At 39.4% G+C, this 121,896-nt stretch overlaps 1 protein-coding gene and 2 long non-coding RNA genes across 6 annotated transcripts; 2 read left to right on the forward strand and 1 right to left on the reverse strand.

The window, feature by feature from the left end:
• Window positions 1-12,407: 12,407 nt before the first annotated feature.
• Window positions 12,408-64,526, reverse strand: LOC135224392 (uncharacterized). Of its 3 annotated transcripts, none has more exons than XR_010316716.1 (5): window positions 64,508-64,526; window positions 50,777-50,888; window positions 36,928-37,060; window positions 22,472-22,625; window positions 12,408-12,569 (listed from the first exon to the last, which is right to left on the reverse strand). It is a non-coding gene; the product is annotated as an uncharacterized LOC135224392 (long non-coding RNA). The 3 variants fall into 3 exon arrangements; XR_010316715.1 differs by lacking the exon at window positions 64,508-64,526 and adding an exon at window positions 60,544-60,658; XR_010316717.1 differs by lacking the exon at window positions 64,508-64,526 and adding an exon at window positions 53,694-53,712.
• LOC135224393 (uncharacterized) lies at window positions 17,321-51,408 on the forward strand. The gene is made up of 4 exons (XR_010316718.1): window positions 17,321-18,145; window positions 43,013-43,165; window positions 50,832-50,947; window positions 51,246-51,408. It is a non-coding gene; the product is annotated as an uncharacterized LOC135224393 (long non-coding RNA).
• Window positions 64,527-72,551: 8,025 nt separating the features above from the next.
• Window positions 72,552-120,894, forward strand: LOC135224394 (PRL-1 phosphatase-like). Of its 2 annotated transcripts, none has more exons than XM_064263358.1 (6): window positions 72,552-72,731; window positions 87,367-88,280; window positions 106,818-106,949; window positions 107,913-108,079; window positions 111,045-111,178; window positions 118,408-119,108. In XM_064263358.1, exons 2-5 carry the CDS (start codon window positions 88,152-88,154, stop codon window positions 111,157-111,159), a joined length of 543 nt encoding a protein of 180 aa, XP_064119428.1. In that variant the 5' UTR covers window positions 72,552-72,731; window positions 87,367-88,151; the 3' UTR covers window positions 111,160-111,178; window positions 118,408-119,108. The 2 variants fall into 2 exon arrangements, with proteins under 2 accessions (XP_064119428.1, XP_064119427.1); XM_064263357.1 differs by lacking the exon at window positions 118,408-119,108 and adding an exon at window positions 119,151-120,894 and having other exon boundaries at window positions 72,553-72,731.
• Window positions 120,895-121,896: the final 1,002 nt, after the last annotated feature.

Below are 121,896 nucleotides of genomic sequence, written 5' to 3' on the forward strand. Positions count from 1 at the left end.
CAGTCTTTTCGATTCAAAGACGACAAAGTTATACAAGTGATTTTGGTGCACAAGACTTAAGCTCAGCCAACTAGCGTCTCACAAGACGCACGCTATGGAAGAACTAAAGAATTTCCCATCAATAAAACATCCTTATTGTTTTAACAGACTGGGTAATCAACCTTAATCTCACTTACAGCAATGAAAATTCATTTAAAATTTCCCGCTAAATTTGTCTAAATTTTCAGAATCCAAACATTCTTTTATCAGGTACAAAATTGCTCTTTGCTCACTACACAAGTTTTTCCATACTTTTTAGTTGTCAAATCTGAGTGGTAACAGAAAACTACCAAAACTTAACATCGAAAGCCAGTAATCTCGGGGAAAACTAACAACCATTTCAAGTGAATAAACTTAGTTTAGTTATGAAATAAAGGAACTAGAAAATCTTAGAAATTAACCTCAACTACAAATAAACAACCCAAATTTAACTAAAATATCCATTTAGCCTATTCAGTTTCACATTCACGTTCATTCGCTTTCCTTTTTCACGCTGAAACCCTCCTTTGAATTTCCATCGAGTCAAATAAATATCTACTCCTTGCGTAGAAAAAGAGAGAAAGAAAAAAAGCCTGTAACATCACACACCAAACCTACCACCACAATTTATCCTTCAGGAACTCACCAACAGACTTGAGTGTGGGGATTGGGGAACCTTCCCAAAATCAGATTAGAATATCGACCTACCTGATAAGGATGTATAAACCCATGAAAGTTCCCACTTTATCCGGTTTCGGTAAGAGTTGCTAGAACCTAATTCGATCTCCGCATTATGTATATGCGAAAAAGAACTGAAGGAAGAGATAATCGCCTAATCATTATTGTAAATTTGATAAGAAAATGCCTCCACTTATCTCACCGGACTGAAACAACTACTAAACTTAGAATAAGCAAAAAAAAAAAAAAAAAAAAAAAAAAATCACGAATTAATGCTGTAATTTATGAGTAACATCTGCAATACTTTCAAATTTGTTCTTTCCCCCTAACGTCTTGGTGTTTCCAAATGTTGAAGGTTTTGTTACATTAGTGTGAAGTAGCAGGTAGTAAGTTTCCTGTACTTCCAGCGAAATAAAATGGTTTCCAGTTTATCATTGTATTAAAAAAGCTAATAATGGTAATATAAACGGTTAAATGAACGCCAAAGACAATTTGATGTGAGATTTCAAGTCAAATGTTATGATCTGCATCCCTGTTCTTCTTCTTGGATTTGCTATTCAGTGCTGATACACCCTTGTTGCATGTGCTGTTGACATTCTAACCAGCAGACCACCGCTGTGTATTCATCCGCGCTCAACTATCCATAATTAATATTCTAATTTCTTGTTCGAAGCCACCGGACCAATGACGATAGGTCCTCCAGTTACAGATGGACCTCAGCCATCGATCTCCCAAACTCAAGGTAAGCAGTATCTTAACAAGAGCCCGTGCTGGCATAAGGCCAGCTTAATCTCAAAGAACCACAACAACTCTAGGTTAGGTTAGGTTAGGCTAAGGAAAATTAGATTAATATGTAACACTTTTTTTGCCATTGACACAGATTCACATGGATAAATCCATCATAATAAGAACGGAACTGTGAATTGCATATAGTCTAATCTGTATGTATAAATGGGGCCTTTTGTAGATAAAACACAACAAAATACACGTCCCACTGGCGCTGCATATAGACAAGGACGACATTTGGCATGACTCAGTTGGGGCGATATCCATTGTAAAACAATTCAGCACCTTTTGTTTATTTTTAGGGGTAGCCTACTCTTTTCGGCCCATGTTTGGTCCACACAGCTGGTCCATTTGTTTGTCATTTCTTGAGTAGCTTGTTTTTCTGTGTCATAACTATTCCTAACGATTAAGTAGCATTCGTGCGAGTTGGACGTGTTTGTGGTGTGTGCGTAAAAAAGTGCCGAGCTTGCGATATGTTCAAAAGTTCAAAACGAGCGTGAAGAAGAAGGAAAAAGAGAAAACTATAGAAATTAGATTAAGTAAAGGAAGGATCAATATATCGTGCGAATATTATCTCTCAAGTATTGAAGCAGCACGGAAAGCTGGAACAATAAAGGAATTTTTGGAGAAGGATGAGTCAATCCAAATCGAGCGAGACTCAGCAACCAGGGGTCAATTCTCGAATGAAGTTGCAGAAGAAGGTACTTGCTGTGAAATATGCGAGACATGGTTCCACTGCGACAATTCGGGAATTGAGAATAAATACATAGGCGTACTTTTGAGTGACAACATATTGCACACTTGTAACAATTACAAGAGTCCTGGACAAAGAACGCACAAAAAACTTATTGAAGATGAACTTGAAGAAATAAAAGTAAACACAGTGGTATTAGCAGAGCTGATTCAGGATTCGGCGAGAAGAACGTATGATGCAACATAGATGAAATTCAATGCAAAATTGACAATGTTGATAAAGATGTAAGGATTATGACAAATATCAAGAAAACTTATGCAGAAGCACTCAAGACAAACAAAGTGCTTCTGATCAAATCTTCAGACAACGATAGCACAGCAGCAGATGACAAGAAGCAAACTATGAGTCAAATAACTGCGCCAGCTGAGCAGGTTAAAACAACAAAAGATGGACACTTGTTTATAGATTTCCAGATAGTAAAAAAGGAAAACTTTGAAAAGGCAAAATCAAAGATTCAGGGAATCGATAATATATTAGTAAATGAGAAGGGTAAACTTAAACCCAAAATAAAAGCAGTGTTTATTCCGAAGGACGATGACATTGTCAATAACATTATGAAGACAAATCCATGGATAAGTACTCTCGTTTCTGATGATGACAACCTGAAAATTGTTAAGGAAATGAAATCCAAAGATGACAAATATAAGAACTAATTTTTATATCATCAAATGCACACCGCAAATACGAAAGGCTACCTATGATAGAGGTGTATAGCCGTTGCAGTGCGTGCGACTGTTATATACCTTATAATGTTATAAATGTCAGGAATTTGGTCATAATCCAACAAATTGTAGAAATAACCAAGTTTGACGTAAATGCGGTGAAAATCACACATCAAATGAATGTGCTAGCACCACCTTAGAGTGTAAAAATTGTGAAAAGAAAGGTCATAGTGTTACTAGTCATAAAACTTACGATGGGAATAAGTGCACAGTATACAAAGAACAAGCATCAATGGTGAAAAATAATACGGTTCATGACTATGACGAAAAAATCTTCCATGCTTATTTAATAAACACTCAGTCAGTAGGAAATGAAACCAATATTATCAGAAATCTTATAAATGATCACAATCTAGATTTATGTATGCTAACGGAGACTTGGCTAAGAAATAATGTCAGTGATTGTTCTAAAATAAACGAAATGACACCAGGGACTCACAGCTTCTACCACGTACCGAGGGAGAGAGAGAGAGAGAGAGAGAAAGTGGTGGAGTGGGAATCTTTGTTAAAACAGTATACAAAGTATCCATAATGAACCAAAATGTATTTAATACATTTGAATATATCAACACTAAAATTACACACATAAATAAACTCATACAAATTATAACAGTTGACAAACCACCAAGCACAAGTAAGAGATCATTCCTAGACGAATTCAGCGGCTTCCTAAATTTGTTAGTTGATAACAAAAATACACTGATTTGTGGTGACTTCAACCTGCATTTAGAAAACAATGATGACAATTGTGTCAAAGAATTTATAGTTACTGGAAAGCCACGATCTTGTAAATGTTGTGAAGAAATCGGCATCATTATTGAAATATAACATTGACTTAGTGATACACACACACACACAAAAAGAGATTGTGTGTAACTTGCTAGTTGAGCCTGCATGCGTGATATCTGTAATACGTAAATTAGTCCCTTTTAGTATAAATATATGGAAAGGTTATGCAATGATAAAAAGCTATTACTCACAGAATCGACTTCGTGATACAAAACAAAAACAGTGAGATTGTGAGTGAGAGTGACTTACTGGTTGAGCCTGAATGTGTGATATCTCCAATACATAAATTAGTCACATGTAGTATAAATACGTGGAAAGGTTATGTAATGAAGAAAAAAAAAACTATTACTTACAGAAACAAAACCAGCTTTAAAGCTGATAAATTTATTGTTGAGACCATAAAGAAAATGAGAAAAACAAGCCAGGAGTACAAGTGTAATTTAAGAAATACCTTGACATGTGACCAGGCATGCGTAAGTTGTTTTACAGACCACAGCAAAAGTATATTAGCATCAAACTACAACGATAAATGTTCAGAAGTGACGAGGCAAATAATAGTTAAAGAAAATACCAAATGATTTAACAGTGAATTTACTGAATTGTGTGAAGCTAAGAAAAAGAAAAGAAAATGGAAGGTCTATGGAAAAATGGAAAAGATCGAAAAAATCAAGAAGAAATTAAAATTGGTTACTGTATGAAGCAGCTAGAAATCAGTACAACGACTACAATATGAAAACCAAGAAAATATATTGCAATAAAATATTCAGTGTAGCGAAAAATCCTTTAAAAAATCCATGACAATTTAGCTGGAATATTAGGACTCAAGAAAGAAACAGTTCTACCTGATGTAACCAGTGACCACAAGAACCTGGCTGATAACTTTGTGAATTACTCTGAAGAAAAAATTGAAATAATCTGTCGTAATTTAGAAAAGGTCCATTCTGATCTCCCAGTGATCATAATGACCATAATTTGCTGCTGGAAGACCTGAGAGCAGTAGCCATTGAAGATGACGTACTCAAATGGTACAAAAGCTATTTAGAAAACAGGAAGGTTACAGTGGTTATATCAAATGTGAAATCAGGAAAGAAACGTCTAACTAGAGGAGTGCCCCAAGGCAGCGTCCTGGGTCCACACTGCTATTTGGCATGTACACAATTGAATGATCTAGAATCCTAAAAAAAAAAAAAAAAAAAAAAAACACAAGGTTAGTATAAACTGTATGCTGATGATACTCAGTTCTATTTTCCTCTCGAAAAGGTAGAAGATGCCATTGGTAAAATTTATGCAATAATGAAAGATATAAAAAAAGTGGATGTCGGCGAAGAAACTAAAACTCAGTAAAGAAAGACAATTATGAAATATAAGAAGCAACTTATTTAGAAAACGTACAAGGGCCCGCCAGAGAGGGAATCATCCCTCTGGAGGGCTGCACATAAGACCAAACAAATGAACAGATAAGGCTTTACGTCCATGTTAAAAATCACTGACGTTCCACATCTCTCCATTCTTGGGGAAAGCTTACTGGAAAGTCCGGGTGTCGTGTATTCCAAAGTTCTATTTCTAAATTCTTATGACTTTTCTCCATCTTAAATACATTAATTTACATTCGTCCATCCTTCGTGGATTTATGCTTTTGTTGGTGCATTTCTATAGGAGAATTTTTAAATGTTTTTTCTTTTCTTTTTTTCTTATTGTATTCTTTATCGACATAAACATAAACCTCACTTAAAATGAATTCTGAAGTCGATGGGTAGCCTCACTATTAACTTGACTGTTGTGTTGATTAAACTTTGCAGCTACTTTAGTTAATTTGATTTAGTATTGTAGTTTTGCATTAGTCAAGTTCTGTGGTTACTTATATCATTGTATACTATGGCTGGTGAGCAATATGAGATTCTGCTAACCATGATTAGTTTCCGTTACGTCATCATTTTATTTATGTTTATTTTGGTCATCATATCTTCTGTATTAGGTGGATGAGTGGAGTAACCAAAAAGGACAGGGTTAGAAATAAACATATTAGGGGTACAATAAAGGTCACTGAAGCATCAAAGAAAGTGCAAGAGGCAGCAAGGTTAAGATGGTATGGCCACCTGATGAGAAGAGAAGAGCAACACATGGCAAGAGAAGTGATGGACGTGGAGGTGGATGGAACACGAAGGAGAGGAAGACCTAAGACCAGGTGGAGAGATTGCATTAGAGATGATATGAGGGAGAAGGGAGTACGGGAGGAAATGACACAGGACAGAGGTAGATGGAAGAGACTCATTAAAAACGGCGACTCCGAATAGGGATAAAGCTGGGAAGAAGAAGAAAAGTTAAGTATATCTTAGTTTTACCAGACCACTGAGCTGAAGAAGATATCTTCCGTATTATCCTTAACTAGGTGAAACTGCGTGTCCTCATCAAAAATTAACTCTTTACTTGATGGTTTATCAAAATCCATATTAATTCCATAATACTGAATACCCAAAATAATGTCTGTCATAGGATGCGCCCGTGTGGTATTCTCTTTCGTAGATTTTTTAAAGCATTTGCACCTTGCGATCTCTACTTACTAGCTGAAAGTTATACAGGTGATATACCTAACTCTTCTATTTTTAAGATTTCAGCGACTTTTGCATAGTAATGTAATGTAATTAAAGAAAAAACGATTACAAAGTAATGAAATTCCACTTTAAAAAAAAGGATACAATGGATCATAATATGTTAGGTATCAGTTAACAACATCAAAGTATGTACATTAGACTATCATAAAATAACAGAAACCATTTTCTTCTGTATTTTGTTTTAGAAAACGTTACCTCTTGATTGTGGTGGGGGACAAAGATATGTCAAAGTTTGGCTCTGTAAATTTTGATGCGCTTTTACGTCATAAGCGACCGCCTTACTTATTTATTTATTATTGATAAATTCAACTGAGATTTTTTTTCATTACTATTTAGTTTCTGTGAGCGTATAATGCTAAAATTACGGCAGTAGATCTGAGTATTTAATCAGGACCATGATTTAGTTCTGGAGAGAAGTTATTGGAAATCGATAACGGCAAACATTTCCCAGAAAACAAGAACCTGTGTGCCAGGAGCCTGACATTTTCTGGACTACATACCAGAGGTATCTTATCTTGAGCCTTTCTCATAGGCCAAAATGTTTTTAAATGCATTAGCCATCTTTATAGCCTGTGACATCTTTCACACGCATGTTAACTTTTTGGAGTTTAATATGAACCTGTGACAATTATGTAGACCTATTTTTAAACATTCGTTTAATGTACTTTGGACGCAAGTTCATTTGGCTATACGTCTTATACGTTTATTATATAATTGTGTACTATTAGTTTCTTTGTTTACGGGTGTTAATTATATGACCCATTCTCATCAGACGCACGACACCAATATATACATATAATGAACGATATAGGTATTAAGTCTTCAACTTAACGATTTCGCACAGAAACTGAGTCAAGTTAGGCACGCAATGTACTACGGTTAGGCTAATGCAATATAGTGTAAGAGGGTAATTTTAATTTTGTAAACTGGTGTAGTATATATATTTTCAATTAGGTATCTGTGATTTTTTTAAGCAAGTTTTTATTTTACTTAAATGATGTCGCATTTCGTTTGCTCTGTGTGTGTGTGTGTGTGTGTGTGATCTCCACAGCCATAAAATGCCTATTTACCATAGATGTCATCCATTATTCATAGTCATATATGGTGGCGTCCTACTTTTTTTTTTTTTTTCTTCTTCTTTTTGACCAGAGGCCTCACCAGAAGAAGCAAGAAAAAAGAAAAGAAAGGCAAAAAGGTCGAGGCTTAACCACAAAGAAAGCGATAGATCTACTTGGTAAAAGAGGGTAGGTTTTAAGGCCTACAAACACAAAAACTAGAGAATTCTTGATTTCGAAATTTCAACAATAATAAAAGTTAAAAAAAAAATATCCAGAAAAAAAAAAAACTACAGGAAAGTCAATTTCAAGACGATTTTTCGGTGTTGAAAGCTATAACTTTTCTTCCATACCTAGGACCAAAACATATAACAATTATATACATACATACATACATACATACATACATACATACATACATACATACATACATACATACATACTACATACATACATACTACATCATACATACATTACATACATACATACATACATACAATAAACTACATATATATATACATACATATACTAAATATATATTATATATATAGATATATATATAGATATATATATATATATATATATGAATCGATTAACCAAACATTAGAATACGAGAGAGAGCCTCTCAATTCCCAGTTGTGTTAATCTATCTACTACTCTGTTGTGTCAACTTCTGAGAACAAGGCAGCAAAAAAAGTTACATCGATAACAGAGCTCATTATCCTTTAGATTCGGGTTTTATTGCCTATGCGTGCAACCAGTGGCCAACTCCCAAATCGAAGATATAAAAATACACTCCCTCGATTGTTAAGAGGCTTTCGATTGACCGACATAAAGTTGGGTATCATTTGTTCTTAAGATGCGAAAATTAGAAATACAATATGTCATTAATAGAAATTATGATCCATAGGGAATATGACATTTCGTTCTATCTCAGAAGTCTCATCTTACACAGGATATTTCCCGATTTTTAAAACGAAGCGGGTTTAATTTGTTAGGATACCCAACCATATATCCAAGACAAGACGGAATAAGTCTTAAAATGCATTTTGAGTGGTGTGAAGGTTAAGGAAGCACGTAGGTTTTAATATTTCATATATCTTTTTTTAATATTAAATTGCACAGAAACAAACATGATATGATCGCTTAATTGTGACATCTCTACTTTTCGTTTGGTAATACTGCATTCTTCCTTGACAATCTCCTCGGTGAGGGATAAAATTACTCGACAGAATACTTGGTTTTGGCAGAAAACTGTAAGTACTTCTATATAAATACAAAGCTTATTAGAATTTATCTATTATATATAACTTGTGATAAAAGATTTGGATTTTATATCGCCTTTAACAAGGATAACTATAATACGGTTATTTGTTATTATTCGAACAAATTAGGGACTTTGTAATCTATGGAATTATAACATCTTCGTCCAGAGTCCTTTGGACTATCAAATTTGTTCTTTAGACCTTTCCAGATGACGCCATGAAGGTTAGAAAGCCGGCAAAATCTTTCGATACGACCATTAAGGTGTGAGAGATGTGTATTTCTGGTGATAGAAGTTCACTCTCGACGTGGTTCGGAAGTCACGTAAAGCCGTTGGTCCCGTTGCTGAATAACTACTGGTTCCATGCAACGTAAAAACACCATACAAACAAACAAAATTAAAGATAATGCCAAAGTCGAAGACTTTTGAAAATAAGCAAATTTTCTATTTACGATGAAAAGAGGGAAATAAAAATTAAAATTAATGCTCGTCAAAGTCGTTTAGTCTATCTTTGTCTTGCCTACCGCAGTATACTAGTTTTTGCCTACCAACAATATGAACAAGAAAAGGGTGAAGTTTCCTTCACTAGGAAAGTAAGAATTTTTCACTGTTTATCATGACAAGATTTACTTTTTTCCATATACAAGCAAGGACGGGTTGCACTATACCAGGCAAGACGTTCATAATTAAACCTGCTGTTTTTTCATTAAATAATAATTCTCTAAGTTTTCCTTTATGCTGTTTAAAGTTTTGTAATAAAAAAAATAGACTACCCCTATAACCGAGCTCATTATCCTTTAGACTGTTTGCAACCAGTGGCTGGCTCTAAATCGAAGACATAAAATTGGATCTGTTGGCAATAAAGTATCATGCTCAGTAGTAAAGACGATCACGATTTATTCCCATAACTTGGGTACCCTTTGATGAAGGCAGGCGAAAAACAGAATTAATAGTTCAATAGAAAGATCGGGATGCGCTTTACTGGGCTCAAATCTTTAACTTTTTCAATAAGAAGCATTTATAACATTACGTAATTTTTCGTATGCCGTATGGAGGTCACTGGATTATTTTTAAACGAAGCGGGGTCTCCATGCTATGATAACCAACCAATCCCTCTCCAAGAAAAGATAAATTGAGTGTTAAAATATTTTCGAAGTGTTGTCAAGGCTAATGAAACAGAAAATTTAAAATGTATGATATAACGTTTTCATACCGAATAGTAATGAGGCAACCATTACGTATTCTGCATTGTCACTTCATGACATAACGCTTGGTAATCCTGCTTTCCTCGTCTTCGACAGTCCCCGCCTTCTTAAGTGTAGCCAAAAGTGAGGTATGAAATCGCTCGACAGGATTCCTGACTTAATATAAAGCTGGAAGGATTTATATGTAAATGCATAAGGACTTCGTATTTACTCACTATGGGCTACCTCGCGACACAATTTCTGAATTTTGCATTGCTTTAGACCGTTCCAAATGACGTCATAGTGGCTAAAGAGCCGGAAAAATCTTTAGATGGGACTACAGTTAGGGATGCTTCAAAAGTCGTATGTTTATCATTAAGTCGTTATCTGTTTATAACAGAAAGTAACAGAAAATTATTGAAATTCATGCTCGTCAAAATCGTACAGTCTATCTTTGGCTCGCCTACCGTAACATTCTAGTTGACAAGAAAGGTTGGCGTTTCCTTCGCCACGAAAGTAAGGATGTTTCGTTCGTTTTCAAGACAAAAACTAACTATTTAGACCATACAGGAGCGAGAAGGGATGTGACTATATAAGACAAGCGATATTCATAAATGCAACGGTTATTTTTTCAAAGTGTCTGTTATATTGTTGTTTCAGCTTTTGTGAAAGAGGCTGAAAAAACGCTTTCAATAATAGAACTCCTCACTCTTAAACTACATTTTAATGCTTAGGTGTGCACGCAGTTCCTATCTCCAAATCATAGATATAAATTGGATTTGTTCACAATATACCAAACATGCTCTGTTGTCTAGACTCTAGAGGATTTCGGTTTATTCATATTAGGTATCCTTTAACCACGATAGACGAAAAGTAGAATTGATGGGCCAATAGAAATATATGGGATTCGTTTTTGCTGAATATTGAAGTTTTATTTTTATCAAGGGTAAAGAGTAGTTGTTACATTTCGTTCATTCTCGTTGATTTCATCTTACGTTTGTTCAGTTTTTCTAGGTAGTACCATCTCACGTTGGTGTTCACTTGAATGAGATGGCTGCTAGTTTTGTTGGAGGGTGAGCAGCATGCTGCTACACTCAGTTTGATGTATATCAATGAAATTTATCTGAATTTGAATTTGGCTTTATCTTAAGATGGATGGCTACCGATTTTAAACAAAGCGGGCTTTTCGTAGGTAGGATAGCCAACACCTGCGTCCCAAAGAAAAGATGAACAGAGTCTTAAAAAGTTTTTTAAGCGCTTTCATGGCGTATGAAACAAATACTAATAAAACTTTATATATAAAGTTGATATTAAATAGCGAAGAAGCAACCATTATGTACTCGATGAATTGTCACATTTTGACTTTTCTGTTGGCAATTCTGTTTTGTTCGTCTGCGGCAATTTCCGCCTTGTTAACTGTTGCCAAAAGTGAAGGATGAAAACATCTGACAGAATGCCTGATTTTGGGGGAAAACTCAGACTATTTTCATATAAATATATTTGGGCTTCATATTTATTTATCACATTTACCTTGTGATACAATTTCTGAATTTTATATTGTTTTTGCAAATATTGTTATAATAGTTTTCTTTATGATATGATTCGAAACGTATTTGTAACTTTATAATCCATGGAAATGTAACAGCTTTGTTTAGTCTCCTTTGGACAACCGAACCTATAGACCGTTCCAGATGACGTCATAGTGGCCCGAGTGCCGGCAAAATCTTTAGATGGGACTGCAGTTAGGGGCGATTCAAAAGTCAAATGCCTAACAAAATTAAGACATCATCTGTTTATGACAAAAAGAAGTTGGGAATGTTTAAAATTCATGATTGTCAAAATTTTACAGTCTGTCTTTGCCTGGCCTACCATAATATGCTAGTTCTTGCCTACCACAAATATAAACAAGAAAGGGTGACGTTTCCTTCGCTTTAAAGTAATTTTTTCACGGAACTTCGTCACAAAACCTGATTATTTTAGACCATTTAGTAGTAAGCAGGGGTGTAACTATGTAACACAAGAGATATTCATAATTACAACTGTTATTTTTTCAAAAATCTCTGCTATATATATTGTTGTTTCAGCTTTTGTGAAAAAGTGCAAAAATCTGTTTCGATAAAAGAACTCACTATGTCGTAAACCACGTTTTACTTAGGTGTACTAGCAGTGCCTATCTCCATATTGAAGATATGAAAATGGACTTCTTCACAACATACCAGCACGACCAGGATTACGGTTTATTCATATTGTATCCTTTAATCATGAAAGATAAAAAGGAGAAATAATGGGTCAAGCGAAATATCTGGGATTCGTTTTTGCTGATTCTTGAAATTTTGTTTTTTTATATTAGGGTAAAGAGCCTTTATGGCACTTCGTTCTTCTCTGTCGCTCTCTTCTTACGGAGGACAGGTGTCGATTTTAAACAAAACGGAATCTTTCCTACTATGAAAGTCAACCAGTCATTCCTCAAGAAAAACTGACTACTAGTCTTTAAATATTTTTAAGTGATATTTAGGGTAATAAAATACAGCACTTTAAAAATCTATATACTTTTCCAATAATATGTTGCACAAAAACATCCATTTTATACTCGCCAAATTGTCACAACTTGACGTTTTCTTTGGTAACCCTGCTTCCTTCATCTTCGACAGTCCCCGCCTTCTTAAATGTAGCCACAGGGGAGGGATGATGTCCTCTGACAGAATTTCTGATAAAGTTAAAAACTGTAAGTATTTAAAAAAGAAACCCACAAATTCAATTTGTAACTTGTTTACTTCTAAGTATTTACATTTAGTTTTACTCCACACTCGAGTACTTTCAGGCCCTTCTGTGGCCCATTCTCAAGAGATGTTGGGATGTTAGCCTGGGTCAAGGCCCAGCAGTCTTCTGGAACTTCTTCTCGTTGTGCTGTCATTTATGCGATGGCTGTTCTGGTTTTCTTGAGAGTTGCCAATCCCCTCTTGTCGCTCTGATATCCTGAGCTGATGGTCAATGGGATTCACCCTTGTGGTAAGGGTGTGGTCACCGTAAGTCTGTTGGGCAGGAAACCTAATCTCCAGGTCAGCAGGGTCAATCTTAGCTTCTTTTAATATCAAAGCTCGGCTTATGGGATCTTCTGAGGTAAAACCTTTGTTTCCTTCAATTACTTTGATCTCTCTGATAAGCGCACCTTCTACTACCCTCCTGTGACTAATTTTGTTGCTTTTGTATATAAGCCTACTGTTTTTGAAATCCATCCTATGGTCATTTTCCCAACAATGTCTAGCTATAGCACTCCCCTGAGAGTTAAGCTGTACTGCCCTTCTATGTTCTTGGACTCTAGTCCTTATTCCCCTACCTGATTCCCCCACATATCTGTCTCCACAATTATTGCAATTGATTATGTATACCCCCGCTACATCATCTGTATTACTGTCTTCTCCTTCCAATTTATTTTTACATACTTTGTTTTTTAAGGTATTATCAAAGGTATATACAAATTTATATTGACTTTCTTTCATTTTTGAAGTGATTTGTTTCATTTTAGGCATAAAAGGGAGGGCAACTATTTTCTTGTTTTCTTTATTCCATGTACTCTCTACATTCGCTCTGTAAAATATTTTTCTAGCTTTGGTGAGTGCCCTTTTTCTGAACCATTCCGGGTATGCTAATGCATCGAAGCTTTTATCGATGTAATTTATTTCTTGCTCTATCTTGCAAGGGTCACACGTTCTCATTGCCCTAAGAAATAAACCTGTTAGAACCCCTATTTTTATATCATGACTATGAAAAGAGAAGAAATGAATATATGAGTTTGTATGTGTGGGCTTTCTATATGTGCTGAATTCATATCCTGTTTCTTTTCTTTCTATGAGTATGTCTAAAAAGGGCAGTTTATTATTGTTACTTTTCTCTAAAGTGAACTGGATATTGTTATCAAACTTATTGAGCTCATCTAGAAAAGTTTCTATTTTATTTCCATCCCCTTGCAGAATAGCAAAAATATCATCCACGTATCTCCACCATCCTTGCAGTTTTAAGTCAGGGACATTCACATTAGGAACTAGATTAGTTTCGAAATATTCCATATAGATGTTAGCGAGTATAGGTGATAATGAGGACCCCATAGCTACTCCATATTTCTGTTTGTAAACATGTCCTTCAAACGTGAAATAAGTATCACTGACACACAATTTGATCAACTCAAGGAAGACGCCTATTTCGATGTCTGGATTGAAAATACCCTCATTATGTTTAGTCTGTAGGAATTCCTACAGACTAAACATAATGAGGGTATTTTCAATCCAGACATCGAAATAGGCGTCTTCCTTGAGTTGATCAAATTGTGTGTCAGTGATACTTATTTCACGTTTGAGGGACATGTTTACAAACAAAAATATGGAGTAGCTATGGGGTCCTCATTATCACCTATACTCGCTAACATCTATATGGAATATTTCGAAACTAATCTAGTTCCTAATGTGAATGTCCCTGACTTAAAACTGCAAGGATGGTGGAGATACGTGGATGATATTTTTGCTATTCTGCAAGGGGATGGAAATAAAATAGAAACTTTTCTAGATGAGCTCAATAAGTTTGATAACAATATCCAGTTCACTTTAGAGAAAAGTAACAATAATAAACTGCCCTTTTTAGACATACTCATAGAAAGAAAAGAAACAGGATATGAATTCAGCACATATAGAAAGCCCACACATACAAACTCATATATTCATTTCTTCTCTTTTCATAGTCATGATATAAAAATAGGGGTTCTAACAGGTTTATTTCTTAGGGCAATGAGAACGTGTGACCCTTGCAAGATAGAGCAAGAAATAAATTACATCGATAAAAGCTTCGATGCATTAGCATACCCGGAATGGTTCAGAAAAAGGGCACTCACCAAAGCTAGAAAAATATTTTACAGAGCGAATGTAGAGAGTACATGGAATAAAGAAAACAAGAAAATAGTTGCCCTCCCTTTTATGCCTAAAATGAAACAAATCACTTCAAAAATGAAAGAAAGTCAATATAAATTTGTATATACCTTTGATAATACCTTAAAAAACAAAGTATGTAAAAATAAATTGGAAGGAGAAGACAGTAATACAGATGATGTAGCGGGGGTATACATAATCAATTGCAATAATTGTGGAGACAGATATGTGGGGGAATCAGGTAGGGGAATAAGGACTAGAGTCCAAGAACATAGAAGGGCAGTACAGCTTAACTCTCAGGGGAGTGCTATAGCTAGACATTGTTGGGAAAATGACCATAGGATGGATTTCAAAAACAGTAGGCTTATATACAAAAGCAACAAAATTAGTCACAGGAGGGTAGTAGAAGGTGCGCTTATCAGAGAGATCAAAGTAATTGAAGGAAACAAAGGTTTTACCTCAGAAGATCCCATAAGCCGAGCTTTGATATTAAAAGAAGCTAAGATTGACCCTGCTGACCTGGAGATTAGGTTTCCTGCCCAACAGACTTACGGTGACCACACCCTTACCACAAGGGTGAATCCCATTGACCATCAGCTCAGGATATCAGAGCGACAAGAGGGGATTGGCAACTCTCAAGAAAACCAGAACAGCCATCGCATAAATGACAGCACAACGAGAAGAAGTTCCAGAAGACTGCTGGGCCTTGACCCAGGCTAACATCCCAACATCTCTTGAGAATGGGCCACAGAAGGGCCTGAAAGTACTCGAGTGTGGAGTAAAACTAAATGTAAATACTTAGAAGTAAACAAGTTACAAATTGAATTTGTGGGTTTCTTTTTCAATATTCAGAAGAAAACTGAAAGAAGTTTTTGTTTGGTTCATACTGTAAGTATTCCTACATGTATTCATGAGAAATTGAAATTTATTTATTATTTGATAGAATTGCCGAATCTTATATTGCTCTTGTAAAGCAAATTATAAAAGGTTTGCCTGTGTTTTGATCCGCAACAAACTTAGCAACTTTGTAATCAATGAAATTGTAATGTTGTTATTCAGAGTCCTTTGTTCTACCAACGTCATAGTCGAGTCATGTTTTAGACGTACCAGATGACGTCATAGTGGCGAGAAAGTCGGGAAATCCTTTGGAGAGGCTATAATTTTATTTCATTCCAAAGGTAAATCCTTATAAAAAAAATAAAGAAGTTATCTGTTTATGACGGGCAAGAGGTGAGAGTGCTTAAAATTCATGCCTCCCATAATCGTATAATCTTTCTTTGTCTTGACTACCACGTATGTTAGTTCTTGCCTACCACTAATGTAAACTAGGAATGATGACGTCATAATCAGGAATGGTGGCGTTTCCATCACCACGAAAGAAAGAATTGTTCATTATAATTCATCACAATAGTCACAAAAGCTTATCATTTTACATCATGTTTCAAGCAAGGAGGGGAGGGACTACCTAGCTGTCATTAATCACAGGTTTTAAATGGTTTTCTTTATTTATGTCGTCAGCTAATACCGCGGATGAAAACTGTGCTCTAGCATGCAATCTGTTTCTAGTTTAAAGTAAAGTGAATTATTTTGCAATATTTATTTCATATGTATTGCTTAGTGGGACTAAAATAATTTTTTTGCTCATCAGGAGTTGTATTTAGCTTAGCGATTTAACAAAATCAGTAGACGTGGGGAAATAAATTGCAGGTATGTACAACAATAACTTCTGAATTAGTGTCCCTTCAACTGTGGCAATATTATATAGTAGTGATTAATCTTTTAATATAATGTAATTTTTTAGATGACTGTAAGTTATCTGCGTAAATCTGGCTGTGGGGAGAAGCTAGTCTGAATTTGAGGCTCATAAAATGTAAGTAAAGGTGAGTTTGTCGTAACATGATTTTTTCTATTTCTTTTCGCGTGTAGAAACGACCTTATGTGCACTGCCAGGTTTTGATGAATGAAAACCTTACTTATTCGTACTTTTGGCATAGATTTGATGATTAGTCGTAGTCGATGGTGCTTGATAAACAAAAACAAGACGAGAGAGAGAGAGAGAGAGAGAGAGAGAGAGAGAGGCGCACGTCTTTGGCAATATGGTCTCTCACTGAAAGAGCTATAATTTTGTTCTTATTTGAGAAACGTTTAATAATAATTCTACTATTATTATTATAATATAATATCACTGATTAATCTTTCCACTCGTGGTCAACATAAAAGTAATCATGTCTTGGTAAAGGAACGAGAAAGGAAAGCCTAATAATGAATGAAAATTATTTTTTCCCATTGTTCTTTGTCCGTTGAGCAGTGATCGATTCTGCATCGACTACCCTGTGCTAACGTGAGCTTTCCCATAAATGATATGCATTATTAATACCTGTCGCATGTAAGTATCAACATGTCTTTCGATAATTTCTTTCGAGGCTGAAAGCAAAGGATAAGGCTATTGGTCTATTTTTCATATATATACTGAACTTGCTTACTCATTCGTCACTAGATTAATAATGGTTGTTGTAACTATCATTATGCATGTTTTATAAGCCACGCTGGATATGCCAGTCGAAGGCTCAACCTTCTTTTATCAGGGTAAGGACTGGATTGATTGCATTACCTGTCGTGACATAGCTACTGTGAATGCTCTAAGTTCTTCACTTGTAAGCCAATCATTCTCTACATCACACGAAACATCATCTTTTAAAGCATTGCCAAATTAAAGGATGCAAGTTCTTACTGAAACCTTCAACTTGCGTAAAATTGATTTATACCTCATTACAGATGCACAAATTTATCACATGTAAGATAAAAAAAATATTTTAGTTTATTTTTGAGGCCAGGTGGTCTATCTTTTGATTGTTTTTCCATATATCTGACTAATTTTAGTGTAATGCAAGGCGCATTATCCACAGGTACATTATTAGTTTAAGACTCTGCAGTCTGCATGCATAATTGATCACTGAATTAAAAGAAAAAAAAAAAAAACTTCTGAGAAAAACTGTATGTGAATCTGATTTTTAAAAAATCGTCTGCGACCTTGTGTGCATTGCCAGATTTCGAATAATAAAAACCTTTAGTAATTCGTAGTTTTGGCATTGATTTGATAATTTTATTCATAAATAGTAATATTAATGTAGGCAGATAATTTATATTCATAAATATGTGGCGTAATAGATTTTCTTTGTTGCAAAGAAAAATAAAGTAGGTTTTTAGTTGACCATAAAAAGGTACGTTGCCACGTACTGTTTTCTAAAAAATATTTTCATTTTGTTCGACAGTTTTCATGACAGATTCTCGTAGGTGTCAGCTCTGTGAAACTAGGTTTGTGGAAGTGAACCTCAAATGGCACAATGTCCTCGACATATATTCCATGGTGAGTTAAGCAAGTCGGTTGCAACCCATTGTCAAAATATTCCCCTTTATTTCTTGTTACCTAGTTTTCAAAATTTCCTTTGCGGTAGTGGAACTAGGCTAGTCCTTTTCCTTTTCTATGGAAAGTGTAGTACCTATGATAGCGTCCTTGCCTGTGTAAATGTTGAATAAAATTACCAATATTTTTTTCTCCCACATTTTGTGCACTAGCTTATGTTTTGTTTTATGGACTGAGACCCATGTCTATGTGTAAGACTTCAAGTTTTTGTTCCCCCAATCCTCCTAACCTAGCCCTACCCCCCTCCTTATTGGCTAGGCCAGCCAACACTAAGGTTACCCAAGTTGGGAACGGGGTTTTAAAGAAGGGAATACTAAATACAGTAAAGAATTACACTGACAAAAACAGTTATACAAATGTCAGTACAGGCAGTCTTATGACGGGGCTTCTGTTTGTCAGAAAATCGTCATAAGCTGGAACATTGTCGAAAATCCTAAGCAAAACTTTCTATTATTGCTTTGGGTGTATTGAAAACTATTTACTAAATTGCATTTCATTGTGTTTTTCATAAAAAAAAAAACAAATAATTATTTTACTATTTTGGAGTCACAATTCTTCCGTCGAATTAGCGTCATAACCCTGGAACATGTTGTAAACCTGGAAATAATTTCTGATGACTATAATTGAAAAGTATTGTAACTTCAGAATGTCTTAAGCCGAAAGCGTTATACATTGTCAATTTCACATGAAATGGAATTTGATATCACTGGGGCTTCAATTGTGGTAAATTTTGTGATTTTTATTGTTGGCCTCAATATGAGTGGCAAGAATTTTGGCTTTTTCAATTGAAATTTGAAGCGAATAGTCAGTCACCCATCCGATACTTGTAAGAGGCTCAAGCTATCAGCTATAAGGCATGGAATTTTTTTATTCCATGTTTTATGTAATAGGTTCAGAGCCTGCCCAAGGCATAAGTGAACTAAGCTGTTGCTTGGGACCCCCATGCTACCATGCAGGGCCTCCCCAAAATTGCTTGGAAAATGTTAAATTAATTAAAAGTAGAAAAGGAAAAAATAAAATACAAAAGTAAATATTAAAAGTTATCCAGTTGGCCAATATATTTAGTCACGAGCCCCACAAGCAAAGATGACTGCATTTGAGCTTCTTACTTGTCTCAAAATAACATTTGTGAGTTTTACTCAAATCTTTGGATAGCTCTCAGGATAGCCTCGGCAGAACGCAGCTTTTCTAAACTCTAATTGATTAAAACCTACTTTAGATCAACAATGGGACGGGAGAGACTTAGTGGACTTACAATTATGTATTTGTGTCAACAAAACTGGCTGCGAGATCACATACTATGAGGTTATAAATTACCTTGCCTCCAGAAAAGCCATTTTAATAGAGCATTGCTAGTCAGTGTCTTGTACTTATTACAAAATGAGAAGAGGTGAAAAGTAAATCCCTTCAGTAGGCCTACACTAGTATATTTTAGGATAAGGTTCATCTTCACACCTACCACTTTCGTACATAGTTTTCAAATATAATTGTTCATCTTAATTGTTGAACCCAATTACTGTTATATTGTTAATTTATTTGTTGATTATGTGCATATTCAAATATTTTTTCAGACAATTTATATATTTTTATAACTGCTATTTTTTATGTAATACAAGCATGTTATGTGGTTTTTGTACTGGGAAATTTCAGTTTTGCACAACTGCTCCTTTTTTGTTTTAATATAAGCAATTAAAGTGTCTCAATTGTTTTAATGTAAATGTAGTTTTTTGCCTGCTGATTTGTTCTGTTACAAATACAAGTTCAATATGTCGCACAATATGCCACTCTGAAATTTTAAAAATGCAAATAATACTGAACCGCATTGTGAATTTGCTACCCCTATATGGTTGGCACTAGTAATAGTTAACCACTTGTGGTGGTGGTGCTGATCAGGGTGCCCCAAAAATCCAGGCCTGCTTAGGGCCCTTAAAGGCTTGGACTGCCCCTGAATAGGTATTTTGCTTTTACACCAATAACACTATGTGAATTCTCTCAGTCACTATTTTCCAAATAGCTGTTGTCAACACATTGGCTGCATTGTGAAAGTTCTGATTGGCAAGTATGCCAATGAAGTTATGGCTATTGAAGTCACCACTTATAATGATATTCAGTTGTACTGTGCTTCACCTTCTTAATCTTAAACCATGTGATTTTAGGCAGAAAGTCATGGACTTGCATTATCACAAGACAAATGAACTGGTTCAATCATCTCGCATGGGAACTACTAAAGTAGGCCGAGCTAAATCTGCAACCAAAATTCTAAAGCATAGTGCAGTGACCACCATCTGGTGAATCACAACTGTCCACTTCCCAGGGCCAGGGTAGGCCCTCTTTCCAGTTCAGTCTCAGTGTCATAGAATAGTTTATAGTGCATTGCTTTATTCACTGTAAAATAAAATGTTCTTGGTCAAGCTTGTCAGATCAGGAGATCAGCAGGGGCCAATCCCCCATTTCTTTCTGGTTAGCTTATGGACTGGCAACGTAGAGTGGTTTGGATGCATTCCAGTATTCCACAATATGATTAGGGCACTCTTTATTAGGCTAAGTTGGGGTGCCCAGGAGTGATGGCTCCCTATTTAAGGTTAGCACTGTGTAGCGTCAGTTTAGCTCAGTGTGGCCAAGACCCCTTAGTGAGGTAGGATCCAATTGCCAAGGTTATCTTATGGGAGGCTAGTTTATAGTATATACATATCTGTAATTGCTCTGTAAGCTTAGTGCATTATAAGATCCCATAAATAATTACTGTGTTTTTCCAATTCCTCATCTTGTGACTTTAGAAATTTTGACAATGCAGTTAGTGCAATTCACTCTCTTGGTTTTGGATCCCTCATGATTGTAAGATATATAGTACTATGTAGTTGGTATGAGAAACAAGAAAGTGACTTGCACCGAAAATAGTTATTGGTAAGGAAACTGTATATCATCTTGGAGGAAAGAAATTAATTTAGTTCCATAACTGCTTTTGCCAACAAATTACTAAAACAGTGATATGGCAAGGGTAATTACTTGCATACCATTTGATGTAACTATTCTTAATTGACTGTAAGACACTAATTTCTCAAACCACCCATGCGAAGCCTTGAACTCTGGGGTTGGCGTTGATGTCCCTTCTCCTCCGTCGTCTTCCGCCTGGGCAATCAAATTGCCAAAAATAGCGCTGCCCTTGTGGCAGATTGCCGTCTCCGTTATCGCATCGCCAGCAATTTCTTTGTCTTTTATCCAGACAAGAAGCAGCTGTTCCATCTCGTCGTGCACGTGGGTCCTCTTGCTGGACAAAATAGTGATGCCCTTGGAAGGTGTAGCTGCTTTGATGACATCCTTCTGCTTAAGGATGGTGCCTGTTGTTGATGGATTTCAGCCGTATTCCTTGGCGATCACACTCAATCTCATACCAGCTTCATACTTCCTGATAATCTCCATCTTTGTCTCCAAAGAGAGCATTCGCTTCTTTCCGTGAATTTCAACTTTCTTGGGACCCATGACTACGTTATACTGTATGTAATTTACGTATAAGTAGAGTAAAGTTTTCACACAACACGATAAAGTACGTATACTGCAACAAAATCACTAACAAATTTACGTTAATAAACGAAATCTTTAGACCGAGCGAATACCGCGTGCATACGATACAGATGATGCCGTGCAGTGGCCGAAGAAGCACGCCGCTACGTAGATGCATCATGGGAGGGATGCTGACCAATAGGAGAGAAGGATCTCATGGCGGTGACTAGCATCAGGAACGAATGGGAGAGCAGGAGGATGGTGGCGATTCTACTCAGTTGGCGGCGCGTGAGTTTCAAAGTTCTTATCGGTGGTTCGGGCAAATCTCGGACTTTACAGAAACCTTTCGTATCTTGAAAACTTTTCATATGTAGAGCCGTTAAATTTTTCGTGTTAGCTTTCGTATCTCGAGTTTTTCGTAAGTCGAGCCTTTCGTATCTCGAGGTACAACTGTACTTTCAGGCCGTAACTGTGGGCCTTTTTCAAGAGATGTGAAAGTGATCAAACTGGGTCAAGGCCCAGCAGTCTTCTGGAACTACTACTAGTTGCACTGTCATTTATATAATGGTTGTCCTAGTTTCAATTCTAACAACTGGAAACTAGGACAAACATCATATAAATGACAGCACAAGTAGTTCCAGAAGAGTGCTGGACCTTGACCCAGTTTGATCACTTTCACATCTCTTGAAAAGGGGCCACAGGTAGTACCTGAAAGTACTAGAGTAAAACTACTATGTAAATACAACTAAACAAGTTATACTCAGTAACCTTGTGGGTTTCTTTTTCCATCTTCAGGAGAAAACTCAGGGTCATTGCCAAATGAGCAGAGGTGTTGTAGCTCGTACAAGGGTTTCTTTTCCCGTCTTCTGATAAAAAAACTCTAGGGTTATTGCTGAATGATCAGAGGTGGTGTACTCGTAGGCTGAAAATATAAATGCATGTGTTAACACAACTCTATAGAAGGACAATAATCTACTTGTTTAGATATACTTTAGTGGTTCAAACTAACTGCTGTAGCTTTGAGACAAATATTTAAAATGTAACTAATAAATTACCATGTGGTTTAAATTGTAACTAATGCCAGTAAATATAAGATTAACTATTCCAAACCCACATTACTTGGAATGGTGGAAACAACATGAAAGGAAGTCAACCTGCATAATCAAAGAAATTATACTACACAGATTACTAAAGACAACACCTAAATTGGTGTGTAGGAACCAAGTTGGTAGAAATATAGAGTAAAACCAATACTGAATTTTACCTAAATGACTAAACTTCAAATTCAGTTTTAACATTTATTTTTCAATACAAGCTTACTCTTCCAAACAATCGATAAACATTTTGGTGCATATATATATGCTTTACTCAATGAAAAAACCATAACATGCTTCAAAAGTTTTTTTTTTATAATGCAGTCCCACAATTTTACAGTCTGAATAGCTGCTGCTACCTGCATGAACAGCAGGACTTTTCATGGAATCAGTGTGATCTTGTCCCAGCTGTTCATAAATGTGTATACTGTCTTTCATCCTACCAAATTTACTATACCACTTCTATTTCTCGTGGTACAAACTGTGGGATGGTCCTATCACAGGTTACGAAAAATGATCAGTGAATGAATTAAGAGCCAAAAAAGCAATTAAACACTATGGAGAAAACAAAGCTGTGATGAAGTTCGTCACTGGGGGACTGCAGGGAACTGTATGCTCAAGCACCATGTACCATGGAGTGTGTGATATTTCACACAGACGAATATGCTATGTAAAAGTGATGGTTTTATGATATAAAAAATAACTATAAACCCTAGAGAAACCAATAAGGTGAAAAAGCTGAAAAATTAAATGTACACATGTAGCTAGAAACACAAGAAAATTAGTGTTAAATCAATCAAGGCATACTTCATACAACAGATGCTGTAACCAAGTTGAGAGCAAGAGAAAAAGATGATGAAGGAAGATAAAATTAAAGGAATAACAGGGTAACCTTAACTTGAAAACAACTACAGTGGACCCTTTATTAGAGAGGATGCATTCCACACCCTCCGGCTAATAGCTAGAATCTGCAAATACCTAAAACCCCTATAAAAATACTTATACATGGCTTTTTAATTTTTACCACAAAGTGTATTTCATCTTGAAATTAGTATGAAAATACCATAATTTGTGGATATTTCTCATAGAAAAATACGTACTGTGAATACGTGAACTTCCTGCAAACAATGAGTAGATATGCCAACATTAAGGCTGCCGAGGATTATGTAAACAGATCATATCTTGCCTCCCACTTGTCCAAAATAATTTGTCGAAAATTGTATTTTTCCTAACTACAAACCTGAGGTCCTTTACAATAGGAAGGTACTTAGCGGCAGCTGAACCGGTCGTAAGCTTTTCAAACAAGGGGTTCGGTAGTTAACTACTTGTCCGGCAGTTAGCGGTACGCTCGACTGCGAGGCGAGGAGTCAATTTGCTTGAGACCCAGGAAATGCAGAGTGAGGGGTGGCATGAGGTGGGACTATATGTAAAGGACCTCAGGTTTGTATAGTTAGGAAAAATACAATTTTCGACATTGTTATTTGTTCTGATACGGTATACAAACCCTCGGTCCTTTACAATAGGAAGACTCACTTATTGGTGGGTGAAATCTGAGTCTTATGGAAGACTGGTGTTCGTCCTACCTTGGATTCCCTCCCTGGTCGTAAGAGCAGAGGGAGGGATCCTAGCCTCTGCCCAGCTGATCGGGGTGTGCACCGCAGGATCAGAGGTTAGACTTCTGGACCAAATTATAAGGGGGAGGCAAGCGTACCTCTTATAATTAGCAAAAGCAAGAACTAGTTCCTACTTCAAGAGCCAAAGTAAAGTAATGGGTTTGTCTCTTGTTGGCTTCCACTCCCCCCCCCCCCCCCTTAGGGAGTGGTGGATAAACACTTCTATCCCTACTGAAAGGGATAGAATGGGGCTCGGTTGTGTAGCTTACCTGCATCGGCCTCCTGTTCAGCGTAGTGACGACCGTGGCCCTCTGCCCACAGGTAGAGGGAAGAATGAAGGAGGAAGAGAAGCCAGTCACACACTCTTTCACTCGTCCACGCATACAGTCACACAAGGATGCGATGCTGTTTTGTCCGCTCGGGTGCTGGGTAGACTATACAACTTGTTGAGCAGCCACCACGGGTCCCAAGGAAAAGGTGTCCAAGGACCTGTGGGTGATATCCCGAAGGTAAAAGGAAGTGAAGGTGGTCTGGTTGGCACAAATCCCTGCCTTCAGTACCTGTGCCAGGGAGAAGTTCTTGCGGAACGCAAGGGTTGGACCAATACCTCTGACTTCGTGGGTTCTCGGATGAAGGGTACGGGTGTAGTCACTGTCAGCTGTCTCGTAAGCCCTCCTGATCACCTCATGCAGCCAGAAAGAAAGTGTGTTCTTGGAAACCTTTCTTGGTAACCCCGGTGCTAATGAAGAGGCGTCGACACTCAGGCCTGAGGTGCCGAGTTCTCTTCAGATAGCGCTGTAGCGCCCCCACAGGACTAAGCAGCATCTCATCCGCATCATTATCCATGAAATCCTTCAGGGAGGGGATCGTGAAGGACTTGAACCGGTCGTCAGGGACCGAAGGATTCTGAGTCTTCACTATGAAGTTTGGAATGAAATTGAGCGTCACGGATCCCCATCCCCTGGAATGCTTAACATTGAAGGAAAGACCATGAAGTTCGCCTATTCTCTTTGCCAATGCCAGGGCCAGCAAGAAGAGTCTTGAGGGTCAGATCCCTGTCTTGACGACTCTCTGAGTGGCTCGAAGGGTCTGCGAGTCAAACTCCTAAGGATGAGAGTCACATCCCACCGCGAGGGCCCGAGTTCCCTGGGTGGCAAGACCTCTCGAAGCTCTTCATCAGGAGTGAGATCTCGAAAGAGGAGGATATGTCCACACCTCGCAGTTTAAGGACTAAGGCCAGGGCGTCTCTGTAGCCTTTAATTGCGGAGACGGAGAGGAGCTTTTCTCGGCGAAGAAAGACGAGGAAATCCGCTACCTGCTGAAGAGAAGCTCTAAGAGGAGAGACCCCGTCCACGACACCAACCACAGAAGATGGACCACTTCCCCTGGTAGACAGCCACAGAGGACTGTCTAAGGTATCCGGCCATCTCTGTCGCTGCGCTGCGAGAAAAGCCTCTCGCTCACAAGAGATGGTGGATAGAAGCCAGCCGTGAAGAGACAGGGACTCGACAGATCGGTGTTACTGTTCCACATGTGGCTGGCACAGAAGGTTGTGCCGGGGGGAATCTCTCTTGGCTCTCTGGCAAGCAGAGCCAGCAGGTCCGGATACCAAATGGCTTGAGGTCATTTGGGCGCCACCAGGATCATCCGAAGGTTCGCAGTGATCAGCGCCTTGGTGATCACTTTGCGAATCAGACATAACGGGGGAAAGGCGTAGATGAAGAGGTTGTCCCACCGATGCTGAAGGGCGTCCTCTGCGGCTGCCCATGGGTCCAGCACGATCGAGTAGAAAACCTGGAGTTTTCTGTTGTGCCGGGTGGCGAACAGATCCACGACTGGATGCCCCCACAGGTTGAACAGCCTTTCCGCCACGTCTGGGTGAAGGGACCACTCGGTTCCTATCACCTGATCCTGACGACTGAGCTTGTCGGCTACCACATTCCTCTTGCCTGGAATGTAGCGAGCCGACAACTCTATTGAGTGTGCTGCGGCCCACTCGTGCACCTGCAGTGTCAACTGGTGCAACGGGAGGGACACTAGACCCCCTTGCTTGTTGACCTATGCCACTACTGTGGTGTTGTCGCACATCAACACCACCGAGTGTCCCACCAGACGGTCCCGGAACTCTTGGAGAGTGAGGAACGCTGCCTTGAGCTCCAGGATGATGTGAAGGTGCTTGTCGCGATGGTCCCACACACCTGCAGTCAGCAACTCCTCCAGGTCTGCGCCCCATCCCTCGGTCGATGCGTCCGAGAAGAGAAGCATCTCCGGGGGGGAGAGTGCGAAGAGGCACTCCTCTTACGAAGTTCCTGTCATCCAGCCACCAGACTAGGTCCTGCCTCACCTCCTCCGTGAGAGACACGGGGAGGAAGGGGGTGTCCCTTGCCTGCGACCAACACTCCTTTAGTTTCCACTGAAGACCCCGTAGGTGAAGACGCCCGTGAGGGACTAGCTTCTCGAGAGACGACAGGTGGCCGATCACGACTTGCCACTGCTGAGCTGGTTGCTCCTGTCGAGACAAGAACTGTCTTACTGCCTCCCTGAATCTGCTGATCCGCGAATCTGCGGGGAAGACTCGCCCTGCAACCATGTCGATCAATATGCCCAGGTACTTCATCCTCTGCTTGGGTTCGAGCTCTGACTTCTCGTGATTTACCACGATTCCCAGATCGTGGCAGAATTCGAGGAGTCGATCTCTGTCCTGCAGCAACTGCGAGCGGGAGCTCGCCAGGACTAACCAATCGTCGAGATACCTCAAGAGACGTAACCCTACCGAGTGGGCCCAAGCATACACCAGCGTGAACACTCGCGTGAACACCTGTGGGGCGGTTGAGAGACCGAAACAAAGTGCCCTGAACTGGTACACCGTCCCGTCAAGGATGAAGCGGAGGTACTTCCTGGAGGATTGATGGACGGGTATCTGGAAATACGCGTCCTTCAAATCTACAGAAAGCATGAAGTCGTTCTCCCTGATGGAATTGAGCACCGACCGTGCTGTTTCCATCGTGAACCGAGTCTGGCGAATGAATCGGTTCAAGAGAGAGAGATCTATCACCGGGCGCCAGCCCCCGGTAGACTTCTCCACAAGGAAGAGGTGGCTGTAGAAGCCTGGCGACTGATCCTGAACGATCTCCACAGCTCGTTTGCTCAGCATGGCTTCTACTCCCTGCCGAAGCATCACGTCCTTGGTCGAGCCAGGAACGTAGTTTGGAGATGGACCGGGTTGGAGGTGAGGGGTGGCCGAGACTCGAAGGGTAGTAAATATCCCTCCCGAAGGATGTTTACTATCCAGGTCTCTGCACTGTAGCGCTGCCATGTTGCCCAATGGCTCGCCAGGCAACCCCCCCTACTTCCGGCAGCAGGTGAGGGGGAACGCCGTCCCTAGCGTTTCCCACTTCTCTTCAACTTCTTACCTGCCCCCCCTCGTGAGAAGGAGGGCTGGTGACGGTCGCCCCTAGAAGAAGTTGAAGGCAGAGCCTTTCCTTTGGGCTTCGACGATACGATAGTCTTGGCCGCGCAGAGTAAGCGCTAACCAAACCCTTAGGCTTGGCCGCAGTAACTCTAGGTTGCCCAGACGCCTTTGAGACTGCCTGGTGTACTTGACAGTCACTGTCGTCAATGTGCCGTCTTTCCACCGCAGCGTCCACCATCTCTCCTGGGAAGAGAGAGGAGGAGCTCCGCACCAGTCCGTTGCGAAGACCCAGAGCCGCCTCACGTCCGGCTGCCCTGGTCACTCAGGTGAGAACAGCGTCTCTACGCTGGAGAACCAGGTTGGCCAACAGGTTGGCCGTCTGGTGGGCCAGGTAGGCGATAGCCCTACCCCCAGACTGGCACAGTCTCATGAAAGCCGGGTCCCCTTCAGGAGTGATGTTCCCTAAGGAGGCCGCGGTTTTCAACACCGTGAGGGTGAGGGACCACACGTCAAGCCATGAGACTGCTTGGAAGGCTGCCATTGCGGTAGACTCCAAGGCAAGTGCCTCCTGCTGCGAGAACCAGAGGTTCTCCGACAGGAGCTGCGGCAGAGACACCCCTGGAATTAGCCTGGCTAGCTCTGGGTTAACCTGTTTGGGCGGCAAGAGGGTCCTCCGAAGGCACGTAAAAGTGCCTCTGTCGCGGTAGAGGTGGAGGAAGGAGCTTAGCGGACCTACTGGACTGAAGTGAACCCTCCTGTCTGGAGACGAGAGCGTCCATCTGGCCCAGCAGGCTGTCAGCCAAAGCTGATCACGGCAGACCCACCGCCGTCCTGGGTTCCTTCTTAGGTACCTAGAACGCCTCCAAGCCCGATGTGGGTTCGGTAGGTGGGAGCAGCGATCCTTCTCTGAGGTCGTTGTGCTGACAGATCAACGCAATTACCTCCGCGAACGACCTCTGGATCTCGGGAGTGACTGCATCCTGTGGAGATGGAACGTCAAGCCCTTCCAACGAGAATGCCTCCCAAGAACCCCCTCCTTCCACAGGAGGAACCACGACAGACCCCTCCTGGTCTCCTCCTACCACTTGCGTGTACGACCTGGTTGGTCCGAGGACTGTGCCAGGTTCGTAGGGCGTCGTGGCGGGATCACGATCGCTCCTGATCACCTCGCTCTTCCCGGTAAAGCCCGAGGAAGTTGAAGGGATCGGAGAGGCAGACCTGACGCTCCCCCCCCCCCCCCCCCCCCCCCCACCTCCCCCCCCCCCCCCCCTGTTGGGCCCGAGCGTCAGAAGAACTGCTGCTGGTTCCCCTCTCCGCCCAGTCCTGGTAGGAGCGGCGGTCGGTGGGAGCGAGGCCTATCCTCACGGCGTGTCACGCCGCCTGGACCAGCCGAAGCTGGTTCAGGCGACTGAGGGGACCGCTTCCTTGCCTCAGCCAGCGAGCGGTCTGGGACCGTCGCGTCAACCCTGGGTACCAGCGTGTCGCCACGAGAGCAATCGCTGGTCTGGTGAGAGTCGCCCAAGCGACTCCCTCCGGTCTTCCGTCCCGGATGCCTGGGTCTTGACTGTCCAGTCACTCGCAGGTGAGCGAACGAGAGGCCGAGACGGTACCTGCCATCGAGGCAGAACCTCTGGCGCCAGGTGAGGAAGTGCCGGTGATAGCCGACACTCCTCTGGTCCCCGTCTTCTTCCTTGAGGAAGAGGAGACGGGCCCCGTTCCCGAAGGAACAGGAGGACCGACAGAAGTCCCAACCGTCCCACCAGAGCGGGACGGGCCCTTAGAAGTCTCGGCACGAAACTTCTTAGGGGGGAAGAGGCAGCCTTCTTCTTCAGCTTGGGGGCCTTAGAAGTTGAAGGGGGAGCGGCGGCAGGTGACGACGACAAAGGAGACGATGAAGACGAAGACGACACCTTCTTCCTCTTCCTCTTCCTCTTCGTCAGCTTCCTCAGCACCACTGTCAGGTCTTCCATCCAGGATGGAGCTGGGGCAGTTGCCGAAGCAACAGGGCCCAACTGCACTAGACGGCGGCAGGAACTGGTACCAAGGCTGGAGCAGCAACGAAATCAGAAACAGGCGGCGGGGCAGGAACCGGCAGCATCCTCTGCACGGGAGGTAGGTCTAGCGGTGAGCTCTTGGGACACCGGAAGTCCGGAGCTTCGGCAGGAGCGGGGAAACCAGGAGGCAGTGTAGCAACAGGCAAGGAAACCTCCGGCAGCGGAGCCTGCATAGCGGCTGTCAGGGTAACCGTGGCTACGTGCTGCGTATACACCAGGTGAGGCGGAGCAGCGTAGCCTGGCATGGATACCGTCGTGGTAGTAGGCCCGTGTGTAACCGGTGTAGCCCCTCGCGCCAGATGACTAAGCAGCCCCTGGACCATCGGTGTCCCTTGCAGCCCCAGCGAGTACCAAGCCCTACCGAGATCGTCGCCCATGGTCAGCAAGTCTGAGGGAGGAAAAGTCTGGTAGATCAGTGGGGGAGTCCCCCCTTGCCTGGGGGGGAATAGTTCCCAGCCCGAGTGAACGGAGGACCCAGAGTACAACTGGATGTCGGAGTATCTCGCCCCCTCCTCTACACTCGAATGATCAAGGGAGGAGAGGGAGCGAGAAACCTCCCCCGAAGGGGAAGGAGCCATACGAGGGAGCTGAGCTGGAGGGAGAAAGGAGGAAGACAAATCAGTGACCAAGGGCGTAGCCGGGGATCCTCTGATGACTCCTTAGCCAGCCTCCGCAGCTTCTTCCTCCCCCCGTAGTGCTCCCACTGCGCCTCCGACCAAAAGATACACATATCACAAGTCTCGGCGCGAGAGCATTCATGCCCTCGACACCGAGCACAAAAGTCATGAGGATCTACCTCCACAGAAGAGCGGAAAGCCCCACACTTACGGCCCCCCATACCCAAGCATAGTCTACGGTTGATGGGGGGGGCTTCTTCGGCTCTTGTTGAGTCATTTCCATAATAAAAATGAAAAGTAAAACAGACACGCACTTACTTTTGTACTTGCAACACACACAAGTAAAAGAAAAAGTGAGAAAGTCTTCACGCAGTGAAGAAAACAAAGCATACGACAGAAGCGGGCAGAGAGACGAAGAGCAGCACGTCCATCCATGAGCGCGGCCGAAAGCAAAGTGGCTCCTTGCCTCGCAGTCGAGTGTACCGCTAACTGCCGGACAAGTAGTTAACTACCGAACCCCTTGTTCAAAAAGCTTACGACTGGTTCAGCTGCCACTAAGTACCTTCCTATTGTAAAGGACCGAGGGTTTGTATACCATATCGGAACAACTAAGTTTTCAACTGTGATGAGACTGGTTTGTTCTGGCAGAAAATGGCAAGGAGGATATACATAACAAAAGAAGAAATAAGCAAGCCAGGACACAAGTCTATGAAAGATAGACTTGCAGCCCCAGCGAGTACCAAGCCCTACCGAGATCGTCGCCCATGGTCAGCAAGTCTGAGGGAGGAAAAGTCTGGTAGATCAGTGGGGGAGTCCCCCCTTGCCTGGGGGGGAATAGTTCCCAGCCCGAGTGAACGGAGGACCCAGATACAACTGGATGTCGGAGTATCTCGCCCCCTCCTCTACACTCGAATGATCAAGGGAGGAGAGGGAGCGAGAAACCTCCCCCGAAGGGGAAGGAGCCATACGAGGGAGCTGAGCTGGAGGGAGAAAGGAGGAAGACAAATCAGTGACCAAGGGCGTAGCCGGGGATCCTCTGATGACTCCTTAGCCAGCCTCCGCAGCTTCTTCCTCCCCCCGTAGTGCTCCCACTGCGCCTCCGACCAAAAGATACACATATCACAAGTCTCGGCGCGAGAGCATTCATGCCCTCGACACCGAGCACAAAAGTCATGAGGATCTACCTCCACAGAAGAGCGGAAAGCCCCACACTTACGGCCCCCCATACCCAAGCATAGTCTACGGTTGATGGGGGGGGCTTCTTCGGCTCTTGTTGAGTAATTTCCATAATAAAAATGAAAAGTAAAACAGACACGCACTTACTTTTGTACTTGCAACACACACAAGTAAAAGAAAAAGTGAGAAAGTCTTCACGCAGTGAAGAAAACAAAGCATACGACAGAAGCGGGCAGAGAGACGAAGAGCAGCACGTCCATCCATGAGCGCGGCCGAAAGCAAAGTGGCTCCTTGCCTCGCAGTCGAGTGTACCGCTAACTGCCGGACAAGTAGTTAACTACCGAACCCCTTGTTCAAAAAGCTTACGACTGGTTCAGCTGCCACTAAGTACCTTCCTATTGTAAAGGACCGAGGGTTTGTATACCATATCGGAACAACTAAGTTTTCAACTGTGATGAGACTGGTTTGTTCTGGCAGAAAATGGCAAGGAGGATATACATAACAAAAGAAGAAATAAGCAAGCCAGGACACAAGTCTATGAAAGATAGACTCACCTTATTGCTTTGCATGAATGCCTGTGATGATTTTAAGGTTAAGCCTAAAAACCATGTGGGAAAAAAAAACAACATGGGTTAACACTGAGAATTTTTTCTGATGGCTTTGTGTGGTATTCTGTCTGTGTTAAAAAACATGTATAAGAAAATAACCTATGACTGACTACACCACTTCCATTCTCCAACCCATGGAAAACGATTGAATACCAAACCCTAGTTCCAAAGGTCCTTGAGGTCACTGATGAAACTGAATTCACCCTTACAGACTTGGAAAAAATCACTATAACATCTGCACTGCTGTGGGCTCATAAAGACCCTGGTAAGGTGTCAAGAAAAGAAAACTGAGGGCTGTTTAGAAAAAATACTGTGGCCATCAATAATGCTGGAAATGACCCTGTCATTGAAGAAATTGTTGCAATAAGTGACTCCCTGAGGCTGGAGTGGACACGAGTGACATTGAGGAATTGGTAAAGGAGCAAAGTTACAGGAGTTGGGTCAAGCCAACCTGAGGGATGTAAAGGAAGAATAATCTGAGGAAGAGGAGGGGGAACGTGACTCCAGAGATATTCCTACAGCAGATATCAAGGAGATGCTTTTGTACTGGCAGCAAGTAACGACTTTTTTAGAGGCAAATCACCCGGACAAGGAGTCGATTTTCTGGTGCGCTAACTACACAAATGACATGGGCATCTCCAACTTCAGGAATCTTCTCAAAACACACACACACACACTTAGAGACAGAATACAGATAAAACCTAACTGGCTGGCTGGTTGCCATGGTGATCTTTTAGAAGGCTGTCATTGGCTAACAGATTACCATGGCAACCAGCCAGCCAGTTAGGTTTTATCTGTATTCTGTCTGTAAGTGCATGTGTTTTTAACACAATACATAGTTTTTAATAGTGTACATATTAACTGGTTATATGAATAACATTACAGTGGACCCACTGTATTGGCGTTCTCTGGATTTGCGGACTCACACATTCGCGGAATTTCTCTCAGGAACGTTTTCCTGCATTATTCGCGTATTTTTCTATGAGAAATATCCACAAATTCCTGGGTTTTTTTATCAATTTCATCATAAAATGCACTTTTTGTGATAAAACTATTAAAAAAAATCAAGTATAAAATTTTTTAGTGGGTTTTTCTTGAGTTTTAATGAACAAAACAGGCTGTTTTCACCGTTTTTATAGGGGTTCCAACTATTCGCGGGTTCTAACTATTCACGGGGGGGGGTCTGGTACGCATCCCCTGCGAATATGGGGGGACCACTGTAATTCCTTCATTCAAAACTTTAGAAATATAAAAGACAATAAAAACGATGATAGAATTAAGCTGCATAGAGGAACTGACAATTTCTCTCTTTCATATGTCATGTAAACAGAAGTATTGTTCAGTAACTCGGTTTTTGTCCTCTTAAAGTTTAGCACCTTTGTCATATCTTACTTCCTTAAAAACATGCACTGCATCATATTGCAGCTAATAGTCAGGCAGCAGATTGGTAAAACTGTTGGCTACAGTAGTTCCTACCCTTCCAGACAATGTGTTCTAATGACTGTACGTATTGCGCTTAAGTTAAACCAGTTACGAGTTGAAAGCATTTTAGTTTTGTACAGTATAAATACAGAACTGTATATACAAAATAAAAATATAAAAGAAAATTATATTTACCGTTGGTAAATGAAAAGGAAAACTCTACACAACAAGTGGGGGCACAGTGACTTTCTATAAATCGTGGATGAACATATGTATGTCAATTAAATCGGCTGACCCTCTTCAGTGTCCGTCTTATCCGTATCCAGATTAACGGGATACGGTTTAATGAGGGTCGACTGTATTACCATTGTGAGTCAATGTCTTAGCCTTGTCACTAACAAGAAAGTTATTGATGCCTTTTGTCACGTTGAACTACTTTATATCCAATAACTTCTTGAATGATTGCATAGGAGCTACTAAAAAAAATATGACTTCCTGTCTACCATGCCGCACAAATGCAGTCAAGTGTCACGGTTACCCCTGAAGTTTTTGGTGGCGAGACAAATATTAGTCTTGAAACTAAATGTTCATATACGTATTGTATTTCTGTACGTATTTTTTTTTAAAGTTTTCTAACGACTTCCATTATTAAAACTGAAATGGTTAAATTTGTCTTAAGAGGGAAAATACAGTCAAACCTCGGATTTTGTAATGCCCTGGTTTTCGTACGATTCGGTCTTTGTAGACTTTTTCTGACAAAAGTTTGACTCTGATTTCATACATATCCTTAGATTTTGTAAACCCTGAAACACTCCTTCTAGGGCCCACCTTAAGATTAGGCCCTGTACCGAGCACCAAACAAAGCTTCCCATTTTCTTTCATGACAAATTATCTTTTGTGCTCTTTTTATTTTTTTTGCTTTTTAATTTGAGAGCAACTGCTAAATAAGCCATCATGGGGTCAAAGAAAGTTCCAAGTGCCAGACCTTCTTTAAAGAAGGTGATAAATACTACAGAATTTAAGAAAGAACTCACAGCAGTGTTGGAGGATGGTGCATGCCAATCTCAGTTATAAAATGCCTACAAGTGCTGCTGTTAGTGAATTTAAGGCCAGCAGAGGCTGGTCTGCAAAATTCAAAAAGCAAATGGGCATACATAATGTGCCTACTTCAGTGATTAAGGACATATTTGCAAAGTGGAGTGATGTAAAAGGCATCGAACCTTAGAAGTCCCATGAAGAGACTTCTTAGTGGGGGAGACTACCACCTTCTTCGGCAGGGAGCCTTAGAAGTTGGAGGGATGGAGGTTGATTAAAAATATGACAATTCCTAATAAGAAGATGATGACACTTGACGAGCTCTCTTCCTCCTCGACTTCTCCATATTCTGCAAGACTTCTTCTAAAGGATGAGGTACATTTACCAGCAGGAATAGAGTTAATAATCCTAGGGCAGCGACAAAGGCTTTGTCCAGTGATGAAACTCCAGGACAGCAGCGGCAAATGAATATTGATTTCCAGCAGGGGAATAGTACACACTTGAGGACCAGTATCACAGCATGCTACGAGTCGCAGGTACATTCAAAGGTTTGGATAGTCAAAACATAGATATCCAACCATCTATTGCTTCAATCAACTATCACCACTGTTAGCCTGTAAAAAAAAAAGAAAATATGACTTTAAAAAAATAAGGATACTCCACTTGCATCAAAGGGCACCGCTCTCCGAAATGAGAGGAGATCCCTCAAACATCAACACCACACGGTCCCTCCTCTATCTTTGTCAAATAGCTAGCTAAAGAATGAAGATGAAGAAATACCAGAAGAAACAAAGGACAAACCTCCAAAATTCCCTTCCGTAATTTCCAAAGTGTAAATTTTGGACGAATACGTCTCGTACTGACGGTAAAAGGGAAAAAATATGCAGGGTGCCTACCCTTAACACAAAACAGCAGCTAGCAAGGTTATCACAAAAAGTGGGTTTGCATATTAATTATAGTATATACATATTCATTCAAAATAACAAACTAAAGATCCCATCGGGAAAATTGTAATTAACGGCTAGTCAGCAAGAGCTCACAAACGTACGTCTTCATCGGAGGACAACCAAAAGCAAAGTGGAGTGTTTTACAGCTGGGCAGGCGACCTACCCGCCTACCACAGTACTTACTGCCTAACCATCTTGTTCAAGAATTTAATGGCCGTATTACAGCCTACGCTAGAAGTAATTCCTTAATTAAAGGACAGAGGGTTTGTATATCGTGTAGGAACAAACTCGACCTTGCACAACTCTGGAGTTAACGAAAATTTTACCTTAAGCCCTGAATATTTGAGTTAAGTACTTTGCCATTTTTCTTGCTGTAATGAGTAACAGGCCCAGGGTTCAGCGCAATGTTTCTCAAAAGAATTAAAATTAACATAAAATCAGAATCAAAACTAATAAATAAACTCATATAGCAATAACGCTAAGACTGTAAAAACCAACAGAACAATAAGCAAGAAATATATCAATAACAACAATATTTACATTCCTGTATCTACAAAAATTCTGTTGCGTATAAATAAATTATCTCATAGGTCATTAAAAAAGCATTGGAAGCAAGTGGATAACAAGGTTGGGCTGGCACACCTTGTAGGGAATAAGAAATCCCCCAGTTTACCACAACAACTGGGAGAAGGCAGTCAGGATGGATTTAGAAATAAAACACACTGAAGGAAAATATTAGGTAAACACAAAGGTACTTTCCTGATAATCCACAAGGAAAGTGAATGAAAAAAAAGGAGGATAAATGCTTAGTTGTACCCTCAAGCAAGGGAACTCAAACTCAAGACCATGGCAGGCCATGGTACAATGGCTATGGCACAGTCCAAAGTTGGAGAACAACGTTTGTATTTGGAAACTTCTCTTAGAATGGTTGCCTACTATGGGTTTGATTTCGGAGTGTCCTTCTCAAAGCAGATTTGCCTGCCAAGGCTATGGAGCCTCTTCTACCCTAAGAAAACAACTCAAGTTATTGAATGTTTCTTTTTAAGTAGCAAGTGATGGGTTCATGAACTTGAAAACAAAAGCTTAAATGCATATTTCCTTTTTGCCTTAAGATTTTGTGATGGGATATCTTTATACCACTTACAATCCAGAAAGATTAAAAAAATTAAAGACTTGCCGAGTTGGAATATAAACGACTAACTTAATTACAACACCAACCTGAAAGTTACATCTGACATACCCTTACCCCAAAGAAATAAAAGCACTGCAAACATTTCTGGCCTTCGGTATATAAATATGTCCATGATGTTTACTGTCACCGGCACTACTGCCTTTGATCACCTTGTATTGAGTAATGCTTCCTCCTTCATACTTGCACCCTGAAACAAAAGTGTAACTTAAATATTTATACTGAATTAAGGTTTTAAAAATATAATAATACTGGGTACAGTATTGTGCAAATACAAAATTCTGGCGACAAATCCAAGCGATTGATGAAACAATACACAGTCTTCCTTAACAAATACAAGGCAAAACCAGTTGATTAATGAAATTATTTCCTAGAGTTCAGGAGGTCCTTGAATTTAATCATTCTAAAACAAATATAAGCTAAATCATTACTTCTCTGTCATAAAAATCTTGATGAGCCTTCTAATATAAGGTGCAAATTTATGAAATTTAAACTCTCAATTGTAATGCACATCAAAGTTAATAATCTAATACATAAAAAAATAACAATAAAAAAATATAAAACATAACGCTCAGTATTAGCAGGTGAGGTCTTGACCAGTCGCCGGGACCCTTAGGGCATCCTCACTTAAAAAGAAATCTACATTATGCACCAAGGACTCCCAAGAAACACAGATCTAGCGCTCCTGATTCAAGCATCTTTTTTGCATTTTTCAGAAGCTACTTTATGTCAACGTTAGAACTGTAAATGCTAATGTATGTCAGATGCTGCAAGCTTTCCAACTAGTATATGTATTTGAAATCTCTTCCAAATTTGTACACAGAATTGTTCACCATTTTTCTGGTGTGAGAAAACACATGTGATTGTATAAATATATGTCGCTTTGTTTTTTCCCTAATGTCAAATACTACCTTTCCGCTCGCAAGAGTTCTTCGACATGTCAGGGTTTTTTTGTCAAATTAAAAAACCTTGACCCTGCCTCTTCCTCGCTACCTCATGAGCAAATTCAAAGCATTACTTGTTAGGCGCCTGTCAATAGGTAAAACTAGAAGACTATTCAAAGATGGTTTAACCATACCACTGTCAAAAGACTAGTTAATCATACCATGAAGCTCATGGAAGAGGCTGCATTTGAAGATACTCCTTTGAAATATTTGATACAAAGCTTCTAAGGGAAAAAATGGGATCAGAAGGTACAAATTTTGTATGTGGTTGCACTTATCAACAAATGTAAGACTCATCAAATGACCTTAAAAAGTAGGTAATATTGGTTAACAGTTGCTGTTGGTGTGGGTCAGTATCTTGGCTTGACCTTCATTACTGTACATCAGCAAGCAGAGAAGTTATAATATTACACTATCAGTATGTTACATATGGGGTTTCTACATCTGTATCAGCAGGTAACTCTTCCAGTTTTATTCTTGGAATCATATTACAGTTAAACCTCGGTTTTCACACGCCACTCTTTTTCATACGTTTCGGTTTTCGTGGACCTTTTTCTACAAAATTCTGACTCGGTTATCGTACATTTCCTCAGTTTTCAGAGAGCCCAAACAAAACATCCCACCTTCTTTTGTGACACATTCTGCTTTTGTCTTTGTTGTTTTTGTGCTTTTTTTTTATTAGAGTGCAACTGCTAAATAAGCCATCATGGGACCAAAGAAAATTCCAAGTGCCAGCACTTCTTTAAAAAAGGTGATAAATACTACAGAATTTAATAAAGAACTCATAGCAGTGTTGGAGGATGTTGCATGCCAATCTCGGTAAGAAAATGCCTACAAGTGCTGCTGTTAGTGAATTTAAGGCCAGCAGAGGTGGGTTTGAAAAATTCAGAAAATGAATGGGGGATACATAATGTGTCTACTTCGGGGATTAAGGAAATGTTTGCACTGTGGATTGACGTAAAAAAGTTTGTGGAGAATTATCATCCCAACAAAGAAATTGTAATTCATGTCTCCAACATGTTTAATGACAATGTCGTGTTTAACGGTATGCAAATTTTAAATTTACAACAAAAATAAATGTCTCAGGACAGTTTTATTGTGCAAAGGGGTCCCGTAACTCTCCAGCTGGTCCTAGTTCCAGTAAAAAACGAAGAGGGAAAGTAACCTCAGATAGTGCCAGTAAAAAACAAAGTAACCCTTGATAGGTCCTTGATACCTGAAGTCCTTCTGGAGGGAGATTTATCTTCCAAACAATAACCTCTCCTCCCTGCTCTCCCCTCCTCTGTCTTCCATATGCTAACAGGTGTTTTCCTGTTAAATGTTCATTTATTAATTTTACTGGTCATTTATATTTATTTCTTAATGTTAACTTATGTGTAAAAAAACTGTTTATTCCCTATAAAATGTATTTTTTGTTAATATTTCTTGGGATTGGGAACTCATTAATTGTATTTACATTATTCCTTATGGGAATTAAATAGTTTCGGTTTTTGCACGTTTCAGTTTTGTGGGAGGTTCTGGAACAGATTATGTACGAAAACCGAGGTTCTACTGTATTGTACACTTCATTACCAAGGGAAACGAGATTAAGTACTGGGAACAAATTAGACTTCAATTTCAAAACCCCTGACTACACTGCTTACCAAGTCAAACTAGGTCTGCTTAGATGGGGGTAATTTTCCATATTTCAGCTCAAGGGAGTATAAATTAACTCACAAAGAGTTGCACCAGCTGTAAACTATGGTTATTTATTTACACACTAAAGGCATATAAAACTGCACACCAAATAGTACTGTACATAGCTTCCCAACCTTAATTTGCAAGACTAATAAATAAGATATATACACAGTGGTTAACTGAAAGAGATAACCATCTGACAGTAATGAGGACATCTTGGTATCATAAGTAGGGGGTTGGGAAGAAAAGCAGATCAGACAAATATACCCGATACTTCAAAAAATTTAAATGAAGAACTTTTCATTAGGTACCTAGGAAGCAGTCAACACTATATACGTATAGTTAATATGCAAAAACTAAAAAAAGCTAGCCTGATGCATGGCCAAATCATAAAAAAAGGTAAATTTAGATAATTCCAAAGGTAGGGGTGTTAACTACCACAAACAACTCTTGGTAAAAGTGTCTATTTCCACAGGTTACGACATTTAAAAGCAGATCCATACCATACCTATTTCAACAGGGATGCAACCTAACTTCAACCTTCCCTTACCCTAACCCATCCAAGAAGCCCAGACATGGAGGTTGCCCCCAATTTGGCTTCGGCAATCTGTTATTACCCACCTCTTAAGGTTAGGCTTGAAGCCTGGAATACCCAATGGGGTTTACTCAGTTACCCCAAACGGGAACAGGCTTATTCGGACCATGTACTGGCTCATTCGGACCTTTATCCAGGCTTATTCGGACCTTCATATGATTGGCCGATTTTTCCATGCAGTTTTACCTCCTGAACAAGAATTTTAAGTAATATTTATTCGGACGACTGTAATTAACCCCCCGGGGCTCGTACTAAACACGGCGAAATACATTTGACGCCCCAATTCCTGGTGGTTTTCGTATTCGCGGGGACGAACGACGCGGAATGCTTAGTATATAGAAATACCCATTGCTATAATATAAAATTATTAGTATGGGTCCGAATCAGCCTAGCAAATGGTCCGAATCAGGCAAGGTCCGAATAAGCCTGTATCCTCCCAAACATTTACTTATAAACGTGGCATATGATACCTAGTAAGTTAATTTCAACTAATCACAGAAGTTAGGCTAGGATTTGCACGAGTTCCTTGAATAAACTTTTCATACCAACATACCATTTAAAGTTTAGTTTCAGAGATTCATTGAATACAAGCAGCAGATGGGGAAAAAACGTGCTAAAATCACGGGTATAAACGTACATGCCTAGACATGGGTTTTAGTTGTGTTCATCCTACGAATGTCACAAGGTGGAAAAAATAGAAAACCAACTTCCATAATTTGTTTTTAATTCTTACACGTTACCTTTCATTGTATCACCCTTCTGTTAGCCACTTATGAAAATGTCCTCGTCAACAATAGTTAAGCAAGCAACACGATCTATAAAGAAATTCCTATTGGTGACCCAGCTGTCGGGTACTTCTCAATGTTGAATAGAGAATGACAGAACTTGGTAACTGCGTCCGAGTCGTCCGCTTTCTGGGTAATCAAACTGTCGACGTCTAGTCTGCTACCATATAATTATTTTCCTTAAATCAGTAATTGAATGAAATGTGTAAATAAAATTTGGAATGAATAACAGCAATGGTGAAAGTGTACTTGGTCGTACTGAATATATCGAATTTTTAAAACTGTGATTGGTCAACGATAACGTTAAAAGACGAAAAATGTTTCCACATTTCAAATTTTCTTATCTATACCATGTTTTTGGTAGAAAAAACTATATGAAATTATTAGCCTAATGGACTACTAAATTTATGATTCCATAAAACAATACCCACCTACTTATTTAACAGAATTTATAACATTATATAAATAACTTGAAAACGCTGCACTGATGAATAAAATCGACCACACGTGATCTACTCTGTTTTTTTTTCCATCTGTCCATCCGCCTGTGGTGTTTGCGTATGGTAACACTGCGTCCCGGGCTTTAGATAGTTACATTCAACAATGATAATAATATCCTATTTCAAATATTAACGGTGTAATTAGCATACAGTAATTTATTAAAACACTTTTCAGTTGCAAATGTACACCCAGATATCCTCTTAATCACCTAAAACTTACACATAGCGTAATTATTTAAAGCCCGAGACGCAGTGTTACCATGCGAAAACACCACAGGCGGATGGACAGATGGAAAAAGCAGAGTATAGTAATTTCCATGATTAGTGGTAAAAAGAACTGCCTGGCAACTCAATATACAGTTTAAAGAATAACTGGCAACGTGATTTCAAAACAAAAGCTTTACAAAAAACTATGATTAATCTGCAAAAGATTTGAACACATAATTTAAAGAATGAAAAAAATTAATTTATTGATTTACAATATTATAGAAAAACGTTATTTTCCTATAAAATCAAAATAAAGCTAAAATATGACAACAACCTAAGAGTTCTTGAAAGGTCTTCTGGCAATACATAAGGAAACCCGCACCTGGCGAAAGTTTTGGCAGGTGGTTCATCCAAAAATAAGTAGATAAATAAAATAAATGTCACTTTTCTCTTTATCAGCTTTTACTGTAAACAACAGAGCCATCGCTTGGCTCATTGCACTACATAAATCGGCATTCTTCTTAACAATATCAGTTAACTTCAATTAAGCTAAAATAAAAATAATAATAAATAAATAAATTTTAAAAAATGAGATTCTTGGCTTCAAAGCAATCCATTTTTTCCTCGTCCCAAACTCCTTATATTGTTTGCACCCTTCCAAGCAATGATGTCGTGACATGAAGTAGCTAACACAATATCTGACAATCTCATTAGAAGATTTCCCCAACGAAAAACAAAAACATTATTAATTAACATCATGTAAAAAAAAAAAAACGTGTAAAAAAAAAAAAAAAAAAAAAAAAAACTTGGGTAGCATCATCTTGACCATCAAGATGACAACCTATTATGTTTAATTATTGTTTCCTTTAATGGTAACCGTAAACCGCATCGTGCATAATGCGGTAGGCAAAGTCGCACAATACACCTAAATCTACGAATGATTCTACGCTTCTGTCGCCTGTCTACGAAAAGAGAGGTAATTTAAAAAAAATACGACCTTTCTCTTGCTATTGTATAAGGATAACACCAACTTCTGCTTTCGTTTTGAATGAGCTGTAATAATGGTTGGCTTGTCATAATCAGTATCCACAAATTTTCATTCTTTTAAAGGGGGAATAATAGAAGCTAACTAAAAAAAAAAAACTAACATTAAACGATTAGGCGTTTTGTGTCATTAATGTTGTCTGGAGTATTTTCATAATATTTATGGCTAAGGTTTCATACAGAAAAAAATTGTTAGGTAAACAATGACAGTTGGTTATTGTGAGTTTAATTTATATCCCCTTACAATACATTACGTGACTGTAATGAAATATAGCGATCTTAATTCAGATTTAATTACCAGCAATTGTAAGCTGTAACATTGTTTTTTATATTTTTATCGACATACTAAGTAATGAATTGAATGAATGACATACTATTTAATGATTGCAGGTCCACAATAATATCGCATGTGAAGTATAAAGTCTTTAATAATAAGAGCTTTCGAACCTTGCACTAGGTTCATCTTCAGTCAAGTAAACTTCTGAACAGGACCATTCCACAATGACGAACGCAAATGAAGGAAGCACTCAACAGCCCAACTAGGTAATTCCATTGTTGTTGTTCGAATTCCTGTTTGCTATTCTGTAATATTTTTTTAACCTTAGACGTTACTGTTTATATTCGTCGTAGGCAAGAGCTTTCACACGATGGTAGGCAAAAATATGAAACGGTTGATAATTCATTATATTTCTTTTCCACTTTGACACATTCAGTCGTGTTCTCTGTTTTAATCTTGTTTATGAGTCATCTCATGGTTCACCTTTCACCTATGATGTATCCGCTTTCTAATCATCGTGACGTCATTTGGAACTGTCTAGACGACTGTTTCTTTGGTATCGATATTGTTTACAGACTTTACCTTGTTAAGTTAACCAATAGCCAAAGTAATAGTACTGTTTCTTGCTAATTCATCAAAATGTTAACGTTCATGAAAAAATTGACCCTTAAACATATCTTGCTATTCTATAACTGCCAGACTTAAATTTTCATGGAGTCATCATGAATTGCATACATAATTTAGATTATTTATTTAAGCGGTTGGCAACAACATATACATAATGGTAGGCAAAGGCTTGTAACTATGCTCGACATTTTATTTGCTCATATGAACACTTTTTTGTGTTATCAGTGCCATAGCTGTAGATGAATCATGCTAACCTTTGTATATTGTGTACAAAACCGATGAATCGAAGACTTCTCTGGAATTCTGAGCAGTTTGATGTCATCCGAAACTGCCGAAAGAATGGCGTTTGCTAGACAATGGACTTTTAAAGTAGGGCACATGGATTCCGAAGATAGGACCTAATTACAAGAAAACCTATTACGTTTTACTTTGTAAAAGCAATATAAAATGAAGGTTCATTAATATACAATAGAATGCGTTTCATAGAAAATTATTGTCACTTATTGGTGTCTGAATTTTGAATTGTTTCCTGTTTTTAAAGCGGCCTATGAAAGGATTATCTTTGCTCTACCTAGGGGACGATCGTCATTTGACGTCATCAGAAACAGTTTAAAAGACGTTTTCTTTGATCTTTTTAATGTTTACATCTGTTGTAGCCCACATGCTATCCGATATGGTAGACAAAGTTGTATGGTTTTGAGGGAACTATTTCGTAATACGTTTGAAGCCTCTCCTTCATAATGAGCTGATGTCATGATATATGATAAACCTACTTGAAAAAATTACAAATTACCAATAATCCCACTGCTTTCTATAAATCGTGACGTCATCTGAAACTGCTTAGAAAGTTTGCTTTAACTTTGTTATTGTTTATGAGTGGTAGGCAAAAACTTACTATCACGGTAGGAAGACTTTTAAATTTACGTGAAATTTTGATACCTTTCATGTATGGAGTCATTTTATATAGATAAAAAATAAAGAAAAGCAAGTACTGAATCTTACAGATTCACTGACATTTCGAGCATCACAAAATAACTGGCGGATCTTAGACTTGGCCGAATTTTTAGGCATCGTGACGTCATCTGCAACACTCTAAAGAATGATGATGTCAGCCAAAGGACTCCGAAGTAATCACTCCATGGATTACAAAGTTACTAACAAACAAAAGGAGAGTATATTGTCATTTATTTCATGAAAGTGATAAAAAAAAAATTCAGATACTGGATGCACACACAAGTTATCAAATCATCCAAATTATTAAGTTCTGACGACTGAGGAGTTTATTATTTCCACAGTTTTAAGAAGTCACTCGATAGACCTCTTCACTCGGATTTGGCTACATTTCAGAGGGTAGGACCTATCGAAGGCGAAGGAAGCAGCTTGCCATACATAATGCATTATAAGTAGACATTTCAATAAGTGCAAAGCACTGCTTCCATTTCATTTAACTTTAAGGCCCCGTCCACACGGTCGAGCTTTGGTCGACAAACTTTGTCCTATGTGACGTCAGAAGTGGAGAAACAGCGAGAAAAGTCAGAACTTTGCCGCGGTTTCTCCGCTTCTGACATCACATCGAACAAAGTTCGTCGAGCAAAGCTCGGCCGTGTGGACGGGGCCTAAGAGATTAATTAGATTTTGCAGACCGTGCGTTTTATTAACCCGAAACTTTCTTAAAACCCACCTCCATCTTATTTCATCCTTTTCAAAGACTCGATAGTGACCTTTGCAATAAAATTGAAAATAGCTATAGTTACATGCAATTGGGCAACTTATTAATGACCTTTTGAAGCAAATAAGATGAAAACTCAATGAATATAAGACTGCAAGTCCAGTCTGTTGTAAATCAAGGAAATTGTGAATATTTTGCCAAAGGTACTAAATTATGCTAATGCTCTTTGAGACGTACACTAAGTAACCTTCAGTGATATGGCAAAAAATAGCATGTAAACAAGTGTCAGTAAAATTAACGGATTTCCCAAGAAAAATCAATTATCATTTCTAGCAGACAGTCGTGGCTTTTATATTTGTTCTTGAACTGCCTGTCACTAAAATAGAAAACAAATTACAGCTTGAAAAAAGTATATAGATCATTGTTGTTTTAACTTTCCTCATTTTCAAATGATCTGTATCAGGTATTTGCTCGAATTTCGAGCTTCATATAGTATGAACGCTTTGAATGCATTCCTTAAAAACTACATTAATAAGCAGGGCGTAGTAAACATATACCTTTGGACAAAGGTATAATATGATGTGCAAAATACTTTGTAAATAAAAAATCACCGAGTTATTCCTTTCTTTGAATAACCTATAGGCTAAGATACATACAAATTTTGTATTTTGATAGAACTAGATTTATGAAGTTTCTGTATATTCGTCATTCCTTCGAGGATTTGTTGGTTCCCACAATCATCCGGACGTCATTATGAAACAAACTAAAACTCGTTTTCTTTGGTGTCTTATTATTATTGATATATGTGGTAGGCGACACTTTACCTCACGCGGTAGGCAAAGTCTTCTAGTTTTGATGAACAATATCGTTTGCTAATACTTATTAACATGAAACGTAAATATTGTGATTTATGAATATTAACTTGAATAGCACTCCAAACTACCACAATCTTTAGACAGCGACGGCTCTCTGGGCATCATGACGTCATCGTAAACTGTTCAAAATGTTTTCTTCGATTTGTTGTTTATGAAAGTGGTAGGCAAGACCTTTGATAACAGGTAAAGGCTTGTAAGTTTGCTTGAAAATTTAATTCATTATATGCATGAGTCCTTTTAATATAAACAAACTGCAACTGTTGTGTGTTATGACAAAATTGACATTTGTAACATCATAAAATTACAACCGATTCTAAGAATTCCGGATTTTTAGTCCCTTGACGTCATCTGAAACCCTCTAAAGAATGATGGTGTCAGACAAAGGACTGAAGTAATCACTCCATGGATAACAAGAAGTAATCACTCCATGGATAACAAAGTTACTGACGGATAACAGAAGAACATATTGTAATTTACAATAAAAAACGTAGTGAAAAATTATGATACAGAAAACATACGGTAGTTAATGATAAACTGGCATAAATTTCCACATACTGAGGTCCAAACAATTGATATTCTTACAATTTTAAGAAGCTACTCAAAGGATTTCCTCACTCGGTTTTGGCTACATTGAGGAAGGCGGGTACTTTCGGAGACGACAAAAGCAGGATTACCATAAAATGTATAGAATCGATGGTTCGCCGAGTGCAAAAGGATACTTGCATTTACTCTAGCACTTAAAGATTCAAGAGATTTTACAGTATTGTACATTTTATTGACCCAAAACTTTCTTAAAACCTAGGTTTTGACCCATTTCATCTTTTCTTCGGTGTCTGTGGTTGCCTGTTCTTATGAAGAAAGACCCGCCAGTTTTGAAAATCGTCAAGGCTCTTGGCAATAAGTACATCGAAAAAAAGAAAAAGCCATAGTTATACATCTGCTGCCTGAGAAACGTTTTAATGAATACTTGAAGCACAAAGCTATGAAAACCAATGATGAACATGCTATAGTCCCAGTCCATTCAGAAATAAATCGAGGATATTGTTCACATTTTGCTAAAACCGCCAAATTGTGCACAAGTTCTTTGAGACCCATACTAAGTGAACTAGGCGACTTTGTGCGAATGGTTTTTAAACAACAGAGTCAATATAGATTTTCTAAGAAAAATAAGTCATCACGTCAAACAGGTAGCAGGAGTTTCATATTTGCTTTATTACCCACTTTCATTGAAATATAGAACTAATAGCAGTTTATAATACAAATATTAGTGTTCTAACTCTCATTTTCCAACAAGATAAAGAGCACATGTGTCCCGAGGCTGTAGCTAAAGTTCCAGCTACAAAATAATCCCCGTATAGATTGCTATAAAAGGTGAAATAAAAGTTTTCTCTTGATAACGAGCAATTAAGTTACTCCTACAAGCATTTTGGGCAAAGTAATACGTTGGCCGTTCTTATTTACATTGGTGGTAAGCAAAAAGTCTATGAGCGATGATCTATTGCTTGATTTATTGCTTACTCAGTCCAGTCTTTAAGATACAAACTAATTCTGTATTCTGATATCGTTTCATTTATGGTCTGCCTAAAGATTCACCATTTCCTTTAAAGATTTGCCGGCCTTCTAACCTTCCTGACGTCATATGACCAGTCAAAAAGAAGTTTTCTTTGGTGGTATTATTATTTACATCCATGGTAGACAACATTTTACCAAATACGGTGGGCAAAATCGAATCACTCTGACGCACAATATTATTTACCTATAGGCCTAAGTTTGAATCTAGTCATTCATAAAACGCAAATGTGGTGATTTATGAAGAAAATTACTTAAACAGTGCAACAAACTTTCTTGAAACCCAAGTCTACTCTTATTTCATAATTTCTCTAAGCAAGAACATTTATTACTTGGTAGGCCGAATTATAGGTTGGTAACGAAAGTAAACTCGCCTGACAGGTCCGCATCGTGCCCAAAATTATACAAAATAATTTCATTTAATATTTTTCATGTTTGAATCACCAAAAACTGTCGAAACATCTTAGAGCACGCTGATTATTTGACTATCTCAACGTCATACCGAAGTGTTCAAGGATCGTTTGCTTTAATTGTATTATGGTTTATATCGCTTGGTAGGCCGTTTCCTTACTACTACAATGGAAAGCTAAGACATAAAAGCCTAAATGCTATATCATTTCCATAATACAAGCATGAATACCTTTCACCATGTAAGCCAAAGTAAATTTATGAATAAGTTGGCATAAATTACAATTCCAAGTTACTGTTAACCGGAGACTTTCGGATTTCTAGCAATCTTGACGTCACCTGAAACGCTATAAGAGAGGAGAGCCTACTAAAGGATGCTGAAGTAGCACCATGGATTACAAGGTACTTGTAGTTTTCTTTACAAGAGCAAAACAAAAATCAAAGCTAATAGAGAAGAGGTGTCTCAAAATTTGACCTCTGTTCTACATTATTAACGTTTAGTCTTAACGATTTACTGCAAGAGGTTCGTCGGAGGGTTTCTCACTCAGTTGTGGCTACATTAAGAAGCCGGGAACTATCCAAGAAGATGGTAGCAAAATTACCAAATGAAACATAAAGATTATAACGATTCGGAGAGCGTAAGATTCCGTTTATCGAGGTTACTTCATAACTTCCTAAGAAAATTATATACAGTTTAATTTTCACATATGCTTCATAAACCTAAGAGCATCAAAATTGGTATCATTAACCGATTCAACTCTCTCTCTCTCTCTCTCTCTCTCTCTCTCTCTCTCTCTCTCTCTCTCTCTCTCTCTCTCTCTCTCTCTCTGGAAAGGTAAACGGTTGGCTCTCTAAACAAGGAAATCCGCCAAAAATGTTTTGTTACTTATACTGTCACCACGAGAACTAAGTGTCGACATTGGTTCTTCTGGTGGAATATATTGATGATTATTTTGACGCATAGCTAAGTGTATCATGAAGTCTCGGCATTTCTTTTGTCTTCATTTATTGTATACTTCATCCGTGCTGACTGAGTTAGAACCTATAATGAACATGAAAATAAAAGATCTAAACGGCCTAATGCGCTGAAATTTTGTCATTAGCCTGCAAAGTAAGCCTAAAGGAGGGTATGGGCCTAGCTTATATACTTATCAGTCTTAGTAAAATAAATAACTGGCTGGTGTTGAACTCGGTAATATAATACGTATTGACTATTTTTTTTTAATCAACATGAACAACTAATTTACTTGCCCACAACCTTCGAACGGATCTCCGGAGTCTGCTGCGAACAGAAATGGTTCACAATGAGGACAGAGCAATCAACATTCAAAAAGAGCGAGTGATCACGAGACAGGGTGATCGAAGTGAATTATTGGTGAATGCAATGAATGACTAAGGTATTTCAGATTACTGTATATAGTTTATATATATAATATATTATATATATATCTATATATAGATATATATATAGTGTGTGTGTGTGTGTGTGTGTGTGTGTGTGTGTGTGTAAACTGGATGAATTGTTTCGCCGAGGTAAGCTCGGAGTAAATGATTTGCTCTCTCTCTCTCTCTCTCTCTCTCTCTCTCGTTTCAATTTTTCTAAACTTGATTCGAAACGTGCCTTTGCGATTGTTAAGGAACACAATTCAGTATCGTCTGCAGTTTTCGTTTTGTTTCCTAAACTTACGTTCTTGGATAAAACAAGCGATGAAGTTTGGGGAACTGTTATAAATATCATTAAAAGTTTCAAGATTTACCATTTGCATTTTCCTGCTGGTATTGTAACATTATTTTCTTCATGCAGTGCGTTTTGTGGTTGGTGAACTTCATGTGCTCACAAGATAGACGGAATGATATCGCAGAAACAATTCATTGCAAAATATGAGGAGGGTTTGGCCCCAGGCCGAATGCCCCTGCTTCATATGCGAAACAATACTGAAAGTGCACTAAACTTCGTTGTTTTTGATTAAGCTGACCTTGTGTCAGCACGGGCTCTTGCTCACAGAGCAGCCCGTAACACTAAACTTCATAAGTATGAGGCATATGAAACAGCGTAGATCCATATGTCATGTCCATGCTGACTGTCTCTCCCATTAATTAAAGTCTGTTGCAAATATCGTCGAAGGCTACGTGAACTTAGGTGCCAACAAAAATGACATTTTTTTTTTTTTTTGGTGGTAATCAACCCAGGTGGGTACATGACACGGAGTTGCTTTGAACTCCGCTGGTATAGATGTAAGCAGTCTAGTGAATGCATTTCATATATGTGTGAGAGCACTAAGCTTTTGTGAAATGGAACACGGGAAAACTTTCAAACTTTTTCCATTTGATCCTACTTCTTCACATTCTCGTCCCAGAGTAACAAAAATTAATAAACGTTGCTATTGAATGATTTTCAGAATTTCTCTCACTTCTTATAGTAATCTAAATGCATAATAACTATAGGGAACGAAAGCAAGTGTCCATTGATATTTCACTACTGTTAGCTTTATCGTCAAAATCAGTGGCGTTCAAGGTCCCATGTCAATGTCAAAAAAAATCTTGCAATAGGCCTTCTTGGGAATCTGGTGTGAGCCAGAAAAAAAGATCATCCAAGAGAGAACGTGTACCTTGTTGTTTTCGATGCCCAAGTCCAGTAAAAACAGGTTCCAACAATGCGCTGACTCAGTCGTCTTCGTAGTAGTATGTAAACATTTAGATCTCCAGAGAGGCACAGACATAATACTCACGTTTTAAATCCTATGGTGACAATGCTGGAGTCATTAATGCTTTCCTCGATTTCAGGAACTGCAACAGGATGCACCTTCGTTGAGCTCTGACTGTGCAAGAAATGGCAGGACTCTGAGTCCGTCGCAGAAGCAGAAGAAGAAGAGAGAGAAAAAGAATTACACAAAGACACGGTAGATTAATATATAGTTACATCTCAGCAATTTTCGTATCAATAATTTGACAACTGGATGGAAGCACAGATAGAGGAATAGGCAACGACTAGACTGTTTTAATGACTCATTTTTGATAAATAAAAACGAAAATAATAATTCAAAATGCATTCAATTCTCATGTATTTTCAAGGATATTTTGGACAGTTATATCTCGTCTATTATATAGCCTTGCCAAAAGGAAAAGAAAAAGAAGCACTAAAAGTTGCTTTTTCAGACGACTGATCTTTTCACTAATAATGTTTCTGTTTGTCCTCAGGGTACCTGGTGAGGGTGGTCTGGCCAGCATGCTACTAGGCAGAGATGAAAGTCCAAACTGATCCCTATTTATATATATTCCTCATAAACACCCTAGAGTATCTCTGCTTTTAGTTATGACAAACCCCGAAGCTGATTTTCCTGTTCTGACCTGGACGGAAATCCAAATTATTCCGGTAGTCATTTGCATTACCGTCGTATCCAGGGACGGTACTTTGTTGACAAAGACAATGCAAATGCTACTATATTAAACCACTGTTAATAAGTGGAACCGACCCGTGTAAAAACGGATGCTTTAGATATGAAAGCAGTTGTGTTAGATTATGACGAATTGAGTAAGATTAGAAAATATTCAAATTCATTTTAGAAAAAAATTCATGAAATGCGAAATCTGAAGGCTCTGTACGAGCATAAAACATTTGTATAAAAAATATAGTAAAAGTAAAAATAAAACCATTTCTGTAGAGGATTTTCCAGCCTGAAATCCAGTTTTTCTGCAAAAATTTAGTCTCATAAAAATATAAAAAATTTAGTCAGTTTATGTACGAGCACATGCTACTATATTTACAGAAAGACTGCCTGTTTCGGGTTTCTAAAAATGGAAAAAGTATCGTCTGCAAAACTTGTTATATAATAGGCTCAAATACTTAACGACAAAACGAAAGCCATCTAAGAGAGCCGTCAAGTGAGTCAGGTTTTTTCTTGTTTTTTTACCTTTTGTTTGTTTGTTGTTTGTTGCGCCTCAATGAGCGCTGTGCATTATTATAATAGTTCCTCAAAGCCAATCAGCGTCAATATTTCAGAAACCAATTCCGGTAGGCCTACGTATTTCTCTCCTCGTGCATTTTCCTCTCTTTCATGAACTTTGCGTTCGTTATTTATCTTCTTTGCCAGTATTTTAAGGATGTTACTAAGTATTTTATTAGCTAGTTCGTCCTTTTGAAAACTACGGTTCCTTGGCTAACTTGCTTTGCTGATTTTTTTTCTTACTCTTAGGCATAAGAACGCGAATATTCTATTATTTTCTTCATTTTTTTTCTAGTTAAAGATAGAGTCTCATTCCCATCCAAAATGAAGTTCCATATCAAATGCACGGTGTCGTTTGGGGGCACCAGCTTAGTAGACCTGTGTCCCCTAGCCTACCTCAGCACAGGAATGTGAGTAGGGAGGTAATGTAACACCGCGGACAAGGAGGGCTTCCCACGTCATAGCTCTCTCTCCAGAAATAGTAGTAGTAGCATTGACAGATATGTGACCTTTACAAAGCTCCTCCTAGGTTTACTCGGCCTTAGCCACTTTTTTTTCTTCTTATTTTTCATTTTTTACTTGATCGAAATCGCCTAGACAGGACGAGGATATCAACCGTCTGTCATTTACTCCCAAGGTCCCAAGGTACTGTACTAAAATCATTATCTTGAAATTCAGCGGTTTCCCCTCTTGATTTTTACATAATATTTCGAGATGGTATGAACAATGAATATCTGCCTTTCGACTGATCCAAGATGAAGTGTACTAAAATAAAAAATAAAAAGGTGAGATCTCAGGCCATTACACCATTACTGAAATGGTATTGGTCATGAGGATTTGAGGCTAGTTAATTAGCAAAAAGAAGAAGAAGAAGAGGGAGAGTTTCACGAACCCTGTCATGGAAGTTCGGGAATCGCAGATAAAAAGTTATGGGGTCAACGCCCCCTACCTTTTGATATGCCAAACCTTACACCAACTATTATAGCAACAAGTCAAAACAAGTCGGTACAAGCAGTATTCCGCAAGCCAACAGGAAGGAGAAAGTTTTAACGCCTGAAGATGACTCCTTTATCTGTTATTAGTAACCAGAGAAACCCTTTGAACGCCTTCTGACATGTGGCCGTTGGCCGCTCTCTCTCTCTCTCTCTCTCTCTCTCTCTCTCACTCTCTCTCTCTCTCTCTTCTCTCTCTCTCTCTCCTTCTTGATTACTATAATTATCACACACACATTATATATATATATATATATATATATATATATATATATATATATATATATATATATCATATCATATATATTATATATATATATAATTATATCTATATATATATATAGAAATATATATATATATATATATCACTATATATATAGTATATATATATATATATATATATATATTGAAAGGAGCCCATAAAAACGCCAAAATGTAGAAAGTAAATACAATATTTCAGGGACCAAAATGTCTCACTTATCCCTTCCAAAAGTTCACACAGATTTTTAAATTTTTTATTTTAGAAATTTAAGATTAAATGGCAAAGACAAAACAAAGCATTGAACTACTGAAGAAATTTAAAGTCATCAATCCAAAACTACCTCACTTTTATGGCCTTCCCAAAACTCACGAAGATAATCTTCCATTCAGACCCATTGTCTCATGTGCCGGAGATTTTTGTCACAAATTCAGAGAATCCTTATACATACCACATAAATGGAGTGTTGCTATTGTGCCCCGTTAAGCTCACTCCTTGGTGTAATGAATGACCACCCCTGCAACCACTACCTTGTGAATGAAGGCTAAACTGCTCTGAGGTTGCGGAGCTTTTGTGCCTTGTTGGAGTCCTAGCCAACTAAAAAAAACCAGACGAGCTTCTGTGCCATTGATTGTGGAACTTTCTACCCGTGGGGCCTGCTGGTATGGCCATTGTGGCCATCCTTGGGGATTTTCATGGTTGGAGGAGAATCATTCAGGTAATAAGATTATGGCTGTTCGTGGCTGTTGGATGCTTTGTAATTTAAGGGATGCTGCTGTTCACTCCTGGCGAAAAAATCCTTTGCTTAGGCAAATTGTGTTGCTCAGTTGGGAGCTGCGACATGTTTGGGATCGTCTAACAACAGGGAGACCGTATGTTAGTGTGGCAGCGGTATCCTGGCAACGAATTAAGAAAAACTGTCCATGGATACGCGGATGCGGCTACTGCGGGAGTACTCAACCACATCCTTTTTATTCCTTTTCAACTCGTCACATTAGAAAGAATATTGAATTACTGAATTTAAAGCACAGATAGAAATATTGAAACCAAGACACAAACAGAGATGACTCAAGAAAAGTTAAAGGTAAAGCTTACATGTGCAAAATGCAATGTAAACCAGAGGTGCGTAAACTGCAAAGAGGCATGCTCATCAAAGTTTATCTAGTCTCAGAGTCTGTCTCTCCTGTCAACAAGAACAGGAGAGAGCTAAACTGTAAAGGGAAGTAGAAGAATTGGCAAGGAACTAAAGGAGTTGACAAAGGACAAACTCGAAGGCAAGAGAGGAGAAGACAGGATGGAAAAGAAAATTGGAGACCTAAGAAGAGAGGTGACAAACTTTAAGAGAGAGAAACAGGAATTGAACAATGACACAGTTGAAAACGGAGAGAGTATAGTGAAGATTAGAAAACAATTGCTTAAGACCAGAATCAGAAATGAAACAAAAACAAGCACTAGACAAAGTACAAAGAATCTTACAAGGATAAAATGATGAATTCAAGAGAGCAGTTGGTAAAAGAGTGATAACAGCCAGAAAACACAATTGTCCCCCAAAAGGAATCATCACAACGAATAGATTTGCTGTGATCTCAGAAACAGAAGAGGAAACAGCCTTAATTGGAGATTCGTTAGTAAAAGATCAGGGTTAAATTTTGTGGCCAAAAATAGAAGTAGGAGAAAAGTTTATTCTCACCCAGGTGTAGGAGCAAAAAAGATAGCCGAGGCAGTGAAGAAAATCAAGGTAAAAAATAGAATAAGTGCAATCATAGTGCAGGGAGGAGGATATTACTTGTTTCTAAAGATAGAAGAACTGGCCAGACAGAAAGTCTTGTTGCCAACCTGATGAATGTTGTAGAGAACATCCTTGAGAAAACTGATAACGGCATTCTTATATGACTTCTGCCCAGAACCAATGTAAGCCCCTACTTCCTTAGCAAGGCCATTGGAATCAATGACAGACTGGAGCTAGTATGCCAAGAAAAAGGTGTTAGTTTTGTAAACCTTTGGGACAGATTTATAGGGAATAGAAAACTATATAAAAGAGATGGAGCTCACTTGAATTTGGAAGGCTCAAAACTACTAGGAAACCTTCTCAACGAAAACCTCTAGAAACACCTCAGTGAACTGAACATTCAAGGGAAGAAGTCGGAAAGCTCCCAGAATCTGGTTAGTAATAGCACTGCATGAAATAGTGACAGTAAGGGGAACTAATAAAGCCACCCAGGAAAAAGAGAAGGTAGAAATAGTCCCTCAGAGTGGCGAAGTTTAATGCACAATCTATTCGGAACAAAGTAGATCTTTTTAAAGCATTGCTAGCAAGTGAAGAATTAGACATAATAGATATCAATGAAACGTGGATACAAGAGGCAACAAGAGACTTCGTAGGAGAGTACCAGATAGCTGGATATAAATTGTCCAAAAAAGATTGACTCAATAAAAGAAAAGGTGGAAGTGTTATGTTATGTTAGAGACCACCTCAGTCCAATAGAGTGTAAAATTACAACTATGCAAGAAGTGATTGGTATCAGTATAAACAGTCTAGGTAAGAAAATAACTCTAATACTAGTGTACAGACCTCCCCACCAACCACAAATGTCCGATGAGGAGATGTATGCACTACTAGGACAAGAAATAAACAATAAACTCTGCATAACAATGAGAGATTTCAATGCAGCAGTACACCGGGACATGATGACCTCCGCATCAAACATAGAAGGAAAGAGACTTTTAGATTTTGTAAAAAATGAATTCCTCCACCAATGGGATGACAAACCTACTGGATGGAGGAAATAACATACTCGACATCGTCCTACCAACAAAAGATAACCTAGTGCCTGACCTTTCAGTAGGTGCAAATCTAGGCAAAAGAGACTATAAAATTATTACATTTCAAATTAACTTTCAACATAAAAGAGAGAAAAAGATATTAATGAGATTGGACTGCCGTCGACAAGACTTAAAGAACCTAAAGGAGTATGCTAAAAATCTAAAGTACGACGAGAATAGATAAGTACTGGGAAGCCTTTCTAGAGGAATACACAGAAAAACGCTCTAGATATATACTAACATTAAAGCAAATACGTACTAACAAATGGTAACCCTTATAACCCTCAACCTAAGTGGTTTAACAGAGAAATTAAAAATAGAATCAGAGAAAGAGACAGATTGTGCAAATCAATGAACCCATACCCAACACCGAAGTAGCAAGCATGCATTAGGAACTCTTTAGAATGGTGGACAAATTAGTAAGAAATGTAAAGATAAATGAGGATAAGCGAATAGCATCAGTTTGTAAGGAAAACCCAAAAGAGTCCTTTGCTCATATTAATAGTTGTAAACTAATAAGAAATAGCATAGGTCCCCTAAGGGACAATAGAGGAAACCTACTAGTATTTTCGCAACTGAAGACACTACCTCAATACGGGAACCTGCTATTAAATATGACAGAATAATATTTACAGAAGAGGACATTAAAAACAAAATAGATAAACTCTACAAGTTCAAATCTCCTGGGCCAGATGGGATTCGTCCAAGAGAAATTAAAGAGTTAAAAGAAGAGATGGACTAATATGCCTTTTAGACATCCTAATCGTTGTAACTCCTTTTAACCTCTCAACTTCTCGGACAGATCCAGTTAGGACTAGGACCGAGATTATAAGAAGGGTCGCAGATGAAGGAAGGGCCTTAGATCTTGACTCACCATCTCAGCAGCAACAGTCTCACAGGAGCAGAGCGCTCCACCTTCCCCCCTTCCCCATTCCCCTATCTTTTGGAGACTGCTCCATCTGTTCAATTGCACTCTTTCTCCATTGTGCTTTCCATCAATGGTGCCACCATTGAAGACGGACAAGCCCAGACTATCAGATATCTGCCACATGCCTAGTTATTGGAAGCGGATTCTTGTAACGTGCCTCTGGGATTTCATCATATCTCCGCTGATTTTATTTCCACCTAGACCGAGTAGTATCGGTCCACTCCAGTCTACAGCAGCGAGCTGATCTCGTGGCCTTTAGTTCCTTTAGAATAATGAAATATATGTAAGCATGTTAAACCTCTGAGTTTACCTAATTTCCTTCACTCTGAAGTAGGGCCTAAGCCATAACCTTTCAACTTTCTCATTTGTGTTATGGTGCCTTAATTCCTTTTTGGCCTTAAATCACCACAATTGAGATCAGTTGTACTTGACAGGAACCACGGACATAACAATATATATATATATATACATACATACATACATACATACATACATACATACATACATACATACATACATACATACATCCATACATATAACTGAATCACGAAAATAGAAAATATGCGATATAATGAATATATGAATAAAAACAAAATCATCACAGGAAAGTGGAATAATGGTGTAACTACTGTCCTTTACTAAGAACACTGATATAGATATGAAAATAAGTTTACTCAGAAAGCTTGTATAAATTACAGATATTAATTATAAAGGAGAATATGTAGCTGGAATGCAACACACCTGAAGAATTAGTAGACCTACCCAAAACAGAGGTACAATTTAAGAAGTTTACAAAGGATTAAGCCCTCGGAAGCAGGGACAAGACAATTAAAAGATTATACAGTGAGGTGACAGACCACAAAATTTTTTTTTGTAAAAGTACAATTCAATGAATCTCATTTTGGTAAAAAAATTTTTTGCAAAGTGAACATTTTCACAAAAAAAAGAATATATTAAACATGCAGATATATAGAAATTGTCTATAATGTGACTAATTTGTAATTAAGTCAGTGATTTCATCTTTAAGATAATTCTTAAACATTATACTAGTACAAGGGTATTGATGTCAATAATTTACTCTCTAGTTTGAATAACCAGGTATACCATCAATTAACTCTGCTTTAGAACTAGAAAAAGACAATTCCCTCCCTTCCTTAGGTATTTCAGTGCATAGACAACCATTTCAATGAAAACTCAGTATTTATAGGAAACCAACCAACAACTTTAATTTTGTCAATTTTTATTCAGGCCACCATCTTAATATCAAAATATCAATTTTTTCTGTTATGTTTTTACGAGCATTGTGCATTGCCAGTCCCCAATATTTGGATCAAGACATCGAATGCATAAGAAAAATAGGGACAGATTTATGTTATCCTTCACATATATTAGGTATTTGTTTCAGTGAAGACCACATAAAGTTTTATGGTGAAAGTAACATGGAGAGAGAAACTTTTAAAAACATTCTAAGCTTGCCTTATTTTAGCAGTTTTTAAACCACAAAATCATTGTTAAAATCTTTCAATGTCAACCTTATTTCTTTCTATAATAGCACACTAAAAGGAATGCCAATAAAAAATGGCCCTAAGGATATATTGGCCATTCTATCAAGGATTAAGAATTAAACAGCACAAGTAATTCTATCAAAACTTGGCAAACATCCAATGTAATATTCATCCATTTAAGTGAAAACTCTCATAGGATAAACTGGATTGGCAGTTCAGTGACTGCTAGATGGAAAGATTTCTTTTCAAGAATTTTTTTAGAATCCGCCATTATACAACTTACTTCCAATTGTGATTTTAACCATAGATCTGGCTTGTATTATTTGGACCCTTGTGTTAGTAAAATGTTTATGAATGGCTTTAAAGATGAAATCACCGGCTTATTACAAATTAGTTACCTTATAGACAATTTCTATGTATCAGTATGTTTAATACACCTTTTGTGAAAATGTTCACTTTGCAAAAATTGTTATTGTTTACCAAGATGAGATTTATTGAATTGTACTTTTACAACATTTTTTTGTGTTCTGTCACCTCCCTGCATCTTTTAAGTGTCTTGTCCCTACTTTTGAGGGCATAATCCTTTGTAAACTTCTTAAATTGTGCCCCAGTTTTGGGCAGGTCTACTAATTCTTCAGATGTGTTGCATTCCAGGTACATATTTGCCTTTATAATCCCTATCTGTTATTTATACGAGCTTTCTGTGTAAACTTATTTTCATATATACATCAGTCTGCTTAGTATAGGACGAGAAGTCGAAAGGCCTGGTAGCAGTTATTCCATTGTTTCACTTTCTTTTGTGGATTTTGTCTTTATATATATATATATATATATATATATATATATATATATATATATTTATTAACTTTATCACTTACACAATTGTTCTGTGCGTTAATACAATTAATAACAAAACATCACTAAACTAGCAGAGATATTTATTTAGGAAAAGTTACAAGCTTTCTAGAACTGACAATCATCGTCATATATATATATATATATATATATATATATATATATATATATATATATATAATATATATATATATGTGTGTGTGTGTGTGTGTGTGTGTGTGTGTGTGTGTGTGTATGTGTGTGTGTGTGCGCGTACGCACGCGCTATAAATAGATACATAAATATGCCTCAGAATGTAAAGCAAGGTCAGAAAAATTAGAATTTGTTGATCCCACTAGAAAACTCAACGACTCTCTCTCTCTCTCTCTCTCTCTCTCTCTCTCTCTCTCTCTCTCTCTCTCTCTCTCTCTCTCTCTCCTTCTTAAATGCCTATTATACTAATTTTACCTAATGAAATGATTTTCATACAATAATAATAATAATAATAATAATAATAATAATAATAATAATAATAATAATAATAATAATAATAAGAAGAAGAAGAAGAAGAAGAAAGAAAGAAGAAGAAGAAGAAGAAGAAGAAGAAGAAGAAGAAGAAGAAGGTTGACGTAAAACAGAAAGCAATAACGAATAGTTATATGGTCGATAACCTTGAGACAATCCTTTATAGATAACAGGTTGATATTACGTATATTCGTAAATCTCTTGGTAATACCAAAAAAACGTTAATTTAAGGGTAATTAGAAGAGACTGTAATAGGCCTACAACTAACTGGAGCCTGAAGCCAGTCAGATATTCAGTGGGTGAAAAGAAATTACTTTTTGTTCCTTTGATAGGTATTATTCATTGTTACGAATAGTATCTAATGCCCCTCATTACTGATACGACGAGGTATCTCGCAGTTATCTTCAGATTGTAAAGGCGACAAAAAGTCAACAAAAACAAAAACACAAATCACGTGTAGTGGTGATTTCGTCGTTTCGATAAACCAACTGTTTTGTGCGTTTGAAAAATACAGTCTTGGCCTTTCGATATTTTGTTGTATGTATTAATAAATTCATAACTACAAAAATTTCATTGCCTTCCTCTGGTATATTATTTCGTTTAGCTACTGTTGCCAATTCCCTTAATGAAAAACCATATGCTATCATATCTGTTACTCCCATCTTTTAAATAGATTTCATAATTACTTTTAATACGAGCGGGCAGTGAAGAAGGTGCTGAGTCTGACATCAAAACAAACAGGATTTCATAACTCAGGTTCTTCCATTCCGAACCCATCTCACGAGTACAGCCAGCATCTGTGAAAGTTCAGGCCCACATGAAATAGTAATTAAGACGAATCGTGATTCTTTTATACATGGCCTAATGGTCCCAATTGCTCGTCTTCTCTAACTGCTCACGCAGTAAAAAGAAAGAAAGAAACTGTTCTTGCATGGACGTGGAATTGTCCTGTGAAACCTCTTCTGCTCTCTGACAAAGATAGGTCTATGTAGCATGTTCTGAACTGGTTAAACAATAACAACAACAACATTAATAATAATAATAATAATAATAATAATAATAATAATAATAATAATAATAATAATAATAATAATAATAATAATAATAATGCTGTAGTGGTTTTCATTATTACCGGTAGTATCAGTAAAGAAAAAAAAAGCTGGTACTAAATTTTGTCCAAGGGTAGATAAGAATAATGAAGATGCGGATAATTACCGTGATTTTTGTTAGAAGATCTTTAAAAGGAAAACAGAGTATTATTATTATTGTTATTGATGTGCATGCACTCATTTGGAATAAGTAACAAACAGGCTAAATTATTTCATTACCAAGCAAAATTACGTAGGATTAGGATACCAGTGTTTAAAACAAACAAATACAAAAAATTCATATTTACGGAGGAATGCTACAAATAAAGGAAGAAATGAATGCACAGCAAGTAGGCTAAGAAGAGAACTGTCAGAAAATTAGGTCAGAGAAACATAACACTTTTAATATCGTCAGCACCCTCAAAACTGCCATTCCTATACGAAGGCATCGCTAGGGAACTGTGACATCGTGTCATCTTATCGGAACATGGACGTTGACGCACAACGCTTGACAAAGAATGAAAAACGACGATGACGTGAATTGAATTGATGATACTATAATATTCAGAAGAGAGTACTAGTGATTTCATTTATATATTTATTAATTTAGTTGTTAGGTGAACTAGCGTCTGTGCGCGCTCGCAATCACGCTAACCCTCTGGAAGTGAAAGTCACTCTAAGCAGGTCCCTTGAGGAGGCAGATAGGCTTCCTTCACGGCCAGACATCACTCTTCCTCTTCCGTGTGTGTGTGTGTGTGTGTGTGTGTGTGTGTGTGTGTGTGTGTGTGTTATTTTTTTTAGAGCTAGTCTTGATAAAAGCTATGTAGCTCAATATGAAAATAATTAAGAAGCAAACTATAATGTTTGGTTTTAACAATGTAAAGGTAACAGGAGAAAATAGAAAAAAGTATACATTCAGTCACTGTTTGAGCAAGCCTTTGAGCAAGATCTAAAGGATTTTTTGAGTACCAAGAACACGCTTGATCTGATGGCGTGACTAGACTCACAACAAGAAGAGCCTCAGGGAAAGATTAATTAGGATTAATTTAAACTGTCTGTCGCATGTACTGCGACAGGGCATATGCGGCTGATGAAGTTTCGGTCTAGCTGCCTGGTGCATCTTAAAACTTGGTAGTGTTATGACTGTTAATGCTCCCCTAGTAGGTACTATGGAGAGTGAATGTAATGGTACTTTAAGTGCATCACTGCCGTACGTTTTCGGACACTTCTCAGGTGTTGTTGTTTGTTTATGCACATATTCGTTTGTTTGTTGGTTTGTTTGTTCTTCTTAACTCCTCTCTTTTATCTTAATTTGACCTGGATTTTATCATATTTCCCGCGTTAACACTCAGGTATTCCATTCTGCAAAGCTTGCTTCCTGCTATATGGCCATTTTGGGTTGTTCTTTATGAATTGTTGCGCTTGTTGAATATCAATAACATAATATAATTAAAGAATGAACGGAAGTCGAAAGTCTTTTATGATGAGGATTAACTCTTAAGAGAGAAAATGAGGTAAAAGCAAATGACTGCCGTGTCAATCGTTTATGCATGTCACACGGTAATTTTATGGTATCATGGTAATGTTTTTGTTGGTAACAAGATGGATTATAGGTTACAGGAAGCATTTACTTTAATCCAGACATGTAGATAAGTGCATGTAAATCGTACACTGAACATATAACGTTACGCAACCACCAATTCAAACCGGGTTTGAACTGGCAATACTAAGGCCTGTTGGTGCTACGTAAATCATAGCCAAGTTGTTTTGATTAAAACAAAATACAAAATAGAAGATTTCGATCTTCAACGTTAATTTTGCGAAAGCAACCGCTGCACTAATTTCTGAATGTTACGATGAATGCACGAGGATATGGTATGGGCTGCGACTTTGAGGCTAACCGCTATTGTATACAAATACATCTCGACCATTTGCCATTTATTAGCCACTTTGTTCATTTTTTTACAATTAACAATATTTTTCTAATGTAAATAAACAAGGGCATAACAGAAGCTTATGCAAATACAGATATTTAAATGTATACCCAAGCACACGCATGCGCTTACGGTACATGAATGTGCGTGTCTTGGGCAGGCAGCACGAACGTAAGGAAAGCAATTCTGAGATTACTCGTTTCGATTGTATTTTTACTCTCTTTACCTGCCTTAAAGTAAAGACTTAACCCTAAGCTCTACAACATGGACATAAAAATGCTTAAAATGGAGAAAACCCGGTATTGGTTTCATAGTTTCTAAGAAATATGTCAGTAGGAATCAATATTTTCAAGGATAGTTCGTGGTAGAGGGGGACTTCCTAGGTAACCGAGGGACCTTAAAGGTTATTCCAATGCTACATTTTTTTCTATCTTCTTTTGCTTTCTTATCCTTGATTTGAATGCCATCGGTTTCGTCCACAACGACACTGACCAGTGTAAGTTACTTATGATACCGTAATTGGTTTGAATTCGTTATAAAACCGAATGAGCATTAGCTTGCTTATAAAAGTGCAAATAAAGCATAGAACAACTGATGAAGGAGGGGAAAGGGCCGATATTGGATGATATCCCTGCACGCACCACGCATTCCGCATTCGTCATGGTCGAGGCGACCGACGAAGGCGACGAAGAACTAAATCAAACATGCAAGCTTGACTAGGCCCAAGTTCTGTGGGTACCAAGCATAAGCCTATAGATCTCTAAAATGGGTGGTACGAAAATGTCAAGGACGCGGATGATTTAACGGTAACATTAGACTTGTTTCGTGGGGACCTTGAATAGGCCTAGATGAAAATAAAACGGTGGAGATAAGTTAAAAAGATGATTAAGAAAAGAGGGAGTCAATTATAGACCTAACCAGATTATAACGGTAAAACACCAGACGTTAACTGCATCGTTAAGTATATTCTTATAAGGATTATCGTTGGGAAACTCTTATATGACTATTGTTTAGGAGTGAAACCTGTTTTAAACGAACTGCTAAAGGCCTTGAACAGGAATAATTAATTTTCAAAGGGTATACAAAGTCGATAAGAAATTTGTTACTACTGAATTATTGACAAATAATGACAGAATTGAGACATAGTCCGCCTCTTCTGAGTGGCTGCGCCCTTTTCGTCACAAAAGTTAGATTTATAACTTGGACAACGTGAGCAGTTTCTGGTTTGAACGAGATAGCTCAGATCTAAGGCTACTATAAACGTGTGTGTGTGTGTGTGAGAAGATGAGAGAGAGAGAGAAGAGAGAGAAGAGAGAGAGAGAGAGAGAGAGAGAGAGAGAGAGAGAGAGAGAGATTTAAGTCCAGGGCTGAACGAATATCACAGCTGAATGCCCTGATAAGCCTAGTTCATATATACTATATATATATATATATATATATATATATATATATATATGTGTGTGTGTGTGTGTGTGTGTGTGTGTGTGTGTGTGTGTGTGTGTGTTGTGTGTGTGTACTGTACGAGACAGACAGACAATCCTCCAGGAGCCGCGATTATCGATCTACAATGAAGCGAGTCTCGGTCCATATCAGGTGCTTTTGCCAATGGCAGTTGGCGTACTCCTTACCTGTAAGGCTGTTCTGATGTTATGCCGAGAGACTCCGCAGAAATTAAGATAATTTGCACCATTTTCACTCATTCTAAATTTACACGTTCACGTTTTGATTCTTCTTCTTTCTTACGAATTACAAGAGTCTGCGGGCGGCGACTTCGTTATTGGTTCTCCCATACGTTCTGTTCGCTCAAGTGTCGTCATATAACGAAATTCTTGTTTGTTTGTTATCACCAGTTTTTCGCTGCTTTTCTTACAAAAAGACAGTTAACATTAATTGCTTTACTGTAAGGTATGACTCGACAACGGTGTTCGCACACACACACACACACACACGCGCGCACACACACACATATGTATATATATATATATATATATATATATATATATATATATATATATATATATATATATATAGTGCACTTACTTATACTTAAAAATTAAAGAACTCTTGTTTGACGTAATTGATCAGTGTCTGCTCTACTATTTGCAAGTGGGTCATCCATCATCTTATGCGCCACATCCAAGTAGTTGCCATACGTACGCTGGTGGCCATGTATACCGATGTTCTCAGGCCTTGGGCTGTCCCGTCTTCCCATAAATTTGCATTTTGAGTTTCCGCGCTTGGCGGTAGAGACAAGCAAACTTGGTGATCGTTTTCTTGCTTATTTTGTTACCTAAGTTAATTATTGGCTTGATTAAATTTTCCTGACGCTTTCTTCCTCCGTGCTTTGTCACCCATACCTAAGTGTAAAATGTTTTGTATGGGTGGTAGATGCTATCTGCGGAAGTCATGCCAAACAAATTTGCACATAATAAGCAGTCAGTTATGGTAAAAGCAATCATTATCATGATAATACGCAACTTAATTTATATATATTATATATATATATATATATATATATATATATATATATAGAGAGAGAGAGAGAGAGAGAGAGAGAGAGAAGAGAGATAGAGAGAGAGAGAGAGAGAGAGAGAGATATTTCTTAAACTATTTGGAAGCAACTGGGCTCATTTTGGATCTTGTTTGTTGCATTGGTGCAAAGAATTAAATCTTTTGTCTTTTGCAAAAAGTGACGAAACCAAAAGCAGTGAATTCCCTTTGAGACCATACTCTCCGCCTCCCACCTCTCCCCACCCCACAAATAGATTTCACTTTTATCGCGAATAGAATGTCTCTTATCAAAGAATGTAATAGATAAGATTATTTTAATCGTGATTCAATATCTAAGGAGGTATGTAGGCCCTTTGAGTTAAAAAAAAAAATGACGAATGGTTCTGTCAAGAGCGAAGGCCCTGTTGATCCAAGTAAGCGAGACCAAAGTGGAGAATAACAAGGCCTCATATTCGTCCAAAATGAGATGACAAGTCATGAATTCGGGCGACCGGCAGGCGCCATGCCCAAGGTGTACCTTGGGACCATGGCGTGCTCTGTAATACAGGTGAGTTTAAGGCCGAAATCGATTGGAATCGACAGATTGACAGAGAACTGGAGACATTCCGCTATTGGTCTAACGGATATCTATGAGTCGATGGATTCATTATGAAATTTATTTCTCCATACACGCGTGTTTCTAAACAACCGTCGATATATATATCATTAGCCTAATGACACAACGTTTACTCAAAATGATTCAACACGCCAGCGTTGATGAATGAAGTAATGGTATAATTTTGTCAGCGAATGACCATCCTTTCTAGTAGCCTACCTTCTAACAGGATGTTTTTGTTGATTGATACTGGCTTTTATGTCAAGGACGGCGGGACGAGCAACTTCGGACTATTATTTAGTCAATATCTTCAGGGGAAATAGTGGCGGGTGGGCGTTTTGTAAAGGTCACGTGCTTAATTCCAAAGGAAATGATGGCTTAACCGCTTTAAAAAAGAGGAAGGGTTATTGGAATCTGGGAACAAGGAGGAAGGCTGAAGATTCTGTAGGAAAGGAAACAGTCACAGATCCGAGCAGTTTGGTGGAATGCTGATTCCTGCAGAATAAAGGGGGGGAGTGAACGACACGTGGGCGTTGCTTGACCAGACTTCCGTGTGGTAAATGTGGGACTAGGACCATGTGGGTGTTGTATGGTCAGATTTCTCTCCAGAAAAGAAGGGATATTAGGTCTAAAGGGAGTGAGATTCTACAGACACGAGAACTGTTGTTTGTCATAGTATATAAAGTTGTAATTGTAACCCTGTAGAATTGACTAGACAAATTGCCTTCATGTAAACCTATCTAGGAAGAAGAAAAAGGTTACTAAATGTTAAGGTTAGGTGTCTGGGAGGAAGACATAGAATATTAAATATAATATATATGAGAGCGAGATGCAGATAGAGACAGATTAGACCTACATGAAGGTTAGGTGTCTGGGATGAAAAAGGGACTGACATCATCGCAATAAAGTACCAAGTATCTTAGAAACAGGTTTAGTTATGTAAATGACATGACATTACGCTAAGCAGGCCTGAAGAAAATACATTAACCGAGAAAAGAGGTTGTGGACTTCATTATATCAAGATTTATTCCGCGCAACTGTCAGTATAGTTGGTATTTCCGTTTCAGAGACATGGTAACAACATCCCCCCCCCCCCCCTTCCCGCTCTCTCTCTCTCTCTCTCTCGAACTAATGTCGGTAGCTACTACTTCCGGCTCACAACCAAGGAACCCGCGTTCGATCGGTCTAGGAAATAACCGGTATGACTGCGTCTTCTTAAAATTCGCAACTGGAGAGAGAGAGAGAGAGAGAGAGAGAGAGAGAGAGAGAGAGAGAGAATATATAACGTCGAAATGCAGACTTGTCATAATTGAAAAGGTAACTTCCTTGACGAGGTGTCTCTCACTTGATCGAACGGAGTGATATCATCCATAAGATATTTGTAAGATAAGATCTCTCTCTCTTTCTTTGTGTGTGTGTGTGTGTATGTATGTTGCCATTCATGGTATAAAACATCAATAAACAAAATCTCAATATACGTACACCATTTTGTTCGGCCTAATTTTCCTCTCTCAAAGAGATCCTTGGTTTCCATCCGTTAATTAATCCACTATTAACCCATTTCTGTCTATTAAACTGAACTACGTAACAAAGGTGGTATCTCTTTATTCATTCATAATTTAACCTATCTTTTTACGTGAGCGAGATAATCTCAGATGATTTCTGTAAGGAATGAACAGTAAAATCGTCCCGTTTCACAGAGCGAATGGTTAGGTACTAGTAGGATATCTTGAAACTGGTTCAGAGCAGACGGAACGTTTACGAGATCGATATAATGAGTCGATCTTTCCGGCAGCATGCTTGAACAAAATTACGGTTCGACGTCAAATTGGGCACGGATGATAATTGCAGGTATTAGCAGAAGAACCGCTGACTTGCTTATGGAACTAGGCCAATGCAGATGCGTTGTGGTTGATTTGTGGGTCAATAAAAAGAAAATTTAATTTGTTTTTGACGTGAGATTCATTGCCGGTGACCAAACACGATGATGACTTGAGGCGACCTTCATATGGGTGTGTTTGGTTTAGACTTAATAGGTAAACAAGGTATTAATTCTTATAGAAAATTTAGGGTAAGCCTTTTGCAATAAGTTAATGTATTACTTGTCAGTAGGATTATTTTGATAAAATATGCCGACTGTCTAAGATAGAAAAAGCAGCTCATATCTAGCTACGCCAGTGAACGAAGAGAGAATAATTAGATTACTAGAGAATGACAAAGTTATTTAATTTGTAAATTCGGGTAGCTGGGAGTCTTGCCTGCCCAAGTCCAAGATAGTACACAGATATACAAAAATAGCCCCTTTTGGGTTCGAAAGTAAACAATATGAATTCTGGAAGAAGGCCGGGGAGAGTAAAAAAATTCAGTCATTGTGAAGACAGAATCTTCGTCACTTCTGAGTAGGACGAGTCGAAAACAGGTCATCCTTGAGATGGAAGAAACAGGTCGAGGGCAAAACAAATTCTTGAGGTGCATGGCTAAGATTTAAGTGGGCAAAAGTAACATCAACTTCAAGAACAGAAACGGTGATAAAAGAACTTGAAAAGACAACTTAACATCATTTGAGTACACGGGGTAAAGAAATCCGGTCATTATTGCATTTCATACGTTAGTCCTCAGTAAGTTTCACATTTTTTTTTTTAACAAAGTGCAAAGTCAAAGTTTGATAGCGCTGTGTGTTTCTTAGCCTCAGAATTCTGAGACGTTTTGTGGTGTTTTATTCAAGTTACTTCAAAGTGAAGTATAAAAGGAATCAATCTGAACGCAGACTGATATTATGCTGTTACTTCTATTTTGTGAAAGACTTTCCTTATTTGAATTCCTGTTCCTTCTGTTATATATCTTTTTATGATTTATAAAATAGATTTAGGATTATCAAGAAGACTGAGAGAGGAAAAGGAAGGAAATGTAGAGTTTATTGTATCTGAAACGAATGCAGTCCTGGGTCGAAGAATGACTGAATATGAAAGCTAGATGGTGATCACGGTGTAATTGCATGACCGACCAAGGTTTGTAAAGTATGTGTGAATGAAGAAAAGAATCCGAAAGACTTGGGGAGAAGCATAAGTTAAGTATATCTTAGTTTAACCAGACCACTGAGGACTCCTAGGGCTGGCCAGAAGGATCAGATCCTTTTACGTAACTAGGAACCAATTGGTTACCTTGCAACGGGACCTACAGCTTATTGTGGGATCCGAACCACATTATATCGAGAAATAAATTTCTAATCGCCAGAAACAAATTCCTCTGATTCCACGTTGGCAGAACGGAGAATCGAACTTCGGACTACCGAATCGGTAGGCGAGCACGTGGTTCCAACGAGGAACCAGGGGAGAAGCGTAATTGTCCCACTGACTATATAGGTCAAATGATATGGTTGTTGTCCGTAGCGGTAGGTTTCTATTTCCTAAAGTAGCAGTTGCTGTCGAACTTCAAAGTTCCAGAGGTCCTTCATTCCTCACGCCGTTGGACTGTGGAACATTCTCCTAGGCCTAGAGGAAGTCCTGCAATAGGAACTTCAAAAGTTCAAGCACAGATGTGAGGCATTACTACCCTAAAATTATTCTAATATATGTTCTTCTATTTATGAATTAATTTTTTTTCTCTTTTAATAAATGAGATCTCTTCTTTCTTTATTTCCCTTTACTTCGTCTTACCTCTTACTAATGAACACCATATTCTTTGGAAGATTTAATTTCAAGTCATTGGTCCCTCTGGGCTTGTTCCATATGCTTAGACTTCATCTACTGAATAATAATAATAATAATAATAATAATAATAATAATAATAATAATAATAATAATAATAATAATAATAATAATACAGACACTTACAAGAACTGCAAGGACATGAATATTTCATTGTACATCGGGGGAGGACTGATAGGGAATGAGCTGTGTAGCTCAGACAAGGAAGAGGGTATTTCGCTCACGTTTTTCCTTAACAATTAAGTAAAAATTGTATAAAAGTCTGTTTGTGGTATACATGGGCTTATGAATAGTTTATAATTAATAACTATACAATATAAATGGTGTTGAGGATGCTTTTTATAGATGATAAGAGATAAGTTCTTGTGGGCTATGAAAAGTTTTATGGTGGAGGTAAAATGTGTATTGGAATATATGCAGACAGAAGAGTAACTAATTTGGTATTTATGTCATGTCTTCAAGGTTATTCAGTACGAATGGTGATTTGAGAAGTCAGAGATAAAAGGTTAGACGTAGGTGCAAAGTTGGGATAATAAATGTGTTGTGAATAAATTGCAAAAACTGGTGAAAAGGGTTCGAAAGCTAGAGGAAAAAGTTGAGAGTAAACAATGAATGTGATCAAAAGTAAGATTATAGGAGCATATGGAAAGCAGGAATAAAGATACGAATACTAATAAGTTTGAAGAAAGGCTGGAAGGATGGAAAGCAACGTGAACTTAATATAATGGATGTAGGCAGCAGGCATAACCGTCAGATTGTGAGAAGACGTGGAATGTCTCTGGAAGCCTAGTTATGTGGGTATGGAGGGATAGCATATTCAACCCTTCCTGGTAGTGAAGCGTGAATGTTGAGTGGAAATGAAAGAAAATAAGTTTAAATTCTTGAGGCGAACTGTTTATGAAGTACCTACGTTCGTGTGGCATAAGAAGAATTGAGAGTGAGAGATGTGGAAACGCATAGAAGTGGTACAAAAGATGGCATATGTGAAATATTAGATTAGAGAATTATGGGGGAGTTTGGTTACGTGGAAATAATATAGAAGTTATCCATATTATCTCGGAAGTAGTTGGAACATGCATCCAAGATAAGCAATGCATGACAGTTTGCTTTGGAAGATTAACGTGCTGCTGGTGAACGCTCTGCGTATGTAAGTGGAGGTACAGGAGGACTAATGTGGAAGTTTTCTGTACAGGAACCCTCTCCATGATTCAGCAGTTAAAGTGTGAATGCTGTAAGAGAACTTCACTGGAGATCAAAAGAACCAGCTTTTAGGAGGCTGATGTGGACCTCTTATCAAACAAGCTGCTATAGTTCACAAACTAGTGATGAACGTAAAAGGTAACACTATCGACAGACTATGTAACGATACTGTGAAATCACATCATCCACAAAATAAAACACTTTTTAAACACTTTAAAGAAGCATCCACGAACTGAGTCCTCAGTTTACTCTGAAAAGAATGTACTATACTAATTAAGTTAATGTCATTTCTCCGAGTAACAATTTTCACGTGTGTGTGTGTGTGAGAGAGAGAGAGAGAGAGAGAGAGAGAGAGAGAGAGAGAGAGAGAGTAGAGAGAGAGAGAGAGAGAGAGAGAGAGAGAGAGAGAGAGAGAGAGAGTTGGATGGGTGTGGAGGCGGTGGTGGCTCTGTCAGGGAGGGTAGATGTCTGGAATGTACGATGCCTAGTGGTAAAAGGATAATTTTCGAAGATCTGAACTATCCCTTACTTTCTCTGCTAAAACACGTCCACACATGATGGTAGGGCCAATAATCAGTTTTCCTAGATTGGCACACAAAATGACGCTACATTTAGATATGAGCCTCTTATTTATCATAACCGAACATTTCTAGTAGTTATTAGTGAATACTTATAGTAGTAAAAGAATCTCAATTCGGACGGCACATAAGTGTGTAGCAGAAGCGCTGGTAATGATTTTCCAACATCTTCAAGTATTCGACCTTTTCATACGTCATTTTTATCCTCGATGCCAGCTTTTAACATTATGTGGGCGTCTGAATTGTAACCTAATAACATCAGAGGGCTGCATACAGGTAGACTCTATTGATGTATTGCAGAGTAACCATCCTGCGGGCACATTACGAATATCAACTTCACAGAAGAACAACAAATAATTCACCAGATAGGATGATGGGGGGTGATTCATAGCCTATCAGCTGACAGGCTGATGTCTAGTGAGCTATAGCGGTTAGATCTTCACGAAGTTTAGAATCTCTAAGAAAATGCTTACGCAATTTTCCAGGAAGGTCCACAGGGCAGGGAAAATTTCTTGATAAAACTATGTTTTATTATTCCCAGGAATGTGAATCATCCCGAGCAAGTTGCTATAGGAAGCGAGAAAAGCGAAAAAATGAGTAAGCCGGATCTGTATCTGTTTGTCTTTTCTTCTTCGAAATATAGTAATGGAAAGCATATTATACAACTTGCAGACGCCCTTAGAATTCTCAGTAGTTCCCATTTAATAACGTGGAGGCAACAGGCACTGATTGGTGCACGTGTTGAAAGAATTGCATCATATGATAGCAAGACTTTGTTCAAGACCAAATTGTCTCAATATTGTGTGAACATGAATGAATTATATTTACGTTCGTATTTCGGCTCGAAATATCATTGCGCATGTGTATGTGTGTATAGCGAAATGACTCCTCGTACTTTCGGCTTACTAAATGAAATAGAGGGATTAATAAGTATGTGTATGATATAAATCCACAACTCTTATGTATTCTCGTTGTTTGATTATGGAACATTTTCTAGATCTAATTAAGAGGAGAGGTAGACGCGAATTTAAAAGCCGCCCAAAAAGTGGTCGTTCGCTAACTCAACGCATGCGCAATCCCTTACTCGTACTGAGCCTCTCCCTAAGAAGCGAAACTCCTATCGAGAGGATCTCACCTGCTGACGGATGCTAAGCAAATGCATCAACTCTGATTATTGTCTGTCCGACCGCACATTGTTCTGTGTAAAAAGTTTGTGAAGTGAAACATGAAATTTAAATACACCAGGAGTAACAACGCACAGGTGAGAAGACCAAAATAGGAGGGAGGTGTCCTCGTTTTTTAGTTGAAGTGTTAGGTTTAGGTTGGTAATGGCTGCATAATACAATATAACCCCCCGACCACCACTTTTATTCTCGCTTTTTACGGCGTCGGATTTCCCCTTTCTTTCTTAGGTTTATTGGACGGAGCTGCTTATAAGAATAGGCCGAAATAGTATTATTTGGCCAAAGAGAAAAGGAAGTGCGCACTGAAAGCGAAAAGATGTGAACAATGTCTGGAATTTTCTACTCCATATTTCTCGACGTGAACCTCACATCACAAAGCTGCTTTTTAAGCCTTTAGATCTTTATATTCTTGATTTTCCTCCATTCATTTCAACAGTATAGATATGGCACAGCTAATTTATCACCTAAATTGAGGAGAGACGCGGAAAAACCTTAAATTTTCCTTGGTATTTAAACGGGGGCGACGGCCTTGGAACTGATCATCACCATTGGCCTCACTATACCCATGTCCTCTTTGTTTTTGGGGACACCGAGAGAGAGGCCAGCCTATTTAGGGCTCAAATCGGGCTCATTTTCTTCCCCCGAGTTGTCCTCATTATTTCTAAAACGACTCCTGTGTACTCGATGCCTTTCTTTGTGTGATGTAGCTCGCCCATGATTCAGTGTTTCGACCGAGACATTTTCAAAGTCGTTCAAGTCGTTGTGGGTAGAGGCCATATTTTCATACCCTTTTGTCGCTTTAGCAGCAATATCGGCAGCTTTTGTCGCTTCTTGAGTAACCCGTTTCACGAAATGCAGGCCGGACCCAGCCGAGCAATTGGTAGCCATGATTATAGCTAGCTGTACTGACAGTAGGCAGGACTGGTCAGTTCACGGAGGCCTTTGCTACCTAATGGCCTTTATTTTTAATAGCATAATTTCGAGACGGGGACGGCCGGAGATGGCTGATTGATTTCGAACTTAATTAGGTTAGCCTCATTAATCTACAGTTGAAGAGGAAGGTTAGGCAAACCATATGGTACCCTAAGGCTATAGGGTGGGCATCTAGTTAATGTAGCCTAAGTTGTGTTGATATACTATCATATATACATATAACATAAACTAGAAGTTTTATTGACAGACTAGCATAGAGATTGTGTAAGGAGGCTAGCCTAATATTAGTAAATGCATATTTGATGTCTTCATAATTTTGAATTTAATTTGCTGGTAAAGTCTGTTTAGGTAGGCCTGGCCAAGATCATTACATTGATATACGTGTGGTAAAATATTTTTTGAATAGAAGACAACTACCATTCCCCCCTGGTTCAGAAACTATCAGTTTGTGTAAAATAAGCATAGTGTTAAGCATCAGCCCTTTGGCATAAATGTAAAAACTTAAACAGAAGATTGAAAATATCAAAAACACCATCAGTAGACATGAACAAAAACAAACATAAAAGGGAGTAAATTTTGTGGTTGCTTACTGCTATGAATAAGGCTGTGGTAGTAGGCTAGACCATATATATATATATATATATATATATATATATATATATATATATATATATATATATATATATATATATATATATATATATATATATATATATATATATATATATATATATATATATATATATATATATATATATATATATATATATATATATATATATATATATATATATATATATATATATATATATATATATATATATATATATATGTGTGAGATAATTAGCAAAATTCACCAAAATATGAGAAATACACCATCTTTTGTTTGTTATTAGGTTAATCCCAGAGGGCTGGTACTGAACATGCGATCTGTGGAGCTTTTCTGAGTATAAAAAATAGAAACTTGAATTTCTAATATTAATTTGGTAAATTTTTCAAGGCACTTCACCTGTATTGCACCATGAACATCCTTTCCTATATTGTTCGAAGCTGTTCTTTAGAATTACTCGAGCTGTTGATAAAGTAAAACTAAGTATAGCTATACCAAGTTTGAATAGTTGTGTCCAAGAGAATTTGCTATTTGTTGAACAAGTACTTTTGTAGGGCTGAGGCTTACCATCCTGTTGCTGAACTGCATGTTGACCTATGAGCTCAAAGTATTTGACAAAAACATGCATTTAGGTTAAGGAAGACTAGCCCTCCTTAGCCAGGCTAACGTAAAGATAGTGGGTATACGTTGGTAATATTCCCATGGCTTTGTGAGGTTTGGTTTGTGGGATCTTGTTTTTGTGCATCTGCATTTTACTCAAATTGGACCATTATACCTGTAGAATTTTAGTGGACTTTTGGTATTAAGGCACCTAAAAAGCATTTCCCACTGGGATCCTTTCTAGATTGTTAAATATATGAGTAGGGGAAAATACTGATTTGAATCTGGGACCAATGATAAGTTTACGACAAGGGGTAAGAAACACTTTCATCCCCTCATATATCTTTGGCAGAACCCTTATGAGTACGTATCTCCCATTCTTCCACAGTTTTGGGTGCATTTTAGTCACCAAATTAATTATTTACAGGGTTATAAGCCCATATAAATTAATACCAAGCCATTGTTTCCTTTTTTTACGTTAACATTCTAGTATTAAATGGCTGTCATGAATACAACAATGCTTTTAGTGCCCAGCATGTTTTGCCTACTCATTGTGCTGTAGGGTTGTTCAGATCCAATTTTTTTTAAGATTGGCAAAAAGGTTTGGTGCCAAGAATATAAAAATTTGTTTATCAGTGTCATCAAGAATATTCTGGAGCCCATCTTTTTCTTTCGTTTTGGACCTCTTAGCTTAGGCTAAGACTTTTATATTTCCTTCTGTTATTACTGTATAGGTACTTAACCCTGTTCATCAACCCCTTTGTATCTCTGGTAACAGTTGTCCTACGTGTTAGAGATGCCCTGCAGCATTTTGCTCCATTAACGACTGCATTCCAAACCTCAACCAGTTCTCCTGGGCCTTCAAAGAAGAATATGATATGTAAAGAGTAGTGCAGTTGCCTATCTGCCTCCTAATTGTCTTCCAACCAATTCTTAATCTTGTTGGAAGATGTCCAAGAGGTCGTGGTGGACTTTGAGTGAATGCCTCACCTATTCTTGGGTTGGCTGGAATTTTTTGCTCACTTCCAAGGAGGGTATGGGGCCGGGGTGTGGGGTGGGGTTCTCAACAGATCTTTCACGTTCACAATTGATCCCCAATTCCCTGTACTTGCCGAGAGCAATCAGATTCGTTGAGCAGCAGCACCAATGGGTGGTAAATGTACCACGCTGTTGAACATCTCGGTTCCAGAGGTCCTTTATTCTTCACACCATTGGACTGTGGAACAACCTGTCAGAGGATGTCGTGCAATTGGAACCCTAGTTCAAGTGAAGATGTAATGCATTATGACCCTAATACTATTCTTCTTGCATTTTAATACATTTTTATATACTCTATTTATTAATTTTTTTTTCTTTTTAAAAAATTTTTCTGTTCATCCATTTACTTCATCTTCTTCCTAATGAACACCATATCCATTGGAAGTTTGAATTTCAAGTCATCGGCCCTTATAGTCTTGTTCCATATGAACAATTTTCATGTACTTTATACTGAATAGTAATATAAAAATAATAATAATTGCTTGGGACCTTGTGTTTTCCCAAGCCTTGGGAGGAGGATTATCACAGATTCTCACTCATCGGATTCCCACTCATGCACATCTGCCAAGGCACATGGAGTAGAGTCAGCACGGCCCTCTTGTGCGCCACATGCACAGTCTCCAGATCGTATGTGTGCTGACATGTTATACATGCATCAGGTCTCTGCCCTTTTAATATCTCTGGGTATCATGATAGTCCCTTGATCACATAGGCCCTTGGTCAGTTCTAGGTTTGCGTATGTGCCTGTGCATGATCATGCTCATACGTACTCTCGTGTGGCCTCATTAGTTTGTGTTAGGCTTATCATAAGGAGGTTTCCTTGACGGTTGACTAACTACAGTGCATAGCAAGGATCCCTTCATGGATCATCATTGGAATGGGGCTTGTGAATTATTGCCATAATGATTGACTGTGCATCACATGCCTTTGAACAGTCAGCATGTCATTCTGGTGTGTTGTCGTAGCTCTTGGGAAAGGATCTTGTAAATGCTCTTGTGGATCTGACAGAACTAGAGGATCTGTTCCCTCAGAACTTTCACAGGCTGAATTGTAATATCAATGAGAGGTCATTGAGCTGATTTGTGAGTTCATTGATCTAAGGGTAGTGTCTTTGGTGCTCGTTCTGAAATCAAGGTTGCTTCTTCTGAACCAGATCTTGTCGCTTGAGCTGCTGCTCTTGTGCGCTTCCTAATGAAAATTGCCATTTAGATGGCTGTGGTCATCTTGGACCGGTTGAAGTATTTCATTTCCAGGCCAGAGAGTTCCCTTTTGTCTAGCAGATTGAACAAGCTCCTTGCCGTTGACATACCATAAGAGATTCTACATGCTGTTGAATGCTAAGAGTGCTTAACTCCAGTGCACTGAACTTGAAAGTTCTCCAAGAAAGACTTGTCCATAAATAAAAAGGTTGGTACAAAAAGGGCCCACATCATTATATATGCAGTACAGTAATTGAATTATTCTATACAAGGGTACAGCTCAAGATTTAAATGCTCATTGTATTCACAGTGATAGTAAAAAGTCCATGGAAAAGTAATGGAGACTAGGTTATGGTAGGCCATTTGCTTAGGTACGCTAAAATTTGGCTGAACTTTGCAAGATCATCTGATTCTTGCAATATGATAAAGGTAGGCTTATTTAAGTTACCTTTCCAGCATTCTGGACTCTCAATGATTCATAGTTTTGAGAAAAAGCAGTGTTTGCCATTATAAGGCTTTGCAAATTACCCAGGCCAGTGGCAGTTATGCTTCTCAAAGCTGTGGTTGTACCCAAGCACTACAGGGATGGGCATATAGGTTTATAATCATAGCACTATCCACAGTCAGACATTGACCACTGACGACAAAGCCACCTGTACACAGCAACACAATTAGCATGGCTTGCTTTACGCAAAAGTTGATTTACTCTTATGTACTGGTAACAAGTAGTTTAAGCTTGTGATGGTACTCTTGCAAAAGTTGATGGTGAGTCCACCAAAAGTTGAATTTGATAGCCTCTGTTCCCTATGGGTTTAAAATTTGCTAAGAGTAACTATTTGATCTTGGTGAGATGGCCAAGTTATACATTCCCCAATACTTGAGCCGTTCAAGCCATGCTCTGAGTAACATGTATCTTTGTGCCAGTATAAAGCCGTGTTATATGTTTTTGCAAACTCAATATCTGACAAAAAATTTATGGACATGTTTCCATTTGAAACTAACACTGTACATTTGACAGTAAATTGGATGAAATACATGAAAGTAGCTAATACTTTCAGTATCAAGCATCACAAAATAAAGGAAAGTGTCCTTAAAAAGGTTTGCAATAGTGTAGGGAAAAAGGAAGAAATGCCTGCTTGTGGGAAAGTTTGCCTTTTAAAATTTGCATGTCTTCATGTTACAACTCGGTTCATTGTCGGTTCTCTCCCCATAGATTTCTTCATCATCTTAGGGGAGTGCAAACTGTTATCTTTTCAGCCAGGGCAAGCTTTTGTCTTTTTATCCCAGAAATGAGTTGAGGTTAATGTTTACACAATCTGTATGGAGTAGACTCAACAATGTTTGTCAGGGTAGCAGTGGTTAATCCAGGGATTATTCCTTGGGTTAACTCTTGGCATTATATATATATATATATCATTTGTTGCTTTGCACTCCAGGCATCATTTGTTAGATAATATACCGTTTTACATGGTCTGCCTAGGTTACAAGGCTGACAGTACCTACTTCACAAATAGATGCAATGCAGACCCCTTTAATTCAGTTTTCATATATTAGTGTGTACCTTTTATGTTGAGCATCAATGAGGTTTGCAAATAGAGCTCATGACCAAAGTGTACAAAGTTGTTTGACCAGTTGTAGGTAGTCACTTGTTACCTTTCCAAGTGAAACTGGTGCTTACACATTCACTTGCAGTTGATTGCAGGTTTCTCTGTCTAAAGTTCACCATGCTGTTAAAGAGTGTGTTTCAAGATTAATAGTTTGTATAGATATGCCAACCTTGTTTGTTGGTAATGTACCAAGTTCTCCATTTTATGGGATACAGGGCATTTTTTAAGCTGATGGATAATGATTATAGATTTAGCAAGAGCTCAGTGACCTTCCTCCCAATGTATATATAAAGACATTTGTGGAGCTCCCTCCTGTATTTTAGATTTGTGTGCAGACTGCACATAAAATGTTTCCTTGACATTGACTTGCAATAGTTGATGTTTGCCATTGTCCTAATTGCATTTATCTGGTAAAATATGGAGCTCTTATAATGTCCTAGTGTTCTCCCCTCATTGAAATTGCTCAAAACTACCACTACCACTACTGATATCCAGTTGTAAGGTGACAATTTTTTAATCTACCTTATGAACATGCAATTATTATTTTAAGTTAATGTGTGATGAGAGTTAGATGAATATTTTTTTTTTCTTTTTTTACTAATGAAAGATGAATTTTTTATTTTATTATTATTTTTTTTTTACTAATGAAGAATGTCATGCTTATAAGATGGTTTTTTTTTTTTTTTTTTTTTTTTTTTTTACTAATGAAGAATGTCATGCTCATAAGATGGTATGTGAAAGCTGTAAAGAATTGATAAAGAATCACCTTTTTTTTTTATCCCAGCATTAGTAAAGTAGGAGCAGTAATGGATAATTGAAATTTATTGTTCTTTTGAAAATTGACTTGTTAAATTGTGTCATTTCTATTGATGCGTTATAGTTCAAGGTCTTGTGTGGAGTCTTGGTACAAGTGTTGGTTATCAAATTCCCTGAATTAGTTCTTACCGGCCTTGACTCACAGAAGGATCCTAACTGCCCCATTTTTGGTATGGTATGTTTTATTGTAAGAGAGAGAGAGACTTGAAGGGTGGTTTGTTGATATCCACTTGTGCTGAGAGGAAATTGCATGGAGGTAGGTATACTGTATGTAATATGTTGTCGTGGATGCCTTTGGAATCTTAAACGTGATATCACATATGGTATGACTTCATCCTGAATTTATTGTGGTGCTGCCTAATCTAGAAAGTTTTATACATGCGACTTACCAGGCAGATATATACTTAGCTATAGACTCCGTCGTCCCGACAGAATTCAAAACTCGCGGCACACGCTACCGGTAGGTCAGGTGATCTACCATTCCCGCCGCTGGGTGGCGGAATCCCGACCATTCCCGTTTTCTGAGCCAGATTTTCTCTGTCGCTGAGGCCGGCAACAACTGTTGTTTGGTCTCTCCTGATTGGAATTCTGCTCATTTGCCGAGAATTGGTTGGACTCATTTGGTGAAGTACTCTTGTTTATTCTCGGTATTGGCATACGCTTATTTTGGACTGGATTAGGACTTGGATTTGGTTTTTTCTATTAAGATGGCTGAAGTTAAAGTAACACCTAAGTTTAGGGTTTGTGCAAGGGAAGAATGCAGAACTAGGTTGTTTAAAGCAGAGGTAGATCCTCATACGCTTTGTAGTAAATGTAGAGGGTCTGAATGTGCGTTTGATAGAACTTGTGCTGAATGTGAAGGGCTTTCGGAGCAAGGATGGAAGGATTTAGCTTCTTATATTAAGAAAAGAGAGAAGGATAGAGCTAGGAAAGCGTCAGCTAGAAGCTCGAGTAGATCTTGTTCTTTTGAGCCTGAATCAGAAATTAACAAACTAGATGATGTTTCTCCCATAACCTCAGCCCCTTCTCCCTGTGTTGAATCTAAGGATTCATTTTCAGAAATGGAAAAAATGAGATCCTCGATCAGGGAGCTTCAGGAGCAGCTTAAAGCTATGGAAACACAAGGTAAGAGTGTCAGTGAATACAGTGACCCCAGTGCAGTGGAGGGGGCGTCTGATCGGCTCCGCATTGCTCCTAGGCCTAGACCGCTTCCAAACCCAAACTCCCAGGACCAGGGGAGGAGGAATGTCAAAAGCCGCAGGGAGGATGTGGAGCATCCCCAACGATCAGGCGTCCTTCGGCAGACCCTGAAGTAACGACCCAGGCTGCCTTGGATAGCCGTAGAAAAGGCATCCTGGAAGAGTGTTTTTCTGCGTCGGACTCCTCCTCGTCCAGGCGTGGATGGAGCTCTGCTTCGAAGTCTCGTCCTCTGAAGAGATCGTGGGTAGCGCCGAAAGGAGACGCTTTTGATTCAAGCCCAGAGCGATTTCCAGAGGATTTTCCTTCGACTAGTAAGAGGGCGAGAAGACCGTCTCCAGCGCCTCAAGATCCGACTAAGCTTTTCCTGCTTAATCTACAGGAGCAAATATCCTCCTTGGTAGGCGCTCTACATAAGGATTCGTCTCGAAGGAAAGACTCCTCCCTTCCAGTGAAGAGATCAAAATTTTCTTCTCCTGGTAGGAGAGAAGTTTCTCACTCTAGCAGGCGCTCGTCACCAGAGAGACTCTCTCGTTCTCCCTTTAAACGATCCTCTCCTATCTATAGGAAGAAAGTTCCCAGCGGTAGCCGCTCGCAGAGCAAGCGGTCAGCTACGTCTCTTAGGAGAAGTCAGGAGTCGGACTCCTCTTCTGAGGATCAGGATAGGCGTCAAGAGCCTAAGAAGCAGGAGCTTGTTAGAAACATAGAGTTGACAGAGCCTAGTAGGCGCCAAGAATATCACAGGCGTATAGAGCCTAACAGACGCCAGGAGTCTTGTGAGAGGCGTCAAGAGCCTACAAGGAGTCACGACAAGCGCCAGGAGTCAAGCAGACGCCAGGAGTCGAGCAGGCGTCAGGAGTCGGGTAGGCGCCAGGAGTCTAACAGACGCCAGGAGTCGAGCAGGCGTCAGGAGTTGAGTAGGCGCCAGGCTCCTTGTACGAGCTTAGGTCAGAGTAAGACCCCTTTGCACTTTATGAGTTCTTCGGAGAGTAGGAGCCCTTCACCTGGTAGGAAACAGGTGCCTGAGAGAAGATCTCGTGCGTTTAAGAACTCTATTGCGCCTTGTAGTAGCAAGGATTTGTCACACGGACGACGTTCTTCTTCGTTTGACAGAAGTCCCTCGACAACTAAGAACCGCTCTTCTCCGAAAGGATCCCCCACAGCCGGAGACTTAGAAGAAGTCTCGGATGAAGAATTACCTGTGGATGTAGTAGTCTCTGATTATAAGAGATTGTCCTTGTTGTTGTTGCAGGAGTTCGGGGATAAGCTTCAACCAGCGGATCCGCCCTCTCCAGGATCTTTGCTATCGAGCACGAAGTCTCCAAAAGCATCCTCATTTGTAAAAATGCGTCCAGCCCTTAGTATGAAAAAAGCGTTCAAAGGATTTGGAGAATGGCTTAAGAATAAAAGAGAGGCGGGCAAGACTGTTTTTTCATGCCCTCCTTCAAAGTTGACGGGTAAGAGTGTACGATACCCAGGAACCTATGGGCTTAGGACTGCCTTCATCGGCAGACGCAGATTACGCTTCCTTAGTAGACTCTTCAAGGAGGCGCGCTCTACTATCAGCAAAAGCTACTTGGGGGATGTGTGAACTGGACCATCTACTAAAGGGACTCTTTAGGACGCTCGAAGTATTCAATTTTATGGACTGGGCTTTGGGAGCCCTTGCGAAGAGAGCCCAAGATCCCGAATTTGTCACGATGGAAGAATTATCGAGTGTATTATCGTGTCTGGACAGAGCGGTGATGGACGGTTCGGTGGAAGTGGCTGCTCTTTTTGGATCGGGAGTTTTGAAAAAGAGAGCAGTGTATGGGTCTTTCCTGTCCAAGTCAGTATCTCCTCTACAGAGGTCGGCCTTGCTATATTCGCCACTTTCGAACCACCTTTTCCCACAGGACACGGTGAGGGATGTAGCAAAATCATTAGCTGGAAAAGCCACACAGGATTTACTGACACAGTCAGCAAAGAGGTTCAAGCCTGCGGTTCCTTTTCAAAAGAAGGATAAAGCACCTCTTCAGTAGCCCTTTCGAGGAGCCTCTTCCTCCTCAAGAACCCCTTTTATAGGTAGAAGACCGGATACCAGAGGAAGACCTTCCAGGAGACCTGCAGGGAAGGCAAAATGAAGAAGTCCTCCTCCAGATAGCGGTAGGCGCCAGACTGTCGAACTTTGCCAGAGTCTGGGCGAAGAGAGGGGCGGACAGCTGGACCCTCTCGATCCTCGAGAGAGGATACCTCATCCCCTTCAGGGAATATCCTCCCTTAACAAGAACTCCAAGGGAGTTAACAGCGAGATACAACGATCCTGTCAAGAGTCAAGCTCTCCTGCAAGCAGTAGAACTTATGTTGCAGAAAAGGGCAATAGAACCGGTTCAAGATCTCCATTCACCAGGTTTCTACAACCGTCTATTCCTGGTACCAAAAGCCTCGGGCGGGTGGAGGCCGGTTTTGGACGTAAGTGCGCTGAACGTCTTTGTGATCAAGAAGAAGTTCTCGATGGAGACCTCTTCCTCTGTACTTTCTGCTCTTCGTCCAGGGGACTGGATGGTATCCCTGGACCTTCAAGATGCATATTTCCATGTGCCAATTCATCCGGCATCAAGGAAATACCTAAGATTCATGTCACAGGGAAGAGTGTTTCAATTTCGAGCGCTTTGCTTCGGACTTTCGACGGCCCCACAAGTCTTCACGGGTATCCTAAGGAATGTGGCGCATTGGCTACATTTAGAGGGGATCAGAATCTCTATGTATTTGGACGACTGGCTAATACGAGCAAAGTCGAAGCAACAGTGTCTGGAGGACCTTTCGGTAACATTAAAGATGACGCAGTCATTGGGACTCCTAGTCAACCTCGAGAAGTCCCAGCTGGATCCCCAGCAGAACATAGTTTATCTGGGGATTCGGATGGATTCTCGGGGGTTTTCTAGCGTCTCCGTCAACAGAGAGAATAGAGCGCTGCCTTACAAAGGTGTCAGGATTTCTAGGGAAAGAGCATTGTTCCGCGAGGGAGTGGATGAGTTTGCTGGGAACCATTTCCTCGTTGGAGCAGTTCGTTTCCCTAGGGAGGCTGCACCTAAGACCCCTTCAGTATTATCTGAAGGAGAACTGGGATCAAAGTTCCCAGGACCTCGAAGAGTCATTCAGGATAACGGACAAGGTCAAACAAGATCTTCGGTGGTGGTTAGACCCGAAGAAACTCTGTCAAGGAATATCCTTGCACATAAAGAGCCCTCTCCGAGCGTTGTTTGCAGACGCATCGGACGTAGGGTGGGGAGCAACGTTGGATTCGCAAGAAGTGTCGGGAACCTGGGAAGGAGCTCAGGTGTCCTGGCACATAAACAAAAAGGAACTGAAAGCCATTCACCTAGCTCTCTTGCACTTTCAAGAACAGATATTAGGATCGATCATTCAGGTCAATTCAGACAACACGACAGCCCTAGCATATATCAGGAAGCAAGGGGAACTCATTCATTCTCCCTTTACGAGACAGCGAGGGAGTTGTTGCTTTGGGCGCAAGAGAAGCAGATCTCTCTTCTAACGAGATTTATTCAGGGAGAGAGAAATGTTCGAGCGGATCTGCTAAGCAGAAGAGACCAAGTGCTCCCCACCGAATGGACTCTCCACCCTCAAGTGTGCGATCAGTTATGGGGGTTATGGGGAAGGCCGAACGTAGACTTGTTCGCAACCAACTGGAACAAGAGGTTGGAGAATTATTGCTCCCCCATCGCGGATCCAAGAGCAATAGCGATAGACGGTCTCCTCATGGATTGGAAGGGAATAGACGGGTACGCTTTTCCCCCCTTCAAACTGGTAGGGGAAGTAATAAGAAAGTTTGCCTCCTCAGAGGGAACGAAATTAACTTTGATCGCTCCCTTTTGGCCAGCCCTAGATTGGGTGACAGAGTTGCTGGAGTGGATAGTGGATCTTCCCAGATCGCTCCCACTAAGGAGCGATCTTCTCAAACAACCCCACTTCGACAGGTATCACAAAAACCTCCCCGCTCTAAGTCTGACTGCCTTCAGACTATCGAAGGACTCGTTAGAGCGAGGGGGTTTTCTCGCGAAGCTTCAAAAGCAATCGCAAGAGCCAGGAGACCATCCACATTACGGGTGTACCAGTCGAAGTGGGAAGTGTTTAGAAGATGGTGCAGGACGCATGAGCTATCCTCTTCCAGTACCTCTATAACCGACATTGCAAATTTTCTTCTTTACCTTAGAAGAAAGTGTGGCCTAGCGGTATCTACGATCAAGGGGTATAGAAGTATGCTGGCCTCGGTGTTTAGGCATAGGGGTCTGGATGTGTCGGACAATAAGGATCTACATGACCTTATTAGGTCTTTCGAGACCTCAAAAAGTCAGAATAAAAATCCCAGTTGGAACTTGGATATAGTGCTGCATTATTTGATGTCTGAAAGATTCGTACCTTCCAATAATTCTTCTTTTAGGGATTTGACGAGGAAATCTCTATTCCTGTTCGCCTTAGCCACGGCAAAAAGGGTGAGTGAACTTCAAGCGTTAGAGGGCAGAGTGGGGTTTAAGAAGGAGGCTGCAATTTGCTCTTTTAAGCCTCTCTTAGCCAAGAACGAAAACCCATCAAAACCGTGGCCTAGAAGCTTCGAAGTGAAGGCACTCTCTTCTCTTACGGGGGAAGAAAAGGAGAAGACCCTTTGTCCAGTAAGAGCGCTAAAATTTTATTTACAAAGAAAGTCTCTTTTGGGAGGTACGCAGGAAAGTCTTTGGTGTTCGGTCAAGGATCCTACAAGGCCAATATCAAAAAACGCCCTTACGTTTTTCATTAAAGACGTTATTAAGGAAGCGCATCTTAAATGTGGTGAAGAACAATTTAAACTCCTCAGGGTAAAAGCACACGAAGTGAGGGCCATAGCAACCTCAATGGCTTTTCATAAAACGTGGTCCCTTCAAAATCTAATTGAATCCACGTATTGGAAGTGTAACTCAGTGTTCGCCTCTCACTATCTAAAGGATGTGAGAGTTACTTATGAGAAGTGCTTTTCACTGGGAGCATATGTGTCCGCGGATTTAGTGCTGGGAGGAGGAGCTGAGGTTAATCCTAATTAGTTAGGTTATGTAATTTTAACATTATGGTGTTTGGTTTTTATGGTTGACTGAAAGAGGGTATAGGAAGAACCCTTTTCAGTTCTTAGATTTAACATGGTTAGGAAGGTCAGGTGGTCGGGATTAACTTTTGGTCTCCTCGTTGTGCATTATGTAAAGCCTAAAGCTCTGTCATGTAACTAGCCCCCATTGATAAGATACAGGTCAGGCTCTGCCATGTAAGCGGGTAAGCCCCATTGGTACGATCCATGCAGGTTCTGTCGCGTAAGCGGGCTAGCCCCCATTGACATGATCCAGAAGGGCTGTTCGGTCATAGGTGGTTTACCTCACTGAAGCTCTTGAGGCAGGCAGACTAAATGACAGTAATCATGAAGTCTTCAGCCCAAACAGGTAAGAACCAAGGATTGATATCCTACAACAATTGTTGTTTCCCGTTATTAGAATTTTGTTTATATATATAGCTGTCTCTCGCCCTCCACCAAGGGTGTCAATCAGCTAAGTATATATCTGCCTGGTAAGTCGCATGTATAAAAATGATATTGTTAAGATACAATAAAGTTTTATACATACTTACCTGGCAGATATATACTTAGCTATAGACTCCGTCGTCCCGACAGAATTCAAAACTCGCGGCACACGCTACCGGTAGGTCAGGTGATCTACCATTCCCGCCGCTGGGTGGCGGAATCCCGACCATTCCCGTTTTCTGAGCCAGATTTTCTCTTACACCTGTCTCCTGAGGGGAGGCTGGGTGGGCCCTTAATCGTATATATCTGCCAGGTAAGTATGTATAAAACTTTATTGTATCTTAACAATATCATTTTTACTTGCAAAAAGTTCATCAGGTTGTTGTTAATATTTTGGTTGGTCTTTAATTTCTCAATATATATGCTGAAGTTCCAGATCTTCAGTTTTATTTTTCAGGATCTTAAGCATTGTAGATATTTCTTTAAGTTTCTGTATTATTATCATTATTATTATTATTTTTTTTGGAATAACTAAAATTTTACTGGAAAATGAGCAAATGTTGTCAAGTACTCGAGCTAGTGAGGGATAGAAATTTAGTTCTGTATGGAATGGTAGGTTAACATTGGCCTATAATATTTCATGAGGAATTGAAAATACAATAGGATAGGAATGTTAAATATTAGTTCACAATTACATTTTAACAGATATGATAATGTAAAATTGAACAGCTCATATTGTGCATTTGGTGCTAATTGTTTAAAAGGAAAAAAAATTAGTCCAACAGTCAGGAATGACAAAAATAAGTTCTTTTGCGACGAATGGTCATTACTGTATTCAACTATTTCACTCTTAAAATATTTGGATTTTTGATATTGTGGATGAAATTTAGAGGAGAAAATTCTTCACAGGGTACTTTTTGTCTGTTTTGGTCATGGCTAAAGGTTCTTAATATGGGTGCAGAGGATAAAGATTTTACTATAATTAAGTTGGTAATTAGTAGATTTAAAAAAAATTCTTGTGTGAAAACATTAAAGCAGGTGCTTTAGGGAAATGGCTCATGTTATCAGTACTTAGTACAATTTAAGTGACAATATATGTATGGTTACATGTAAACAAAAATTTTAATGCTTTCCTGGTTGTAACAATTTTGTAATCTTTTTGTTGTATTGCAGCTGTCCAGTGGGCGAGGCTACACACTTATGGAGTTATTGAAGGGCTCTGGCGAATTCTGCAAGGCACAATATCACATCAAATAAAGCTGCTTGAATCATATGTCATCTTGTGTATGCGTTTGCTGTGTGTCAGTGTGTGAAAAAGCAGGAGACTGAACTTGGTGATGGGGTAAAGTGAAGGCGTGAAAATTAGCGGGTCCTCTGTGGCTACGTTGTTGATTGCCGCTCCTCTGCTTCATAGTTCCCAAGCTCTAGCTGTAAAGGAGAGAGCTCTTCTTCTTTCTTTGGCTAGTGCTCTTGGCTAAATCAAAATTAGAGATCAGAAAATATCTGGTTGGCCAGATTTCATTTACTGCCAGATCTCTTCCTTCACTACCCTCGTTATCCATAATATTTTACTAAATTAGTTTCAGTGGAAAAAAGCCTCTAAGTGTGTCTTGTGTGTATATAGTGTGATTGTGAACGGTGTATAAAATCAGCCTTTTTATATATAAATATATAAATATATATTAAATATATGTGCATATGCTGCAATAGGCTATATATTTGTAAAAAAAAAGAAAGTAGAGGAGATTGTTAGTGGAGATCTCTCCCCATCAAGTTTGAAGGTGTCTATCCTCATTTTATTTTGAAGCTCATCGTAGAAATTGCCAACTTCCTGTTGTTGGAGTAAGCAAAACTACTTTTTCAAGTTCCTGTGAAGAGAATAGTAAACATCACTGGATAGATAACAAGAGTCCCTTTCAGGTGTTACACTTGTCTATTTATTTGGTCCTTTGGGCGTTATGAGTGCAAACAGCGCCAACATGAGATCCAAGAGCATCAGACCAGCCCCCTCGGAAATCGAGTACAAGAATATGCGCTTCCTTATCACTGACCGACCCACTGATGCCACCATGCAGTCCTACATTGAGGTAAGATTCCTCTTTATTTTCCACTTCATGGAAAGGTGATAAATATTTTTTTACCTTGTACATAATTCAACTAGTAGTAGAATGCAAAGCACATACATGGGTACTATAAACTAATTAGTAATTCATCCTAAACTAAAAGAATATATTTTGATTTTGCATTTGGAGAATTTAAGTATTACAGTTCATATATAACTGGAAAGAAATTTTTTTTTTTTAATACACTGAACTGTGTTGGTGGATGCATGTGACACATGTTGAAGTATTATCACCAACAAAATAAAATTTTTACTTTGTCCAGTGTAGTTGTAAGCTTTTAAATAAGCTGCATAGAACAGTGAGGATACTGGTTAATAGACCAGTTCCATTTGTGAAAATCATCTTGGAGCAAGAATTTGTGTTTCTGTAGCTCTTTGCCAAACTACAAAAATCCTGAGAGATCTGAAGAATAAGAGCTGGAGATTCCTGCCACACTTTCCAGTATTAGTGAGGTTTAGGTGTAGGTGTTAAAGAAGCCAAGATATTTACCGGGACTTTATTACTGGGAGGAATTATGTTTAAGTGAGAGGTAAAATACCTGGATAGTAGTACTTCCATATTGGCAGTCAACATGAAATAAATAATTGCTACCTGCCAAATTATTTTCCTTGTACAGTACAAGTCAGAGTTATTATTTGGAAAATTGTTTAAAACAGCAGTGTGTACTATTTTGGTCTTTGCTTTTGTGTTAGTTGGATTAAGAATGCCTGTTTATTATAGATAATAAATAACCAAAAAACCTTTGGGAAATTTTCAGAAACTACTGTACCATAATTCAGGTGTGATTATTAAGTGTTAACAAATGGTTGTCCTTAAAAATATGCATTTTCACTTGAATATGACGTAGCCGTGAGCTCATTTCATTATGCAGTACAGCACATTAGTCATGACCTAATTTCTTTAGATGCTTTCAAATACGTATTATATATGCCATAAATGCGGGCATATTGGTACTGTATATGCTTTAAAACATGATTGGTATGTTTATTTTAAAACAAAGGGTTTCCTTGCCATTTTTTATGAAAAGGTGAAGAAAATTCCTTATGGTATTGAAGTTGAAGGTCAAGTACTGCATAGTAGTTGAACCCATGGCCCAGGTCAGCTGGTTTTGGTGACAAGTAACAAATTAACCCTTGGGTATAATTAAAATATTCTGGTCTCTTACTGTATAACAAGTCAAAGTTAGCAGCACCATTAGATATGACAGCCATGCAACAAAATATATTAACCTCAAATTTTGTTGTGAACTATTTTCCATTGCAATTGTAATATGAAGCATTAAGTTAAAAAAATGAAAGACATTAAATTTTGTATAAGGAAGTAAATGTTTACCAATTTTGATGTTTAATAACTACTGTTGTTGGTAACTTTTGAGTAAAATAACACTTCTATATACAAGTATCTAAGTACATATAGGGCTTTTCTGTATCAGATACTTAATGGGGAAATAGCATGAAAAGTTATAACCTGTAGCCGGTGTGTATTAGTCAGTTTTGTTTTGCAGTGTGTTGCTTTGCTTTAGCTAATGTCAAACGTTTGTAAATTCATCTATGGTGAATATACATCTCAGTCAACATTACTTCATAGGAATGTCCAAATGTAAGAGCTTTGACCTATTACTTGCATAATAATCAACCATATTCATCATTTGTTAATCTTAATCGTTATGGGTTCCATTGTTCATTATGTCCCAGCCAAGCACTTTTTTTTTTTTATTTATTTATTTATTTTTTTAAAGCTTTTCTTTGAATTGAAGTGTACATTCTCTGTTACTTGTAATTTTAAATGTGACTTTTGTTTCGTGTGCAACAGAAATTGTAGCATCAGTAAAATAATTACATTTGTTGGCTAATAGATATTCATTATGATAAAGTTCCAGATTCAAGTAGCAGTAGATAGTCAGCTAGGCAATCACTTGTGTTAAGGAAAATGCATATTTTGTTAAGGACTGACCTTTAAGGTCTGAAAGTACATGTTGTATATACAGTATCGTCTGCTTTACATTAATAACCAGTACTATTTAAATTCCAGTTGGTATAAAGCTTTCAAACATGATATATTAGGAAGGACATCAAATAGGGGGAACAAATTGGGTTTTTTAATTTTTCCAGAAAATATTTTCCAAATTGCAGTGTGTCATGCCTAGGACAGCATATGTATATTTTGTTCATGAAACTTACCTGACAGATATATATATAGCTGTATTTTCTGAAGTCCGACAGAATTTAAAAATTCGCGGCACACGCAGTGGGCGGCCAGGTGGTAGTACCCATTCCCGCCGCTGGGAGGCGGATATCAGGAACTATTCCCATTTTCTATTCATATTTTTTTCTGTCGCCGGTCGGTAAACAACTGTTTACAGACCTCCGCCTAGGATTTTGAAAAACTTCATTAGCCACTTAAGTATCCTAATTATTCTTTCGATTATTAACTTGGATTTGTGGCTAGGCATACGCTATCGTAGATTTTTTCATTGCATTTGATGTCTGAAGCTAGTTAGCCTAGTTTCAGACTTTGTTGTCTGCATGGTAAGGTGAGGCTACCGGAACTTTCGGTAGACACTCGCTTAGTATATATGACGTTTACATGTTTTCTTTGCATAAGGTAATTAGTGTAATGTGTGACTGATTACGGAAGAAGGAGGATTCATTTACGCATTTTAGAGCGTGTTAGAATCAGGAGTTTTCCTCCACAGTAAACAGAAGTTAGAAATAATGAACCTTCTAACCTCCTGTAGATTTTATTTTGCCTAACCCTGTGGTATGGCTTACGGGCCTAGAAGAAGTGTCTGCTAGAGGATTACATCAAGTAATCTTAGACTAAAGTGCTCGCTCTCCAATCAGTGTTGTGAAGTGTAGTGCCCCTTGTGTTGTGGAGGGGGCGTCAGATCGGCCCCATAATGCCTCTAGGCCTGGACCTCTGTCGGACTCCCATGACTCAGGGAGAGGGCATGTCGAAAGCCGCAAGAGGGTTACGGGGGCTCCCCACCGATCTGGCGTCCCTTCGGCAGAACCTGTTGACGCTTCCCAGGCTGCTAAAGATCGTGCGCGTGCACGAATCTTGAAGGATTGCTTCTCGTCCTCCGAGGCGTCCTCCCCACACAGGGGTTGGAGTTCTCGGAAGGACTCGCGCCCCCTAAAGAAGCTTTAGAGAAGAGGACGCTTCACGTCCTCTCTCTCGTCACGAGAGGATGAAAGAGTAAAGAGACCACATTTTCCCTTTTAGAAGAATGCACTGGCTCTTTTCTTAAGGGACATTTAAGGAGGCTCATTCATCTTGCCAGAAGAGTGATTTGAGCCTCTGCGAGTGAACGCTCATGGTATATATCAGTTATCATTATTAAGGAGGCTCATTCATCTTGCCAGAAGAGTGATTTGAGCCTCCTGCGAGTGACCGCTCATGTATACATCATTTATACATTATTAAGGAGGCTCATTCATCTTGCCAGAAGAGTGATTTGAGCCTCCTGCGAGTGAACGCTCATGTATATGAACGCTCATGTATATATCACTTATACATTATTAAGGAGGTTCATTCATCTTGCCAGAAGAGTGATTTGAGCCTCCTGCGAGTGAACGCTCATGAAGTTAGAGCTGTTTCAACCTCGCTAGCATTCCAAAAGAATTTGGTAATCAAGGACATTCTTGATTCCACCTTTTGGAGGAGCAACTCAGTATTCGTCTCCTCTCCTCATGGCGCTCCGTATACGTTATGTAACGTTCGCTTTACTTCGAAAAAGCAAGCTGATAAGTTTGACGGCCGGCAAGCTGCTTTGCACAGTCAAACAACTTATGTCTCTGGTCGGCATAAGAAGGGCAATTTAGACGTGAGGGAGCTTTTGGAGGTGCTCGACGTCCTATAAGTAGAGACATTCTCCAGGACGCTCGGCAAGCACCTTGCGGAAGACGAAAGCCATACGTCTTCCTTTAGTGTTCACACTCTTCAGGAGCAGCGTGCGGCTCTCCATGGAGACTCGCATGAGGACGTCCCTTAAAAATATTCAATGTCATACGCAAAACGCGGTTCGTCATAACATTGAGATGTTGGCAAGGTCGCTCGCCAGGACGCCTCTTGGCGGGCCTTGCATGCATCAAGGCGCTCAACGAGTTCCTCTCTGAAACGTCGTTCAGAAGACTTGGTGTTCTCTGCTCAGACACACTCGTAGCTAAGCAGGACGTTTGTTGAGGACGCTCAGCAGGACGCTTTCCAGGACGCTAAGCAGGACGCTTTTGAGGACGCTCGGCAGGACGCTTTTGAGGACGCTCAGCAGGACGCTTTCCAGCACGCTTTTGAGGACGCTCAGTAGGACGCTTTTGTGGACATTCGCCAGGACGCTTCAGTGGAAGCTCGGCAGGACGCTTTTGCGAGAGAAAAGGACTTGTTGAAGGCGTCTTATTTGCTGTTGAGGACATTTCTTTACAGAAATTTTTAAAAGGATTCGGAGTTAGCGGAGAGACATACCCGAATTTTTTCTTCGATCCCTCTTTCCTCTTCATCGATTTCTTTGAGAATCGGGAAGATTATATACTCGGATTCCTGGGTGACTTTCGGTCATGTTAAAGGGTTTTCCCCTATTAGCAAAGTGCTAATAGTTTTGTCAAGTCAGGACGTTTTCCCCATTGTCATTTAAGTGGGGGACCCCTCATAAATGGGGTAGTTCTCATTGACATAGATTTTAACGTTTTTATCGTTTAAGCGGATAAACTCATTAACAAATTTCGGAAGAGCTCTCATTCATTTTCAGAGGCTCATCCGGGGTTAAGAGAAAGACTTGTAGACTATCCAGGAAGTCTTTTGTCCAATATCATAAGAACATTGAACGGTCTTTTTCGATCCTCGGTTCTCTCTTGATGATCTCTATTCGAATATTACTCCCTTTTCTTGGAAAAGAGTCTTGGCAAAGAGTCAAGGAGTTCTTTTAAAAGTCTCGTTCATTAGAACGTGGACAGTCGTTTTCCTTTCTTTCTCCCTTCCTCGTCGAGGAAAGATGTAGTAGAGAATTCGATGTTCAAATTACTACAATACTTACGTAGTTTATCTTTGCGTCATTTTGCTAACGCATGGGTCAAGTCATATACGCATATCGTATTTACCTCTGCGGATAGAAGCCGAAAGAACTGTTGTTCTAATGTATTTATTTGACACTCCCTTCAACCTTCCAAGAGTTTTCGGAGTAAGAACAACTCTTCAGGTATTGTTACGACAACACCAACTCAGCTTCTGTTTTTAGCGAATTCTGTTTCGTTTAAATAGGCCTGCTTGAGAGTTTCCTTTTGCTCGATAATATCATACCTATTCCTTCGTAAAGGGAGAGCTGGCAACTCAGGCAGATAGTATTTCTGTTCACCATTGAAGCTTTCCTTCGATGAAGACTTCTCCTTCACTCTTTTTGATAGAGATCGAAGGTGGTCGGTCTCCAATCCTTATTTTGTTTTCTTGAAGGAAAGAATTTAGGATGGAGATCGTTGTTCAGAATACTACGTATATTAACCTCGCGACATGATTCTACTAAGCAGTTGAATTGTCCGAGGGGTAGGCGCATATCCTAGTTATTCTACGGATTGCGACTTAGACGAGAAGTATAGCGAATTTTGTTTCGTTTAAATATGCCTGCTTGAGAGTTTCCTTTTGCTCGATAATTTCATACCTATCCCTTCGTAAAAGGAGTAGCTGGCAACTCAGGCACATAGTGCGAGACGATGATCAAGGCTGCTGTTACTGTGATCTACGCAGTACCGGCTAGCTCGGTGTCATGCGCGGTTGGTTACGTCTCTCTCCCTTGCGGGAATGGCTGAATAAAAACGTCTCTCTGCCCTACAATCATGGATTTTTAAGCCTCGGGTTGAGAAAATTTCTAGTAATCTTGAATGATCATACCTGCCGTTTACTTAGAAAATTTCAACAAGATATCTCTTATACTTGTTAGGTGCGGGTTTACCGCACGGTAACATTCTGTACGAATCTACCGCGGCATAGCACTATAATAATGCTCTCCTGCTTATGCAAAGCGCAGCCTTATTTAGGGAAGGAAGCAGGCTGAGTGAGGGAATGGATGAGTTTGCTGGGGACCATTTCCTCGCTGGAGAAGCTTGTTTTCCCTGAATAAACAGCAATTCAGACCTCTACTAATTTTCCTCACGAAGAAATTGGAATAACATCAAAGATCTTGTAATTCTAATTTTCTCTCAACGGCTTGAGGATCACCTCGGGTGATAGCGAGAGGGTGCCAGACATCCGAACAGAGAACAGATGTTCTGGCACATTGTCTGAAAGAATTGGAAGCCAAATTGGTCGGCTCTCCAGTTCCTCGAAGGGTGAGTTTGGATCGAGTGGCCCAAATCATCTCGGATAATTTCTCAGCTCTCACATAGCTCGAGAAGAGAGAATTGGTTATGGGCTTGGGCACGGAACGTAACGATCCTCAAGAGGTTCGTTAAACTAGTGCACGTCCGTGCGGGTCTTCTCGATCGAAGGCAACAACTACTGACGTCTGAGTAATCCTCACTTAGAAGTATGTTGAAAGTGAGGAGAGACTGAGGGCGTCCTTTCGTTAAGTTTTTCGTAATATTGAAGACGAAGGAGCTTCCTCTTAAGTTGTTCCTTATTCATGATCCTAGAGGATTAGCTTTAGTCGCCACATGTTGGCCTCTAAGAGGTTGGATTCACAGAGGTCAGGTAATTCAGAGAATTGTCCAAAGACCCTTCCCGCCCGAGCGATCGGTGTAATCTAACATCGTCACTTAGTGAAGTATCTAATATCTCTCCTCTCTAAGTCTGAAGGCGTTCAGACTATCGAGAAACGATAAGATCTTCAAGATTAATGGCAGTCTCTTGGCCAAGGCAAAGCAGTGCTACCTATTTTCAGTTTTCACTCGGAGGGGGCTGGTTTCTGGAGATAGTGAAGGGAAATTACTGTTCCTCTACCTCTGTGAATTTCGTTATGGTTCTATCTTTCCGTATGAAGTATGAGATAAGATAGAAGTCCTAACTATTGTAGAATATGCAAATATGTTGTTGACGGCCTCTAGGCTCAGAGATTCGGTTCTGTCAAACAACAAAGCTTCACGATCTTTGAGGTCTGTGGAGATCTTGAAATTCTCTGGATCAAAGGTTCCGGCATGGTACTTAGACGTAGTCTGAGTTTCTGATGCCAAAAGCATTTCGAACCTATCCTTTCTGCGAACTTAATACACGTGACCAGAAAGGCTAATATTCTAACCGCTCTAGCCACGGCAAGGAGGGTTAGTGAGGTTTTAGCCATCATCAGAGGTTTTGGCTTTAAAGGACATAATGAGGTCTGTCCTCTAAGCCTTCCGTTCTTGATAAGAACGAAAACCTGTCTAACCCTTGACCCGAAGGCTTGGAGACCAAGGGTATGGCACAAATTATTGGGCAAGGGCATTAGAGAGTCCTGTGCCCTGTAGGGTCTCTCAAGTTTTATCTTGATAAAACTATAGAAAGTCAAGGTCAACGGACAATCTGCGGTGTTCCATAAAAAGACCAGACTGGTTCATGTCCAAGAACACCCTGGCATTATAGCCAAGGAGTTCTTTTAAGAGGTCTCATCCATTATGTTTGCATAAAGATTTGAGATTTTTTCTTAATATCAATGCTCAAGAGGTGAGGGCGCGGCCTCGGAAGCATTTCAACAGAGCATGACACTCAGTAACATCCTGAGTGCCACGCTTTAGCGAAGCAACTCTGGGTTCGCTTCACACTACCGACAATCTGCGATGTTCCGTAAAAAGACCAGACTGGTTCTTGTCCAAGAACACCCTGGCATTATAGCCAAGGAGTTCTTTTAAGAGGTCTCATTCATTATGTTTGCATAAAGATTTGAGATTTTTTCTTAATATGAATGCTCAAGAGGTGAGGGCGCGGCCTCGGAAGCATTTCAACAGAGCATGACACTCAGTAACATCCTGAGTGCCACGCTTTAGCGAAGCAACTCTGTGTTCGCTTCACACTCCCGACGGGATGTGAAGACGACATTTCAGATCCGTAAGTCGCTAGGACCATACATATCCGTAGATATATTATTGGGTGCAGGAAGCAACACGAATCCTATCCTATAGAAAAGGGATAGGTGTGCTTTTAACTTTGAAGGGTTGGTCGCTTGAGGCGCGTTCCTTTTCTTTAGCCTAGAAGTTATGGAACTAACTTTGATAGGTTAGGTCAGGTGGTGGTTTTAGCTTCGGTGCCCTCAGAAGTATGGTCATATGGTCTAGTCACATTGTGGTCACGCCCCCGTTGACAGATCATCTAGAGCGCACCAGCATTACAGGTCTCTACCTCGCTGGCAACTCTAGTTACGCAGAAGCAGACTTTGGTGACAGTAATCACGAAGTCGGCTATGCTAACAGGTCAGGAACCAAGATGTATATCATCTACTTAATTTAGTTTCCCAAAAATCCTATTCTGTCTCTTCCCACCATCCGAAGGTGGGATTCAGCTATATATATATCTGTCAGGTAAGTTTCATGAACAAAATGTTATTGTTATAATACAATTAAGTTTGTTCATACTTATCTGGCAGATATATATAATTAAAGTGCCCACCCACCTCCCCTCAGGAGACAGTGGCACTGATAAAAAATATAATAGAAATGGGAAATAGTTTCCTGATATCGCCTCCCAGCGGCGGGAATGGGTACTACCACCTGGCCGCCCACTGCGTGTGCCGCGAATTTTTAAATTCTGTCGGACTTCAGAAAATACAGCTACATTATATATATATCTGCCAGGTAAGTATGAACAAACTTAATTGTATTATAACAATAACATTTTTTTTATTTGACCTGCATTTGTATTTTCTTTACGGTGTAATCCATTAGTATACTCATTATTTTTATCTCAATGACAAACTACTGTATCCATTAAAAGAGAAAGTTGGCTGTAACAAGCAGCCTGACTAATTACCACTTTGAGTGGCCTAATAGTTATGGCAAGTCTTGAAATACTTTACTTAATTGATGAGCTGGAGCAGGGATCAAAGATTTGACCTTAAACTTGGTCTAATCTGCTAATCTGGAATTTAGAGTTGTGTCTGATTAATAACTTATATACTTCCAATTATTGTGCACTGTAACTTTCCCGGACAAATTCCCGAGGAAAGCTTTGCCTACGTTTTAAACTTCACAAAATCCTTCCATCTTCTTTGAAAGTGTCAAGCACCTAAAACCTTCATTTTTAAATATGCAACTTACCCAGTAATTACTTATCTATAGTTTCTGTTATTCGCAGCAGTATAGATTCAAATTTTATGGTAGCGACACTGATAAGGGTGTAGGTGACACAGTCTCACCCCCTAGTGAGAAGGGTTGCGACTCCTGGTGTAAACATCTGGTGTCTGCAGCAGTTATTCAATTTTCGCTGGTTATTTACCAGATTTCGGTGTACAAACCGAAAGTGGAATAACTTCAACTGAAAGCTTTAGGATGAGTTTTTTCCTTGTTTTATTGCTTTTCACTGAAGTAGTACATCTTTAGTTTGCACATACAGCGACATGCAGTTAATTGGTCAACTACTTTTTGACGAGTGTTGGACTATAATATGTAAACATTGGTTTGTCGGACCAATATTTACGCTTGTTAACAATCGGATATTGTTCGATAACACGTTTCAGTAGCGATCTTTTGATTAAATAATTTTTACAATGAGTAACGCAACAAAGTGAGATGTCACTTAGCTAATAAGCAAGTAGTTTAATAATGGAAACACTGCACTAGCTATCTTCCTGATTGATTAGTGTAATAATGTAAACATTGCATTCGTTATCAGAATGATGTTGGTGTTGAATTTTATTTCCGCAAGGTGTGTTGGTAGGATTAAAAAATGTTTTAGGGAGTTTTCACCACTTTCACTTGGTAGTGTGTTCGCTACTGCAACGAATTTGCAGTAAATTTATACGCTTATCTATCTTTCCAAAATTAAGTGTAAAGGTATAATGTAGCAGGAGCGAATTAGTTATGATGAATTTTCAGAGGACGGTCTATCAAAATCCTATTAAAAGCAGGAATAAAAGTATTGGTGATATAATATTATTATTGGAAACAATTTTCTTTGAAAATGTACAAGAGCCCAACTACAGAGGGCTTTACTTGAAACCAGTTAAGGGAACACAGTAATGTTGATTTACCCTGCCTGCTTAGCCTTAATTAAAACAAAGCTGTTAGGTAGCTAGACTGACAAAATTGTACACTTGCTGTCAAAGCTACTAGCTTACCTGGCGCTGAATTATTCTTGCTGATCTTGTCTTTAGCCATATGTTTGACCTAAGATTATGTATTGCATTTATCTTATAGTTTACTGAGCCCAGTAGCGTCCACGAGCGTCCAGCGGATCTGCGCCGCCGAACGCCCAGTGGCGCCTAGTAGTGTCCTTGAGTGTCTGTCAGAACCACGGTGCCAAGCGCCTAGTAGCGTCCACGAGCGTCCAACGGATCCGTGGCACCTAGCATCCAGCAGTGCCTAGTAGTATCCATCGGTGCTGAGCGCCCAGTAGCGTCCGTGGCGCTGAGCGACCAGCAGTTCCGAGCTCTCAGTATAGTAAGCAACACAGGTGTTCAAGTAGTTTTCTTGTGATACATGATACATGGACACCTAGTCAGATAACACACTATTCTAGTCCGTGTGTTTTTTCTCTCCTGCTACTAGCTCTTTAATTTTAATGATATAACTTGCCCAATGGTTGCACTGCTGTAAGTTCTACTTAAGCTGTGTAGTTGTTGGGTAGGTATTATTGAAACTTATTTTATTATATGAAAATGTCATTTATATTATAAAAGTTTATTTTGTATCACATGCTCCTTTGCTTGTCTCTCTCGCTTCCTTCCCATACCATTGCCAGTTTTTTTGGGGTTAGCAATGTTAACTCTGTGATAGTGAAGTGTTGTGCAGTGGAGGAGGTGCTGTTCATCCCATGATTCTCCCAAGCAAAGGTCCCTGTTAAACTCCCCAGCCCCTGGGAGGAGGCATACTGGTAGCCCAAGGGAGGTCAGTGGGATTTGCCCATGGACAGTTTCCCCCTCAGGTGGTCCTGTTAAATCCCAGTTCCAGACAGAGCACCATTGGAAAGGTGTCTATAAGGAAGTGTCTTGTTTTTCCGCAAGTGGGTTGATCTCTGAGGAGTCGTCACCCAGGTGCTAGTGGCTCTTTATTCCTGAGTCTCGTCCACTGTAAAGGAGGACCCGTAATGTGTTGCCTTCTGTCCCTCCTAAGAAGACCAGTGTGTTACAAGTGGACCAACGTCCTTCTTCCAGCGTCTAGTATAGTCCAGAGTGCTTTTCACACGATGACAACGGCTTAGAGGGGAGTGTAGTGAAAGGATACTCTCCTCTAAGATTCAAGGAAGTCGTCCTCTTGGCATCCATCTGATGAGGCTGCATGCATGAAAAGATCCGAGTGTGTTGGCGCCAGACCTCTATCCTCCTGTGCTCCCTACTCCAGATAGTTCCTCTATGTTAGAGTCTAGCTCTTGAAAAGTGTACAGCAACTGAGCGCGTCTGTTGGTGCCTGTGTGTCCTTTCTGAGCAGGAAGGGACTCGGTCCTGCCTTCTATACCTAAAGTAATTCAAGAACTCCCATTGGTGCAAGAGCAAAGAGTACCCATTGGTGCCTCAGCTTCCACAAGCAGCTGAGTGCTCATTGGAGTAGAAGTGCCTACGTACGCATGTTTTACCTCTTCTTCAAGAGTGCTCACTGGTTCAAGAACCACCACTGGCGCTCGAACATTCAATGGGTTCCGAGCATCCATTAGCTCCCAAGCATCCATCGGCGCCCGAGCATCCATTGGCTCCCAAGTGTCCATTAGTGCCGGATCATCCATTGGAGGCCGGGCATCACTTAGTGCCTTAGTGTCCATTGGCACCCGAGCCTCCTGGATCAGTAGGAATTTTTTTCTACAACCATGGACAACGCTTACCTCTTCTGTCTTACCGACAGTGTCACAAGTCATGGCTGTCTCAGATCCTTCAGTTGCACCCATTCAAAATAAGTTGGACAGTATTTTAGGTTTTCATGAAGTCCTTTGTACCTCCTATTCAACTTTAGGCTTACTTGTCGTCGTTTTCATTGGCCGAAGAAGAAGAGGAGGATAAGGAGTTGTCTCTTGACATCCTACTATTTGCTACTTTACTACTTTGTAACGAATTCTTCAGATTTGTTCTCGCCAAGGCATCATGAAGCATACTGCTCCTTCTATCCAGCCGCAAACAGCCTTGTCCCGTTTCTTTGGTGGAAGAAGAAAGAGATAAGGAGACTCCTCCTATGACCTACAAGTCACCTCTACGCTATTTTCTAGGGAATTTCTCTTGACTCCTCACCAGTAGCTCCAATTTTGCCAGTATCTTCATATTTTAGAGCTAATCAAGTAGATTTGTCTAAGTTGCTTATTTAGTTCTTTCATTTTCTTCTTGTTAGGCAATGAAGGAAGTTAACCTTTGGCTTTCTGAAAGAATGAACAGGGAAAGGTTAACTTTAATTTCCCACTGTCACATCTTTCGACAGACAGATAATGTTTTCGGCATTGGAATTGGACAATCTTTTTAAGATTATTTTCTGTGTGGTTGTAGTAGTGGGCTTCCTTGATTGAACTGTTGGAGCTTTGGGCCGCAAAATCAAGGAATGTTCGGTGCTGGATGAGGATTTTTACAGACCTTTAACGTGTAACTTCCTACCTGGATAAGGGTATTGGAGACAGTTCCCTGGAATTGTCTTCTCCCTTTACGTTGGGGATTCTGAAGGAGAGAGAGAGCTCTTGTTCTTTCACCACCAAGGAGTGTATCGGGACACAGAGGTCTACCCTTTTTTTACTCTCCTCTGGATAGTAAACACCTTTTGTCTAAGGATACAGTGATTCAGGTATCTTCTGAGCTTTGGATGAAGTCAACCCCAAACCTTCTCTCTCTCTCTCACTCAACCAAGTGTTCTCATGTTACCACTACTAGCTCATATCCTTCTCCTTCCACGTGCTCAGCTCTTTCATGGCAGGGGGAGCTCTAGGTCATTCCCTAGACCCGGGGAAGAGTACGTCTCTATCCTCAAACCATCAGGAAATCCTCCTTCAAAATTCCCGCTACAAAGTGAAGGGGCAGTCCTCTGGGCACCTGCCGGAGCAATGTTCCACCAGTTTGGATGACTAGGAAGTAAGAGAAGAACCTTGGATCATATAGTGTTGAGAGAAGGCTACAACATTCCTTTTGAGAGTGTTCCACCTCTATTCAGCTCTCCAATAGCTTTAGCCTACTCGGAAAATGTAGAATTCAGACATAATAGCCTTAGCCTACTTGGAAAATTCAGAATTCAGACATAATAGCTTTGGCCTACTCAGAAAATTCAGAATTCAGACATTTAGTGCCCTGTCAAGAGAAGTTTTGTCACTTGCAGAAGAAGGCTATAGAGTTAGTAGTAGTCCACTAACTCCCTGGTTTTTTATGGTACTGTGCCCAGGGCAAGGGCAAATTGTAGTCCTTGTGAGCAATTGGAATCATCTTTGCTACAAGACTCCCCCTTAAGTAGAGGCAGTCTCTACTGCAAGCTCTCTTAACTAACAAGGAACGACGAGCAATGTTTCAATGCTAGCAGCTTATCTATATCTAATTCATTACATGACTTATGTTTCAGAGTAGAGTTATGTCTATTTATCCCACCTCTTGTCAATGTGGGAGTCAGCTATGTAATTACTGGGTAAGTTGCATAATAAAAATGTTTTTATAATAAAAGAAGGTTTTAATTATACTTGCCCAGTAATTACATGATTAGAGCCCTCCCTCCTCCCTGCTGATGGACATAAGCATAAATGGAATAAGCTAATTGGCTACCGCAAAATTTGAATCTATACTGCTGTGAATAACAGAAACTATAGCTATTTAATTGCTTGGTAAGTATAATTAAAACCTTGTTTTATTATAAAAATATCATATTCATGTAGTCCATCCTGAGTTCTGTCCTTACATTTTATTCTATATCCCTTTGCTGTTTTTTTGCTGTTTCTTATTTTCTTTCTTTTGCTCTTCCAATTAATGAAATTTGAACACTCCCTCTTCACCATACGTATTATCATGGGAATCTAGTTATTTCAACCCCAAAAAATTTTAAGCCCAATGTGAATATGTACAAAAGGGTTAGCTGATTAGTATGATGGGACAGAATTGTAATATAATTGTAGATTTCTTGAGTTCCGTGGTTGTTGAGCAGGGGTATTTTTTTCGAATGCACAGTACAACACCAGAAATATTTGTCTCTTATAATATGCATCGTAGGTTTAAGTATACAATATTTTTTCCTAAAACTATGGTAATGGTTCTTGTATAAACTGTGACTTGGTAGGGTACATGTTAATGCTGTGTTAATGGTTTGTTCATTAATAAACCATGACCTCTTATGCTGCGTTCCACAAATGTTGAAGCTTTACTGGACCCAATTCATAGTTACTTATGACACTTACATTTCATTTTAAAACCTCTATAAGGCTAGATAGATTACAAATATAGTTACTTATGACACTTACATTTCATTTTAAAACCTCTATAAGGCTAGATAGATTACAATCATATGAAATTTTCGGTATACTAAGAGTTGGGATTATCCACACACACAAAAAAGTTATCATATACTCAGGTATTGCCATGTTTATGGTCCTTTGGTTTCCTGTCTTATGATGAGAATGGCCCCTAAACATGTTAGTAGCAAGACTGGCAAAGGTATACCAAAGTTTAGACAAGTCAACAACTGTAGGTATGAAGAAATACAGACAAGCCAACAACTGCAGGTAAAAAAATGGCTGCCTAATTCCTCTGACAGATTTCCAGCTCATCTAAATTAAAATGTGGAGCAAGGGTCACTTTCAGGATAAATTCTCATTGATGATGTTACAATTCTTCTAAATAAAGAAGCCAGATCAAACATTAAATTCATAAAAGCACACAGTAGACTAAAGGTACAAAGGCTGTGTTATCTCATGGTATGTGTCCCTCGGTGTGTTTATTTTAGAATTACAAAATATTCATGGGATAAGATATATGGGGCCTGAACAAAGTAGAAGTATAGAACAACACTTGTTATCGATAGATGAGTAAGTCTGAAAAGATAGCGCATTTCTGTTGTCTTAAGGAGACACACCACTGTGAAAAATTATTTTGAGAGAACCGTAAGAAAGAGTGGCTGCAGCATGAATAAACTTTAGAGATAATTGACTTCTGGTAGGAAATTCCTATTGGTAGAGAGCAAAGGCATGCAATGTGTATATAGGTCCTGCACTAATGCAGTAGAAACGGACAATGACAAGGAGAGTTGAAGTTTTGAAAAGGTGAGACCTTTGAATGTCAAGTTCATGGCCTAAGTATGGCAGGAAGATGATGTATGTACTGAGAATGGGAAATAGATGGAGAGATGTGTTATCAAGAACCTAGAAGGAAGTCAGACAGACGTGTTGAGAGGGTTTGAGGAACAGAGGATCAGGAAAGCAGTAGCTGAAGTAAGACTGTAAAGGAAAGGATGATCTGAACATTTTTGGTGGTAGATGAATGTGAAGAAATTCTTGTAAGGCATAAAAATGTTTGATGAAGGAGAATTTGAAGAACTTGTTAGGATTTACCAACAGTAAGATTAGATGGAAAACAGTAGGAGAATCAAAAGGTTGGACAAAGAAAAACATACTGATTCTTTTTACTGATCACTCATTCATACATTGGTATCTGTATTTGATGTGTGAACCAATATTTGGCCTCTAGTACCTATGTATGTATACTTATTCACAGAAAAAACTGACATAGCTTTTGAGTCTCTGTTCCTGGTGGAGGGTTGAGCTTGGATCCACTGATTGGGGCTGTGAATAAAATAATTTTTTCTGGTACGCTAATGTAAATACCAGGGAGAAGCTTCTAGAAGTGACTTACAGAACTCTTGGTTGTATATTTTCCTGCTTGCAAACTGAAACTTTGAAAACTATTTTAATATCCATCTTTAGCTGTAGGCAATTTGAGGTAAGATTTTCATCTTATGGCTGTATTTTTGTGGTATTATTTTAGAAACAGTTCAAGAAACTAAATTACTATGAAAAAAGATCCAATACTATACTGTTAATTCTGCAGTGTTCTAGGTAGGACTAGTTAAATGTGTTATATAGGCTTGTGAATCACTCGCGCTGACGTCAGGTACAACCAGGGGTCCCAGTTTGTGACTTAAGTTTTTAAGCAATATATGGAAGTTGAAAAGAAAGCCTAGAAATATTAAGAAACATTAAATAAACTCCACAACTAGAAACGAGGAAAAATAGCCTGTGTGTTACGCTATAGCAGAGTCCACCTAGCTTTGCAGCTTAGCCCCTCTCACTGCATGCCAGTGATTGGCTAGCTCTCGAAGGGGGAATGACGTCACACTAGTTAACAATCTAAATGATTACCAGTATGGATTTGACTCCGTTCGGTTTATGTTGAGTATCTTGCATGAATCATGACACCATAGATTTGAGTTCCCGGAGTTGTGAAGTATGCTGTTGATATCTCTGATTAAAGATATGTAAAGTTATATATCATTATGAAGATCCTGGATAATTTTGTCTGTGCATCTGTTTTTTCATAATGCGCAGCCTAAATACAAGCACATTTTTGCTTTTAAATTGGTGTTGGCATGCATAAGCGATCCGACATAGGCCTCATTAATTGAAGCATAGACTTCAAATGTTAATATTATTTAGGATTAGTGAAGGGCATGGAAAGATAAGCATTACTGGCAAGAGTATCCATACTATGTACTGTATACTCTCAGACACTGTGGGTATCAGTTTGAATTTTAGAAAAAGCATCAAGAGGTTAATTGACAGAAACATACCTGTAACTAGTAGCCAAACTAGATTCAGTGGATGGAAATTGGCATTTCAAAAGTTCACCACCAGCCACTGTGGGAACTACCCTATATAAGGTAGCCACGTTTTGAAATGGAAAACTTCCTTACGTATTTTAGTAGCCACATTTTGGAGCAAAGTATCAGCAGAGGGTGTGAATGTTGCCAAAGCAAAAATAGATTTAATGATAGTTATTGACCAAACACTTATGATTTATTAATTTTGTTTTAATTTTTTTTTTTTGACGTTCCTAGATAGACTAAATACCCTATTTATGTCAAGGTAATTGTAGTGAGGAAAGAAAAATAGGGCATTTAAAACTGTGTACTGTTATTCAGCAAAATCAGCTCTTGCTCTCATTTCTAAGCACCAATTATAGCTGATTCACTTAAGGTAGATTCTTGGGTGAGCCCTATGCCCATGAGATGCTTGTTTGGCGGCCGCTGATTGGCTGGGAGCTGCCTACCTCCCGGTACCAGCCAATCAGCGGCCGCCAAACAAACGTCTCAGACGTAAGCATAGGGTTCATCCAAGAATCTACCTTAAGTGAACCAGCTATAGTTCAACCAATAAAAGGAAATTGTTATTTGAACAAATAAATCTGATTTAAAATTGCACATTGCTGAACAGTATTTTATAATTTATTTTCATTCAAAGAAACTGCCATATTTGGGTCAAATATTCTATACAGTAAAGAATTCACCATAGAAAAAGAATGAGATGATTTATGTTAACTTCCGATATATTGTTCATGGTTATTGAAAATGTGTATTGGCACTACTGTTGTTTCCCATTCATGCAAAAATTAGGTATTTTGTGAGAAAACCAGTTAAGTGAATAGAAATCATATTACCGTATATATCGGCGTATAAGTCGACCGGAAGATAAGTCGACCCCCCAATTCTGAGTAAATTTTTATGATTTTAACTAATATCGGGTATATTAGTCGACCTTTAGAATGTGAGGCCAACCGTACGCTCAAAATAAGCAGCATGGTAAAACGTATCATATAAAATAACCTGTAAAGCCTGGATTCCTGTACCGATATGCCAAAATTATAAAGATTCACTTTTTGTTACCGGTAGATAAGTCGACCCCCTAATTTTGGCATGATTTTTTGGGCTAAAGGGTCGACTTATACGCCGAAATATACTGTAGGTATATACTTTATGTGGTGATTGGTGTACAAGGCTAATTATTAGTGGTCACCTCTCCCTAAGATCTTTGGGAAAAATTATACATGCAGAATTGAGATTAAAGATAAGCAAAAGTAATACAGTTGTCTGTATTCAGGCAAATTGTTTTTCAGTTTTGTTGAAAAAGAAAATGAACCATATAGGAATACATAGTCCTAGCCGGGTCAGATATTACCATAATTAAGCATCTGTAACTGGAATGAAGTTACAGTTCATTAAATAAATAGAATCATTGAGATGGGAAACAAGGATGTGAAATGGTTGAGTTTTTGTACACAGTTTGCTCGTATTGGAAATTGTAAAATTCTGCAGTCTTTTGCTGTGTAGTGTGTAAATTTATTATCTGAAGTTAAATTTTGAACTAATATACAAAACAGGTAGGTATCAGTTTTGTTCTTGAGATATATAACAGGTATCAGTTTTGTTCTTGAGAGTTTTTGACCAATGGACAATCTGATTTCAGGAGTTGGTGAAGCACGGTGTGCATGATGTGGTCCGAGTTTGTGAACCAACATACAAGACTGATGAGCTGAAAAAGGCTGGCATTTCAGTTTTGGACTTAGTTTTTGATGATGGAACATTCCCCCCAACAGAGGTATGCAGTTAAGGAAAATTTACTGAAGTAATTTTTTTTTTTTTTTACGCTAATGCTAAAGGAAGATTCACACTATGAAGAGTTAGAGTTTTGGATAATTTTTTTTTTTTTAATAAGTTTTATAAGTTTTGCAAGCAGACAAATTTTAAACAATGAATTGTACCATTGTTATCAGTAATTAATTTGTACTGGGTTCCTCTGGCCACCATAAGAGTTGGAAGACCCAGGTAGGAGGTGAGTTGAAATTTTGTGGAAGATACTGGGAAGATATTATTGGCAGAATTTCCTTGAGGTTAGTTTGCCATTCATAGCATTAGATGTGATATGTCGAAGTGAAGCTTTTAAAATACAGTGTATGGGTGTAGAATAAAAGTTGTGATATATATAAAAGCAAACTTTATGATACAGTTTATATGTCTTTAAATTGCATTGATACATAATGAAGTGCATGAGGAAGAAATGTTACGAACTAGGAAATACCATTATGTGTCACTGCTTTATATCAGGTTTTGTTGTTGGTAGTGAAATATCTGTGAAATATCTGTTCCCTTCATGGTTTGTTTTTGTTTCATTTTTATTTATTTATTTTTTCTTTTTGTGATCCCCTTCAGTTTACATTCCTCCAATTCATACATTTGTTGATGATTCAGCACACTGTAGTATTATGTCTTCATTCACCTTCAAGCTGTATTTTGTGTACTGGATTTTTCATAGGACCCCATGTTCAGCTTGTGATCTTATATGGATGGAAAGTCATGTCATACAGCATGACTAGAAAGCTCTTATGTAGTGCCTTTTCCTAATATATGGACATTTCTTGTTGGCTCTGGCAGATTCAAGTAGGATAAGTGTCATACTCTTGAAATTGTAAAAATTTATCTTTAATTTTGTGATGAAATGATTTAAGTGCATAAATATACTCAATAGCAATTTTGCCATACACAATTTTAACTTTTATTTTAGATTGTCGAGGAGTGGCTTGGATTGCTACGACGACGTTTCCGTGAAGATCCAGGATGCACAGTAGCTGTTCATTGTGTGGCAGGTTTAGGACGTGCACCAGTGCTGGTGGCCATTGCTCTAATTGAGCTGGGACAGCGTTATGAAGATGCTGTTGAACTCATCAGGCAGTATGTATATAAAGTGAAAGTTGCAGTTCACAAGATATGAGTTTAGATCTTATACTCATGGTTTTTTCTTTAAAAATACATATGCTGTATGGTGAGAAGTGCAAGCAAGAGTCAGGTGCAAGTTCCATATTTTGACTGAAACACAGGTAAAATCCCTTCCAGGTTCAGGGACAAATCATGTGGCTGTTGATTTTAGATTTTTGTTAATCATTATATGTGAACCTAAGCATTGGACATTCTGTATAGAGTTTTTCTAGGAACTGGTAGTCAAACAAATTTACAAAGTGAATTAGAGTGCAGATTAAATTTGAAATTTCATGATTGGTAGCTTTTCGTATTTCCTTCAGTGCACCTTTGGTGTAGGGATTACTTAAGGTACATTGCAGAATCCCTTTGGCCCCTAGCTGCAACCCCTTAATTCCTTTTACTATACAGGTGGTTACCAGTTATTGGCAGGGGTTCCGTTCCTGGCCGGGCGCTATAAAGTGAAAATTGCCATTAAGCAAAGAATGAAAGTCTAAGGCAGTTAAAGTACTTATGGCACTCTTATGGCACTGATAAGCGATTATTGGCACCACAAGTATGGTTTACTCCCTTAGACTTTCATGCTTCGCTTAATGGTGATTTTTGCTTTGTGTTGCCATAAGAAGCCTTATTTTTTAATGGATATTTTCAAAAACTGCCATAAAACCAAAGTTCCATAGAGCGAAGCAGCCGATAACTAGGACCACCTGTACTTCCATTCATGTTCTCTTCAATCTTACTTTCCGCCCTCTCCTAACAATTGTTTCATATTGCAACAGCAAGGTTTTCTTCGTGTTACACCTTTCAGACCTCTTACTCTGGTTCAGCGCTGAATGGCCTTATAGGTCCCAGCACTTGGCCTTTGGCTTAGATTCTACATACAGGTAGTGTTCAAGTTACGATAATTAGTCTTACAATAATCCGATTTTACAATGGGGATAGTAAGTAATATATACTGATACGATAATATTTGGAAAATATTTTAAATTTTGCTCGGAATGGGTGCAGCCCAGCAGCGTACAACCAGGCAGCAAGAGAGACAGACCAAATTGCAATAGCCTAACTGTATCCCATATTCTAGTTAAATATGTTAAAAAAAAAACAGCAAAAGAGAATTATGATTGTTTTGTTTTAACGTTTTACTTTTTTGGTAAATGTGTACAGCCGTGAACAACTGAACGAGAAACGTTTTGCTAAGTACAACCGAATTGGATAACAACATCCACTTGGCTTGTATTTCGACCATTGTACGATAGTAAACAATTAGCGCAGTTATGTTATAAATGACGTTATGTATAATAGGACTCATATATTTTTAGGTAATAGCTGTTTGCTATAGATCAAAGATCAGCAAGGAAACATACTGTTAAATTTAAACAAAGTTGTAGTTGAAGCTGAGAACACTTTTAGAGCTGCTAATGACTGTTATTGTGCATCGGTAACAAAGATGAAACTCCTGTAAACTTATCCGATCAAACACAACTGTAGATAAAGTTGAGAGAGAATCATTTTAATCAAAACTTCAGGTCTTGAAAGAATACAGTTTACTACTGTTTTCATGTCGAAAAGATATAAATAAGTTAATGGTAAAGCTCGTACCATGAAGAAATCAAGTGTAAATAGCGAACGGAATCACATAATTTTTCTTACGCAATAAACATGCCCACAAAGTAATCTGTTAACGAAAAAAATAATTTAGTTCCCAACAAAACGTATTAAATTCATATTTCTGCTTAAAATTAACACGTCTTATAACAAAAAGATGACCTTGTCTCATGTAAGTTAAGTATCTAGATATTCTTTTATGCTAACAAGAAGCAAAACAATTTGCTCCGAATTGAGTTAAATGCAACTAAATAAACTCGTATTCTCCATCAGCTGATTTCCAAATCAAAATATTGACTGCTTTGTTAGTATTTTATGATACAATACGCAATATGAGAATACATACAAATGAGAATACGTACATACAATATAATGGGATAGAGTTATGTATAATTTTTAAAAGATTCACGGAAAAGGTGCATATTCGTTATGTTTTTTATTGCGTAATTATGTGTAGGTGTCAGCAGCCTGATAGGTATCGCTCAATTATGCCAATATCGGTCTGAATCTGAGTCCGATTGACCATGGTATCTATCATCATATACGCTAGGCTAATTTGTTAATGTTATTCAGTTTCTCTGAGTACTGAATTATCATGAGCCAATATGCATTGAACATAAAGAATTAGCTGAAATTAATAATTACTCTGCCGTATATGTATAAGTATACTGTGTAGTGTAGGGTAGCTACCCTATATGTAAAGATGGTACTGATTACCATAGTGTAGGCTAGGCTATATTCAAGATATGGTTTTTTCAACATTCGATGGGTTTTTCGGAACCTAACCATATCGTAAATAGGAGAATACCTGTATATTCTAGTTCTCTTTACTGATTGAGTAATATACGTATTACAGTCTTGAAGAAAGCACTGCCAGCGTTTTAGCTGCTGTTCAATTATGTGAAAGAATTCTGTAATTTGGGGCCTAGATTAAGAATGAAAATTTTAAAAAATGAATAATGTGTTTGATGGTCTTCCCAGATATGGAATTTTTTTTTTGTCATCTGTTATTTTTAAAATTTGTTGTCAGTTTTGGTTTATATAATCCTCAAAGAGTAGTTTTTCACTTATTCATATTTGCATTGGGTACTTTAGAAGTTTTATGCAGTTAATATTCCTTTTGTGTTTTTATGTTTTATAAGTTTTTTACTAATGGTGGTCGTTATGATTTATCATTGAGAGTAGTTTGCTTTATTAAGGTCCCTTTAAGTTGTTAGTTAAAACTCCTTTAAATTGCAAATTAAATCTTGAAACTGGTTTCCAAATATTTGAAGCTTTTAATTTCCAAAAGGATTGTTAATATCAGTTGGTTTATAGCTTGAGATGTCTATCACAGGAAGCGTCGTGGAGCAATCAATGCAAAGCAGTTGGCATATCTTGAAAAGTACCGTCCCAAGTCCCGGCTTCGACTGAAGAATGGCCACAAGACTGGTGCATGTTGTGTGCAGTAATCTTTTGCACCTCAACTCTGTAAGTATATTGTGTCTTGTGTTTTTAAGTTTTACTCTATTGTTTTGTAGAAAAATCAATTGTTCATACACGAAACAAACCTTCGGTCTTAACATTAGGATTTACTAGCGCCAAGCTGGAAACCGGTAGAATTAAAATTACACTTGTGAGATCCAGGGACTAATGGCATCTATACCAGGTCACGGGGCATGTATACCCAGAATGCCCACGGCTACCTGTGACCCATCAGTTATTTTCCTACCGCCTTTAAGATAAGACGTGTTACTGTCTATCTCATTTAAAGCCGGTTTCTCAGTTTGCCCGTTCTTTATCCATTTCATTTTTTATTTTTCATTCCTTTTCTTTCTCCAAGTGTGATCAGTGTGTGGTAAGAGTGTATACGTGGTATGATGGAGAATTTTGCCTCAACATCGGGATCGTCTACCGCTTCGAAGAGGAGACAAAGGAAATGCCCAGGAGTCAGTGGCTTCCCTTGTTCTAGGTTCCTAACTTCGGTGTCGACGGATCCTCATCCAACGTGTAGTAGGTGCAGGGAAAACGTATGTACGGTTACTAATCCGTGTTCTGTTTGTCGCGGTTGGTCGGTGGAACAGTGGAAGAAGTTCTATGGGAAAAGCCAATACAAAAGAAAGGGGGTGACGCCATCTTTGGATGACCAAACCTTACCGGCTTCTTTTGTATCGGTAATAAACCAGGCTGCTCCATATGTTTCTCCACCTGCTTTTGAATTGTCTCATACCCCTTCGGTTTCTCCTAGCGGTTCTGTATCGGAAACGTCAGGAGGGGCCTTGGGTAATTTTATGAATAATTTGCACTCTCCTTTGTTCCCAGCAAGTAGAGGGGGAGATCCGCCATCTTTGTTCCAGGCTCCTGCTACTCAAGCGCATAGGTTAGATGGTACGTGGTCAGCGCTAGGCCTACCAGGCGTACCAACCTTGGATGGTCTGCTTGCGCATTATATGACGTCACGGTTCCAGCAGGGTCCGGCAGCGCTGAATGTCCCTCATCCCCCGGGCTTGCAATTTATGGGAATTAATGCTGCTGCTTCACCATCCCACTCAGTATTTACAGCGATGCAGAACGTGGGAGGTAGTTTGGCAGCAAACGTGCGGTTGCCAGCAGAAACCTCTCAGTCTCTCCCTACGAGAGGGATGACGTCACAACATACGTCACACTCTGAGATGGCAGGCGTGATGACGTCACAGACCGATTCTCGGCCTTTTTCGCTGCACCCAGACGCTAATACGCCTTCTGACCCGTCAATGCAAACTGTAATGCAGAAATTACAGGATATAGAGGAGAGAATGAATAGAGACAAAAAGAAAAAGTGTGATTCGCCTTCTTCGTCTTCTTCCTCTAGTTCGGCGTCATCGCTAAGTCCGATAACGTCACGGCGAGCGCCAGTCAAGCGTTGGAGGAGGATTCGGGAGTTCCTAGCGGATCCTCGGGCCAAGAGGAGAAGAATCAATTCTTCCTCTTCTTCGGACCAAGACTGTCATTTCCAAGTCAGCAAGAAGGTCGGAAAATCAGTGGCTATTAAGCACAAGGTTGGCAGACGAAGCCGTTCGCAAGAGTCCGAACAAGCGAGAGAGGTGACGGCCGGCGAGCTAGCGGCCGAGGCGGAGTTGCCAGTTCGGATCGCAAAAACTGCGATACCTCTGGTAAATCGACGTCGGCGGCGAAAGGTGCAGCAGAGGATGGAATGCAGGTCCCAGTTTCGCCCGTAAGGCCGTTCAAAATACGTACGAAGGACGATAAGGCTCCTATTAAAAGTACGAAAAATAGAGAGTTGGCAACCTCGTCGGATACGTTCGTGGAAGGCAGTGTCCGTCTGGATAGAAGGCCGAGGCCGGGCTCGCCGACGCTCGAAAACTATGCCAATGCTAATAGAGACGAACTTACCTCTGTCTTAAGGGAGCCTTCATCTTGGAGATCTAGACGAGATTCTCGCTCTAGATCCGTGAGCAGAGAAAGGGTGAGACGTTCTCGTTCCCTGCTGACTATCTGGGATCGAGCCAACAGCGGCCAGCAAAGATCAAAGAGACCGCGGCCTGTAGGGGCAGGCGGCCGTGGAATTCCGGGCCGTCTGTCAGAAGATAGAGGCGAGACAACATCTCTCGTGACGGAGAGTGGTACACTAGAGCCGGAGGAAGGAGAAAACCAAGAGTTTCTGGCCTCGTATGCAGAGGTTATTGATTTGATTCGTCAATTCAATAGCCTTTCGGAGAAGACAGAAACACCGGCCAGTATGCTTCCTCCTGGAATTGACATGGCATTTGGACTAAAGAGGGATACCAAGGTGTCGTATGAATTGCCTTGTTCGAGTCATGCGGAATCGGTCTTGCAACACGTAAACGCAAAGATTGCAGGGAGGGATAATTCCTTAAGATCTAATAGATCATTTAAATTCATTCCCCCTCCAATGATAAAGCAAAGGAAATATTATACGACACCGAAGGTCCCTTTGTTGTCTAGACAAATGAACCCTAATGTTGTAAGGTTAAGGCCTGGATTAACCTTGGATCAGGTTAAAATGGAGTGCCCTTCGATGACGTACCAAGAGGCTGCTACGTTAGAAGCAACAGCTTCTTCTGTCTTTCAGGCTGCGTCCTGGTTAGACCTTTGGTCAACAGCAGTGGCGAAAATTGCATCCTCGGAAGCAACAAGGAAAGTAGTGGATGAACCATTGTTCATTAGATTACTACAGTCAGGGTCCAAGGCGATTGCGTACCTGACAAACGTAAGTGCCAATGTTTGGGCAAATATCCTGCTAATGAGGAGAGATGCAGCATTGGCTAGACTAAGCCGCAATGTGGATTTGGATTCCCTGTTAGCAATGAGGAAATCTTGGAATCGCAACTACTGTTGCCAGAGGTCATACTGGAAGAGGCGATAGATAGAAGAAGGATGGACACTAACGATAGGTTGGTGCAACAGGCAGTTAGGAAAACCTCTAACAGTCAAACTACTCCTTTGGAGGGAAGACAACAGCAGATGTCTCGAAAGAAGACAGTGAGACATAGCATCCCTAATAGAGTCACAAGACCCTCTTCCCCAAAGAGGATAAATCATCGGCCCTTTCACAATAGAAACAACAGAGGAAGGGGCAATAGGGGAAGAGGGAGAGGCTCAAGAAGATAGGATGGGCGCCTCCCATCACTCGGCCACACCAGTGGGGGGTTGCCTGGCAAATCACTGGAAGGTGTGGCAGGAACTAGGGGCAGAGCAGTGGGTGGTGGATGTTCTCAGGATCGGGTATTTGATTCCGTTCGAGGTAACCCCGCCCCTGACAGATCAACCATTACCCCACGTCACTTATGCCCACAAATCTCAGAAGGCCACTATTCTGCAGGACGAAGTGAAGAAGATGATGGAAAAAGGAGCTGTGCAACAAGTATGCAGTCCGACAAAAGGCTTCTACAGCAGGATTTTCCTGGTACCCAAAGCCAACGGGGAGTGGAGGACAGTAATAGACCTGTCAACGCTGAATCTGTTTATAAGGAAAACCAGTTTCAAGATGGAAACTCCGAAAACGGTTCTACAAGCAGTCAGAATCGGAGACTTTATGCTGACAGTCGATCTAAAGGACGCATACTTTCAGATACCAGTCCATCAGTCTTCAAGGAAATTTCTCTGCTTCAGTCTTGCAGGGAAAGCTTTCGAGTTCAAGGTCCTGTGCTTCGGATTGACAACGTCTCCTCAAGTTTTTACAAGAGTGTTCACCCTCGTGTCGGCGTGGGCGCATGCTCAGGGGATCAGGCTAATAAGATATCTGGACGATTGGCTGGTGATAGCAAAGTCCAGGGAGAAATTACTCAGGGACGGGGCGGCCCTCCTGCAGCTTTGTCACAGCCTAGGTATTGTGGTGAATCAGCAGAAGTCGCAGCTGGATCCAAGTCAACGTTTGGAATATCTGGAATGGTGATAGACACAACACAAGCCAAAGTATTCCCGACAGACCAAAGAGTAGAGAAATGCAAACAAGTGGTGAATGCCTTTCTGGGAAAGGAAAGCAGACACAGCCAGCAAGACAGTGGCAGGTGGTGCTGGGAATCCTAACCTCCCTGGAGAAGCTAGTACCACAAGGAAGGCTACACCTTCGGTCCCTACAATGGAGGATGAAGGATTTTGTGGTCACCAACAGTAGATCACCCGTACGAGCAAATTCCCTTGTCGGCAGAAGTGAGGAAAGACTTGCTGTGGTGGGTGGACGACGACAATCTGACAGTGGGTGTCCCCCTTCAACAATCCTCCCCAGACCTCTTGCTGTTCTCGGATGCGTCACTAGAAGGCTGGGGAGTCCATATGGAGGAGTTGATGGTGTCAGCAAAATGGAGTTGCAAGGACAGAGAACTCCATATAAACGTGCTGGAGTTGAAAGCAGCTTTCCTGGCTCTACAAGAATTCAGGGAGAGAGTAAAGGGACACTCAGTGGTATTGATGTCAGACAACACCACAGTAGTAGCTTATATAAACAAGCAAGGAGGCCTAGTTTCTCGGCAGTTACATGTGATGACAGTTCAACTTCACCAGTGGGCTATAGAGAACCTGGTAGACATCAAGGCCAGGTATATTCCGGGAAAAAGAAACATAGTGGCCGACAAGTTGAGCCGCAGGGATCAGATTCTGGGAACGGAGTGGTCCCTACACCAACTGGTAGTGGACAGGATGCTCATGTTGTGGGAAGGACCGATCATAGACCTATTCGCAACCAGGTACAACAAAAAGTTGGAAGTGTATTGTTCAGTAGTCCCGGACGCAGAGGCAGTAGCAGAAGATGCGCTACAACACCCCTGGGACAATCTGGACGTGTACGCATTTCCTCCATTTTGTCTAATCCGTCAGGTTCTGAACAGGGTAATGCGGTCTCAGAACCTCAAGATGACCCTGGTAGCCCCGTTATGGCCGAAAGCAGAGTGGTTTCCAGACCTACTGGAACTCCTAGTAGATGTGCCAAGAGAGTTACCTCCATGGAGCAACCTTCTGTGTCAGCCTCACGTGGAGAGGTACCACCAGTCGGTGAAGTCCCTATCGCTTCACGGGTGGAGACTGTCAAGTATCTCCTCCGAGAGCGAGGGTTTTCGCAGAAAGCAGCAACTCAGATGGCAGGTAATATCAGAAAATCATCTGCGACAGTATACCAAGGGAAGTGGTCAGCATACTGTGATTGGTGTCGTAGAGGGAACGTGTCTCCACTCGGTACCACTATTCAGCAGTTAGCAGAGTTTCTGATATATCTCGGAACAGAAAAACATATGTCTGTATCTGCAGTGAAGGGGTACAGGGCTGCTCTAGCCTCAGTCTTACGAATGAAAGGAGTGGACATATCGTCTTCATGGGAGTTGGCCATGCTGATGAGGAGCTTTGAACAGTCATGCCCACCAAAGGAGCTAAAAGCCCCAGATTGGGATCTGACCAAGGTACTGAGTAGTCTGACAAAACCCCCCTACGAACCACTAAGGCAGTCCACGGATAGGAGCCTGACCCTGAAGACAGTCTTCTTATTGGCCCTGGCTTCAACCAAAAGGGTGGGGGAGCTACATGGCCTCTCATATCTCATAAAGCACTCGAGAGGTTGGAGATCAATGGTGTGTGAGTTTGTCCCAGAATTCGTGGCAAAGACCCAAATCCAACAACAATAGTAGACGGCAGATTCGACTCCTTTACCATACCTTCCTTGGCAGACTTTGTAGACAACGACAAAGCTGAAATGCTCCTGTGCCCCGTCAGGGCACTAAGGGAGTACTTAAAGAGAACAAGGCACCTCAGGCCGGGGTGCCAGAGGTTGTTCGTAAGTACAGGACGGAACAAGAAGGAAGTGTCCAAGAATACAATATCATTTTGGCTAAGGGAGACGATCAGAGATGCTTATACTGCAGAAGACAGAGGGTCAGATAGCCAGGTGGGAGCTAGAGCTCATGACATCAGGGGTGTGAGTGCTTCCCTGGCATTTAAGAAGAACATGTCTGTGGATAAAATTCTGAAAGCTGGCGTGTGGAAGCGCCAAACAACTTTCACCTCATTTTATTTGAAAGATGTTGCCCATAGATCCTTCACCTTTTCCTTGGGTCCAGTGGTGGCGGCCCAACAAGTGATATAGTTCATCCAGTGCCCCTGGCGGGTCAGTTTGCGTCTAGTCTAAGATGAAGGTATGAAAGTAGAATGAATGGGATGACTGGTCTTTTTTCTTTACTACTTTCTTCCTACTCCTTTAACTACGGGCAATATGAAGGAGAGTACCGTCATGTGCTGGAACGGACTAGATGCAGGTGAGATGGTCAGCCATACTGTGAAGCTATCTTAGCTGATGATATACTTTTCAGTAGCAACACACCCCTCTGGATAATAAGGAAAAGAGGGGTGAAGGTGGATCCAGTCGCAAGGGACAAGAGTAAACAGTAGAATGGTATCTACACCCAGTGGGAGGAAACCAATAGATCCGCTTATATCTTTGGTCCTAGGTTCATTGTCCATTCTCTTAGAATTTCCCTATATATTCGGAAATGGATAAGGTGGCAAACTCCCAGTCAGTTGTAGAGACTTACCTCCCTCCAATAGTAAGTCTATCCTAATGTTAAGACCGAAGGTTTGTTTCGTGTATGAACAAATACCAAATTTGTAACTAATTTGTATTTTTCATAACTAACAAACCTGAGGTCTTAACAGTTAAAGGCCCACCTCGAACCACCCCTCTAGCAGTCTAAACTGGGTTAGAAATATAACTGATGGGTCACAGGTAGCCGTGGGCATTCTGGGTATACATGCCCCGTGACCTGGCATAGATGCCATTAGTCCCTGGATCTCACAAGTGTAATTTTAATTCTACCGGTTTCCAGCTTGGCGCTAGTAAATCCTAATGTTAAGACCTCAGGTTTGTTAGTTATGAAAAATACAAATTAGTTACAAATTTGGTATTTTTCATATGTTGATGTTGCATGTGTTTATAAACTAACAACAAAGTTAAGTACTTAAATCTGTTGGAGAAATATTATAGAATTATTTCTTGGTAGATTGTATTTCTTGAAAGTAAGTAAATTATGGTTTATGGTGATAAATTCAGCTTCGCATAAACTAGTAAGCCCTAACATGTATTGGACATTACTCTTAATTTATTTTCTTGGAGTACTAATACAGCTGATTTAAAATTATAGTGTTAATTATTGGTAACGTATTCAAAATCTGAAGCTTATGCTAAAGTCATGTTGAATTTTTTGCTTATCCTCCAATAGAGTGAAATTGGTCTGTCGACCCGCTCTCTCTCTCTGTGTGTGGGGCTGTTTTGGTCCCAATTCATCTCCTGTGGTCATCTTGGATCTTCAAAATTTGGTTTGGTGTATCTTGTTTACTACACTTTACATCAGATATCTTTCATCACTTTTCTTCTGGACGATAAAGATATCTCAGCCTGTCAAGCACCTTTTCACTTACACAGTGTAACCTTTAATTAGATGATTATGGGTATTATTATGGCCTCAAATCCTATGATTGATTTGAATAAAATTTTTATTCTTTAGCCTCACCTCATTGCAAATTCCCTAAATGTGCTCTGCTTGTTATTGTCAAGTGATGTTAAGTTTTTGGTAGAGAAAGAATTGACGTTAAGACCTCCACTGAATTTAGTGTCAAAGAATTGACGTTAAGACCTCCACTGAATTTAGTGTCGAAGAATTAGCTGGAAGTTGGAAAATCTGAGTTATCTGTTTGGAATAATTCAGTTTTTTCCTAGGAGTTGTAAGATTGAGAAAAGTGCTCTGTGGAAACTGTCTACTTTATTCTTCCAAGACCAGCAGGGAAGTGGTATGAAATAACCCCCTTCTCTAGTATCTACTCATCTCATTGTTTCGTTTTCACACCTGAAATGTTTTTGTAATCCAAAATTAACCCAATAGTTAGTTGTGTATTGTTGCGCACAATTTTAGGCAGTGACTTTTGTACTCTTTTTCTATTCATGGTCTTTTAATTTTGTTTTCAGATGGTGATCCTCTTTGGAAATCTCATGTGATGCAGATGGGAACAAATTGAAAATAGAATGTCTAAAATCTCTAATTACATAAAAGGGTCTGGAATTTTTAACCCACTGAGACGTACGATAGAAGGGTTATTGCCAAAAATGGGATGAAGTTTCAGTTGTTAACAACAAATAATAATGGAAAAAAAAAAGTAGATTGGTGTCTCATAAATATTTTGCTCTCTTGCAATTTGAAGCTTTTTATGTGTTGTGCTAAATTGAAGTTTATTTTTTCTTTAGTATTTTTGCTTTTGTCCCATTTTTAGCTCAAACCCTAGTAGAAGATGAGGTGCTCGTGCACCTTTAGATTGTAAACGTTGTTTTTAGTCAACAGAAAACCTGTTGTATATCTCACTTGATGATAGTGCATTTTGTTATGTAAATATGGTAGTACGTATTTTCATTTTTTGTAATTTTCACTTGGAGAAATATTGGTAAATGTATTCAACTTGAAAATTTGAAGACTGCCCCAAAACTTTTGAATGTGTATTGTAAGAACCTATCTTGGATTTTACTGCTGTCAACTTTTTAACTTCCTGTTTCTAGTCTAAAGAAAAGGAAACTTACTTTTCAGACCATGGTTATTATTTTGAGGTGCATCAAGCTATGGCTTCTGTTTTTACCATTTCTTATATCATTGTAGTTTTGGAAATTGCACTTTTTTTTTCCAAAACCAGAAAAATGATATTTTTAAGGCTGATAAAAAGAAATTGTTAATTTTTAAGACTGAAAAAGTTGTGTTAAATATTACAATATTTTTAGTCCTCCAAATTATGGAAAAATATGATTATTAACTGGGTGTGGTGCCTATTTAAAACCTGCCTTGCTGTTTACTCCCTATCATATGTACAAGAGAAGTTACAAGAAGGTACTTGAATGACAACCCTTTGCCAATGTATTTTCACATTTCATGTGATAACCTTATATAGGACTGACTGACTTGGTTTGATGCACTTGGCTTTCATTTCTCTAGGGTGAGTCTGTTTGCAGATTGAGACTCTTATTAGATATCATTGTAACAGACTTGGTTCTCTTGGTGTCTCTTACTAATATGGTTCACAAAATATAAAGCATTATCATAACTTCCCAAGTATAAATTAACCTTCTCTGCATTTGTTCTTTGTTGAAACAAAATTTAAAGAACTATACCATCCAAAATTTAACAGACTTTTAAACCATCCAAAATATAAATGACCTTTCTATCATTTACTCAGTATAGTTCACAAAAGTTTAGAGTTACCATACCATCCCAGCAATGGTACTGGTGTAAAGATTTAGACAAGGTAGTTGGATACCTTAATATGCCATGCTTGGCACCCCATACTACACCGCCCCTTATCCTTCTTTTATTGGAAGGATTTCTTTTCACAATAGTTAGATCATCCCTTTATCATCTTTTTCTTTAAACTTCTTTCTTTCTTTCTTTCTGGGTATTTTTTATTTCTGTGAAGGTCAAGTCCTATAACATGGCCATATTAAGCGCAAGCGGTGGCCAGGTCATGTCAATTCTGCTTAAACGAAAAGTCGTTTTGGCTCTCATTGACCCATGTGTGTTGTTGCGTGGGACTCCTGGTGGCACCAATGTGGTGTATAATGACTTCAGCCCTGTGTGGAGCTTGCCAGGACACACACACAGCCTTTGTAAGTGTCTGTATTTTTGGCTACGATAGCAGTGTGAACTTGTTCATAATAAAATGGTTTTTTGGTATTGTGTTCTTTATTTTATCCTTATGAAGTTGTAATAGTAGAAATAGTTCAACTAATGAGGGATAAATTTCAGTACTCCAGTGCCTTCTTGTCCCCTTTAGGTCAACTGCTATACCAAATTGAAAATGCCTATAGGAGATTGTCCATGATGAGGTAAAGGCAATATGCTGGGAAGTGTGAGCTATCTGGTGAGAGCTTTTGTAATAAACTGACAACTTGTCATCAGCTACATTTCTGATTTTGTACCTTGCATTTTTTATCTTGGTGAAAAGTAGGTCATTATTCCCTTAAATTCTTTAACATTAAATTTTGCAATAATTTGTAAAATAACCAGTTATACTACACAATGCTATGCTTCTGGCAATGATGGTAATGTCCTATAATCAGACTTTAGTTTGTATACCTGGGGACAAAGTAATTTAATTTTCTTTACACTGCACTACAAATTATATAAGCAAAAAAAAAAAAAAAAAAAAAAAAAAAAAAAAAAAAAACTTAAATCCTCTCTACACCACTACAAGTCCTAGATTGACCAAGCTGTGCTATGATGCATACACAAGGTGCAGTAAGTGTAGAAGGCAGGTGTGTACAAGAGAGCTTAACTGTCCTTAGTATAAGTAAATGGGAGTAGGTGGAAGATTTTACAATCACCGAAATAGGTTAGAAAAGAACAGGAGCAGGAAGGTGGCTGCTAGAGCTGAAAGTAGGGATTCTTCCCTTAGGCCTAAGGCAGACTTCTTCCATCCACCCCTGGTAGTAATCTTTTACTTAGCCTCAGCCCTCCTCTCCCCCTTCCCACTCCAGTGCTCAGCTCCCATTCTTCCAAACCCGATACTATTTCCAGTCTAGTGTGTAGGATTAACTCCGATGCAGTGCACCATGAAGGCGTGCGATTGTGCACAGGAGCTTTCCGATCGTCCCCAACAAACTCACTTTTGGTGGAGGCAGGTGTTTTGCCCTTAAAACATCACCGTAATTTAATAACAATACAAAGAGGTCTTTC

This window comes from Macrobrachium nipponense, chromosome 12 (assembly GCF_015104395.2).
Source record: "Macrobrachium nipponense isolate FS-2020 chromosome 12, ASM1510439v2, whole genome shotgun sequence".
Classification (NCBI taxonomy): domain Eukaryota; kingdom Metazoa; phylum Arthropoda; class Malacostraca; order Decapoda; family Palaemonidae; genus Macrobrachium; species Macrobrachium nipponense.

Coding starts and splice junctions, on each gene's coding strand:
- LOC135224394 (XM_064263358.1), top strand. CDS start 88,152: ATGAGTGCAAACAGCGCCAACATGAGATCCAAGAGCATCAGACCAGCC. Junction 88,281..106,817: donor CCATGCAGTCCTACATTGAG/GTAAGATTCCTC, acceptor ATCTGATTTCAG/GAGTTGGTGAAGCACGGTGT. Junction 108,080..111,044: donor GCTGTTGAACTCATCAGGCA/GTATGTATATAA, acceptor TGTCTATCACAG/GAAGCGTCGTGGAGCAATCA.